The sequence below is a fragment of the Chamaea fasciata genome, unplaced genomic scaffold, assembly GCF_029207755.1.
Source record: "Chamaea fasciata isolate MVZ Bird 193981 ecotype frontalis unplaced genomic scaffold, bChaFas1.0.hap1 SCAF_1, whole genome shotgun sequence".
NCBI classification, from domain to species: Eukaryota; Metazoa; Chordata; class Aves; order Passeriformes; family Sylviidae; genus Chamaea; species Chamaea fasciata.
This window is the reverse complement of record NW_027094086.1, coordinates 149,677,072-149,821,250: the sequence shown is the minus strand read 5'-3', so window position 1 is coordinate 149,821,250 and position 144,179 is coordinate 149,677,072. Positions and strand designations below refer to the sequence as shown.

At 42.2% G+C, this 144,179-nt stretch overlaps 1 protein-coding gene across 2 annotated transcripts; it reads right to left on the bottom strand.

Moving 5' to 3' along the window:
- Positions 1 to 28,821: 28,821 nt before the first annotated feature.
- On the bottom strand, positions 28,822 to 97,276 carry MINDY4 (MINDY lysine 48 deubiquitinase 4). Of its 2 annotated transcripts, none has more exons than XM_066201686.1 (18): positions 97,084 to 97,276; positions 95,407 to 95,526; positions 94,669 to 94,871; positions 93,030 to 93,288; positions 91,604 to 92,007; positions 78,316 to 78,374; positions 77,867 to 77,976; positions 76,753 to 76,869; positions 73,106 to 73,194; positions 69,417 to 69,518; positions 68,389 to 68,452; positions 67,332 to 67,397; positions 66,960 to 67,027; positions 51,743 to 51,806; positions 49,483 to 49,644; positions 38,664 to 38,844; positions 34,961 to 35,033; positions 28,822 to 30,221 (listed from the first exon to the last, which is right to left on the bottom strand). In XM_066201686.1, exons 1-18 carry the CDS (start codon positions 97,144 to 97,146, stop codon positions 30,173 to 30,175), a joined length of 2,253 nt encoding a protein of 750 aa, XP_066057783.1. In that variant the 5' UTR covers positions 97,147 to 97,276; the 3' UTR covers positions 28,822 to 30,172. The 2 variants fall into 2 exon arrangements, with proteins under 2 accessions (XP_066057783.1, XP_066057792.1); XM_066201695.1 differs by having other exon boundaries at positions 97,108 to 97,276.
- Between the last annotated feature and the right edge of the window lie 46,903 nt (positions 97,277 to 144,179).

Here is a 144,179-nt window from a genome sequence, read left to right as displayed (position 1 = left end):
CAATTATTTTTCACTCCTCCATCCTTCTGCAAAGTTATTACCAAAAAAAACAGTCAAAGCTTTTCTCAATCACTGTTTTTAGCCAAGTTTTTATGTTTTCTGCTTTGCAGCAAAGATGACCAATTTAAAACAGACATAGAACAATGCCAGAGAGGAGACTGCTATACATACAAGATTAAAAAAAGTTTATAAAAGCGAGATTTGGCTCAAATTAAATTGTATTTCTGATAAGTTCATCCTGTCTCTTAAGATACACTTTTAAACTGTCTAAATTTTCTAGAAGTCTCACAGTTATCGAGGATTCCAGCCCTGGACTCAAGCAGCCAGCCTGGTTTCTCAGGCTAATCCAAACTACTTCCACATGGAGCATCCCTTGGTATCGTATGAAGAGCCTGGCAGAGCCCCCATGCAGTTTGAATGGCCTTTATATGAATTAAAATCATGCTTGGGGAAAAAAATACAATTCTTTCTTTGCTTAATATTCTTCCCAGGAAGCATTTTCTTTCTTTTTTCCTGCTGCTGCCCATACCCCTGCTCACACCAGGTGGGCACCATGTCCAGCCAACCCTTTTTTGCTGGCAGATTCTAAAAGAGTTTCTTTCTCTTGTTTTTTAAGGACCTGAATTAAATTTTTTACCAATGTCTTTTCTGGCCCCTAACTGAGAAAATCAGGTAACCTGCTTCTAAGCACAATGAGCTTGTACTGCTCATTGAGGTGAAGAACTCCATTTTTTTCCACATGTGTAATATGACCAACTCATGGAGAGATTCCCCCGGCTCATTTAAGGTTTGGGACCTGCACAGTCAATGCACACTGGGCAGGATAAAGAGGAAAGTGGTGATCATTAAGGCTCCCATGGTTAAAATATCCCAATTTACACGACATCTTAACCATGGCAATGCAAATCTTGCTGCTGCAGCTGCTGCCTTCAGACCTCTCTTTTCCTTGGCTTTCAGGCACAGAACACAATTTTAGATGTGCTCTGGGCATTGTCCTTGGATGCTGACCAGGACTGCCCAGCATTTTGCTGCTCTCAGAGGCTCTAAGCTGTTCACTCAGGCTAGTGTTTTCCACTGAACAGAGAAAAGCAGGATATTGGAGGCAGGATTAAGTCCCCCCCATTTCCCAGCACTGAATCAAACAAAACCTTCTTCCACCCACACATTGCTGTCTCAGCTTAACAACAAAAACAACCTGCCAATCTCTCCCCACACAGAAACCTTTAGAGTTTCCATCGAAAGTAAAGGAAAGGTACTGCAAAATTTCTCGAGCCCACCAGGCACAAATTGCCACAATTCCTTTCAAATTATTTGCTGTTATTTTCTTTGAAGTCGCTGGATGAATCAGATGAGAAGAGGGGGAGCTGGGTATTTCCTGTACCAAAAACATGCCACAAATAAATACGAGGAAGTTTTGCTCCTGTCTAGAGCAGCACTTGTTGGCCAGAACTGCCAATATTTCTGAGCAAAAACTGTAGTCCAGAAAGTCAGGGAGGTAAAAGCAAACAAGAGACTTTAAATGCCATTGTAGGTATGGGGAGGTTAATTTGGGGAAGGTCACCAGAAAAAAAAAAACAAACAAAAAAAAAAAAAAAAAAAAAAAAAAAAAAAAAAACCAAAAAAACCCAAAAACAAACAAAAAAAACCACTACTGTAAATAGGGACAAGAAAAGAGAAAAGAGATGAGAAAATAACAAAGTGAGATTCAATCTTGATAAAGCTGAGACAGCTGCAAGAAAAGAAAAGCAACCAAAATATTTTCACTTACAAGGAATGAAGAGAATTAATGATGAATTCTCAGAGTCTGATGGGAAGAATATGGCAGAGCAAGAAGCTGAATTTAGGTGTTCCCAGAGCTGCAGCCATGGGGCTGTGCTGACTTCCCAGAAGCAAGCTGGAAAAAATAATGAATATTAACAAAAGGCTCATTAGAGTGAGTAGTTTATCCAAGGTCTAGCTCTAGGAAGGGCTCTGGGGTATCATGATTTAAGGATGTGTTAAAAGAACAGAATCAGGAACTTATTTGAATTACATATATAGTAATCATTCATCACATATATATATATTTTTATATATACACCCCTAGGTAGAGGAAACCTAGAATTAATTATCAGGGTGGAGGAGAAACTTTCCCAACAGGACAAATTGTATAATAACTCCCCTGAGGAAGTGATGAGCACAAAGTGCCTTGAAATACTAAGCGTGAGTTGTTGTCCAAACCAACAGGTGCACACTGGACAGAAAACCTGTGCTGGCAAGGACTTGGAGCATTTAATGGTCCTGTCCCACCTCTGGTTTGTGAAGATCTTTGGGGGTTGAAGGAGCCACGGAGATGTTGACAATGTTTTCCAGTAGTTTGCTATCAGTCCAAAGGGAGAAAACAGCTGGGCAGTTCGTTGAGCAGCCCATGCAAGCTCCCAGAGCAGATCACTCCCATCATCCTGTCACCCTGGAACGTGATGGAGCCAAGAGTGGAAGCAGCCAATGCCACGGAACATCTGGTCCGCCCTAAAGACCCATGCTCTGCCATTAACAAGGACATTATTTACTTATTATTGTGATCCCTTATTAATTTCATGAGGAAAATTCAAATAATAAGAAGATAATCAAAACTGATGAGGCAGAGGAGGAACATTTTTTTCGTGTTTTCCAAGCTCCTTTCCAGTACGTCCCTTCTGACCTGTCTTTCTGCAGACCAGAGAGCCATGGGAAGTGTCTTTGCCCAAGAAAACAAACTTGTGTACCTTCTGCACGTGGGCTTTGCCTGTGAATCACCTCCTGGTGTCATTCCAGATATTTTCTGTGCGTGTATCAAAACCATTCCAGGAGTGGGATGGATATGAGATGAAAGATGCCTTGATAGAAGAAGCTCTAATTTCATATGGAATTGCTTCAGGACTTACAGGTCTGAGAAAACCCTGCAGATGTGTTTCTGAGCATTCACTTACCACTGCACAGGCACTGTTTCAATATAATTTATATTTCAGTCTAGGGATTTCCCTGACAACCTCCTCCAAATCATTCCTGTCTGTTAATGTCCTGTCAGATTTAATGGTTCTGGCTCCTCCGACAGCTTTAGCCTAATGTGAAATAAATGCCTTCCTGATGCTTCGCTCCGTGTTGCTGATGATGTGATAGATCAACATTTTTATTTATGTTTGTCTTTTGGCCTTCAGAGGACAATCAAAGCTGGCCACTGAAGGCCACGAAATGGATCCTGTTGGCTTCACTGAAAGTTAAACCAAGCCCCTGGCCAGGTGGGGATGCAATGGTCACTGATGCAGACATGGAGGGGATCAGCCTGTAAGCATGGGAACAAACCTCAAAGGAAACCACTCCTTCTTACTAACTAAAGACAGATGAGTTATTTGAGAGGCAAAATATTTTTGCCAGAGGAAGCAGAAAGCAGGGAAAGTCCTGAAGCTCTTGGGATATCACAGGACCAGACACATGAAGAGCACGCCAGAGGAAGGAAAGTTTTCCTCACTTTCACTTTATGCAACCCAATATCCAGGTTTCACAGGGCACACAACCTCCAAAAACAGTCCTGGTATATCACCCACAAGGATTTACTCCAGATGCAGCATTTCTTTACTCAGCCCTTGCAAGAAGTAACATCTTTGACTTGGGGCTTAAACCAATGCCAGCAGGACCAGTGGTTCTCCCTGGGAAGTTGTCATCTTTGCAAAGACTAATCTTTTCTTCAGGTTTTGCCTTTTCTGGACTGCAGATCCCCATACCGTGGTCCCTCAGGACAGATTATTATGGGAAGAAGATCAGAGTTCTGTGATTTGTCTCCTGGACTGAAAGAGAAGCTTCTCCAGAGGCCCTCAACAAACACATCACCCTCCTTTGACTAAGTGCATGGATCCTAAACTGCTGATTTTGTGTCAAACTTTGGCTTTAAAAATGAGGTGACAGGAACATCTTCCTCCCCACAACGTCTATTCCCTGAATTATGGAGCCTACGGAGGGATGCACATAGTCCTGGAAACAAGATAACTGAAAACTAAGACACTCCAAGGGGCATATTCCCAATGAAAAGACTTGATTCTGACTTATTTTTATGATTTTTCCGTGCCTGCTTAATGTGACCAAAATATCTTCAGAACAAGTCAATGCAAGAGAACAGGGCGGCCCAGAATAACAAAATATGAGGTGGAGAAGAAATATCTATCTCTAACACTGCAAATATTTCAGCAAACATCATTTTTCACTCCACTGTTTCCTCCTCTGATTTTTTAATCTCAATTTTTTTCCAGAGAATAAGCCAGACCAAAAAAACAACAACATCAACAAAAAAAAATCCCCAAAAAACACCATCCCAAACCTCAAAGGCTTCCCAGAAGGTCAGAATGATGAATAATATTTCATACTGTAGGTTGCAGTGTCATTGCATTCCTTTTCAACAACTCCAAAACCACATGAGAAAGTCTGCAAATACCTTCGAAGATAGCAGGGAATGAGTTCACTTACAGAGGACCTCACTCTCCTACTCAGGCAATATTCAGCCTATAAGACCTAATAACTGGTAACAGCTTCCATTATTAGCAACAAATTCTCTAAAGGTAAATTATCCCTTAATCTGCCAGTGCCACTGTCAACATTTAATTAATCTGCCTAAAGACCTGGTGCTGTCTCAGTGGGGCAAAGAATTTTTTTACCATTTATTAAGTGCTAAATCATAACCCAACTGGCATTTTCAGGCACTTGAGCACTCTCTGACTTTCCAGATGTGCAACAACATTCTTTTCAGCAGCAGCAGTTGGTTTCTAAACAGATTTTGAAGCCAAATTTCAGGGCTGACAGTGTTTTCTTATAGTTTAAATATTGTTTAAATACCAGGCACATCAGTGGTCCTCAGTCACCATTATTTTTCTTCATTTTGTAAATGAGTATTCCTGAATTAATTAATCCCAGGGCACAATGGAGGGATAAACTACTTGTGTAAGAAATTACATGTTTACAAGCTGTGCTTTCACTTTTTTCCAATTCAACTAAACTCCTGGGAGAGGCTTTTTTTTTCCAGGAACCAGTTTGGTATGAAACTTCTTCAGCCCAGAATATGAAATGCCCTCATAGTGTGTTCTCATGTGCTGGCCCATGTAATCTTCTAATGTAAAGACACCACTGCATGTGGAGTTACTGTTTTCTGATAGAAATAGTCAGGTTTTCTTGGTGGCATCAGCAGCACTTTCAGCAATCACTATAACAGAGTGAAGTAATTTAGGCTCATTAGGTCCCAACTTCTTACAAATCCTTTCTCAACCAATTTCTGAATTTAAATCGTTTGTTTCAACAACAAAAACAACGAAAAGTGAAGTTATTATATTCCTGCAATTTTCTAGCATGCAGAAACAATGGAAATAACAACGAAATTCCATTAAAAAAAAAATAATACACCTACATTTGAAAAGTCTTCTCTTTTGGCCAATGCCCACACCCAGCACAACCTGGAGTTCATCCTGCATCCATTTGTTTAAACAACTAAAGAACAATGAAACATTTCTGGACATTCTTGCAATTGCCTTCTATCCATCAGCTCTGGCAGCTGCTTGGCAACTCTTCCCTTCACCTCCAAAATAAATCCACCCTCTGAAGAAAACACTGAAAACCTCCAGAGCCAGCCTGCCTGCCTGCAAAGTGATTAATTCGGGTTTGAAACCAAAGCCAGTGTGCTGATAACACGGAGAAAACAAAAGGAGAAAACTGTTGAACAGCTCGGAATGAACCGTTCCTGCTTTGCAGGGTATTCCTATCACACTTCAGCTTTTCCAAGGGATGGAAAATGAGCATTCTGGGCAAATTTGAAAGGCTTAAGAGGAGATCTTCCTCATCATCCACCTCCTCAGGCCCATGATTGTGGAAACGCCCTTTTTAAACCTACATTGAAGTGCTTCATGTTGCTCAAGCTGAAATTCAAGGGCTTCGTTCTCTGAGACACCCCTGAAAATTCCTTCCATTATTCTACTGATAAAACAGGAATATTTCATAGAATAACATATGCTGATAAGAGGTGAGGGCTGAGATGAAGAGGTGGCTTATGAAACCCAGTTAAGAAACACATGGGTTATCTCCACCAGATGTTATTAAACTCACCACAGGAATTACTGGCTTAGATATGATGGCCTGGGTTAGGAAGTGTTCAAGCCACATAATTAAAATGATCTCATTTAGCTTGAAAATCCACCTATCCTTGCAGCTATTGAACTTGCTAACTTCTCTGGAATTCATGGGAAAATATCAGTTTCTACTATTTTTTTTCAGAAAATTATTTGCAAAGAAAGGCTTTAAAAGAATCAAGAGAACAAAAGGTTCCCTATTCCTTTAATAATTTTCAAATCAATACTGAAAATACGAATTATATGAAAAGTTAGAGTTCTTACGTACCATGTACACTTTTATCTCACGCTCATCCAAGTGTTTCTGGACATACCCAGCTGTATCCAAGGAAAATTTAATTAATCTTGACTTAAGTCAAAACAAACAATTTAAAGCATTTTAAAATCCTCTCTGGGGCTCAGGGAAAAAAGCAAACAAGCTTCGTAATGGAAGACATGATTCCATTTCACAGGCTCTTACTAAGTTTTTCTTCAATTCAATTTTCTTCAAGTTTGCTTGAATATCTATAACAATTTTCCAAAAAGAAAATAGTAAGTATTGCTTGTAGCTACAGAGCTTGAGCTCATGTCCCATCTGATTTTTCCTGACAGTCCTGGACTTTTTTCTGTTTTATTTTATTTCCCCCCCTCCTTCCTTCACGTATAGCAAAGAGTCCTGGGGATTCGTGACAGAGGAAATGGGGCCAACACTTGCCTGTTCCCTTTAACAGAGAGAGTGTTCCCAGTATCCCAGGTGTGCATGGGGATGGCAGACCTGGGTCCCCCCTAAAACACTGAGTTCCTCTTGCCTGAGTGTCCTTTCTGGATGGAGACAAATAGAATCTTTGGTTTAGGCTGATAAAAGGAAAACGTTCTTCTCCCGGAGCGTGGTGGGGCACTGAATGGGCTCCCCAGGGATTGGGCACAGCTCCAAGTCTTCCTGCTTTCAGGAAGAATTTGGAAAACGCTCTCAGGCCCAGGGTGGGATTTTTGGGGTGTCCTGTGCACGGCCAGGAGTTGGGTTCAATGGTCCTGATGGGTCCCCTCCAACACAGCATATTTTATATTTCTATGATAATGTATTTTTGCAACCAGCTCCACATGCACCTGTATTTACATAACTTCAGAATGAAGTCTGTGCTGGACATTGCTGGACAAGGTGTCATCCTCTATAACCTCGTTAAATTCTTTACTCTCCTCAGAAAAAAAAACACTGAATTTGTTAGAGACAAGTGCTAAATTCATTTCAGGGCATACAGAAGGTGATCTAAGTGGGTGGTTTACAGTTCATTGGACTATCACACATCCACTGCTTAGCCTGGAAATATTTCCAAGATACACAAACCAGCAAGGCAGGATGGAGCAAGGAGGTATCAAAGGGCTCAGAAGAGCTGGTGAGGGTCCAGGAAAGAGAGTGACCTGAGAAAGGTGATCACATTAGGGTCAACAAGCTCCCATCAGAGACCAGCTCTGAACAGCAACTCCCAATCCCTCCTAGGACTGATGCCAGCGTTTGGTGATGCCAATGACAGCCCTCAACTTCATCTCTCCCATGTAGATAACAGCAGAACCTGTCTGTGTGTTGCCTTGAACCTCAACGTCACAACGTTTATCCTGTTCAATTAGTCAGTAGAGGGCCATGACTCAAGAGAGACCAGAATATAGCAGGAAATTCGGGATATTAAGGAAAAATCTTAATCCACTGGTCTGTTCCTGGAAGGAAAAGGTTATGGAAACTGTATCCTAAGCAAAGCGTGAGAAGAGGGAAAGCTTATTTTTCGCTTTTTTGTTTGTTTCCAAATATTAAAGGAAGATAATGACGCATAACCTTATAGAGGGCTGCACAATTCAGGCAGCAAAATCAATGGAGATTAAATTTCGGTACTCAGGAAGGCAAATGATTCAAAAGCTGAGAAAATTTCCCTTTAAAAAATTCCTAAACAGTCTTAATATTTACCATGCACGTTATCAAAGCCATCAGAATAAGAGCCACAAACAGCTCTTCTATGTAAAATCTTGGAAGCAAAAGAAACACTGACATACGACTTCTCCTCCTCCCACCAGATATGGGAAGGAGAAGCAGAATTCTTTCAAGGTAGATGAAATTTTCTCTTGGAGAGAAGTCCACCTTTTATTAGTCATCACAGTGGAAATCGATTGGAATTCAGCCATAGACAATTCAGTTCTACGTTTCTTTACTCTGCCTGAATTCAAGTCCTTTGTTCACATAAATGTAAACTCTATAAAGGTCACTCAAACCCAGGCAAGAGTGACACATCAGTTCATCCTCATCACTGCAAGGTCTCAGATGATGAAGCCTCTTGGGGTTTTTTTACGCTCATTCCCCTGTTTGGTTTTTTGTTTGCTTTACCTCAAGACAACAATTTGCTGTCCTTAGTTTCTTTGTTATTCTTTCACTCAGGCATGGCTTTCTGCTTGTTTCTCTTTACCATATTTGATCAATCTTCTGAAAGGCTAAATTTGCAAAATTGATTTTTAATGAAGATTTCTTTAGAAATTAAGGAATTATTTTAAAAATTTAATCAGGAAATACTTTCTTGGTGGTGAACATATGTATGACTTTGAAGCTCTTATTCATTTTTATAAAACCTTTGATTTGAAAACGCTATTCATTTTTATAGTTCTGACAGATGATACATGCTTTCTTTGTGTCTTTGAAGTTTGTTTTTTTTTTTTTGGAAATTAACGTATAGATTGTTTTAAAATGTAAATTAAAAGATGTCTATTAAAGCAGAAGATGAAAATGCAATATGAAATGTCCTGGTTCTGTGCTCTATTCTGGAGGAAATATCAGACCTACCATTGATTCTGTGTTTTTTCCTTCGTGATAAGCGTGTCCATGCCATAAAACCACAAAATTCCAACAGATCAATAGAACATCCAGCTTCAGCTGAAGAAAGGCTTTCTGTTTGGTGGGGCAGCAAACACATACCCATTTCCACCACGAGCTGTAAACTTCCAGTGTCACAGGACTGGGCACTTACTGGGGAACAGTCCACCCATTTATCCAACCTCTCAAAGCCATGTCCTGTTCCCAAGGCAGGGAATGTCAGCCCTGTGGGGTGTCTGATGGGCCAGACCAAAACACCCCTTGGCAGAACAATTCCCCCATGCTGAGGTCTGTGCTGCCCTGTCTGCTCCACCTCCAGAACAAGAGCTGTCTTGGTTGAAGGTACGAGCTGAAAAAAGGTAATAAATTCATGCCATGGCACCAGATGTGTCGCATTTACAGGGCACGCCAAGACTTTGGAGTTAAATTCCCATTTACTCGTTGAAAACAAGGTTTTATTAATGTAAGGAAGCTTTAAGTCATTGGTGTTTCACTGAAGATCTCCATAACTGCAGCGTTTGAAAGGTGAGGTTTGGGATTCCTAGAACATGAAGTTTGATCTACATGTAGAGAATAGCAAGAGAAGAGGAAAGAAGTTCATCATCCAAGCTGCCCAGGTACCACCTAAATATCAAATAAAGCCCTTTCCCTCTGTCCCCAAAGCTGTCAGAAGCTGATATAAACCTTCCACCCAGCAGAGCCCCTGAAACAGGCTGTGAGCATTTGTCATCCTCCCTCTCCTGCAGAACAAACCCTCCATCCATGTGTTCCACTGCAGAGCAACAAAACAGAAAATGGAGATGCCAAGAAAGGTCATTTTGTGTATTTCTTCTGCTTCCCATTTCACACAGCTTCTGTGAAAGATCCTGACAGGTGGTTTGAATAAAACATCCCACGTGCTCTCTTTTTTTCCATCAAAGGCTGACAAAGGATAATTTGTTTTGCTGCATCCCTCCTGCAATGCCTTTATTGGGAAAAGCTGCAGCAGAGGCATTTTTGGATGCAGCAGTGCTCCCAGACAATTCTGGGTGGCTGAGCTGAGCAACAGGTGTGGGCAGACAGATCAAACTGCTCTGATGCACTGCAGGCCAACAATATCTTCTCTCCAAGCCAGCCACGGCTACCAGGGATTCACTACAGCTGAGCCTTGGCCAGTGGGTGTCAGTAAAATTAAGCTGCAAGGGAAAATAGGAGGGGAAAAAAAAAAAAGCATGGGGGCAAGATAACCTGAATTTTAAAAGCATTCCAGATCTTATTTCTTGGCCCCAAGCCTTGTTTTGAATCCTTCCTTTGGTCAAACAATGGCAATGAGATCAGAGCCAGGCATCCAGTGCCTGCTAATTACCGAGTGGACTGACGCTCGCAGGGAATTGCTGGTGGGATGTCTGGATGGGATGGGAAATGGCTTTACTGAGGTATCCCTGGTGGTGGTGGCATGTTTCTTTATGGGTTTCCTACTGCCCTGTCCCTCCTGCCTGGTGACTCACTGAGGTTCTGCCCCATGTTTACTGCAACAAACCTCCCCGCAGGGAGTTGCTCGCCGTGCGCAGCCTGATTTTCCCAAGAACACCTCAAAGGGCTAATTTTAAGTGAACAAAAGCTTTGGAAGGCAGGGAGAAGGGAAGGGGGAGGAGGGTTTCTTGCGGGAGGAAAGAGATGGCAGAAATAGCCTCCTTCCTTTTTCCTCTCTCTTATCCAAGATAAGGAAACATCACACGCTAAAGGCAATTTGAAAACAACTTAAAAGGCAGATAAATTTAGTCACAAGTATTTCACTGGGTGGACAGTCAAGATATAGAACAAGTCTTCAGCCAGCAATTTTTTAGGGAAAATGACCAGTGGTTAAGGCAAAAGGGCAAAAATCAAGGAAATATGGTCAGCATTAAAATTACTGTAGGACGAGGTCATAAATCCCCAATTCATCCACCCACAGTAAAGGGAAGGTGAGTTGAGATGTTTCAGTATACTTTGATTAGAGGTGTCCTTCTGTAAAAAGGGGGAAAGGCCCATGCTGAGCACAAATACACAATTTTCATATTAAAGAGTTCATGTTGCTGTTCTGTCAGGATTCAGACTCTTTCAGAACTCTGTCAGGGTGGAAAAACTTACAATTCTAGGAGATAAAAGAGGAAGGTGATGAATGGACATCACAGGCAGTGCTGTGGTCTGATGATGCTTCTTTGAAAAGCTGAAGGGACTTGCAGCTCTGAGGCAGGGAAATGCCACCAGAAGATGACACTAGCAACTGCTCAGCAGCTGAGGTTTTGCATGGAACCAAACCTGCTGGAGTCACACTCCAGACACAGTACAAGGATTATAATAAAGTGTCCTCCTTTTATGTCTTGTTTCAACTGTCTTTTTGCTAATCTATTGAGTGTCCTGTCAGTGGTCTTTGGTTTATAAGGAATTTGAGCAGATTTCTAAAGTTTGACGGGCTGGAAAAATATTCTATTCATCATGGTGGTGAGCATGTATCAACCACAGGTCAGCACTAGCTCGAGGACATCTGTACAATGCTCCATTGCACTAAGCAAACATGTCTTTAATCTCTCTGTACCATCTGAAAAATATTATTTCTTTTATTTTTTTCTCTTTTGATTTTCTTTTCTGTTGAGATTGCAAGTATTAAAAGGCAAGCCTTTTCTCTGATTACAAAAGGACACACCAACACAAGCAGGACAAACAGTCCAGGACCTGTTCCTTGGCCCTGAAGGCAAGTGGTGTGATTCATCTTATGGCCATATGGCTAAACTTTTGTCCATGTGAAAAAAAAAGAGTGGCCTCACCCACACCTTCTTCTGGGAACAGGCTCTGACCTGTGGTAGTATTTGAAACATCTCTGAGCATTTTCTGGGAAAGAGAAAAATGGCATGGAGTGAAAATGTTTCAAGGAGGAGGTCATACTGTGGAAGATTGCAGGCCAGGCCCTGGACATCTTTAACAGCACAAACCCAGCTGAAGTGTACAATGCCCAAGACAAAAAGACACAAGGTTGATTTGGACCTGTAGGTAATACTAGAAAAGAAAGAAAAAATAAGATTTTTTCCAGTTTTGTTTCTGGTTTGGCTTCTGTTAACTCAAATCACTGGTCGTGAGAACCTCACAGAAGGAAAATATCTACTCGAAGGCAGCAGGCAGCCCCTACACAATCCAGCACATGCTCTGGTGCACTCCCAGCCATTCTATACTTGGTTTTCCAGCCCTGGAAATATGTGTTTCCAGCGGAATATTTTACACCAGTTCACGAGGGGGAAATGCCATTAAAGAGCATGACTCTTGACAGAGCAGTGCTGGTGTGCATTGCTTGGCTTGGCCGTGGTGTGCTTCGAAACACACAGCAAGGAAGGAATCACCACTCTGATAATCCTTCCCAAGTGCAGGGAGAAGGAACTGCCAGTGCCATGGAGCAGAAAAGATTTCCAAAGCTTGGATTCTAATTTCCTGATCTTTAAAAAGAAATTGCTCATCTGCAGCTAATCATGTTTGCGCCTTTCGCCGTCTCCAAGAGCAACATTTTCCAAGGTGCTTTTAATGAACTGAACAGCCTCCTAAAGACTCAGGAGAGACAGAGAGACTGTCAGAGACAAATCCCTTTATTTGATTAGGCTTCACAGGATCTTGGTACATTCCTAACCGAAAAGAACACAACAAAGATTGATCCTCCTCCCACCCAAATCAGTTGGACATTTTCTCCGAGGCGGGACCAAAGCCAGCATTTATTAATTAGAAATGTGTTTTGATGAAATGTTGTTGTGTAGTGTGAGGCGTGGAACCAGGAAAGCAGATTTGGGTTGCAGGAGAGACGTAGCTGGAGGTGACTTCCAAAGGGAAAAGGACAAGGAGAGGCCAAGGTAGAAGGTTCGACCACGAAAAGCAACAGGGAAAGAGAAGGGGCAACCACACAACAAACCTCACCTCTCAGGGGAGCTTGGCCCCTTCTGTGGGACACAGTGGTGTAACCCCACCTACATTCCCAACTCTGGGCCAATAGATAAAGGCATTTCTTCCTAATGAACTGCTTCATGTGCCTTGGCAGAAAAGCACATAGTTGGGAGCAGTTGGGAAAGCGTTTTGTCAGAGGCAGTCTGGCTGAAGGTTTGCTTGTTGCACGCTTTGCTTCAGTTCTGTTGGGCTACATTTCTCATTTACAATCTGTTGTGCTTTTGCTGCTTTGTTTTTCTTTAAATATTATTTGTACTCTATCTAAAAGAGCATTTTTCCCCTAAACCCAGACGAAATGCTCAGAATTCTTCATTTAGTGAATTTAGTGGCAGATTCTTGCAATTACCTGCACATAACACGGTCTCATAAACACCTTTGACAGATATCACAAGGCACATTCTGCACTTCTAGGCAGAGCCTGTGGTTTTTCTGTCAATTTATCTCCCAGTTTCATGTTCTCCCTTTTTCTGGAAGCCAAATATTGCATAAAACTGGAGCACATAATTCGAATCAGCTCAACATAAATTGAAATGTTGTCAAAGGTTTATTCACAAGTTATAGATTCACCTCTAGAGAAAAATAGACTTTTCTTTCTGCTCTGTTCTTTTGATGATAATCTACTTTTGAATAAATGAAAACCCACTTCAGTTTTCATCTGTAGCTTTCTTGACATGTGAAAAATTGACTAATTCCATGAAATAACATTTTCTTACATGTTTTCCTTCTTTGGTACAACTGAGATTTGGCCAGGACAGAACACCAACCTGCCAGGATTGTGCGGAAGGCGTAGGATTCGTGGTATTTCAGACCCAGTCAACACAATTAAGCCAGCTTTGTTCTATTTTAAATTCACAGAACACGGCGATCACCTCAGAAGTGACTTCCAGAAAGTTTTGATTTGTTTTATTTTGTTTTGTCCTTAAACGCTGCAAGTTCTGGGCTGATTTCCAGAACATTTAAGTTTCAAACCTGAATAATCAACTTCAGAGGGATCACCTGAGCTGAACCTGCAGGTCCTTGACAGGAGCAACCTGTTGAGAACAGACAGATCTTCTCTGCACACAGAATTCTGTTTAACTTCAGGCCTCCCTGTAAGATCTTCTGCCAAACCATATCTTTTCAGAAGTATGCAGCAAAAAATCTTCAACATCTCTGACCAAACCTGTGGGTAAATGAGAAAGAAAATAATGTATAAAGCCCTCCAATATTACAACAGTGCTGGTCTATATGATGCCAAAAAATAAAAAAATCTCGGATGCGTACATTAAAAAATATGAGCCATTGTCCTATTTTTGGTTTTCTATTTGATTGCAAACTGATTCAAACAATACCAGGTTAAAACTAGTTCAGTCTTTTCAGAGCTATGATAACCCCAAAGCAAATTGCATCCTCAGCTTGCTGACAGGAGTCTGAAGGGTCAGAACTCTGAATTCCATCACTTAGCTTGAGTGCCAAGTATTTTGGAAAGAGAAAAAAAAAGAATCAAGTAATCTTCATATGCATCTTAACAGATGCAAATAATTTTAATAAAACTAATGTGTTGCCTGGGACTCTGTGCACCCTGGAGCCTCATTCAAGTTTTACTCTGACATGTAAAATAAAATCTAGTGAGAGGTAACCATTGATGTATGGGAAGAGAAAGAGAAATATTATTTTTCTTTCATTTCCAAACTGTTTTGGAGCCAGTAATGGATAGGAATAATCCGTGCTGGGTACTACGGTGTAGTTTAAATTGTGGTTACTGAGTTTTGGTCGTGACATACTAGCAGCAGAGAGACATGGAAAAGGAAGAATTTTAAGGCATCTTCTGGGTTTGCTGTACCCTTAGTTTCCAGAACATTTTTATGTATTTGGTATGAATTTGAACATTGTTTACCTACTCCCATCTAAGTTGTTAGAAAAGAAAAATCTGGGACATTGGGATTCAAAACATGGAAGCCAAACACGCAGACCTCATTATCTGATAATGAGCTTTTGCTGCTTTTACAGAATCACAGAGGGGCTTGGGTTGGAAGTGATCTGAAAGCTCATACCATTTCAATACCCCTGGCATGGTCAGGGACACCATTCCCTATCCCAGGCTGCTCCAAGTCCCATCCAACCTGGCCTTGGACACTTCCAGCGATGGGGCAGCCACTGCTTCTCTGGGTTATGTGTTTCAGAGCCTCAACACCTTCACAGGCAGGGATTTCTCTCTAATATCTCATCTAAACCTGCTCTCTGTCAGTTTGAAGCCATTCCCCTTTGTCCTGCCACACCAGGCTCTTTTAAACTGTCTCTTTCCATCTTTCCTATAGCTCCCTTCAGGCACTGCAAAGCCACAATTAGGTCACCCAGAAACCTTCTCTTTTCTAGGCTGAACAGTCCCAATTTTCCCAGCCTTCCTCCCAGCAGAGCTGCTCCATTCCTCTGATCATCCTGGTGCCTCCTCTGGGCTCTCTCCAGCAGCTCCAGGTCTTTCTTGTGCTGGGCTGGGGCAGCTTTGCAGGTGGGGTCTCACTTGAGAGGGGCAGAGCGGCAGAATCCCCTCCCTCAATCTGCTCCCCACACTGCCCAGGGTATGACTGGCTCAGCCTAATGATTCAGTCATTAGAGGGGAATGTGAAACCTGCATATTTTTTTGGAAACAAAATCTCTCTGGACATTACTGAAAGCTCAAGGCAGCTGTATCATAACTGAGACATCTCGAATAGACGTAAAAATGGAAATGGGTTCAACCTGGTCTGCTGCTTCTGAGCACAAAGTCAGAAAGAAAATGAGTTCTGTCATTATAACAACAGTCCCTAAAGCTCTCCTTACAATGACAGCTCTAAAATTGTGAAAACCAATTAAAACGTGATTAAATTTTAGGAAATGTCTCCAAAAAGCAGGAAGCTGGGGTGTCTTGGAGATTCCAGTATTAAATTGAGCAGTGTGCAACCAATTCCTGCCTCTTCTCAGTTCTTACTCTTACAGAATAAGCCTAAGGAGGGTGATTAAATACAGAGAAATTGTTATTTTGGCTTCTTGGCAAGAGAAGGCTCTGGGATCATCCCCTCCACAACAATTCCCTAAAAAGGAGACAAGGAGCATGCGGTGCTCTCCTCAAAGTGCTTCCCAGAGAATTTTAGGGGGTGATTAGGCACTAATGATCCTCCTGTGCCTCCTGGGGCAGGGAAAGGTCCCGTTTCCCCTGGCCCAGGCTGGTTCTTCAGCGCATTTGCCCTGGTAGCAGCACTGCTCTTTTCACATTCACATTTTGAATCAGAGATTCGGTTGTTTCAGTTCCAAGTTTTCTCAATTTTTTTTTTTTCCTCTGCTAACTTTGGTAAACAGTCCTTCAGTTGTCAGGTCCTGACTGATTATTTTCACCTGGCTAAAGACTCTGCATTTTTCCTTCTTTGGTAAAAACTTCATGGATGTAGACATTTATACCCTGATAGGAAACCAAAATTAACAGATAAAAAACAAGATCTTTATGAAGCCAAATGGTTGTGCTTTTTTTTTCTTTTTTAACATGAAGTGAACTGAATTTTTCTGTTTAAGTCAAGGCTACGTGTTGTCTGGGAATCTGTAATTGCTCACCCAGTTAATTAATCTGAAACAGACCATATGATTATTTTTGTGAGGAACTATCCATCACTGACTTAGCACTGAAAATACACCATGGCTATAAAACTCCAGATGAAATGTGCCAGCCCAATGGAATAACACACAGTCAGTTCATTTAAGACTATTTATTTATTTTATGTTTTTGGAGCTACCAAATCAAGAACCTATTCTCAATTATGGATTTTTATTTGATTCCAGATACCTCAAAGCCAATTTTTAGTGAAATCCTCTGCATTTTGAAATCAGATCATATTGATTTGAACAGGGTGGGAGTTTCACTTTTAAATCCTTTTAATGGGATACATTATCTTTCACACTGAGTTTCATTCAATCTAATGTCAAAACTTTTCTCCTCAAAGAAGTGACGGGTGGAGATCAGTCAGACTTGTTAGCTGGGAATTAGGAATGTGGAATTAGGAATTAGGAATGTGTAGGGCTGTAAGAGCCTGCTATGAATTACTCTAAATATCTTGTGCCAGTAGGGACAGAAGGCTCTTAAGAGGCGAAATAATGGATACTGAAAAGTATTTAAGACAGGAAGTTCCCTGATTAATTCTGAGAGAATCCCAAAATGTTTTGGGTTGGAAGAGAACACCAAGCCCATCCAGTTCCAATTCCCTGCCACGGACAGGGACACCTTCCACTAGACCAGGTTGCTCCAAGCCCTGCCCAACCTGGTCTTGAACTGTTTTATTTCTAATTTTACAGCATCCACTCAAAATCACAGGGGAATTTCGCTTTTTATTTTGCAATGGGATCCTGCATGTTGGGGTACAAAGATGCCAGTTTCATTCTCAAACTCCATGCTGTTAAGAAATAGAAATTGAAAAATTAAACTCAGTCAACAAAGACTTCCCTGAATATCCTTAAGCATATTAGGACAGAAGTAAACAAAACACAACTGGAAGAGGGCAGTTTACATGAAATTATCTGAACTTTTGAGGTTATTTTCTTTCTTCTCCCAATTTCCCTCCCCGTTATTGCAGTCATGTATTGATGTTGTCATTATATTTGTTATTCCATTTTCAAATTATAGAAAGGCAGACAGGACATTTTAGGTGGTCACTTTAATTTAATAATAACTTGACGTCATTTACAACATGGGTGCTCTCAGAAGGATGTGCAGACTAAGTTGGGGCTGCCAACTGCTGCTAATTTTGGATGAAGCGGCAGTTTTACACCCCAGGCCTGGAAGATGTTGGAGCATTCACCTTTCTCACTCCTAATTTACACAAAGGGCAACTGCACTGTGGCTGAGTTTATTTGTTATAGCAGCAAATACCTTGGCACAGGCTGGCACTGGTACCAAAAGCAGAAAAATGTCACCAGAGGCCGTTTCCTACACACAGCTCTGGGATTGCTCAAAAATCCCTGCTGGAAAAGATCCCGCTGAGCCCTGAGGGCACAAAGAGCTCCTCGTGTGTAAATGACACCGATCCTGCTGCTGGGACAAGCAGTTAAAGGCTCTGCAAGCTCAAAAAGACCACGGAGAAAATGCCTCTGAAGTCAGGGTTCATCTTGTGTGCTGTGCTCTGCTTTTGTGTATTCCCAAGGCAACTCCAAAAGGTGGGTCAGGATGGGCCATTCATTTATCTGGCCCTAAAAGTTGTGCCAGGTGATGAGTTCTGACAAAACATTTCAAGGATAAAATTAAAATTTTGTCAGGTTTTAAGCAGCATTTCACACAATTCTGATATTCTGGTATCAATCTGTGTCAGAGGTGCTCAGACCAGAGCAGCTCTTCAAACACATCCTCACAGCCCAAGAAAAGTTTACATTTGTCAGAGAGGATGGAAAAGTAAAGCTCTTCCCCTCATTTTGCCCCATTTTTGGTATAAAATGGAAAGCAGACCCATGCTGCAGTAAACAAAATGCAACTTTGCTTCAGCTGGAAAGGACACTTGTTTTTGAACATAAAAGTGATTACAAGAAACAGGTAAGCTATGATTTTGACTTAAACCCAGATAAAATCTCCTGGCTAATCATCACTTTCCTGAGTTTGTTTCTCCAGTTCTCCGATTTCACACTTAAAATTTGTGTATGATTTGCAGACTTTAATAGCACAACAGGCACAATTGGCCATGAGTTTTCCCAGGAAACCCTGACTGAGACATGTTGATGAGCGTGCTCATTAGAAAAAGTCCTTTATTTTTTAAAAACCCTTAGCAACAAACGGAAAAGCACAAACCACAGATTAAAATAAAGGTCATGCACTGGTGAAAAGCAGGTAAGCACATCTAAGCATAAAATACTTCTGAAGATAAAGAACAGAAGAAGAGGGTGAATCTGCAGTTGCTGTAAGGGTCTGGCATTGGCTTGCCTTTGGAGTTTGATCACAGATCAAAGTTATCCATAATGTAAATTTTCTTTTCCTGTATCTGTCTAGGTGTTGGGTATTTTTTTGATAATGAGAATATTTTAATAATAATTGTCATTAAAACTCATAGCAAAGCAGAAGCTAAAAATCAGTAATAAAAAAAAATAAAATAAAAAAAAATAAAATAAAAAAAAAAAATTAGTGGAGCTAAAAATCAGTAATAAAACTCCGGTTCAGACACCTGGCATTTACTCTTGGAGTTGTGATTAGTATTGGATGTGAGGCACAACACATTGTTTTGGCATTTCATAACTGCTCATCTTCAGAATGGAAAAGATGAGTGGAAATAATAAACCAGAAACCCACTGGCTGCAGAATTACACGTAATCCCAGAATGGCTGGCCTGGAAGGGACCTTAATGCCCATCCAGTTCCAATCTCTCCCATGGCAGGGACACCTTCCACCAGACCAGGTTGCTCCAAGCCCCATCCAGCCAGGCCTGAAACACTTCCAGATCTGTAGAAACATGTAAGAACATTTCTCACACTTGCTCCTCCCCAAGCCACATTGATTGGCCCCTCCCTAAGTATCCTACAGTAACTTTCACACACTCTCACAGCTCCTGCAAAATCATCCCACGGTGAGTTTTATGTAATCTTCAAATGCTCCTCCCTTGCATCCCTGTTTCTGTGAGGGCAGTAAACCTCATAGCTCTCAGGATCCCCTTGGGGAGCATTTCCCTGGCCAAGCCAAGACACCTCAGTGGGTCTCAGCTGCTCACCAGCCCCAGGAGTGACAATACAGAGAACTCCACTGGCACCAATCACATTATTGGGTTTCCTCCACCTAATTGTAGTTCCTCAGCTCCTTGATGAGTCTTTCGGTTTCTGGTGATTAGCTGTTAATCACCAATGCTAATGGCTTAGGGAAGCATTCTGCCTGGTTTATTGCCCTTTCTGGCCAGCCCTTCCATTGCACGACTTGCACAACTGCTAATCCAAAAATAATTTCCCAAGGTCTGGGGAGCCCGATCTGGCCAACACCTTGTGCTCCCTTCCTTTCAGCCACCCTATATCAGTCACCAGCTTCTCCTCACCCACATCTGTGAAGATTTGAGATCCTATAAACCACTTCCTGATAAACAGCTTCTGTTCCATTTGTTGGTGAGTGCCTTTCCCTGCAACTCCCTCCCTCCAATTAAGCCACGAGTTTTATTTCTGAGTTCCTTCTCATTCACTCTGAGCCAAAGATGTGTGATGCTGACAACTGTGCCCCATTCACATGCCTACTCAAAGCTCCTTTTCCCAGGAAGACTCACCAAATCAGCTGGTGAAATGTTTTCTCCCCCCCACTGTGAGATAGAAGAGCACGAATGAGGAGATTGGTGAAAACCAGCAGCAACTGCTTTATCAGAGAAATATTCTAGATCTTTCAGACTAGTTTAAAAGCAAAGAAATTGATTTTGAAGCAGGGTCCACATGAAATATTTTTTCTTTTCCATAGCTAAGGGTATCTCTTCCTTCCAGACTCACCCCAGCAGCCACAGAACCTGCAAGGCAAAGAAAAAGCTCCACCTGCCTGAGCTGCATATCAGAAAAATTATCAGCACCCCAATATACAGCCCTGAAAACTCCACTAAAACAGATTGTTCAGTTCTCCCTCTATTTCACCAGCCACTCTAGGACATATTTTTTTCATACTCTTTGATACTTTACTGGAGCAGGGACTCTGCTCTGAAGGTGTGGCCATGGCACAACTCAGAGGATTTACGCAGCCTCAAGACCAAGCCCTGCATTTTACCTTGGCCTTTCCAGCAAGCTGGTTTAATTTAACCCAAGGCCAAGAATTAAAATATTTTAAAAAAACCAACAACAACAAAAAACCCAACAATTCATGCCTGGTTACATTTGTGCTTGTGACCTACGCCTGTCCGAACAGGAGTTGGACAGGACAAAGCACAATGCACTTCCTTGCTTTTATTGCTCTCATTCACTTCATGTCATGCCAGAGAAGGTTGATTTAGGAAGTTCTAGTAATTAACTGCTGATGTTTTTGACTGCTGTTCCCAAGGGACTCACAATGACTTGTAATTGTTGTTCTGTAGGAAACGCTTTCTGGAACGATCCTAGATAACATATATTCTCTCTATGGCTTTACTTTTACTTGATTATTTTTTTAAGCCAGGAACATGATTTTTTTTTCCTTTAAGCAAAAGTCACCTGTTCCCCGCATCCTGGAAACCTCATAAATCACCTTTCTCCTCACAGACCATGCTGACGTTTTGTTGTCCATAAAATAAAGAAGCTTCTTACTTCAGTTGCACATTAAACACAGGATACGTGAAGTGGAAAAAACAAGGAGAGAGTAAAAATTTATGCTGTTTTCATACTTCAAGTTACAAAGTACCTTTCTTTGCTCTTAGCAGCTGAGAAAACTTGAAAGGAGGAGACAGAGGGGCAATGTGTATTTAGAGAGCACCGGTTGTTACAAGAATTTAAACCCAGGCTGGTGCTATTAGAGGAGGCTCTAACAGAATCACAGAATGGTTTGGGTTTGAAGGGACCTTAGAAATTATTAACTTCCAACCCTCGGCCATGAGCAAGGACACCTTCCACTGTCCCAGGTTGCTCCAAGCCCTATGCAACTTGGCCTTGGACAATTCCAGGGATCCAGGGGCAGCCACAGCTGCTCTGGCACTCTGTGCCAGGGCCTCACCACCCTCACAGGGAAGAATTTCTTCCTAATATTGAATCTAAACCTGCCCTCTTTCAGGGTGAAGCCATTCTCCCTTGTCCTGCCACTCTTGGCTTTTGTAAATCGTCTCTCTTCATCTTTCTTTCAGGATTCCCTTCAGGTACTGGAAGGCTGCAATTAAGTCACTCTCTTCTCCAGGCTGAATAATCCCAATTCTTTTAGCCTTTCCTCATAGCTCTTAATATAGCCTCTCACTCATCATTATACTTCCCTCTGTTTCCACTTGCTGTTCTGTTAAAAATTAATTTGTGGGTGCCTTAGGACTATCGCTTTATTGAATGCTTATACAGATTCTACTCAAAATTAAAATAAATATAATAATTATAGTTCTAATTCCCCTTTCTCTGCCCCTGCTACTCGTGCACAGAGACATGTGGTGTGATTTTTGGGATGTCCTGTTCAGGGCCAGGAGTTGCACTTGATCCTTGTGGGTCCCTTCCAGCTCAGGATATTCTGTGATTCTGTGATTTTATGCATTTCTCAAAGTACATACAGGGCCTATTAAACACCTGTTTTCTCTCTCAGATGACTCAAGAGCTGTGTGTTCAGAGCTATATTTCATACTGAAAAAATATTTTTAAAAGTCTAATTTTCAGATTTTCACTTATTTTATTCATTTGCTACTGACCAAAAACTGACCCAAACAAACCCAGAGGAGACTCAAGTGCTGCATTTGCCAGGTTTGCAAACTGGAATAACAATTTGAGAAATTCTGGATTGTTTCACAGGACTGACCTGAGCAAGAGAGACTCAGGAAGGATATGGTGATAGGAATTCAGCCCTGAGAAGGATGTCAGTCATAATAAAACTGCTCTGCATTGAAGTGCTCATAAAAGACCAGCTTTCTTCACACGCCATGGCACTCACTACTCATTTGTCACCCTGTCTGGAAATGACACTTACCCAGCTGCAATTTGCCATTGTGATATTTTCCCCCTTTTTGCTCCCATTGACTAAATGTAAACAATTCATGACAGCAGATCTGAGATCTCATCAGCAGCGTGCTGCAGCCACTTCAAAACAGGAACACGGCCATGGATCACCGAGAATAAAACATAAAGGCACCGACCATGAAGGATTTTCTCAGCCAAAGATGTCACAGCATGCAAGGGAGTGACCGTCCTTCAGAGAGAGAAAAATGTGGAGCCCACTGAAAATCAGATGTTTAGCTGATTTCAACAGAAATGGGTCAGATTGGACAGTGATCACCTGGTCCAACACCCTGCTCCAGCAGGGTCTTGTTAGAGCTCATGGCACAGGATTGTGTCCAGACAGTTCTGGAATATCTCCAGATCTACACCCGGAATGAGCTTGGCCCTCAGTGTGTTTTTCTCTTGACTTTGATGGTCAATAACGCAAATGAAGCACAGGCCTAAAACTGCATCACAAATTAAAAATAATCTGAGTGACACAGAAGCCAGTGATTGGTGACGTCCTGTACCTCAGAGTAAAACAGTTTGTATCATCTTCCAAGTTCAATGTTTAAGGTAGATTTTTATTTCTTATTTGAGATACTAAAATTAATTTACTGTTGCACCTTCCACCCACCACCCCATGATGATGCTTTTATAATGTTTAGGATTTAACACCTACCAAAACTCCACTAATGTGACCCATGGCATGTTCACAGCTCATCCACAACCGAGTGGCTGCTCCGTACCTGTGATCTCCAGTTTGGATTTTCACATCTCTTGGGAAACAGCCCTGCAGAAACCCATCTATCCTCAGGGGAACTGCCCCCACAGACCTGCACAGGTGGAGACCCTGGACTGCTCCCTCCCCTCAGCCACAAGGGACATTTTTCCACTCTCCCTGCAGCAATGATTCAGAACTCAGGGTCTGGAGACCTTGGCTCCCATCCACACCACTCACCAAACCAAGTACAGCTCAGCAAAAGGTATGTTTGTGGAATGTAATTTTTAACCTCCTATCCTTTGTGTATTTTATAGAGAGGAGCTGAGCTCTTGTATTCTTTTTTTGGTTACACATTCTTCACCTGTGTTTTGTCAATTAATAAATATTTGCAGAATTCCAGTCCACGGAGTATTTTTACGAATGCCCAGAATATTTCTTAGATTAATTTGGAAGGCCTTGCCAAATGATAAGATGATGATAAGGAAGCAAGCAGAACACCAATGCAAGGTACAGTCCTCTTGGGTGTTTTATCAGGATTTAGGGTTGTGACACAGCCCCAGTGCTGTTCGACAAGAAATCTGTGCTTACAAATTCTCACGTCCAGGACAACCTCCAGGGCCCTTCTCTGATATGGCTCCTGTGTGCCCACGTGAGGAACCTGATTTATCAGCAACTCCTTTTCAAAAGCTGCCAAACTCCTGCTACTCAACCCCGTGCTTTGTTCCACAGAGATGATTCTCTGTCTCACGGGTGAAAGCTGTGAAGTGGAAGCCAGAGGTGAGGATGGTTCAGGAGGCAGGAAGAATCTCTGACCCATCATCCCACTCACTTGTTCAGTCAAGCTCCATAAATAAAACTTCCTTCTTTTCAGGCTTTATTATTCACACACAGTGGGATTCATTTGAATCAGTCATCCTGGACTCCTCTAATAATCAGTGTAACCTGTGGAGATCCAAAGAGCAGCAGGCAGGGAAGAGAAAAATCTAATTCCTTCTGTAGCACCTAAACCAGACCAGGTGGCCGAAGTCCACCAGTGGCTGTTTCTCACCAGTGGCTTTCAAGATATTCCTGGTTCACTGGTGTAGATGGAGATATCCACCCTGTAAACGCCTGTGAGGAGATATTTTGATGACGATGACGACATTTCCAGGGATGGGGCAGCCACAGCTTCTCTGGGTAACCTGTGCCAGGGCCTCACCGCCCTCACAGGGAAGGATTTCTTCCCAGTATCCCATCTAACCCTGTCCTCTGGCAGTTTTAAGCCATTCCTGTGTCCTGTCACTCCATCCCTTGTCCAAAGTCCCTCTCCAGCTCTCCTGGAGCCCCTTTAGACCCTGGAAGGGGCTCTGAGGTCTCCTCTACTCTGAGCCTTCTACTCTCCAGACTGAACAACCCCAAATCCTTCAGTTTTTCCTCAAAGGAGAAGTGTTTTATTCCTCTAATCATCCTCACGGACCTGCTCTGAACTTGCTCCAGCTCAGCAGGAATTCAGCTTCAGAGCCATATTAAAGTCAGATTTATCACCTCTGAGTATCTCTGCCAGACACCACCTCAGCTCAAGCTGCCCACAGCCAACTCATTGTGCTCTATTTTTTCATTAATTGCCCTTGAAAATCAAGGCCCCCAGATCCAGGGGTTGCTACAAAACATATTAATCTGTGTTAGGCAGAGATGTGGAATGCATGGGATGTGCACAGTGCCATGGAAAACACTGAAACACCACCTGAAACTCACCTTGAGTCCAAAAGGCAGAGAACAGAGAAAGTGCTTTAATGTGGGGGTCTGGAAAAGTCTCAGTGCTATTATTGTATGGATATTTGAGTTGTGTCTTTAAGCACAACTCCCTGAAGGATCAACAGCTGGAGTTACCCATAATGCCTTCAGAAAAAAATGAAATTGAAGGAAAAAAACCTCACAGGAGATAAAACTAAAAATGTTGAAGTACTCATAATTATTTATCTTAGAAAAAAACCAACTTTTTCCTTGTAAAACCCATGCGTAATACCTTGCTGATACAGTCAGCAACTATTAGTGAGGGATGTCACAAAATCTGGTTGTTTTCCACTGTACCAACAATGCCTCCCCACCCTGTTTGAAATGACAAATAAAATACCAGATTAAGCCCTTTTTCCTCTTCTAGTTTTATAAACAAGGCTGCTAAGGAGGAACTGCTTCCTTATTTCAGAGCGGGTGTTGAATTTATTGTTTTATCGCCAATGAAAACAAATCAATGAAGAGTGTGAGTGTACACAGAATGTCCTTAATGAAGTGATTTTTCCTCAGGAGGTGAAGCAGAAGGGATCATGCGGAGATGCAGGAGCAACCATTTTCATTTCATTAAAAAACATTTCCTACATGGTCTTTTTGATGAAAAAATAAAATAAAACTATGCAGAATAAGGCTTGATTCTTAATTTTGACATTTCCAAAAACACAAACTGAAGAGACAAATTTATCACAAGAAAAATTTTGGTGAGAGTTAAGTTTTTATCACCTAAAACATAACTGTGCCTACCCCACATATTGACAATGTGAAATTCAAAGGCAGCTCCCTTCTTGGTAAACTTACCCTGGGACAGGAAAATAAAGCAGAGTTACCAAAAGAATTGAAATACGTATTTTTTTACTACATTATGTTATTGCAATCATACCCCAAATCATGTAGGCCTTCTGAAAAAAAACTGACAATTTTACTGCTTCAAAAGATCGGTGCAAGTATTTTCAGGGAGGAAAAAAAAAAAAAAAAAACAAACAAACCAAAAAAAAAAAAAAAAAAAACCAAAAAAAAAAAACAAACCAAAAAAACAACAACTACAAAAAAAAAAAAAAAAAAAAAAAAAACAAAAAAACAAAGAAACAGTGGTTTGATGTCTTTGGTTTTTCATGCAGCACCAGAAAAATTCCTGCCTTCTCTCACTACTTCACTTTCAGCAACTGAAATCTCAGAGCCCCTAAACTACTTATCCCTGATGGCAAACTTGGCTTATGGCGGTGTCACTCTTCCAAGCTCTTCAGCTTCCCTTGATTACTAAAGTGACCATTTCCTGCCATTTCAAATGAGCCCATCAGATGCATTGCAAACATAAACAAATAGAAATGTGCCCCAGGAAAGTGAAAACTTGAAAGCAAGAGGCTCAAGTTGTCATTTTTAGTTTACATGGGCACCAAACCCATGGTGACTGCAGGGATTCATTCATGGGATCAGTCATCTTTTCTTAAACTTTTCCCAGATTTAACCAGAATAAAGACAGGCACGTAAAAAGCAAGCATCAGGTCTAGAAAATGGTGAATTTTTTACCCACAGCCATCACTTTTCACTCTTGCCATTATTTTTCCACTGACCTGATGAGGCCCATGAAACATTCACAACTCAATCTCCCAGATTAAACTCCACTAGCAAATCAATTATTAAAAAATGCGTGAGAAATCCGGGCTTTTGCCTGACCATTGCTTTAAATGTTTTATTTGTATGGGACACTCTGTACAAGACGAAGCTAAATAAACGTTTTGTAAAAAGGTGGTAGATGTGACACCCTGCCAAAATAGTAACTCTGCTTCCATATTCATCTCCATACACAATAGCCCATGTCTGTTGTTAGTTAAGGGGTCAATTTTCAGCAAAGAGTGCAATTTTTTATTCCACAGAAGAAAAGAGAATGACATGAAGACACCATGCCAACCAAGCGCCAATTTCACTGTTGTCTTTTAATGCTCAGTTATCAAATGATCACTGTTTTGTTCACTTCAGGAAGCCACATTATTTGGGAAATGAAAAAAAAAAAAAAAAAGGAGAGACACAATGAGGAGGAAAATATAATTTAAAAAGATTGCATGCACGCTGCCGGAAGAGGATGTGTTTCTACACAGATCTGGGCAAAGATTTTAGTACTGCCACGTGACATTTTGCATTGCTTTGTGTGACTGACCCAAAAAGCCCTGTAATGTCTTAAGGGACATAATTTCTGGTGCTTTGCATTGAATAAAAACACCCAAGTCTTGATGCAGGCAGTGACCAGGTAATGCTCTGGCATCACTTTTTCAGAGTATTTAGCTCTAAATTAATGTTCTGGTTGCAGATTCCTTCCAAGGAGCCATTCCTTTTGCCTAGGAAGGACACTGGCACTGAGCTCTGGTGGAGGAACCTGCTGCTTTCAGGTTCCAGGAGCAAGGCTGCTGGAAGGAGCTCAGCAGTGCTGAGCTGCCCTGCCCAGGAGGTGCTTTGGGGACGTGGTTCAGGTTCTTTTTTTCCTGCTCTGTGAGTGAGGGCATGGGTGAATCTGGAGTTAATTCACTCTCAGGTGGGCAGTAGACTTTGCAAACAAACATACAAGGACACAACAACAGATAATAGGTAAGAAAAATTTGTTTTAACAAAAATATTCTCCATAGCCAGTGATGAAGGAGCCTGAAAGTTCTTTGGAGTCTGTTTTAAAAAGAGGGACAGAGTTCAGGATCTCTCCTCATCTTTGTTCACCCATAAACCACAATTTCCAACCAGTCTATCCGCTTCCTCACACCCTAAAAGTCTTTACATCTTCATGGGTGTGATCCACTGGAGACAATCCTCTTGGGTTCCCTTTATAGGAACAACTCTTCTCATCCTAAAGCAAAGCCACCCCACACCCTGCTATCTCCCCTGCTCTGGACAGAGAACAGATCTCCTGAACACATCTGCACTGCAGACATCCAGATTTCAGTCGGATCAAATCTGGCCTGTCGCAGAGCAGCTCCCTGTGCTCCAGCTGAGCCCTTATCTGTGCTGTTCTCCTCTCAGGGAGTGGGAGGTTATCTCCAGTCTGACACAGCTTAAAGCTTTGAAATAAATGGTCTGGGTTTACTAGGCTGGAAAAACCAGAAGGGAATTTTTTTGGTTCCAAAAATCTTCAATATTTGTCATCTCCCCAGTGTTTTCTGTCCAAATGCACCCCTCAAAATTTTATATGATGGATGCCCTGTGAGGAAGGTGGGAAAATCAAACTGTATTTGTTTCATGAAACAAAGTGTGGACTATAGAAAATACAGATTTCAAGAGGGTGAAAAAGGTTTTACATCTGGGATCTTTGGCTGTTTGGGACCTCCCAGAAACACTGAAGCTCAAGCTGAGGTATCTTAAAGGCATTATTGATATAATAATACACCTACAGCTGACACCACCAACACATCCCATAATACACAGGGATGGCAGTCAGCAGTCAGGAATGAGCATGGATGTGATGCTGATGATGTCTCAGAGGATGAAACTCTTTGGGAGATCTGGATCTCACAAAGTTTTATGTTGATCTATCTGATCTAAATCAAACATATTTTAGTGCACTGAAATAAGTAAAATTAAAATAACTGCAACCCTGAGATGCTTTACTGCATATATTGGCTTTAAACTGAAAGAGAGCAAGTTAGGATTGGATATTAGGATAAAATTCTTCCCTGTGAGGGTGGTGAGGCCCTGGCACAGGTTGCTCAGAGAAGCTGTGGCTGCCCCTGGATCCCTGGAAGTGTCCAAGGCCAGGCTGGACAGGGCTTGGAGCAATCTGGGATAGTGGAAGTTGTCCCTGCCCATCCAGGGGGCTGGAACAGAATAATTTCTAATTTCCCTTCCCACCCAAACCATTCTATGATTTTTATGACAGTATGATGTGAATGGAAAGCAAAGGGGGAGGCAGATCTTCATCCAAAGGCCACCTAAACCTTTATGGTACTCCTTTGTAACTGATATTCAGGTTGGTTTTCAAATCTAACTCCAGTGCTAATTCCGTGAGATCTCCATTTGCACAGTCAGTTTGCACCCTACACCCAGGACAACACTGAATTTTTGCTGGAAATTGATTTTGCACACATTTTTCAGGACCCAGAGGAGCTTCCACACTGACCAGGAAGAAGGTGCTCCAATAAACATCAGAAAGTTAAAGTCCTTTATTGAACTCTCACGAAATATTCACTCTCAAGAGAGAGGACTACCCCTAGAAACACCATTTATCTGTCCTTTTTCCCCAAGGCATTTTTTCCAACCACCTGTACAGTTACTTGCTCCAATTTTGGTAAAATGTTGCTAAAACAGAATTAATTAGAATACAAACTGTGGCTTCAGTACCTCAGGGTCCATCTCCCCAGCACCTCATTCCAAAACATGCATTTTATTCAACCACGGAAACTGGCACCTATCACAGATAGGCACCATTTGAATTTCAAAACTAACAACTCTTCTGTTTCCTTGCAGCTGTGAAGAAGCAAACCACAGACCTGATCTGCCACTTGGGTGTGAATAAACCCTCGTGTAGAAATAAGGGCATAAAAGTAAAGATACTGATACAGCTGCCTCTCACCAGGAAGAAAAATGAGCTATATCAGCACGAGGCACTGTTACACAGCAGCTGCACCCAGCACTGGGAATGCACTAATGGGATTATTTTGGTAACACACAGCCACAACCCTTACTGCAAATTTATGACACGAGAACTTGGTATAGGCCAGGCTTTCCCCAAAAAGCCCAGATGGCCACCAGCCTATTTAGGTAGTGAGGTGAATATATATTCCTTGGATGATGTTTTATAGTGGCACTGGAGTTTTTTCAAGGAAGAACAAGGCAGGACAGAGGAGGCTGTAAAGTGAGAGAAATCTGGGTTCAGCATCTCCCACAGATGCTCCCAAACAATTGCAGGATACAGAGTGGATCCAGCAGGAGACCTCAAGGGGACGTTGATGACTTCACTGCTTCATCTGTGACCTTGATTTGGTGGTGGGAATCCAGCCTGCCCTCAGGAGCTTTATGCTGAAGGCAGTGACAAGGAATTTACGTCAAGTGTTGTTTATATTAAAAGCAAAATATCAGAAGCACGAGGTGACTGAGGTGAAACTCTGCCAGCCTGTAAACCTTGTCATTCTTCCTCGTCTCAAACTGCCCTATTTCCTGTATTGGTGGGAATAGGAATGTGCTCATTCAGTCATTTCCTTTTGGTCCTCCCAAATAAAGTGCAGGTCACATCAGTCACAAGATGGGTTCTGTGCCGTTCCAGTCGATGACAGCTCCTTGCCACCTAGAAACGAAATCATTTTTACATCCATCAGTTCATCACTGGAAAGGCAAATCCACAGCCCTGTACCACTCAAGGAACCTCAAAGAAATTGGGATGGCCTTGTTTGGGCCATCATCACATCCCAAAGGGAATGGAGCAGAAGTGAGGGAATTGTACCCCCTGATTTAGGTGCCAAGGTTGAAGGTCTCTGTCCTGACCCTTTCTCCAGCCTCTCTGGGCAACAGAGAGTCTTCAGAAGCAGCTGATTCACAACAGAGACCTTCATGTCGGACAGAATAATCAGGGAATGCCCAAGATGGGTACAAGAATTAACCCTAAATAACCAAAATACTCTCAGCTGTCAGTAGGCAATTTGCGCCCTCCTGTTCACTCTAATTAGGAACTCCCTGACTCTGGAGACCCTGTGCCTGGATCACTTCACTGAGCACCTGCCTTTGCTCCTGACCTTGGCCCCTCCAAGCATTCCATGGCTCACTTTAATGGTGATGTTCTGCTTTTCCTCTGCTGAGGTTCTGCTTTTCTCTGCCCTTATTCCTCCCTCAGGATGACACTGAAGATGTGCACTGAGAATAACATTTCCAGGTGGCTCTGGAACCTTCCACTCCACGTTTTTCATTCCTGGCTCTGCATTGGCTGCCACGGCTCAGCTGCCCACCTCAGGAATGTGACTGAATGCAAAGGATGGCATCAATCCTGAATCTGCCACAAAATGTCTCTTCAAACCATGGCAAAAGACAGGGATCTGACCCAAAACATGGTGAAAGCAAGATGACGCTCTCCAGTCACTCCCTGAAGTGAGTCCACTCACCCCTCATGGAACAAATTCACCCTTGGCTGTGGCTTTTCTCATCTGCAAGGTCATGGCCCACATTTCCTGGGAACTAAACTGTTGCACTGCCAGTGCTGAGTACTCATATCTGTTCTGAAAATCTGTCTCAGGGTAGGGAGACATTGGTGAGGGGGTGGAGGGGACGCTGAGTTGCCAGTGCCACATTCTTTCTGTCACCGAGGACAGGATGTGTCAGCAAGGGTATGGCAGCTCAGCCCTTGTGCTGAGCAAGTCAATTAAGCGTAAAACAAAACCAAAAGCTGAATGCTTGCAGCCTTCAGGGCAATTTCTAAAAGGAAGTGACCATCTGAGGGCTGTTGGGAAATTTTTCCTTCTGTTTTTTTTTCCTCTGATGAGAAAATTAAAATCGTAAAAATGCAGAGAGATTGTCTCCATCCCAGGAATACTTAGCAGGAATACACAGCAGAGGTGCCCCACGTCTTAAATTAAAAGCAGAATTTGTTTCATCTGAGGTTATTCAACCTAAGTCTGGGATTTGCCAGAGGTGAGAGCTGTCCCTGTCAGAGGTTCAGAATATCACCCTGAAACAATCAAATGGAAAAAAACAACTGCCACCTGCTGTCCCCATTGGATTTTTCAGGTAATGCCATCAATCATCCCTTATCTTTGAGTACAATCTTCCCAAGGTGCAACTTTCTATCTCATCAGGGTGATTAAAGCTTTGAGAGGGATCCACAGAGGCCCCACAGAGGCCAAAAGGCACCAAGTGAGGCTGCACTGTGCCCTGTGGGATTCCTCACATTGCTGACACCATTTCTGCTCTTGGTAAAGTTGCTGTTAACCACTGTGCAGTGAGGAACTGGCCTTTGTTAAAACAGGATTTCCACAAAGAGCTTAAACAGAACATAATTTCTGAAGCAGGAATGAAGGCTACTTTCAGAACAAGCCTCATGTCCTGGGTTCATTTTCAAACCACTTTTTAGACCAAAAAGCAGCTTTTGGCTGTTTGCTTCTATGAGACAGGTCCAAAACTTTTTTTCCCCTCTTGCATCTGCACAAGAAAAGGTGTCAAGGAGTGAGGAATCTCACTGAAAACTGCTGAAAAATTCTTTTATTTACAAACAGATACAAAAACTTCCTGCACAATGCAGGTGATCACTTCCCCAAACTATCCCCTGCCACGGTGTAATTCAAACGTGAAGCATTTTCTAGCTGCTGATTCAATTATAGTTTATCAGATTAGCAAAAGGAAAACTACATCTGACCCACCTGCTTCAAGTACAACCTGACCCAAGGGTCATGCAGTTAATGGGAACTGAAGAGGAACAGGTCAGGCCCTGAACAATGCTCAGTCTGGAATAGCACTCAGTGAGCATCTCCTGTGCTGATAATTTCGTATTGTTCTGGAGCGCATCAATAATTCAGGGTGAAATGCCCAGGCCCTGCTCTTCTCTCATCCACTAAATTCCCTTTGGGTGTTTCACTTCACAGCCAACAGGTGAACTCATGGATCCCACAGCCTCACTACCATAGAGGGTTAACAAAAAATACTGCTAGATTCAGGTTATAATAGCAGATCAGAGTTTGGTTCCCCTCAGGCAGAGCTAACAGATGTTATTTCCTCCAGTGCTGAGGATCAGGACTGTGATATAAGAGTATTCCTCAGGGAAGAACAGGATAAGTTGTCTGCACGGCATCTCCCAAAACAACCCAGGGATGCACATTCCAGACATCCCTGGGCCAGAATCCGACTGCTGCCACAGATGTCTGGGGCTGAGAGCCGCAAGAAAAGCACTTTTACTTGTCCTTTTTCTGAGGGCCTGCAGGTTACACGGATACCTGGTGGTCACTGGTCATTCCAGAGCCAGTGGAAGAGTTTTTAAACTCAGAACTGAACTCTTCTGATGTTTTGTACAACAGGGGCTGAAAACAAGAGCCTCCTCCTCCTGCAGAAGAAAACAATCCTTCTCTTCTGATAATAATAGTAATAATAATAATAACAACAACAATAATAATAACTATTATTATTATTATTATTATTATTATTATTAAAAACTAAATGCAGCACCAGTCTGTTACCAGTGCAGTTTTCCCTTCAGGAGAGGGCCAGAGATCAAACAGCAAAGCAGATGTGAGGCACAGAACTCAGTGTGGTTCTCACAGGATGGTGGTGCTCAGGTATTGGGGTAAGCAATGGGCTTGTCATGGATTAAACCAGAACTGAGGCATGTGAATGGAAGGAAAGCTCCCAATTAACACTAAAACCAATTAATGACAGTTAATCATCTCAAGTCTGATTGTTCCAGACTGTGGAATTCTCCACTCTGCCTGAGAAATTATCCTGCATTTCTTGATGAGAGAAGTCTGAAACGAAGCCTCATCATGAATTCTTCATCAAAATAAGTAACAGCTCTTTGTTTTATTAAAAATTAGTTTAGGAGAGTTTTCCACGGTTGCATGATAAAAAAAAATAATCTTTTTTTTTATCCCCTAAACTGCTAAAATTTTGGTTACTTGGGTTGGTTCTTACTTTTCCTTATATTCTGTTCTGTAGTTGGAAGAAAAAGTTCTTAAAACAAAAAGGAAAAATTTAACATGAGAAACCTTTTGCAGCAAGGCCACGCTTAAATAAATACCCTCAAAGCAAAGGGAGAGCACTGAAAACAAGGAGCCAGACTGCCCAGGGTAAATCAGACACTGCTGAGAATGCTACAAACAAAATACACTGACACTGGAATTCGCTGGTAATTTACCTCTCCAGCAGATTAAAGCAGGGAACTTAAAATAAACAAACAGCAGAACTACCAACACTGTATAACTCTGACACAATGCCAGGAATGGAAGATATTCTAAGAGTTTAAGCAGTTCCATGCATTATGCTCCTTGTGGGGCTTTCTGAGGTTGTACATTATTTATTTTACTTTGCAGTCATGCTTATGTGCCACTGGAAATGAAGAATCAATCAAATCTGTGTGTGCAGGAAGGCTGGACTGATGTCACTGCTGTCACCTTGCAGGATGCCTCTTCTACTTTTCAGTGATTTTCTGATCAACACACTGGCAGCAACTCTCCTTCTTTATTTATTTTCTGCTGGGGTTTTTTTTGCAGAGCAAATTGTAGCAAGGACAGGAGGGACACTGCAAGAGAAACCTGAAGCTGCCTGGCTTGCTGATTTAACAAATGTTATGGTCTCTGACAATGAGGCTTTCACTTCTTGCTCCAGAGATATTCAGATAGTAACTTCCAAAGCCCTGCTGGAATTGATATAAAGCTGAATTTTCTGCCCAGTTAAATTTCTCCATTTTGCTTTTTTCACGTCTCACTAAGCTGAAAATGTTCCCATTAACTTCAGTGCGATTTGGATGAATCGCTTATACAGGCCTCAAAATGGCCATGAAAATCCCAATACAATAGAAATTAGCCTTGTAGGTAAGGAGTGAAAATGAGCAAAGACCTGTCAGGAATGACTGCGCAAAACTTGGTGTTTTGTGGTCCTGACAAACCCTGTGCTGTCCACAGACAGTTGGAGAAAACTGAGGGTGTTCAATGATGCTTCATGCGTTGAAAATAACACCCAGGTCTCCCTCTTTTTCTTCAGAAAATGGAATTAATTGTTTCCTTTTCCCATTATACCTCTGGAATCAAGCACTTTTGGGAATCCAAATTTAGATCTATTGAAACCAAGCTGTGCTCTCAGACTGAATTTGGTTCAGTCAGTTTTTGGTGATGGATTGAAGGTTCCTCTAAGAATGAACACCTTGGACAGTTCAATGTTAATTGAAATAGCACGCAAGTAAATGTGTAAAACATATAATCACAGACTGGCCCATTAAGCATTAATTTTTCAGTTTTACTTGCTGAATTTTTTTTTTTTGACACTCCAGCTTCACATATATTACTTGTATCAACAACTGAATGTATCTGTATGAAAAACTGTAATTTCACTTACTTTGTCCTAATACAGTGCTCAAGTGGAGGAGTAAGGTCATTTTCTTTATTTTCAGGGCACACCTGAGTTGTATCTGCAGAGACAAAACAGACATTGTTAGTGGCTGGGGAACCTTTTCTTCGTTCAGAGCCCCACAGAAAAGATGGTTTGAGTCCAAGCACTGCCACATCCACCACTGATCACCGTCCCTGAGCCAGGTTAGATTGCTCATACAGAGGTGGTTTCAAGGAAAACCACAGATCAGAAAATGAAATAATGTGCTGCAGGGCTGTCATGAGGCTTTTATTTTGCAATAGATGTTGTAATTACTGAGTGACTTTTGTTACCCAAACGCCAAGGACAGTGGTGATGCCACACTTGAATAGGAAACCCCAAGTCCAGTTTGAACTGGGTTAGGACTATTCCACCCTGGAAAAGAAGGTTGTCCCTTTACTGCTCAGGAAACAATGCACAGACAGGAGGAGATGATGCTGTGTGGGATGTCAGGGAGCCTCCCCAGGCACTGAGCATTCCTTGGGGATGGAGAGGCCATTGCAGCATTCCGGGGAAAACAGAGAGGTCACTGTCTCAGACACGGCATCTGTCAACAGTGAAAGTAGAGCTGAACTTCCCAGGGACAAAACATCCTGCCACCAGCTTGGATGTCAGTCTGCTCAGCTGTTTCCTGTTTTGGAGTCAGACATTTAAACTGCAGCAGAGCAGGGTTTGGTTTGTTTTTTTTCTTTCTTTCTTCTTTTCTGTCTGTTGCCCAGCCAATGGCTTGGCCGTGAGCGGTGCACGATGCCAAGGCAGGGCGCAGGATTTGGGTCTTCTCAGGTGAGACTGGTGTAGACAGGACAGGAGGGGATTGTCCTGACCACTCACAGCTGCCAGTCTCAGATCCACCTGGCTCTCTCCTGTCACAGCAAGGACCTGGCTCTCCCTTGCGTGCTGATCTGATGGGTACAAACACATGCAGAAAACTCTGGATGACTGCAAGGGCTGCAGTGGAGGGAAACGGGCAATATTTAAGAGTACATAAAGTACTGGTGATTTTCCTCTAGATCCTCAGGAACTTAGAGGCAAACAGGAGTCTTTTAAGTTTAAAAGAGCCTTTTTTATCATAATGTTGAAGAGTTTGCACCAAAGAATTTTAGAATAATAAAAACTGAAACCTCTAAGATCATCAAGTCCAACCATAAATCCAGCACCACCACCATGTTCACTATTAAACCACGTCCCCAAGTGCCACAACGACAGGGTTTTTGAACACCTCCAGGAATGGTGACTCCACCACTTCCCTGGGCAACCTGTTCCAGAGCTTGACAACCCCTTCTGTGAAGAAATTTTTCTCTAAACCTCTCCTGGTGCAACTGAAGTCACTGTCCTGACCACAGCCCTGGTAGCAGGACAGGCACATGGTGTAGCTGCCTCTCCCACTCATGGCCAACTTCGATTAATTTTGTCATTTCTAGACTTGAATTCTTCCAGTCAGGAGGTTTTAATGGAGTGTTTCCATACAAAGAAACAGGAGGAAAAGTATCATAAAGTATCTAGGAGTAAAAGAAAAGGAATACTTATATTCTACCCTTTAATTAGTGAGAAACTGAGTGCCGGCACTGTTACAGCTCTTCTCTGCCTTCTCCAAAATTTCTACCCCAATGAAAAGATTTATTATTATTTTCCTCTCTTTATGATGGTGTGTTGATGTCATTGACCTGCTTTTGTGAAGGAACTTTATGTTTCTTGTCTACATTTTGGCAAATGGTTAAGTATGAGAAGCAGAGCAAATTCTTAATATAAAGTAGCAATTGCTGCTACTCCTAAAATCTAATTCTACTCTTCTGTCTTTTTTGCCTTTCTTGCCCAGCACAATGTCTTCAATATTTCCTGAAATGTGACCCTGAAGGTAATTTTACCTAATTATAACCAAGATTCCCATTTCAAGGAATTCAACTTCTTGCTCTAGTAAAGCAAACAGCTTTGCTACCCAGCAGCAGGGAGATATGGCTGGGGCAGCACCCAGCTCCTGATGCTGCAGCTCCAGGTGATGCTGCCTAAACATCACCTCTTGCTGGGATTTCCACAGGGGAAATACCAGCAATATTTAGCATTCTGATATTTCCATCTGCTCCTGTGTGCTGGGTTTAGACGTTTGGCCGGTGTTACCCTTTTGGATGTGAAGGAATTACAGTTTACTCCAGACCTAGCAAGGGATTACTGCACAGACACAACCAGGCCAGCGTTTTTGTGGAATGATGAAAATATTTGCATTTTTACTGCCCTTTGCAGAATTTCACAGATAACAAAGGATTTACTGGGACACACCCCTGGAAGGGGCTATGGCCACAACAAAGAGATACCTACAACTCCATGCACATTTTGGCTTTGAGGAGAAACACAAAGAAATGACATGACAGGTTGGACAGCAAAGGGAAAAATTTATATGTGCTCTGGGCAATTTCTCTTCCAGACCTTAAGAAGGCTTGGCAGCTCTTGATTTTGGAAACATTCCTGGTGATGGAAAGACACATCAGGATACCTGTTTTGGACCAGATGTTTTGTGGTACAACACAACAGAAAAAATGTGTGTCTAGTCCTGTGCTGAGCTGTATCATCCATGCCACTTTTATCTGGGATGTGGGAACCAGCTGGCAACCACAGTCCCGTGAAAACTGATCATTTTTGGAGCTAATTTATCACGCAGCCTTTACAATAGAAAGACAGGGATTTCCTTTAAAATAAGAGGATAAGTAACAGGCAGAAAGTTGATTGAACTCACTACCAAATCTCGTGAGATGCTCAAACCCCCAGCACTCCCAGCACAGAAACAACTTTGCCACACAGACTCAAGCAGAACACATAACACCCATCCTTTGCAAAAACCTGGATGTTGGTGCAAGTAAGGAATAGAGACAACTTGTTTCTAAAGAGCCGACTACAGTAGAGTGGCTCCTTAAGATTGAGAAGGAATTTGGTTATCAAAGAACCACAGACAAGACTGTATAAATGTACCAAAGGAAAGAAAACAAAAGGTGAGGGGGATATTATTAGCAAACTGGGATTTAGTGGTGGAGAATGTACTGAAGTAGGTGCTAAGGATCAGAATACTCATCCAAATGCCTTCCAGTTGAAGAAGTATTTACTGTAAAAGCAGCTGTGTAATTTGGCATGGTTTCCTGAAAGAAGGAGTTTAACAAGTTGGAAGATCTTTTGAGGGCTTGTGCTTCCAGGCAGGTAAGAGACTCAACTTTTTTAGCAGATTACTGGCATCTTCTTGCCTTGGAGGCAAGGACTTCATGTTTCCTCACCCTCTCTGCTTATTTTCCTACAGGCATTGAGGGTGAGGAACTGGAGACCTGCGCTTTCTGCCTGTAGAAACAACATGAGATGATGTGAAGGAGAATGGGAGTGTGAAATGTATTTTATACATTTATATGGGAGTATGAAAAAGCCAGAGATCACAACCTGTTCCTTGGGAACCAGTGCCACTGGAAGACTTGCCAGTGGATATGAAGTGACACATGCTCACATTTACCCCTTTCAAGAGCTTATCCTCAAAACCTCCTTGCGAAATACAATTAATCACCAAAACTAATTATGGAAATCAGGCAACAGCACACAAACTAACGTTCACTGCCTGCAACCATCACTGTTTGTATTATTGGATCCTCCTTTCTGCCCCCCCAAGAGGTGAAATGCAGAGGGAGGGAGCTGCTCATACCCACTGTCAGCCGTATCTCCTCATCCTGGTTGGCCAAGCCATCGTAGTAATAGAGATCAAACCTCCGTCCTGTTTTCCAGTCGCTGAGCAAATCCTTTTCCAAACAGAAAAGCACACTGAAGTGGCTTTCGCTGCAGACCAGCCAAATTGGGTACTTGGGGGTCTTCAAGTAACAACCAACCTAGAAGAAAAATACAAAATAGCTGATCATCACTGGGGTTGGGGGAAGAAACAATTCCTTGTGGTGATGCCTGAAGTTCTGGCTTTCATGTATTTCAGATTCTGTGCTGCCCAGGGTTACAGTTCTGAGCCTCACATTCAGTGGCACTCAGCTCTCTGCACACAGCAGGGAGACAAAACAAATCCTTTTCCTGACGAAGACCAAGGACAACTTTCAGGCCCAAAAGCACAAATGGTGGACTGAAGGGAGGAACAAGAAGGATGGGACCTCACAACCTGAAGCTGTAATTGGACAATTAAACCCCAATATGCAAATAGACCAAAACTTATAAAAATGTAAGATCTTGTGACCAGCCATCCATTTTGTAACCATTCTTAGTCCACCTTGGGTGTAGCCCTGGTCAGACTCCTGTCCAGCCCAAGGTGTATCCTAGAGGCCCTTCAATAAACACCTACTTTATTCTCTAGCTCTGTCCAGTCTCTGTTTCAGCTCAGCCTTCCCAAGGCATCAGTGGAAAACATAAAATTTCTAAGATCATTTATTTATTCTAGTCTACAAAACTAATGAAGGCTCATTAGAGACTGTTGATGAAGCAGACCAGTAAAGCTCTGGTAAATCATGAAGCATAAATGCAATTATTAGGCCCTGAATTATGGCAGGTAATGAAATACAGCTGTAGCGCCCTCACAGCTAAAAAATCACATCCCACATGAGCTGAACCAAAAGGAAGCATGTTCTCTGCTACAGCTGTGAAACCACAGGAATACAACATGGGATCAGTGGGAGGCTGTGCTGTCATTGAACAGTGACTGGAAACCAGGTAAGAGAACCACAGGATCTCAAGTGCCCTGAGATATCCCTGCCTGGGAAACTCAACTGAACCCAAAATCTTTTGTTGAGTAAAGAAAGTAATATATTCCCCTCACTTTATCAACTTCTAGTTCACAGTCCAAACATGTATTTTCAGCTATAGAAGAAAGCAATTACAGAAGCATTTGTTGGTTATTCTTAAAAATGCAATATGCTCATGTGAAAATAAAACTTTAACAAAAGCCTTTTCTAAGCCTTTGTCCTTCTTTTGAAAGTATATTTATAAATAACCTCAATATTCTCTAAGAAAGTGCATAAAAACTTTCCTATTCATTCACAGACGCTTTAAACTAGAATTTTCAAGGGATATAACCTATACAGGATGGAGGGAGGGGATACCAGCAGCACTGCAGTTGGGTTTTGTACCTTTGAGAAATTGCTTAGGGAAACTGAAATCTGAAATTAAGCATTTTGCTTTCAGTGAAATCATTTTGCTTTCAGTCACTTTGCTTTCAGGACTTTTTCGCTGAAAAACTGAGGAAACGGAGGAAATTTTAACAGAAAAATTCTTACACATGATTTCCAGATACAGATTTCTGGATGCAGCTTCTACAGTGCAGCCCCCAGTTCTTCACCCTGGGCACAGGGGCAAATGGCAAAAGCCAAAAGGCAGAAGCCAACATTAATTCTGTTGAAATCAAAACTCTAACCAGCACCCCAAGTGATAAGGAGTTTGTGTTTTCATCTTGAGGGACATTTAGAATTTATATCTGAAGTGTTATGAGTGCAAATTCAGCTGCCTTCCACAAGGAGAATTTCTTCTGATGTTAGATAACAAGTCTCCAGCTAATTAAGTAACTGTTCCCTGACTCATTACTTTGCTAATATCTATTTAAAACAGCCTTTTATACAACAGTTTTGCTTTTCATGTAAATTCTTGGCTTGGAAGTAAAGAATTTTTTACAAGCTTCCAATAACACTCGTACCAGGAGTTATCAAAAAAGAAAATACACAGTTTCAACAAAAGATGGCAAATTAGAAGGACACAGATGAAAAGATTCAGTCTCACAAACATGCATATTTTAATATGCAGATAAACCAAAGCCAAAAAGAACAGCCAGTCTCCTCCTAAAAATGTGTTCTTCCTACGTTTGTCTGCAAAAGCAACTTCCCAGCTTCATTAAACAACATTAGACAAAGATGAGAGAGATCCAGATCTTTCAAAGCCACATCCACTCCAGCTCTCACGTGAACCATCCCCTTGAAGCCGGGACAAACTGTTCAGATGATTGAGGGCTGTAGGGACATTCTCCAAAAATGTGTACTTTTCAATTACAATTCTTGCAGAAAGCAGCGAGGGCATGAACTTTGAGACCACGAAGAGAGTCTAAAAATATTGCAGCTCAAATCCTCCTCTCCCAGAAGAAGGGAGAAGTCTTCATTTTGGTGGCAACGATTTGACCAGCTGAGGATTAGCTGCTGCCTTTGACACGGGGATTTTCTCACCCAGGAGTGCCAAAATTGGTCCTGCCCACTCCTGTGCTTCATTCCCTTCTCCAAGGTCTTGTCCCTGCTGAGGAACCACTCAGCTTTCCTGATGCAAAACATGTTTTGTACAAAATACAATATGGACCCATGCTGCTGGCAAAGTAAGGACAATCTCCTCACTGTGGGGATTCCTCTGGCTGCCTCTTCAAGCATCAGCTGTCGTGTGGAGCAGAATCACTGAGTCATTTAGGCTGGAAAATACCTCCAGGACCACCTGACTGAACATCACAACCAGACCAGAGCACTGAGGGCCACATCCAGTGGTTTCTTCAATACTCCCAGGAGTGAGGACTCCATCACTTCCCTGGGCAACCCATTCCAACACTTGACCACTTTTCCAGTGAAGAAATTCCTGCTGATATCCTGCCTGAGCCTCCCCTGGTGCAGCTTGAGGCAGTTTCCTCTTGTCCTGTCACTTGTTGCATGGGAGAAGAGGCCAACCCTCACCTCACTACCCCCTCCAGTCAGGGAGTTCTGGAGAGGGCAGGAAGGTCATCCCTGAGCCTCCTTTGCTCCAGGTTGAACACCCCCAGCTCCCCCAGCAGCTCCTCACAGCACTGACTCTCCAGACCCTTCCCCATACACAGAATTATGACCTCATTTAACTGGTGAGGCCTGAGTGCTTCCTCAGCTGCCTGACCAGCCTGGTTGGTGGCAGTAATACTGGATAAAAGCTGGAATGAAACCTGGAAACAGGACAGGGAAGAAGAGGCATGAACACCCAGTGCTCTGACTCCTCAGGAAACCCCTCAAACTCAGCCGAGTGTCTGTGTCATCCAACAAGAACCTGACAGAGATCCCTCATTTCCAGTGTCTTCCCTACATCTGTAGGGCTGAATTCCAAAGGAAAATCTGGGATATGTGACTTGCAACCTTTTTATGAAATATTATTTTTGGTAAGAGCTCAATGGCTGTGTTTTCATCACTACTCAAGTACTGGTTTTCCAGCAGGCTCATTCATCATTTTCAGGCAAATGGAAAGTAAGGGGGGAATGAATGAGGTGTATTTTTGTGCTTCATGTTTTCAATTCCTATGAAGACTTCCCTAACCCTGATCCTCTCCCTTACAAAGCCCTCCAGAATGCTCATAAATTTCAAGGACACCGTTCTGATCTTTGTGAAACACCAGCTTTTCAAAAGCAAGAACCTTCCAAGGGCTCATTCTCCATCTAGTATCTGTGTGTATTCACACAATTTTGAAATTCAACCTGGAACTGATAAATAATTATTCAATAATAATTATTGATAAATTATTATTCAATAATAATTATTCAACAATAATAATTCAACCTAAAATAAGATAAATACTTATTGCTGGAAAATCATTCCAACAGATCTGCCAGAGTGAGAGGACGGTACCTGACCATTCAGCCCTGATTTGTCCCTTGAACAAGGCCATCTCTTGGAATCTGTATCCCAAAAGAAACAAGCAAGAGTGCGTGATATCAAAACCAAGCAGGGTAACTGGATATGGCCAATCTGACGGCATTTTTCTCCAGGTGTTTTATCACTTAACATAATTTCACCTCCTTGCTTGTAGGACTTTGTTGGAGGTTAAGTTTGTTCCTTCTTTCTCTAGGGAATTTTTTCCCCACGGGTTGCCAAAAAGACCAAGTGTTGGATACTTGAAAGTGCTTGGCTGAAACAAAGAGATGAACAAAAGGTAAAAGAGAAAGATAACGCAGGTAAAAGACACAGCTTGAAGCAGCTGCGTGCTTTTCTGCTTCCGGCGTTCGGAAGACGCGTGTCGGCCGCTCCTCGAAGATCTCAGCCGCCGCAAAGCACGCCGAAGAGAAGCTGGGCGCTTTCTGCCTCGCCTTCAAGCTTCTTCGGCGCTGCTCCTCTTGCTGCAGCGTGACCCTGCACCCCCTGCGCTGCCGGGACATCCTGCCCCTGCCTGCCGGGACACCCTGCCATCCCAGCTACCAGCCCGAGACTTTTCCACTGTTCCAGCTTGGTGCTCTGAGGATCCTGCAGGGACACTGAAACCAAACTGCCCTGGGTTTTGTGAAACAAAGCCCTCAAAGTTCTTGGTACTGTTGTCGTTTGTCATTAATGCTGTAGTTGTTTGGTGGGGGGGGAGTTTGTTTTTTTTTTTTGTGTTTGTTTGCTTTGTATTACATACTAGTAAAGAACTGCTATTCCTATTTCCCAAATCTTTGCCAAAGAGCCTCTAATTGTAATTTTACCTAGCAAATACCTGTCTTCCTAAACCAAGACAGACTTTACTATTCATTTTTCCAGTTAAAATCAATCTTTCCTTGCTTTATGTTTCTTTCCCTGAATACAGCTGCTAGAGGTGTTTATTTGAGAAGCAATCACAGTGTGTAACGGTTCCACAAAGGGCTGGGTTCTGTCAAAATGAGGAATTTCTGGTAGTACCTAATCCAGCAGGATTGACAGGCAAAAGGATAATTACACAAAGCTGTCAGAGTTACAGGCAACAGTCCATTGTTCTGTCAGTGTTTTATTCCCCACAGCTGCAGTGACCTTTTCTGAATGAATATTGAACAATGTTTCAGGGGTGTTAAGAGTGAAGTGTCAGTGGTGTAAAATCAGACACAACTTCTCAGCAGCCCTTGGGGGAGCAGTGACCCCACTGAAACACCAGGTCAGCCCCATCACTGCTGTATTTATGGGTAATTAAGGGACAATGTGAGGGTAAAGTTATGGCCATTGCAAAATACTTGATTTCAATCAGGTTGAGAAAAATAAAATTAATGCTTACAAGACCTGACATTCAGAGTATACACTATGTCAGGTAAGACAGAAATTGAAGAGGTTTTAGATATGTATTTATAAAAAACCAGCAAAAGTTACTGCTACACTAGAGCCTTAGGTAATTTCCCTGAAACTTTGGATCCTTTTTTGTTTGGTGTGGGGGTTTTTTGGGGTTTGTTTTGTTTGGGGTTTTTTTGGTTTGGTTTTGGGGTTTTGTGGGGGTTTTTTTGTTTTGTTTGTTTTTTTTTTGTTGCTGTTGTTTTTTGTTTGGTTGGTTTTTGTTGGTTTTTTTGTAGAAAAGGAAACCTTTCTGATAATGAACTGGGGGGGAAAAAATGGACATGACTGAAGAATAATAGAAAGAAATGTGCGTTAAATCCTAGGACTCCCAAATGAAAGAAGAGACTCCTAGAAAGCACTGGCTTCTGATTAAAGTTCCCTTACACTGCCATGGTGTAAAAGGAAAACAGACCTCAGGGTGCCAGGCAGCCTCAAGATCTTTCCTTTATCCCTGTCCCGCTCAACTGCTGTTCTGGAACGTCCCAAAAACTGAAGAAATTTTGAGGGAGATTCAGACCCTCACTCAGATTTCAGCATTTTGCCATTTCCTCACTACACACAAAGTTTATAGCCCACTTCAGGGAGTTACATCACTGGGACAGGGCAGGACTCAGTCCACAAAACACTTCTGTATTCATTTCTAGGCTCTCTAATGGAGGTTAGCCCTCTGGCTTTGGCTGTAAAATCAAATAAGCAAGAGATGGGCATTGTCAGAATTTTAGACCCTCCCATTCATCAGTGTTGCTGGGAGTCAGCTGAACCCTTACCTGAAGCATTTTCAGCCTAAAAAGCACCTAAAGTGAGATGGGATAAATCCAGATCCAAATGCAGGTGTTTACAATCTAGAGAGACACATGGAAAATACCTGACTTATCATTTTTTGCTTTACCTGTTTGCAAAGCACTTAGAGCCCTTCCAAACATGTGGGCTTTGTTATCCTTAATGTCTTAAATAAAAACTCTGTGATTCTATTTCATCTGGAAGGATGTTGACAAGGAAGCAATGCCAATACCCCAGCAACAGAGACTGGCCTTTGGGAAAATAACTGGCCATAACTCAGAGGACAATTGGACTTAATTAAAGAAAATTTCAGTTCCAGGCTAGAAAGGGAGGTGTCAAAACAAGGAATGAAGAACAGACTTTCCCAAAGGCCGATGCTCTGTCAGCCTTGTTTCAGTCAAATTTGAATGTACTCCATGTTTTTGCCCACAGTGATGCTCACTGAAGTCTTACATAAACAGCAGCTTCCTTTGCTGCATCTGCAGGGCACAACACTTACCCCTATTCCCGAAAAATAAATGGAAAATTGAAGCCAACCATCTGTTTCCATTTTGCACTTGCGTGTTTTTGTGGTTGGTTTCTCCAACGAGGAGGTTAAAAATCTCTTTCTAAACCTTCCCCTCCACAGCCCCACTCAATGGCCTGCCTTGAATCCAGCCCACCTGATGGGGAAAAGAGATTGTTCAGGGAACACATTTCCCTAGGAAGAAGGTTATAGGAGGGACACCCCACAGGGCAGAAACGCAGGTGAGGTGCCAGGAGACAAGAGCATGTGTGCTGAATTTCATCTTGTCATAGCACAGAGTGATTTCTTCAAAACAGGACCAAAACTAATATTTCCCATCTGTGGAATTTTAATGAATAAATTCTGTTTGCTTCTGTTGCTTTACTCTGCCTTTTTGAAAAGAAATGGGGAAAATGTGAGTAGCTTCTTTGTCAATGCCCTGTCGGTTTTCAGAGAAGCAAAAACTAAAAAGCACCAGGTCCCTTGAAGGGCTGGCGGCTCAGGCAGGGGCTGGGACAGTCAGGAATCAGCATAGGGGGAATTTGGGAGGTCAGACAGCAGCAGATTTAGCTGACAAGGCAGCTTAAAACAGGAGAGAACTGGTGAAAACAAAGACGAATCAGAGATAAGGCTCGAAAGAGACAAAATAACTTTGAATATTTCCATTTCTAACAGCACATACCTAAAGCGGTTTCAAAAAACATTTCAGAAGGATGGTGAGATTAATCAGCCAGCACCACACTGCCTTTAAAATGAGAGATTCAGACCTGTACTCATCCCAGTTCAACCAGGATCTTACTGGGATAAGCACTTTGACTTTTATTCAACTATTACCCCTCTGTGTAATGTGGAAATAACATTTACCACTGTTGCAAAGCACAGATCTGCTAATCGGAAATGGCATGTAAATACTCTATATTATTGTTATTATTATCATTATTCATGTTAATTAGCACTGTGGTGTTCGTTAATTGGTTATTTACATTATTAAAGAATTAGCAAGTTATGAATGATAATAAGGATAATAATCTGTTGAATTTATTTAATAATCTGAGAATGCAGATTATTTTCTCCTTTTTCACTGTTATTTAGTGACCTGGCATAAACATGAGGAGCCTCTGTTTCCATCTCTTTCTACTTTTAAGGCCTCAAGACATTTTGAAAGGAAGAATTTCATCATTCTAAGTCTTTTCACCTGCAATTTTAATGTGGCATTTAGGCCAAAGGCTCTGACCCAAATACAGGGATTTTCCTCACCCAGGAGTGCTAAAATTGGTCCTCCCACTCCTGTGCCTCATCCCCTTCTCCGAGGTTTTGCCCCTGCTGAGAGAAACCACTCAGCTTCCCTGAGACTGAACTGCTGGATCCTGCAGCTCAGCAGACAGAGGAAACCCCCAGCAATTTCATGTGCAAACGTTCCTGTTGCTTGACGTGCTCTAAATAAATCCCAGGAAACCTAAAATCTCAATTTGGGCTCCTAAGTTAAATGTGTAAGATCACATGGAATTGATATTGCTTAAATAGGGGCTTAGCACAAAGAAAAGAAACCCAAAGATGTGTAAGCTGCCTACTGAAAAGTAGCAGAATCGGAATTTTAGCTTCTTTCCCCCATTAAAATCGGGAATCTCACTGTGAAACTAAACGTTTGCACATGAAACAGATGGAATGGATCCATCTGTCATTGGGAAACGATTTGCAGCAAGTAATTACACAGCAAAAAAGCTCCACGGAGTTTGGTGATACGTCAGGGCTGAGAGTGATGATTGAACATTAACAACTCCAGACAAATCACTTGGGGCACACGTTTTTCTCATCAGCAAAGATAACACAGGATCCACTGGAGGAGAAGAATGGAACAGAGGGATTCTCCAGGCAATCACTGGAGGAAAAGGGGATGGATCATTTTCTTTGGACCTGCCACTGCCGGAGTTTGAGGATTAATTCCCGTGCCCCCACGATATCTACAACTCAGAAGCCATGCCAAGGGAATTGTGGATTACACACAAAAGCTCCACATAATAGAAAAAATGAGATTAAATGGTAGAGAAGTCTTCCTCCAGGTGGATTCACTGCATCTAGCCTGGAGTCTTGAATATCCTGTCCTAAATGTGTTGGTTAAGTTGGAACAAGCCTAGAGCAGGGAAATAAAAACAAGCTTTGGACAGGATGTGCTGATAAAAAAGGGAGGCACTGTTACATCAGCTGCAAATGCCCAGCGGATGGGGATGAATTGTTTAGGGGGCAGGTTGGATTATGAGTAAAATTATAATTAGAGGAAACTAAGTAAATGAAGAGTCTGACTTATTAATAGTATTTCCAAACACAGGCTCTGTGTGGTAGATATTAAAATCTCTGAATACACAAGGACCTGCAAATCTCTATTTGGATTTATTCATGTTTTAGAGTAGAGAAAAAATGGATGATAAAAACTGTAAGATCACAGTTATTTGCACTGAAATCAATGAAAAAATGGCCATCTGAACAAAAAGGCAGAAACTTCATGGATACAGATTTTTAAAAGAAACCCTGCTATATAACAGGACACAAAAATATCCTGAGTTATCCCCTCAGAGATTGGCTGGATGTGACCTAAAGGGAGTTTTCTGACTCCAGTGTCCATGATTCACCATATAGCACGCTCAGGATTTTCTTACTCCTGGAAACAAAAAATAAACCCAACCAAAAATGACAGTCCTTTTCCATGGCTGGGTTCAGTTACCAGGCTCAGAGCCACACTGTAATTGGATGCTGAGAGGAATAAAAGAGTCACTTTGAAAGACAAACTCTATTCTCAGTTCCACCTCTGCAAACTGCCACTGACATTTTATTTTTCCTCAACTGCTCTAAGTTTTATAACAGGAAGCAGAATCTGGCCCCTCACGCTGAAGCCACAGTGGAGACTCCCCAGTTTGGGGCCAAAATCCACCAGAATCTGACTTTTGTGCCAGTCCTAAGCAGACATTGCCTCTGAACTGAAATGCAGAGAACACCCAGATGTTCTTAATAAAAACCAGGACAACTTGCAGCAGATGCCCAACTGGTGTAGACTCTTAATTAAAAAAAAAAAAAGGAAACTACGTCTACTGGAGTTTCTGTAACTGATTAAGTCACTGGCTTGGAAAAACAGATCCCTGCTCGTGAGTCCAGCTCCCATGCAAGAGCCCAACAGTGGAAACAGATCCCCTCTACCATATAATTTGCAGAATAAGTGGAAAATGGTGTCTGAATCTCTGGGTAACTTATTTTTAGAGGGCAGGTGGGTAAGAAATAGCTCTTACCTGCCCTGACCTCATTTACCATTTCGCTACTCCCAAGTCATTTTCCTCACTGGAGAATGGAAAAAAAAAATGCTGGAGTGGCGCATAACCATTTTTTGAGGGTTTAAATGTCACACTGTTTATAGAAAAGAAAAAAAAGTGTGAACTAGACACAGAAGCTTATTTATTTTTAGTCCGCTCTGTTCTGAATTAATCTGATTTGGGCACACTGATAAGCTGTCTTGACTGAATTCAAGCCTTTTGTAATCCTGTGAATAATGTAAATTATTGTGCTAATTAAAAACAACAAAAATTGTAATTTGCCGGTAGCAGGAGAATAAGTCAGCAGGAGCAGCTGACTTCAGCCATAGAGGAAAGAGTTAAAATCAAGTTTTGTTTTCAGTCACACATTTAGACCAGATCAGTACAAACAAATCCTTTGGTAATCACTTTTAAACTTTTATAGAGGTGCTGCTACTGCAAATGCAGGTGGGACTCCTACAAACATCTAACAAAAGCAAAAGAATTTCAAACAGTATTCCTGCATCAAACACAAGATGGGCTGCTTAGGGCAGAACATGTCTTTAGGCAAAAAGTCCATCCTGGCCTCCTCCACCTCCTGTTGATGGAGAACTAAGTGAAATCCTTACACAGGTTTTTCCTGAGGTAAATTAATACCTGTCACTCCTTTGAAAGTTTTCATCTATCTTTTCATTTTCATGATGACTATGATTAAATTATGACTATCAAAAGCAATTAAAGAGAGCAATCCCGTTGCATTAACAGCCATTTTAATTGTCTGTAATTTTTATTTTTACTGGTAACAGAACCACCACTACAGCACAGAAAAAATAAACTGAACCAAGCCAGTAATTTCTTTGCTGCTTTACTTACTCCAAGCTGACTTTAAAAGTAATTTTCTTATTGCTAATTAAACCAGGAGAATGGAAAACCTACCTGACAGACATCATAGTGCTCAAACAGGGACAGTAAACCAATATCACTGCGACTGGTGATGCCTTTCAAAATGGTGATGTTGCCATTCCCAGAGTCCAGCTCTATCACATTGTTGAAAACATTGGACACAGCTTTGCCAGTCAAAAGCAAGTTCACCAATTCCTGTTTGGGACATGTTTAAAATAAAGGAAAACAAAACTCAAACAGTAGTTAATCAGGACAAGACAGATTTAGGATTGATAAAGTTAAACATGCACATGATCCCTAATTTATGTAGTGGCTTTAGGTTCATAGTTAAGATTAAAACTGTATATAAAAGGATTCCAGATATTTTGGTCAAAGTCTCCCAAAGTACAATGAGGAAATTACAAAATTATAGAATATCCTGTGTTGGAAGGGACCCAAAAGGATCACCCAGTCCAGCTCCTGGCCCTGCACAAACACCCCAACAATCCCACCCTGTGCATCCCTGAGAGCGCTGTCTAAATCCTCCTGGAGCTCCGGCAGCCTTGTGGCTGTGCCCATTTCCTGGGGAGCTTGGGCATTGCCCAGGAGCCTCTGGGGGAAAAACCCCTTTTCCAGCTGTGGGTTGGACGTTTTGTCTAAAAGGATGCTGTGAGAGACAGTACTGAAAGCTTTGCTGAAGTACAAATATTAGAGGAGTTCTCCATTTTCATCCTTCTGGAGGCAAACTGCTGATAATTTATTTACCCTCACACCCAACTCTCAAACATCTCCTATGGGTGTTGTTTTTGGGGTTTGTTGTTTTGGGGTCCCCTCTTCTCCACAACGAAAAGCACAACATGATCGATATAAACTCAAAGCCTCTACAGTACCACATTCACATTTTTGCTTAGTGGTGTATTTTGTATGTTGAACAAGATGTGTCAAATTGTGATTCTCACTGATTATTTCTGCCTGAAGTCTCCTTCAGTAAGACATTTCCTCATATGGACCCAGATCACTAAGATACTGGTATTTTCTAGCAATGATTGCTGATTATTTCCTCTCCAATTGAAGCAGGGGTGTGCCAGAGGCTAAATACCTGTGAGAGGATGGGTGGCATTTGCACATATGAGTGTGCCTGAAGTTCAAGAACAGAGCTATGGGATATTTTTCTCAGCTAACTCCCCACCAGGGCCAGCTGGGGTGCACGAAAGCAGAGCTAACAGCAGACTGTGCTGCAGCAGTGAACCAGCTCACTACTAATAAATAACATATGGCGAGAAACAGGAGGGGAAATAACAAAGAGAAAGTTTCCAGAAAAAATACTGCAAACTACCATTCCCAAAAGGCATGAATAACTCTGGTATGGCCAGTTTGGAACTGGATTTAAAAACACTGCACACAATTAGAGCTCTGTGTTTCTCCTGAAGGATTCCTCAGAATTTATAGGTTTTTACTGATTTTTTTGCACTTCTTATTCACCATCACTGATGTTATACCACGTTCTTGAGGAACCATTGTGTGGCCACAGTGCAAAAGTCCTCTGGCAACAAGAGAGGAACAAGAAACTTGTCCTTGGCAGCCTGAAGGGCAATAGATAGAATCCTGGATTCACTGAGGAACTGTAGGATCAGACATGGAACCTCAGGCACCTTTCTGAGAGGGCAGGGAGGGAACACAGCGATATCTCAGCACTGAAATCAACCAAGAAGTCCCAAAGAGGCAGATGAGACACAGGTACAGGCATGTGCAGGGCAGAAAACCAGCCTGGAAAGCAGAACCTTGGAAAGGAAAGACAAGAATGTGCCAAAACACGAGGGAAAAAGAATAAAGGATGAAAGTGCTTGACGTTAGGGGGATAAGGAAAAAAAACAAAAGAAAAATGGTGGAGATTTTACAGCAGCTTTCCCACAACTAAAGGGGCTGCAAAAGAGCAGGAGAGGGACTTCTCACAAGGGCACGGAGCAATGGGACAAGGGGAATGGCCTTCAGCTGAAGGAGTGTAGGTTTAGCTGGTATTAGGAAGAAATTCTTCACTGTGAGGGTGGTGAGGCCCTGGCACAGGCTGCCCTGAGAGGATGTGGACTCCCCATGCCTGAAGATGTTCAAGAACAGGCTGGATGGGGCTTGCAGCAAGTTGGGACAGTGGAAGGTTGGAAGGGTTGGAACAAGATGAACTTTAAGGTCCCTTCCAACCCAAACCATTCTGTGCTTCCATGACTCTGTGACTTAAAAATAAGCAATGACATCCCTTCCCAGAGGTCAGCTCACAGCAGAGGCACAGGACACCCCCAAAACTGCACTTTGAACTCACCTGGGTACAGTAGCCGTGGCTGCCAATCAGGCGGTTTGTGAGCACATCGAAGTCATTGCGCACCCTGAAAACACAAATTTAAAACCAATTAAATTTAACTACAATCGCTTCTTTTCATTAGGCCTAGCATCTCTAAATCTTACTGAAAAACAAAACCAAACTGTTTCCCAGTCATAAATACAGCCCCGTATTTTCTGAGTCCTTTCAAGGTGATTGTTTACATGGCAAAAAAAAAAAAAAAAATTAGTATCTCAACTAAACTGTGGGAAGCAGAAGTTTGGTAGAGCTAGGCTTGAAGGAAACTGCTGAAGAAGAGAAACGAAGTCACTGTCACCACTAGCTAGAAATTTAGAAATTAGAGATTTCTGCATTATTTGTGTGACAGAATCACAGAATGAATGAGGCTGGGAGGGACCTCTGGAGATCCCTTTGTCCACCCCACCTCTGGTACCTAAAGCCAGTGTCCCAGGACCACATCTGGATGGTTTCTGAATCTCTCTAAGGAGACAGACTCCACAATGTACCTGGGCAACACATTCCAGTACTCAGATCAGATCTGCTACTTGTTATGCCTGTCATGAATACTTGTTATATATCCATACAATCTATACACTACGCTACCCACGAAAAGAAGAAGGGAGAAAAAAAACCCAACCAAAACCCTTGTAGGTGTCCTCATTTGTAATGGTGTGGCCCCTAATCATATGTTGTGACACCAAAAGAGAAAAGTCTGAAACTGAACTGCCCATAATTATGGAGTAATGTGTCCCCAAACTAAGTTCACTCTCCCAAAACTCCTGGAATTACTGAATTAGTGATTGGTTGGTGGCCTAAACCACAAAGGTTTTAACTGCGATCGTTTTTCATCCTGCAGATATAATGGAATTGCAAACATTATTTTACACATGAATAAATGTTTAATCTAGGTCTGAGGAAAAGCAATGTGCTATGTTCTGGGAGAGCCGGGCAGTGAAACCCACTGATTAATTCTATGGGTCATAAAAAAGCTGTTTTCCTTCAGTATAAAATACGCTGATCTCAATTGTTTTGACTCCATCCTGATTTTGATATTTCTACTGAGGTAGAGACAATGCCTGAATAATGATCAATTAAAACTTAGTTATTCTACACATATCCAGGCTCCTCATTCTCCTTTGACTTGGCAAATCTATGTATAAAAATATCCATGCTTTCTAGCAACTGGCACAATTAATTTTGTTTTAAAATGAAAATAACTCGTTTCTGACAAAGTAAGAGTTGAATTGATGTGGTCAGGTTAAAGCTAGCTGGAAATTTCTCCATAACACTGCTACACATGCTCCATTAAAATTTATTTATTAAGCAAAAAGCCAGGATGTTTCCTGTCTTCATCCCAAACTTTAATTATATTTTCATAGGTTTTCTTTGAATGTCAGAAAAATCACAATGTAACATATAATTTTGAGGTTTACAGCCCTGAAAATATTTAAAAGACTTCAAAATAAGTCATAGTCATAGAATCACAGTTCCCAAACTTTAGATAATTATTTTCTCACAGGATTCCTTTGGAAGGAAAATCAGAATCCACTATATAATTTTGAGATTTACAGCCCTAAAAGTATTTAAAATAATTTGGAAAAACTCATAGTTGTGGAATCACAATTCCCAAACTTTAGATAATTATTTTCTCACAGGATTTTTTTGGATGGCAAAATCAGAATGTAATATATAATTTTGAGGTTTACAGCCCTAAAAGTATTTAAAATTATTAAGAAAAAAGTAATAGCCCCAGAATCACAATTCCCATTTTGAAAAATGCATTTTATCCCTTTCGCAAACAGCATATCTCATCCCTTTTAAAAACCCTTATTCTAAAGACAATTTACAAGTCAGTTGCAGACATAACAAAGTGCCACTGACGTCTCTTGCCCGTGTGAAATCAAAGGCAAGGCCGGGGAAAGTGTGCCCGTGACATGGAAAACTCCCTCGTGCACCACCGCAAGGCATGGACGGGGTGATAAAAATCTTTGGATTTTGGCCATTTCTCAGTTTTAGCAACGGCCTCATCTCGCCAGCGTCGCGGGCAGAGTGTCCAACATGCGTCAGTCGGGGACGAGGGGACATACGCCACACACAATGGCAGGAAGCTCTAATTCCATCTGTAGGCACAAACAATCTGGGAGTCTGGAGGTGGATCTCAGCTCCTCCAGGAGGAGGACAACATCTGCCTTTGCAATCAGCCCCACCAGTGAGGAAACCGACGTCAGGGATTTACACCTCCGCTCAACGCGCTCAGGGTTCTTACTCCCGCTTATTCCAAAGGCCCCCCAGCCTCCCTGCAGGTGTGTTTGCTGCGTTTCAGGTGTGCTCTGTGCATTGTGAAAACATCAGACAGTCACAGCTCTGTGATTGGTTTCTGCTGGGAGAAATTGGAGCGAATGCGGAGACGTTCACTGGTGATGGGGAAAATCGGAAGTGTTCATTCATTCTGCTGCCCTGGCTATCAGATGTCAATGCAGACATCATCTATAAATCATTATCACTAATATGGAATTTTTCCATTTATATCACAGCTTGGAATTTCCCATTTATAATTTTTAAATCACTTTAGAACAGAAAGAAAGAAAAAAAATCACTTTGAAGCCAGAAGTCTTTTAAGCAACCCAATGATCAACAGACAATGATTTACTGCTTGACTCTGTGAATCCCTTTTTAATTTACAGCCCAACACTCCATGTGCTGTTGTAACAGAATCACAGATCAGCAAACAGATAGTAAAAAGCAACAGTGTTAATGGTAAATATTCCTTTCTTGTGCTGTATTACCACCATTTTCCAGTGTTGTGATAGTTCATAATCCCAGCTGGAGAGTGGGGTAGGAGAATAGAATGTTGGCTGCTAGAGTGGAACACTGGGGTTTGCCCCTCCTGGTAATATAATAAAGTCTTTTTTTGAAAAAAATGGTCAGGCAGAAAGCAAGATACTGATTTTTAAAATCTCCTGAATAAAGATTTTAAATCAAGCATGTGCTCCATGTGCAGTTTTCAGAAGAAATCATACCCTGTGCTGAAACGAATCAAAAAGTTGACAACAAGACTTTACTAAATTTCAGGTGACTTGTAAGATCACCCAGCTTGACCTTCAGTTTTAGCTGTAATGTGTATGATGTGCTTTATGCATGAAATCAAGGAAGACAGAGTTTGGATTCTAAAATATTTTGAGAATGTGGATGTGTTTTAATATGCTCAAAGAACTTAAATAACATGGCAAAACTCAGTTCCACGTGGTTTATTCACTTTGTATTGTTCTTTTAAAAATATTTCTAATAAAGTCTTTTTTCCCAAAAAAAAAAAGAGCAATTGTGAGCCCTTATCCTGAAGCTTAACTGTCCTTTCAGCACTCATGGAAGCAAACACTTTTTTCTCACATTATTATCACACAAAACGAACATCATTATGAGGTGAAACCAAAAGATGTGCAAGGTGGCTTCAGAGCAAAAATTTATAGCAACTGGAGAAATCTCCTCATGACATAAATCACCAAAATACAGCTGGTGTGAATTACACCTATATTTCCATGGGTTTTTAATGCTGCCGGGTTTAAGGTAGGAATGCCTGAAAGTCCTTCCAAAAATATCTTCATATATTAAAAACTCATTTTCTCTCCATCCTCCTGTTGAATCCGTGTTTCTCTTCAGCCTGGTTGTAACTGTTTGTTCCAAGTTATAAATAATGTGTTTATAAAGGTTGTTAAATACTGAAGGTGGACAGATGTCGTGAGCCAAACCTTTGACTGCTCTGAATTGTCACAGCCCTACTGACACAATTTGCTGACTTCCAGACAGTTATTAGAAATCTGCCTAGAAATCAATCCATTCTGGGACATTAAAAAAAAAAAAAATGAAAAAAAAACAACAAAAAATAATCTAAAAGTTTAAGACATGATAGAAAAAAGTTTAATGTCATTATAAGCCTTAGCACTGATGGTTCATGGATAAAATTCACTTCAGTGATCTGCATGGACTCAATAAAGTTTTAAAACTGCATGAATGCAAATCCAAAATATAGCTATTTTGAGCGCTGGAATCTCCAATATAATGTAACCTGCAATCAGATGAACTTTTCCTTAGCAAACACTAAGTGAAATAAATGTCTTTCAAATGCTTCACATACATTTACTCTCAATTTACTTCCAGATAAATTCTTGACAAGTCTTTAATTAAATATTAAATACAAAAGTCCCATACAAACTGTAATAGTAGGAATAATCCCAGACTCTCACAGTGTGAGTCAGTTCATGCTGATAGGTATCACTTGGCTTGATAACAGAACAAAAGAAAAGAAAAATATAAATATAATAAAATATAAAAGACAGTAATAAAATATAAAAGAAAAAAAATAGTGCATTTAAGTGCTGGCTGGTTTAAAGTCCTTAACTCTGAGGCAAAGCTGCCACAGAAAATTGGTGACCTCACTTTGTTGATGGCAACAGACAGTCACATTAACAAACACACAATTACAAGTCTACTCCCAAAATAGATTTGGGGTTGGGAGGGAGAAAAAACTCATCTTCAAGCATAAGGATTTCAAATAATTACAATGGGGATGTGGAAAATGACAGGATGGGTGACTGTCTTATTGTGTAAATGTTCCAGAATATTTCTCTTTTTTTTTAATACTGGCACATAGCAAAGGTTTCAAATAAATGTTCAAAGAAGAAGGGAAGAGCCTCTCTAAAAAAAAAATAAATAAATAAAATATTGTTTGGGATTCAGACCAGGGAAAGCAAGGAAGTGGTTTCATTCTTTAGTTATCACTTTTGCCACATACCTGCTAATTTCACAAAGTTCTTAAAATGGTCTGAGGTACTCATGCAGGTTAATTCATCAGCTCTGCTGCTCCGGGGTGCTGACAAACTATGGGAAGAATTTATATTTCACAGGGATAGATCTGATGGGGAAAATGATTAATCTATTGGCATATTCAACCCACTATTTAATTTTTTTAAGGAAATTATCTTTCCAACTGATTGCAGTATCCTCCTGAGTGCAACAGAACAAGCAAAGATATTAAATCTGAATCTTTCTCACCACACTGACCCTTCAGCAAACAGCTGAATAATCTAAATGTGTGAAAGTAACCTGCTGAAATTTGGCCAAAATCTGACAATTTTACTTGTTTCTGCCACATTTTGTAGTAGAATCACATTTATTTTCCCGCACTTCTGCAGTCTTTTGATCAATATACTTTATTTCCCTAAAATCAAAAGAATTTCTGAAACGCTTTGATTCACTAAAGGAAAGGAAGTGGAAATAAAAAGACTGGAAAGATGAAAAAGCTGATCAATCACTTCATGGCAGGATTCATATCACTGATTTTTATATCTAAAGATGAACACATAAGCAGGCAATCACTCTGGAATTCTTTAAATTCCTACACATGGAGAGGAACTGGCAGATCCTGAAGGCAATTTAGGTGACTTTGCTTAGGTATTTTGCAGAGTAGAGGAACAAACTTCAGGAAAATTACTTTTCTCCATCTGATAAACACAAAGTAAAAAGAGCCTGCCACAACCTGGTCATGGCCATCAAACTGCTAAATATCAAGGACTGGAGGGATAAATCACAAATATTCTGGCACTGATGACAAAGAGAGTCTCTTTTTTACTTTTTAGATCAAAAGCTGAGAAGTGAGAAATAAGGTTGATGTTGATATAGAAATTTAAAAAACCCTGTAGCTATTCTTTGAAGAAGACTTCTCAACTGGACAAACCAATTAAAAGTTTAAGTTGATTTACTACAGATTTTAGCTCAACAGAATCTGAGCATGCAGATATTGTAGGATCAGAGGAATTTCTGACAGTCAGAAGGAACCACAGTTAAAAACTGGAGCAGCTTTCCTGTGGGAAGAGGCTACAGAGCCCAGGATCATTTCACTAACAGCAGGACACAACTGATGTACTCCAAGAGATGTTCAGATGGGAAGGAGATGATTAGGGAACTTTTGCTCCCTACTTTTCATAACACGAATTCCGCAGCACTCCTTAGATTTGCTGGGCAATTCAACGAAAAATAAAAAAGGAGAAACTCTTTCACAAAACACATTTCTGCACTGAGGAGCTCATTGCTACAGGGGCTGTGGAGGCCAAAAGGATTAAAGGGTTTAGAGAAATCCGTGGAGGACACGTTTCATCAAGGGCTAAAAAACACAACTGCCAGCCTGGGAAATCCTGGAATTACTGCTGGAAAGATGGAGAATATTCCAGCAGAATGATTCTTCACTGCATTTCTTAGAGACTTTCCTATCTTTTCCCTATCAAACACAGGCTAACAGGCTTGCAGAGCCTTTCCTTGACCCTACAGGGACAGGACTCAAGGGGCAGTTAAACCCACAAACCTCAGGTTCTACCCAGAACAACATTCCATGTTTCTATCAGCCCTGGGGTGGATTACAGCCATATCCCATGCTCAGATAAAGCAGAATTGTGAAGAGGGAGAAGAGAGGATGATGTTCTCTGCGTGCCAGTTACTCTCTTTCACAGCAATCCACATTTCTTACTTGTTTTCTTGGCTTTCCATACTTTTCTCAGTGGTAGCTGAGGAACCTGGAATCTGCTCATGTTTTGATGAGGTTTACTGACTCAACAGGCTGTTTACTGATGCACTTTCACTCTGTACTGACACTGATCTTTATAAATTAAATAACTTTCTCCGCCTTTCTTGTATATTTACAACCACCACCATCACAGTTTTTAGCAAATGGTTACGTCCCGCCTCAAAATTTGCTATTTTTAAGGCTAGAAAACATTAAAAAAACTTTAGCTCTTTTAGAATTCTTCTTTGGCAAAACAGATTCCTTCTTCCCCTGCTCTGTGCTTTTCCTACACTTCCCCCAGCTCTAACGTGTGAACCCAGCCTGACACGGTGTTTCTCTAAGGACACATCAGTGCCTTGCACAGTCCATTAACATTTCTTCACCTCCTAAAACTATTTATGCTGATACACCCAGAGAGCAGATCCAGGGCTGTTTTTTAATGCTGGCTCAGAGTCACTGTGTGCTCTACTGCTCCTCATCCTGCCACTCACAGCTGATGAACCCCCCCAGCACAGTAGTGAGCAGTCTCTGTTTACAAGACCTTGCAGTTTCTGTAGTGAAAATAAATTCCTTTTTTATTGCCCTCATCATGAGGCTGAGCCAGATCGTTTTTACAGCACGATTTGTTCTCTCTGTATTGACAGGGCCTTTCAGCTTTTCAGTCATCAGGTCACTTCATCAGAACACCACTCCCTTTTTCCAGCATTATTGTAGGGAATAAAACATTTTTGATCCCCGACTGATCACTGACAAACTCCATCAGTCACCTTCCCCATGCCAACACCACCATTCTGAGTCTCTTCCCTTATCACCTTTAGAATTCATAAAAGATGTTTTATTTTCACATTAGTAAATGATTTTTCATTTGACTTATCAAAAAAAAAATCTCTTATTAGGTCTTCATTAACTAATTTTATTCTATTTTATTTTTTCTTTTTTTTTTCCAGTTTAATTAACAATTCCCCATTTGCTCCTATAACTTCAAATCTAATTACTCTACATTTTAAAAAGGCATGACAAAGGTAAGCTTTTAGGATCAGGTCCATTCATAAAGTCTGGCAAAGCAAGAGAAAGCTTGGAAGTGCTGAATAAATTTCAGAATGAGGTGCAGGTACAAAGACACCTGGTTTATTTTTCCCTTCCCGTTGTGTAGCCATTATCACTTTTTTAGGTTAAATTCCACCTCTCACAAATCTGATTTAGTTATTATGTATGAATTTCCAATCAGCCATGCTGACTTTGCACCATGTTGCTCTCCTTACTGAAAGGCAGAATGCTAATTTAGACTTGGAGCATTTTTTACATTACTCCTGCTATCAGCCACCTCCACTCGACACAGAAACCTCACGTCTTTTCCTGATATCTTTGTATTAATATGATAAGGAAATCACTTGTTGTTTCATTTCCCCAGGTGTGACCTCATCTGAACCATATTTTTTGTCCATTTTTCAACAGCAGGACTCTGACCACTGATGACAGAGAAGGTTGTTGCTCACCACACTTTCTTCATTCCTCTGCACTATTTTAAGAAGTAAAAAACTCCCCAGAGAATGAGCTAATAATCTTCTCTTTCTTCATTTCCTCAGCTTTATGATTTCTCCTGATGTGTTCTACAAGGAGCTGGAAGTGTCAGGGGAGCAATCTGGGTTTATTCCCACAAGTGACCTTCCTGCTGCACATCCACACCAGACCGGCTGTCACTCAGTCTCTAGTCCTCCACTTCTGTTCTGTGAACCCAGCTGGTGACACAGCTGAAATTCCTCAATTTCCTTACCAGAGGGACAAGAGTCACATGTCTCAACTACCTGGGCAAATTCCATCTTTTCCCCCATTTATAATTTCTGGCATTGTTTCTCAGTTCCCCAGTCCCTTACCTATCAAGACAACAAACAACGAGCATAACAACCTCTTTGTCTTCTTGATTCTTCTCTTTTTTTCCTGAGCGGAGTCTCATTAACTCATTTTTCTTTACCAATAACCTTTGGTCCTTGTCCTCCAAACACCCTCAAACGTGATTCAACCTTTCCTCTTCTTTGCCTTCGTGGTCACATTTCCACTTGGGCCACATTCCTTACCTACAATGTTAAATAGCTTATTTATATTCACATTTTATTTGGCAAATCCTACACATTTCTTTCGAGGGGGACCCTACTCTCCTCTATCTTGTCTTCCAAACCCCTTTGTCCCACCACCTTTTGTCCCTGGCTCCCCTCTCTCTCAAGCAGTAGAAAGTGACATTTCACACATCAATATATTCCACTGCCTATCCCCTTTGTGCTTTGGAAAGCAGAAAGCTTCAAATCTTGCTCTCACATCCTCCCACAAATATTGCTAAGGCTGTCACTGATTATCCCTCTATTCTTGCCTTTTTTTTGAAGGAAAAAAACATTAAATTCTTTCAAGCAAACTCCCTTCTTTATTACCTTTTTAGCAGTTACAAGCTGTGCTTCATTATTCTGCATTTATTAATTGATTAATGTTGCAAGCAGCTCCTTCCCAGTGAACACTTTGGCTACAAGGGCCTCTGTCCAATTCCCACAACAGAACCTCAAAGGCAGGGAAGGTCCTGAAAATTAGGAATTGCATGCAACCCATCGAGCAGGAGGCACAGAAGTTCACTCACCCCAAATAAAAAGGGCTCAATTCACCCCTGCATTGCTCTGGATCCCACAAAATCTCTCCTATTTTCTCCTCCCCTTGTTCCTGGTAAATCTAACTTGCTTCTCTCATGTTGCAAAAGCACAAATGACTTTTGGAAGCTCTGAGATTCTCAAGTTGTTTTTTTTGAAGTTGTGTCCACCCCCTTGTTTTTCAGCACTGCAACATAATTGACAGCTGTTTCCCCTCAAAAGCAGCAGCTTCCCTGTCTTTTTCAAACACCAAAAGCTGTAAAAAACACGATGACAATCTATTTATATTACATAACTGCAAGCCCTGAGTGAAAACCCACACAAATTTCCCCCTGCTGTTGGTCTCCCAGGCACTCTCAAGTGGAGGGGAAACTACCTCTGAGAAGGTTTTCCCAGAAAACTGGCTCACAGAAAAATCTACTTCCATCAAGAGCTGGGAGTGCCCCAAGTGATTGGATCCTTCATGCCAAGTTGGAATTGGAATTTTACCCCTGGCCCAGCCAAATGGGTATTTCACAGAAAGCCTCTCTTCAGCCAACAGCATCAGGAAAGAAGGTGAATTTCAGGGGAACTCCAAATCGGAGATTGGCTCTGGGACAGGAAAAGGTGTCAGCAAAGGAAAGTGGATAGAGGGTGGGGGACCCTTTGTTCCACCCACAACTCATGAACCAGCAGAGCATCACTTTCCTTTTCAAACTCCTGCATGACTGAAAGAGATTTAAGTCCAGTTACGTGTTGGAATTGGGGTTATTTTACAGTAAAAGATTCAGAAAGGATATAGGAAAGGATATTTTAAAAAATGGTTTGATACAGATTACTGCAGTAATGATCATTTCCTGCTACACATCTCTATAAAAACTTCTCTTGGTGAGTAAAGGCAGACAGACCTGTTAAAACTACAAAAAAAAAAAAAAGGTAAAAATAGTTTCCCAATGGCCAAGAAGAGGAAAATGCTTGTAGGATTGCTTGCAACCGGACAAATGATTACAGGAGTAAACCCAAGGTGATAAACAGATACCAGGGTACAGGGCAGCATTTAACATGATTTGGTGCTTCTGCATGTTTTTATTTCAAAGGTGGATTAGAATGGCAGATTAAGGAGATTTAACTTCTCCAGTCAGGTCAAATAGTATCACAGGAATGAAGAGTAAGTGCACAGCACAACATAATTTTAATCATTCGACTCCCTCAAGGGAAAAACCGTTCATTAATAGATTTCAGAGAATGAGGGGGATTGGTATTAATCAAGGACAGAGTCACTGGGTGTGAGAAATCCCACACTGATAAGGAGTCATAATGTGATTTATTTGATTTAATAACAACTGGCGTTTGAAATAAATAAACACACAAAGCAACCGACTCCAAACAACCAAAATTCCCCAACAACAAAATGGGAAAAACACAGATAACTTTGAAACAGGTCTGAACACCCTTTTCTGGAGCAGTGAGGACTACAGAAGTGCAGTTAACAGAGCTGTGGGATCACAACAAGGAGGAAGATGTTGACGTGTATTTCCCAAGGTTTATGAGCAGCCAACCCTAATGAAGTACACAGCCTCCTCTTGACTTGCAGAATCAGTCTCCTTTTTTATTTTTCCCACAGCTAAAGCCATCGTTTTACTCATTCTCACAGAAGCACTTCAGGGAAAACATGGAAAAGACACCCAGTGACCAATCCTGACCAGAGAGGAACACGTAACTGGCGAAGTATCCCCAAGTTGACAAAAGTGATGCAAACAGTGGCATTTTGACTTGGGAGCAGCACAGTGAGCCTTGTGTTTCAGACTAGGCTTTGTGCACTGTCCCCTGGTTAGCCTGAAAGTGGCCAGTACACTGATTTTCCACAGGGGGATTCCACCCAAGGAATTTTCTCCTTCCACGTGTTCTTTGCTCTCATGGGTTCTGGGGTAAAGATGCTTTTATGCAGTCAGTTATTGTAGTGATTAGGAAAAATGTGGAAACAGGGTTGGTGAGGAGCTGGAATTTAAAGAAAGCTGAGGATCCAGTGAGTGCATCCAAAGGAGCCACATCCCACCCCAGGAATGGCTTTGCGTGAGTAAGCACAGTGAGGGAAGGGAAAGGGTTGGGTGAGGATGAGGCAGCACCCAGCAGCGAAAGCTGTGCTGCAGTCCCACTGCGGGCTGGAAATCCAGTCAGACTGTGGGGATCACTCCAGTTGTCATTAAAACCACTCCTGAATATTCACAATTTTCTTTCCTGCACTCAGTGGGGAGGCTCAATGGGGGGCTTGCAGCCCAACTTTTGAACTCATTCTCACTCCCATGCATGGAAAATATCTGTATTTTTTTATCTGTATCCTGTAGCTCTCATCAGCATGAAGATCCCAGTACACATCTTGCACACTCAGAAAGATTAGTCCCCTGAGCTGCTATAATAAGACTTTTTAAAAAAGATTTTCACTGGTTGTTTAAAATGAAAATAATTATTTAAAAAAAAAAAAAAAAACAGGTTACAATTGTTAGGAGGCAGAATTCCTTCCTGTACCAGAAGCAACAACGCGTTCTCAGCAACTTCCTCAGGAATTCTCACTCCTCTCTGGCCATTTGTTATCAGTTCAGGCAGTGATGATCATTAGTGCTTGGAGCACGAAAAACTCATTACCCAGAATCTACAAAGCAGCACCAACTCTCTGCATTTCCTGGCATGCGTCCCCCCTGAAATAAAAATACTTAAAGATTGCCAGTGATTTTAGAGCAACTGCCCAGCAGACCTGGCTGAAAGCTGGGATTTCCATTTGCCAGGGAAAATCTGTAACAACGTAAAAATTGTGGAGCTGGACCACAAAAGTAGCAGCAAACATCAAGGCAGAACATAAAAATGGGGGGCATGGGGATAATATCAAGGCCAGGAGGTTTAGGGATACTGGAGCTTGCCCATTCCATTAATTGCCTTAAATTTACCTGAACCTCTTGATACTTTTGGCCTCCTCACCTCCCAGTACTGAAAGTTATTTATGCTGTGGAAAAAATTAGAACTGTGCTTGTTTTAACATCAAAGCCCTGAGTGCACCCAAGCTTTTGGACTCTGAGGAATAATGTATTCAACCTTGTCATGGGTGTCTGGATTTTGACTACCTCCAAGTTATTCCCCTTTATTTAATTTTTTTTTTTTTTAATCTGTGCAAATTAAAGGGAAACTTTGTTTTTGTCTTCCGCTCTAATCTAGTATTAATGTGACTTTACTGGCCTGGGGAGACAGGACCACATGCAAGATAAAATGTGGAAGATCATGTATTTATATGAAGACATTAATGTGTTTTTATTCAGTTCTGAACTCTCAACACATGATTTATCTCTTGTCTATCACAGAAAACTGAACTGATGTGTTCAGATAATTAAAATTTTAGTCGTAATGCCAGAATTTCTCTCCTTTTTTTACAACAGCCAATTTAAAGCTCATCACTAGGTGAGTACAGTTGAGACTGGTTTTGTCCTGTATAAAGCTCTGCATTATTACGGTTTTATCTCCCATTTTTCCCTGACCTGTCACTAAAAAACAGATTTGACTTCACAACTTGATATTTACAGTGTAAAATCTCTTTATGAGTAGGTTATTTAGATTTTCTCACTTTGCAGGGGAGATAACCAAGCACTTCAGGAGATGATTTATGTCATTCTAAGATAGACACCCAAACAAAGTCAAATTAATCATGATTTTTTTTTCTCTTTTTTTGAGTTCAAAGGCCTAAATGCAACTAACTTATATTGAAAGTAAATAAATCATAGAATCCTAGAATGGTTTGGGCTGGTAGGGACCTTAAAGCCCATCCAGTGCCACCCCCTGTCATGGGCAGGGACACCTTCCACTGTCCCAGGCTGCTCCAAGCCCTGCCCAACCTGGCCTTGGACACTTCCAGGGATGGGGAGAGACTCCGCAATCTCTCTGGGTAATAAAGATCATTAAGATAGATAATTACACTCAAAACAGGAAAAATCTAAGTGCTGTAAACCCCTCAACTAAAATCAAATAATCTTTTTTTTTTTTTTCAGTGCAATGTGCACACAAAAATCCAGAAAACTGAAACTTCCATGGAGTTTTCTGTTGTAAAAACCTGCTGATTTTTGTGTTAAAAAAAAAAAAAAAAAAAAAAAACCAACCCAAACTAGGACAGAACAATCCCATGGAGATCTATTACTGGCTGAAAATTCCATTCTCTACACCAACTCCTGTTTGTCTTCAGCTGTTCATCCAGAACTATGCCAGTTATGTAAATAATTGCTCACCATGCTGCTAACACTCTCTGAATGGTACATATTTCTTGAGGATATCAGCACAAGAGTTATTTGCCTTGATATTTTTAATATCCTTAGAGAAGCACGGTGACATAGGCAGCTAAATCGATTGCTGAAGATTACATAAACAAAATTCAGTTTGCACTTCTTAAGGAAAAGTTGTGCAAAGGTCTAGAAACACTTTCCATTGTGTTTAAAAGCAGAAAAAAAGGTCCCATTTCTTGTACCAAAAGATAGGTACTAATGCAGTGTCTTACACAGTACAAGCTAGAGGAGAAACTGTACTTTAAAATGAAGTTTTGTGAGGAAATTGTGACAATTCCTCAAAATAGACCTGCACTTCATAAACTGCTCTGACATTCTGCATCAGATCTGTAAAAATATTTAGATAGTTGAAAATGCAAGCAGGCACCATAAGGAATTGCCACGTTCACTTTAGACACAGCTCCCCCAAATAAAAACACAGATGATTGATTTGCCTTGTCATAACCCATCTGGTAGGAACTGGGAGGTGATGAGGGAGAATATATCCTTGCTTAAATTATTAAAGAATATTTATCATTTTACAGCAAGCAAAGCAGTGCAGACAGCAGCACTTACGAACCTACAGATCATTACTTGCACAAGTAACTTTACTAATCTGAACCTCTCTGTTGTAATCAGCTAAGAAAAAAAAGAGATCTTTTGAGAATAAATGGCAAATACCCTGAAATTATCACATCGTTTGTGACAGAGTACAAAAGTGGAGTCAAGCCAAGGGCTGTAGTGTTACTACAAGCAAAAGAAAGGAAGAAATTACAATAAGAATCCAAAAAAAACCTCGATCTGCAAACACTCGCTGGGATCCCAGCAGGTGAGCAATTGATTGTGGATCTCAAATTTGGACTCAGTTGCTGTTTCTGGTCAGGACACTGCAGTGCTGGAAGAAATAAAAGCTTCCATAAATCAGACACGTGCTGCTTTCAAGTGGAGCTGCTCTCTCCGTGTCACTCGTCGTTGCAAACTGGCAGGGAGCAGCTTCCCCCTGCTCCTGGGGCTTTTCACAGAAGTGAAAATCTGACTGAACGAAGGAAGCCTTTGTGTTCTGACCCACTGACACTCACAGCACCGCAGAAACACCTCCAGTCTGTACATAAAAGCTCAATTAAATGCCGCTGTGCCTGGGCAAGCCTCAGTGGGTTTTTAAAGAGGTTATGATGACTTTCCATGAATTAGAGCTCAGAATATTCATTACAGCAATAAACTGAGACCAGATTTGTCACACATTACTTACAGCCACCGAAAAACGAGCTGCCTCATCCACTTTACTCTGGCTTTTCCTTGTCACTGTCACTGACAAGAGAGACTGGGGCAGTCATCACAGTGAGGTTACTCCCTCCTACCTAAGATACCTCAAGAATGAGAAATAAATAACCCTTTAAACGAGTCTTGCTTAAACTGGCAAGGCAGGGAGAACAGAAAACCACCTCAGACATCATACCTAATGTTTAGATGGAGTGTTTGATACCAGATGTGGTGGACTGATCACTACAATAGATAGATAGATAGAGATATATTTATGATTATACACACAAGCGTGGGTATACAACAAGAAAAGCCAAGCTTAGGTGAGTAAATCTGCATAACTCCCCCACATTTACCAGAGCAAACACCACAACAGGTTAAAAAGGCCAGAGATTTAAGCACACATGGATTTTTTTCCCTCACTTTTCACAGCTCACTCTGCTGTGCAGTTTATGAAACAAGGCTAGAGAGGCACTCACAGGTTGATGGATCTTGATAAGATGACAGACACAGTCAGGAGGATGCACCCATAGGGACCAGTTTCAAACTGAAAAAGAAAAGGGTGTTCTTTTGGTGTTATTTTGTTGGTTTGTCTAGGATTTTGGTGTTATTTCTGTTTGCTGTGTATAAATTTTTTGCCCAGTCCTCCAGAAATGCAAATGGAACTGAGGGCAGAAGGAATTGCTGTGATTTATGCTACTGCTGAATTTGTTGCTGTGTTTGTTAAAATGCAAGACAAGACCACAGAGTGTTAGAAACAGTGTTCAGAGCACATTGTGTGAGACTAATAGACACAAAGGCTGGCAGCTGAACCATAATTTGCTTCATTAACATATAACTAAACACAGTACCTGGTGAATATTCTGCTGTAGAAATACAACCAGATCCTCGTATCTCGTGGCACTGTGAAGTATTAGCTGGGAAGAAATGCAAGAAGGAAAAAAAGGTGACTTAAAAAAACAGCAACTCATTTTTATAACCTGAAAGCTGAAATGAACTAACCAAAACTTTGAAACTGCCTGGAAAGATCTGAACTAAAAAAAAGAAATACAGACCTAATGAAATCTATCTCTTACTGCTGTCATTTGGCATAGAATTCTATCTCAGCTCCTCACATATTCTGAATTTTTCATTGCTGCCTTTTGATGATTTTTAAGTTTCTTGAACACACACTTTGATTCAATTTTAGGTATTGTCTATGCAATGAAAAACAATTCCTAGAATAGAGGAATACTGAAGCTTTAGAAGACACAGGATGGGCAAGAAGCTCAGGGGTTTGTACCTACATAGTGAGGCATTTATCACACTCAGAGAATATGAGTATTCCTATTTAACATGAAATCCAGGAGAGCTCACAGATCCAGGCCCTCACTTCAATATTCTTTGCCTGTTTTTCCATCTTCAGATTTTTCTGAGACATCCATTCCCCCGTTTAGGAGGCCAAAAACATTTCCTGCAACCACTAAAGCCTGGCTGGAGGTACCACTGCTTGCAAAGCCATCTGAGAGCCTCGGATGGAAACAAGGCATAACTGGAAAGTGTTCTGCCATTTGGAGCTTCTGGAGGGGGGAAAAAAAGGCAAAGAATTCTGTGTAAGACAAGAAGAAAATAGTGCCTTTTCATGCTCATGAAAATTGAAAGGGCCCATGTTCATTTTTACTGTGCGTCGTTAAAAGCGGACAGAGTTTTTGGGTTTGGAAGAAAAATGGAAAAAAAAAAAAAAGGATTTCAGAGAGCCCAACTGCCCACAGCCACGGGGACAACTCAGAGCCAGGCAGGATTTTATTTTTATTTATAACTAATTTGATTTTGAAGTGTTAGGAGAGCAAGGGAAATCAGATTCATTGAACTGAAATGGAGAGAGCAAGAAAGAGGGATCTGGAGAATAGGAGTCACACAGAGCCTTACAGTTTCCAGGATTCCATCTGCCTTGTATTTCCCTGTGGGAGTGAACTGCTGTCTTCCTGATGGCCTGAAGGGGATATGCAGACAAAACTCATGTTAAAAGGAAGAAAATGGCATTAGAGAGAATTCAACATGTTATATGAGCTGAATGATGTGCCAAAGATTTGCATTATTATTATTTCCAACGACTTTTTAAAAAAAGATTTCTTGTAAGTAAGTTTATATTGCAAACCAAACTTGTATCAGTGAAACAAACACTTTATCTGTGCTGTGCTCTCTCAGTCCAACATGAATTACAAGTTTCTCCATACAGAAAGAGGATAAATATAAGTTTAGGATGTTAATGACAGTTTTCTTGAAAAACATTTTTAGAGCAATGACATTCAAACAAGCAGAAGAACATATATAAAATATCACAGAGGAAGCAGGTTTGAGGTGTAAAATATGCGAAATATCATTTGAAATGTCTTTGAATTTGCTGCTTCTATTTCAGGTTAACGAAGGATTTCTGTGTCCCGCTCTGCTATTTTGAAGCTATCTTAGTTGATCTAATAAAGGAAATTAATTATGGCCACAAAATCTGACTCACTTAAAAATGTCCTTTAGGTTTCAGTGCAGCCAAAGCTAGGGATTTGAAAGTCACATGTTTTGTGTACAAGCAGCCTAATAATTGCATTGCATAAACTAAGCGGGCAAATACAGTAAAAGGAGCTGAATTCCAGCAATAATGGAATATCCTGCAATACAGGAGCAGAATGTTGCATCTGGAAAAATAACTCTCAATAAAAAGATTTTGGAGGATCCCCACAATCAGTTAAATCCCCAGGATCTTTCACAGCAACTTCAATGTATTTCACCTGTTCTGTCCCAGCTGCTGGGGAAGCGGAAACTACATTTTGCATTGCTCCTTAGGCCATTTTAGGTGGCATAAATGCAGCTTACAAAGCATTTTTACTGTAAATTATGCAGATTTGGGACAGACAGAGGTGCAAGGGCAGTGCACAGTGACTAGAAGTGCTGCTCCTACTCACAGAGCCACCAGGGCTTTCTCGTGGCTCCCCGCACGCCACAGAATGTCAGCGAGAGCCAAGGAGAGGCTCTTGGTCCTGTGAGCTTCTGAAGGCTGGAGACAGCTGCAAATAAAGGAGAGAGACAAGCACCAAAATGTGAGGGAAAAAAGATTCATGACAGGTTTGTCCCTAAAAGAGCAAAAGCATCTTTAGAGAACAATTTTGTAATGATTAGCAACATAGCTCCAGTGAGCGGCATCAGAAAATCATTATTTAGGTACCTCAGTTCTTCTACAACCTGGATGGCCAAAAATCCTGTGAGTTGAGGAGGCAGCCGGTGTTGGCCCTGGGGAGACATTCCAGGTGGAAAGGTGGAGCTGAATCCCCCCTTTCTCTGGGAATGAAGAGCTGAATGAGAGGCCACAAGAGCACTCCCTGCACACCCTGCACTGAACTTCCCAGCACTGACAGAGCACTCGACAGGAAGATGCAAATGGTGTCACCACTGGGCTTTTTGGAACCATCCTCTGAGGAGAAACCTCATTTTAGGCATTTAAGAAGGTACCTTGGGCCCTGAAGATAATCAGACCCACTGAAGGGAGCTGTAGGGAGAAAAACTCTCTCTTTAGATTGCTGCAGAAAAATCTGGGCACAGTGCGGGTTTCTTCTCAAGCCAGAAGGAAATTAGGCATTGGAAGGACATTAATTCACCAAAGTCAAGTGTTGACAGCTCTGTGTTGCTTTTTGGGAGACCTCTATGAGTTTATGTTGCTCCTAATGACAGTCATAAATAATTGTTACCTTGCTGTCTCCGTGGTCTGTGGCACTGCTCCTGTCATGCAGGTGAACTGAAGTGCTGAAATTCACAGTCTTTACTTCTAGGAGATCATTACTTAAGCTGGTTTCTGATTTATAATGAATGATTAAAATAATACTGTTTTTATCATTAAAAGCAATGGATAAAAAACAAGAGAAGAGTAAATGAGGTATGATCAACCACAGGGACTGGATAAGCACAGATCTGTTATCACACCCTGATCTTCTAAAAGAAAGAGTTCCTCTTCCACAGAACATATTTTTAATTGCTTGGACAAAAAAGCAGGTAAATGCTTCAGGGAACACCACCATACTGGCAAATAATGGACAAGGGAAGCTACTTCATCTTTAAATCTGTAATGAAACTTTCAATGTTCTCCAACAGGATATTTTTTATGTTTTAAATATGATTTTTAGGTTATAAAGGCATTCATACTTCATTTCTTTTTTGAAGTTTTTACTTCTCAACCCTTTTAAACAAATCTACCCCATAATGTTTTTACCCACTTTCTCCAAAGTACTATCTCCAATAAATGCTGCTTGTATTTCTTTTTAAATAAGGTGTGCCCCAAAGCCAGGACCTAAAACATTAGTCACAAAGTGGAAAACTGGCAGATTTGAGAATAAACCCAACATCCATGAGACTGAAGAAGTGGCCAAAACATCCCATGCCCCTGAGAAGAACATAACTGGAGTTTTCTCTAGTGGCTTCAAGAATGGCAGCCTTTGAAGTTCAGATTTTATCAGCTTTAGAGTGTTACCAGCATGGGAGATAAGGACAAAACCTGTTCCCACTGTTTGAGTAAAAGATCTAATAATTCAAAAGACTAAACAAGAAACACCAAACGTCAAAAAAATTAAACAGACTTTCAAGTTCAGTGTCTGCCTTGAATATAATGTTCATTTAGAGAATGTTTCCCTCTCTGAAGGATGTGAGATATGGGAAATAATTGGTAGAGATTTTCAAGTGAAAAAAAACAATATAATCACAACTTTCTCTTATCTCTGTCTGTGTTTTACTACAGATACCCAGAAATTCACGGGAGTCACAAGTAATTTATTGTGTCTGAGAGAGGCAGCAGAGGAAGAAGGAGACATGATAATTATTTCTTGGATGCTGAAGAAGCCTGAAATCAAACACTTCCTGTGAAGTGGTTAATAATTTGAAAATCCAGGTTAGAATTAGAAAGGAATACTTATCCTCTTGTTTGAAGCTCTGAGACTTCCCTTTCCTTCTGCCTGCTCCAATTTTCTGCCCATGGCAAGCACAGCATAAGAAAAGTGTGTTTATCTCATGACTAAAAAACAAAAATCTTTCAAAACCATGTGGATAATAAGAGAGGAAAATAGGAGAGGCAAATTCTGCCAAGTAAACAGGATAGGTTTGAACTAGCACAAGTTGGGACACCCAGTTTAAACAACTTGGCCTCCATCCGCTTATTTGGGTGCCACATAAGTTTATTTCATTTATGATCTCTGAACCATGCTGCAAGAGGGAAATTAACATCTCTATTTGCACTGAGGATGACCTGAGACACAAAGGGACCAAGGAGCAGATGATCAAAGGCTGCTCTCAAAGCTGAAAGAAATTTTTCGTTTTCACAACCAGAAATAATTCTTCTGTGGAAATTCCTGGTCATAAAATCTAAGCATGCACTGGGTCTCCTGCAAGAAAGTTTCTAATGTTTTTCTTTTATGTAGACAAGAAGCTTGAAAAGTCTGCCCTCCTTATAATCTGAATTAGAATCCTGAAGTTTTGCAGGATAATTTCTGTCACTTCCCATCCTGGATGCTGAAGACAAATGATGCTCTACAGGTATCTGTATCTTTCCAATACTGAAGAAAAAACAGCCCAAACAATGAATTTACATTAAGGGTAAGCCAGACAGCACTAAGGAATATCAATAGAGACCACAGCATTTTCCTGCACAGTACCAAGCAGAAAAATGGGTATGTAAGGCCAAAATTTAATACAAGAGAAATATTTTGATTCAAAAGGATCTCAGGATGAAAGCTTCTCTTCAAACTAAATCAAGGTCAGACTAATGGAAGTCACAAATAAAAGAAGGTGGTGGCAGCACAAACCAGTAAAATAATTTTCCCTATAAAACATTCTGTTCCTTTAAGGCACAGGGAGGCTTTGTGGAATTTTTCTTTTGGAATGGACTTAAAGTCTTATTGAAAACAAAAGGTAAATACATGAAAACTGGTAATAAAGTTATTTTTGAGGCATTCTTTTCCAGAATTTAATTCAGTAACCCATGTTCCTTTAGCAACGTGACAAGTACATTATTATTATTATTATTATTATTATTATTATTATTATTATTATTATTATTATAGCAGTCCAAGCAATTTCCCTGTCAACAGCAACACCCAGCAAAATTCCTTTACAGCAAGTAGAAAATAAACAGAATATAAATTCAAATTCCATTAAGGAGTTTAAACAGGAATGATCAAATACAGTTACAAGAAAAAAAAAATTCATTATAACTTTAATTTTTCTATCCTGTTGAGATGCCTAGTGTCAAACACTGGGTGAACTTCATGGTATTTCAAACCTTGATTACTTTTTTGTTTGAAATCCAATTTCCATGAGGACCCCGAGGCTATATAATTTTCACTGGCCTCAATTCAAGCTGTTTGAGTTTTGTAGAGGTTCTTGGGTTAATCACAAGCAATTACACAAGTAAGACACCAACTTCTACATCCCTACAGTTCAACGGGAAGTAAACACAAGTAAATCAGATGCTGCTTTCTTTCTCTCTCTCTCTCTGAAACAAAAAGAAGTTCAGTAAGTTCAAGCTCAAAAGGCTCCTGAGTGGCTGCAGCAGAGAAATAAAGGGGTTTTTTTTACTTCTGTAGGGAGAATTTCTGAACTGTCAGTGCCTTACCGGGTGTCTTTGTTCCTGTTGGTGTCTGCAAAGATCAGCTGCTGCAGGACACAGGCTTGGACTGCAGCCAGAACTCCACACGGGCCACCCTGGGGGGAAATGGGACACTCCATGAGCAAAACACTGATGGATGAAGGGGAAAACCCCTGTGAGCTCCCGTCCAGACCAAAGCCATCCTTCCATCTCTCTTTTCCCAGCCATGGCTCCACAGTGCTCTCTGTGGCTCTGGAGTTCTGTGCAAGCCAATGAAAATCAGTGTTTCTAAGTGTTTTTGTGGTTCCTGCCAATTTTTCCTGAAAAGACCTAGGTGTCTGTAATGTCAAAAGAAATGTGGGGTTTTATTTAAATCTGGGATGTACAAACTGAAAATCTCCCTATTGAGCTGCTGTGGTTTTTTTATCTTCTTTCTTCTTCCTGTTAGAGCTGGGATTAAATGCTTGGGAGACATGGTTTTCATGTTGGGATTCAGCTGTTTATTAATTCTTATCTATAGCACAGTTTCACAAGTTGTGAGTTACAGACAACAAGGTAGAAAATGGCTCTGTCTCTAACTCTTTCCACGGTCTTTTAAGCACTAATTGTCCAATAATGAGATGAAACCTATATTATTTTTATTTTTAACCCAATAACCAAATATCCGTAATCCACAATGCGGATTTTTTCACCCGATTACAAAACACCACCCAAACCCATGAAGAAGAAGGTGAAAGAAGAAGAACTTAGCTAACACTCTAAGTCCTCCATCCTGCTTTATATATATTACTATATACTAAGGCCTTAAATCCTAAATTTTCCACCCTGTGATATCACACACTTCTATTCAAAGTACACAGCCATAATCCCAGCGCTGTCACTCAGTTTTGGAAGCCTGTTCCACAGCCTCAGGTCAAATGTAGTGCTTGCTTGAGGGTCAGTGCCTTTTAGCACAGAAAGCCTAAAATCCTCAGCTTCCAGGGTTCCAACAAGCTGTAGTTTAATTTTCAGAGAGAAATCAAATCTGAGTGTTTTGCAAGGACTGAAAACAAGCCTTGCTCTTGTACCTCCCCTCAGCAACCCCGAGTTCCCTCCTGCATCACTGAACAAAGATTTCAGGTTTCAGTACAGCCCTCTGCACCTCAGATCCTCCCTCTCTTCCCTCTCTCTCCACAGAAGAGAAAGAAAACTAAGAAAATGTGAATCTTTCAAATCATCAGTCCCAGAGGAAAAAAAACACACGACCAAGAAATGCCATATTAAGTCTAAATTTTAAGGAAAGCAGTTTTGTAGCCAGTTTGGGCTACATGCAGGACGCAAGGCTGACATCACAGACACCACAATGCCACCCAAAAATCTCCTCTCCAAACCCTGCAGAAGAGAAAGGGCAGCCACCACTGCTGTTTTCACACAGCAATATGATTAAAGGATTAGTTTAATTCTCTGATTGTCCTTAGTGCAGCACCAAGGGAAGGGGACCTGCATCAATCCCATTTCATTTAAAAAATAAAATAAAATAAAATAAAATAAAATAAAATAAAATAAAATAAAATAAAATAAAATAAAATAAAATAAAATAAAATAAAATAAAATAAAATAAAATAAAATAAAATAAAATAAAATAAAATAAAATAAAATAAAATTTACATCCCTGACAGGGACCAGGATAAGATTCAAATTAGACATTAAACTACTGGAAATATCCAAATAATAAAAGTGGGAATAGGTCTTAGACTGGCTCCTTTACGAGGGTATTATTTTAATCCACTCAGAGGGGTCAGTTGTTCAACTCCTTTGGTGATTTAATTGTGTATTACACAATTAAAAGGTTAAAATTCATATGAATAACTACTAAAAGGACTAAGCATTTAAATGCAGGTAAATGCAGAATGAAACTTAGAAAATAACCTAATTCCTGGAATTAGGAAACATCTTAGATATTGACACCTTCCCATGTCCCATTTATATTATACATACTCTGCCTCTCTAGATATATTTAAATAACTGACCAGTGAATAATCTGAAATATATCAAGGGAAGAAGCAAGGTTTGTGTCAGTCCATTAGGGGGAACTTCCCAGTCAAAAAAGAAGTGACAGGATTTATTCTAAATACCTTCTTATAGCACCACAAAATCTTAACACAAGAAAGAACCGAACAGCTGTTCAGCTGAATAGAATTTTGGAAGTGAGGAAGAAATATATTAATAAGCTGAAACAGGCACAGTCTAAGCAAAACACCATTCCTGCACTGGAATTCATGGGGGGGAATTTAATAGCCAGTGAGTGGCTGGAAGTGATGAGATATCCTTTCCTCAGGCTGGAAACCCCAAAGTAACATTTACTGTGGACCAGTGACCACAACTGCCATGGTTCCTTTTGGAGTTTAAATTAAGATTTAATATCTCCTTTTTCCGCTAGGCTTTGTAAGATAAGCAGCTTTCTTCTGAGATCACCAGCCCAATGAAATATTTAACTAGGTGAGGTAAGTTAATTAAACATCTTAATGACATGTTTATTAGCCATTGTCCTCCCTTGGAGTAGAATGGTCTACTTTTCTCAGGCCAGATAAAGCATTTCTGCATCAGCACAGAGGATTAATGAGTGTTTTGTACAGAGGAGCCTGGAAGTATTTACTGAATTCCTCAGATCCCTGCTCCTGAGGGGAGAGACCTTGTGAGGACACCCCAGGAGCACACAGGGCTGCCACCAAAGCATCAGGCACCTGGGGAGGATCCATTCTTCCAAGGGATCTGCTGGATTTTGGGGGCAGCTCCACGACCCCATGGCACAAGGGTGGTCCCTGGGCTGAGCCTGTGAAACCAAGGTGTGCAACAGAGAGCAGAGAGGGGAGAAGCACAGTCTGTGAGCCGGGTGCTCAGGTAGGGCTGAAAGGGACAGCTCAGAGAAGTCACTGAATCAGAGAGCACCAAAAAATGTCTCTGGATTGGGCACATCCTGTCCAGGCTCGCCCAAGTCAGTGGTTTTACCAGCTGTGGCCACCATGGGGACCTGCTGGACATCCCAGATCCATCCACCTGCTGGATGTTGCCAGGAAATTGATGAAAACTTCGTTGTAGGGAGGAGCTGGGATCTTGTGGCTGCAGGCCAGAATTACAGAAAGGTGGTGGCTGCAGGAGAGGTGAGCTCAGCAGCAGTGCCAGTGTCCCAGGGAACCTGCAAAGTGTTTGCTCCTCTTATTTTAGGGCCAAATCTCATCAATCACCTGACCCCAATATCCTCAGGAAGTAAAAATCTCCATGAAGTTTTCCAGGCAACTCTTGCTACATCTCATTTTGAGTCAGATCAAGCTGCATCTTAAATTTGTTTGGCCCCACACATCATTTTTCTCTTAAACTCCATCCTTGATTTAGGCTCTTTTATTCTTTTACCACCGAACTTTCATTTCTTTCAGCTGCAGTGGCTCCTCTTCCTCTCTGTGAATAATTCCCCACCACACACACACATATTTGCACACTTTCTGCAGCTCCTTCACATTCTCCTCCATCAAGTCTCCCATCACGACTTGACAAGGTGACAACATCCACTGGTAATCAGAGTTTAAAGAAAGAAAAAAGTCTTTAGAAAGCTAATTTTTTTTCACTGCTGAAACACACAGCTTTTGTAAAGTCAGTGTAAAGAGCAAAGATCACTGTTAGGAAGGAATTTACAGTACCTTTTTCTGCACAATGCCATATTTTAGCTGTGGGATATTGCTAAATGTAAAACTCTGGATTTTCCATTCCTCACTGAAGCAACAAAGACTAGAGCCAAACAGAAGATTTTTTAATTCCTATAAAAGAAAGAAAGGAAAAAAAAAAAATCCCATTTTAAAAAGAAATCCAAAACACAGTAATTTGTAGAAAAGAAAGGAGGAGTGTGGAAGGGTAATGACTAACTCGGTGCAACCACCCTCTTCTGTTTCATCCATACTGTAAATAGCAACACCCCAATGAAAAGGAGCAATATTTTCCTTTTCCTGCCATATTCCTTCCACTCATAATGCTGGGAGCTGCTCAGAACTGGAAAATATTTATGTCTAATGTCTGGGGCACAATTTCCCATGAAAGCATCCCAGAACATTGCCTGAAATTTAACAGCTGGAAGAGCAACCAATGGTGACACAAGGGAGAAAAGGACCCTGTGGGAGATAAATGTTAATTAAATGTTTGTTTTCTGTATTTCAGGTGGCACAAATCCAGCCTTTGGCCCTGAACAACTGCAGACCACAACCTTCCAGCAACAGGCACACTGAATAAATTGTATTCAAGCTAAATCAGAGTTCAGGAAATAATAAAAAAAAGACTACTCAGGGCTGGTACAGTTACTCCAAACTCTTTGAGCTAGAAATTAAATTGGAAGACACCCTCGTTATTTGCTCCAGGTTATTTTCTCCTCTGTCTGAATGGGAAGGAAAAGTATTTAATAATGTCATCTCTGCTCAGAATAGGGGAGATAAGCAAGGCAGAAACAGTGACAGGGGAATAATAACCCACTGTCAGTTGAAGGGACTGGAGAATAAGCACATGAATAACTGACTAGAGGCAGTAGGGAAATAATAAAAGCTTAATTAATTAAAGCTACTATCTGTGCTTCAAGTGGGCTGGTGCATGAGGGTGCTTTTCTGAATTCAGGCATCCCTAAATTACTTCGTCAGCTGGACAAGGAATATACTCAGGAATAGAGCACATGGTCAAAAGTACAACACAGAGCAACCCACTGCAGCTTTGGCTTAGGAAATCAAATAACAGCCTCACAAATCTCTTTATATTTACTATAATTAGTCTTACTTTTGCAAGAGAAATATCAATTGCCTTTGATACTATTTGAAGCATGTAGAGTGTTGAAAGGTCGGGAGTCTTATTAACTTCTCCAGTTGTCTCTTCATCCTCAACATCAACTGAAATAATAAAAAAAAAAAAAAAAATCAAGTGTTGGATGGGGAGAATTGTTTTCCCCAGCACAATCAGTGCTAGGGGGTCATCAACATGAAAATTAACATTTATTGTTTTTATAAAAAGGAAAATAGAGTTTTAGCCAGACAGAAATACACGAGCCAGCCTTTGTTTGATTATTTCCTAATGATTTCTTTGTCTTATCTAAAAGTTTATAACAAATGAAATTGCTCCAAATCAACTATGGAGTTACAAAAGAAGCCACTCCTACGTATTTATGTGGCCACAGCTGCTCCGAACAATAAAAAGATGGCAAAGCCAAACTGAAACTTTACATAACTTACCCAGTTCTAGGACTTCTTTCATCTGGTCTTCTTTATAGCCGGTGGATGTTGGAGACTTCCTACATGAAAATTAACCAAGAAATGAAGGACAAAATGTTAATTTTAAATGAGAAAAGTTTGTTTGAATAAACAATAAGACATAGGGAGTATTCCCACACAAGGATGTAACTCTTACATGTGTGTGTGTGCATATATATATATATATATATACATATATATAAACACAAATATTTATATTTATATATTATATATTATATTATATCTATATTTATATGTTTTATATGTATATATAAATAAATATATGGTCTGAAATAAATTGTCTTAGAGAAAAGCCTTTTTCAGTGGAAGAAAGCTGCACTCCAGGAGTTCATCAGGAAAAGCAGCCAGAACAGAGCTGTGTCAGTCCGGTTCCAGCATCAATCTCATTTCATTTAAAAAATAAAATAAAATAAAATAAAATAAAATAAAATAAAATAAAATAAAATAAAATAAAATAAAATAAAATAAAATAAAATTCACATCCCTGACAGGGATCAGGATAAGATTCAAATTAGTCATTAAACTACTGGAAATATCCAAATAATAAAAGTGGGAATAAGTCTTAGACTGGCTCTCTTACCAGGGTATTATTTTAATCCACTAAGAGGGATCAGTTGTTCAACTCCTCTTGTGATTTAATTGTGTACTGCACAATTAAAAGGTTAAAACTCATATGAGTAACTACTAAAAGGACTAAGCATTTAAATTTGGCTGTGAAGTCAGAGCTGAAATAAAATGTTAGATTTTTGGAGACTAGATGGGTTTTATTCTTCCTGTTGAAATCACACCAAAACCAATTCAGAATCAAGGAAATGTTTTGGAAAACTATCTCTAAAAACACTAAAAATGGACTTTTTTTTTTTTTTTCCCCCAAAAAAGCAATACTGTATCGTTGGCTTTTGCTTTGGAAAAAAGGAATTGCACTGACAATCCTTTCAAAAATAGTATGGAATAGTTTCCTCAGCAACATTCTTTGTATGCACGATATTACAGCAACAACTGCTGTCATGTCACATACTTTCCATGAGCTTAATTTCCTTTCCAGAGCATGAAATAATAAAACCAGAACACAGCCATATCACACTCAGGACTTGCCCAGCTTAAAGGCATTTTGGCAGCTTTCTCACAGATAGTATTTGGTACTATAAGAACAGTAACACTTCTCTTTTTAGCTATAAATAAGTTAAAGGGCTGAGGCAATGAAATGTGGGTGGCCCCGATTCAGGCCAGACAGAATGGAAATGAATCACCCACGTTCTAGGAACTGCAGGTAAAAATAAGTGGCAGGCCCAGCAGGTCAATAAAAATAAGAGGGCTGAGAGCAAATCTGTGTAGCGGCATAAGCAGCACTGAGCTCCCACTGAATATTACTGTATTTTTATGTGACACAGAATTTCATAGAGTTGATTGTGGTATATTTTACAGCACAGTCAGATCTCCCCTTGGTGTTTCCTAACATGAATTTCAGCTGAGATTCCCTTCCCATAGCTGCTTGCTACTATTTTCCTCTCCCCTGGTCAAGGAAAGGGTCTTAATGACAATAAATTCACTAATAAAATACTTTTCAGCCGAGTCATGTCACTCAGGCATAACCAAAAGCCACATTTTTGTTTTGTCTGAGACTTCACACTAGTTTCCCTTCTTTTCTAGTGTTCCTTCCCAGTAAATCCATTTATCTCTAATTTTGCAAGAGTTTTTAACACCTTCCAAGGCCAGGTTGGACAGGGCTTGCAGCAACCTGGTCTAGTGGGAGGTGTCCCTGCCCACGGCAGGGGGTTGGAACTAAATGATCTTTAAGGTCCTTTCCAACAAAACCATTCTGTGATTTCTGTGATTTCTGTGATTCTGTGATTCTGACACACAATGCACGCAGCACGACATTTTCCATTTTTAAATGAAAACACAGTAACCCATGGTACAACTCACATATAGCTCACCTGGGACCAGGTTTTGTAGTGTTAATTCTCCCTGGAAAGTCTAAAAGATATTGGTTCTACACCCACTGCAGGAAGAACCAAGCCTGGGATGCAAAGAGCCCTGAATGCTCAAGGCTGAGAATTCCCATCAAGCTGAGGAAAGCGCTGACAGTCCAAGATTAATGTTGGGTGTTTTCTGCTTAAGTGGGGTATTTTTGCAGGTGGAGGTTCCCCCTCCTTGAGGGGAACTTGTGTTTCTCAAAACAGCCAGGACATTCATTGCAATTTCCATTTCAGCAGAGAGCTGCTGTTCCAGGAAAAATTATTGTAGGTGTAAAACCATTCGGTTGGAACATTTAGGGAAGGGGGAAGTCATCCATCACGGCAGGAAAATGGGGCAGGAAGAAAATATGCTTCATTCTAAACATACTATACAGTACTTTCTCTAAATATTTGAACATTCCTCTCTGGCCTCCGAGCACTGTAGGAAAATGGATTTACAGAGAAGAGCTGAACTCGCAGAGAGGGAGCTCCTTGGCACAATAATGGATGTGCATTCCACCATTTCCTATTTACACCAACACTCACAGGAGGTCAAACAAACAAAGGGGCTTAAAAATTAAACATCGGTGCCTTTAAGGTGACTGTGGTGGTAAAACCCATTTTCATTGCCAAATTACAACAGCTTTTCTACTGGATGCAGAAGAGGCAGACATATCCAATATTCTTGGAATGAGTAAAATCTGCAGAGTAGGTAATTTAAAAATAACCTCTATTGCTGTTTGCAAAAGGGTGAAAAAGGCCATTCTATGTGGAGCAGCTTGTCACTGCTTTGGCGCACAATTATAAAACCAGAATTATTACAAGCAATTGTAGAGATGCACAGGACATGATCACAATCAAGTCCAGGCAATATTTTTCTACCGGAAAAATGTCTCATCGTGAGGATTTAATATAAATTCTATCACGTTGGCAAGTCTGATTAACAAAGGTAACAGAGGCTCATACACCTAATTTCCCGGAATTTCCTTTTTAGTGAAGACCTGCATCTGATTTGAATCTCATCTGATTTGCATCTGATTTGCAATATGAAAAATTAACTGGTGAAGACACGACAGATAGATATGTGAACACTGACATACAAAACAGATAAGAAACTTGGCATTGAAAGGATCATTTCTAATAGAAATGGTCACTTCTGATAGATTCCCTCACACACGAACCTGCATTTGTCCTGCCGAATTTTACTAACTGTGACGATGTGATATCTTTGTTGAGACGGTTGGTACATAAAACAAGAATTACTATAATCACAGGTTGAGCTACAAGATGGTTTGAAGTTCCTGATAAACTGGGCTCACCTGAGGACAAAGTTCATCCATAGGCTATGAATGACTATTTATGTCCAGCTACAAAATCAGAATTATAATAAAAATGGAGCTGCTTTGTTCCTACTGCTCTCCACCAGGGATTTTGGCGTATGACATCCTCCCACTGGAATTTCCAAGGAGCTCAGCACCACCTGTGTGAACTCACCATTATGTTCAGCAACTCTATACTGCTGTCAGCAAAATAAACAAAAATCAGCAAAATATTTTTAAAAAGGAGATAAAACTCCATTCAATAAAAATGCACAGTACCCACAAGACCCTACATAAAGCACAGAAAAGGGTTCCCAGATTTTGGCACTCAATCAGTTCACATCAGTGGAGATGAATCCAACCCTCTGCTCTGTCTACCATCCATAAAATGCCCACTCTGTCTGGTTTGGGCCTTCAACTCTTAGGCCATTTAATTTTTGAGGATGTGGAATATTTGTGGTCTTTCATTTCCTGTCAGAAACCTCAGATTTTCAACAGTCCAAACCACTGTAACCTGGCAAGTATCAGCAGTGTAAATGTTCTTCCTGAAAACTAATAACAACTGGTAAATTGGGAGATAAAAGCTTAGACTGAGGATGGGGTATTCTCCTATCTCATCTTATTATTAAAAAAAAGGAAAATTCAAAAAACAGGTTCCAGGTGAGCCCACAGGGATTTTACCTCCTGGTAAAATAATCTGAGGGATAAATAGGGGTAAAAAAAAAAAAATTCCTTGGGCTACCTGCACGCAACGGATTTTTTTTTTAAGAAGCAAGTAATTCCACAGAGTCATGGAATAGTTTGAGTTGGAAGACACGTCAATGATCCTCTGATGCAAATTCTCAACTGATTGACTGCATTTCAGGCAACAGGCCGGACCTCTCCAGATTAACCTCCTTTCCAAAAATAAAGAAATTATACAGAAGCCATTTGTCATTTCCAGTAATTGCAAAGTGCCTCTTCCTATGGAGTGCTGGAAAAATACTAAAAGGGCAAATGGCAGCCCCACAGATGTTAGGCCGCGGGCTCCGCTGCCATAAATCCATTGGCACCACACGAAAGTCACAATAGTTTACAACTTTTATTTTAGGCCCTTTTTTCCGGTCCAAGCATTATGTTATAAAAGGTGTTACGCAACTCCACGGCACTTGAAGGTTCTCACCCCTGATTTGGCAACCACAATCCCTCTTTTCATCCACAGGCGAGTCAAATCCATGTTCCCCAGGGATGAGCCCGTTTTGTTGGACAGACATTCCTCTGCTGCCAGTTGGATGAGTCAATTCCACATTCACTCCCTGGAGTAAGGGATCAGAACCCCTCCAAGAGGGTTTGGTTCCTCTTCCCAGGAAGGTGTGGCTGCGCTGTTCTCACCGTGTTTCCTGCCTCCAAACCCACCCCAGAGCACTGGGAGAAGCTGGAGATGATGCAAAGGGTGGCTGAAGGACAACCAGAGATCCCAGAAAAAGGCAGAAGGAAATGTGCCCAGGTAATTCGCCCCTGGGCTGCTCCAGCACTGTTCTTACCGTGTTTCCTGCCTCCAAAATCACTCCAAAGCACTGGAGATGATGCAAAGTGTGGCTTGAAGGACAAGGCAGAGATCCCAAAGGTGGAAGGAAATGTGCCAACGTAATTTATTCCTGGGCTGCTCCAGCCCCGCGTTCCTTTCCGCTCCTTCATCCGCAACTCTGACTCAACTCCTACTTTCTAGAAATGCCACCCCGGCCCAGTGCATCCTCTTCCTCTCACAGTGGGAAAAACTGAGCTGATTCCTCAGGCATTGCTCACACGCAAACTGAGGATCCTGGAATAATCTGGGGCTTTCTGGCTGGTTCTAAATGAGATCAGGTCCAAAACAACCAGGTCGTGGGAGCTCAGCCTTCATTCCCCAGAACTGGCCATCCATGTGGTGAGGATTTTTAGGAAGTGCTCAACATCTCCCAGAATCAAAACTTTAGTACTCACCAAATTTTACCTTTTTATTTTATTTTCATAGATATTATTTTAGACAAAGCCATCCCATCTCACACACCGATTTTGTGCGTAACACTGAAATATTGCAGCCCACCAGGCAAACAGTACGGAATATTCCTAGAAAACCCACTTTTACACCAAAATGCACAGTAGGGAAAGACTGAAGCCAAGTAAAACTACTAGGTAACTACTATACATTACCCAACTTTGCTGGAACTATTTCTCCTTTCAGTTGGAAATTCAATTTTATTTAAAAAAAAAAAAAGCATTAAAACTATTAGGTTTTAATTAGTATTCCTTAAAAAATGAGATATTCACATATTAACCTTCAACAGGCATTGAATTCTCCTGTTTCACTGTGTTGAGAAATTATCAGTGCAGCCCAGAAAACTCTTGGGTTGCTTGTGCTCTGCTTTGTTGCTTACACTGACTGAGGGAACACCAAATCCTGCTCCGGACTTGCTCAGAAACTCATGGCCAATGTTCTCTGTCAATCTCCTCATGCAGATCAGCCCAGATTGTGGCTGGGGATGATGCAGGATAAAAAGATAGGAGAGAATCTTTACAGTTTTAGGCACTCAACCATCTATAATTGACAGCTATTGGCTCAGTCCTCACATGAAAATAAGCTTTTTTATTCCTGTTAATAACAGAGAGCATGAGTATCAATCCTTTAAGGACCATAATGCTTTCAAAATAATATTTTGAAAGCGTTTTGGTCCTTAAATATTTATACAACAATATTTTGAAAGTGTCAGATATCTAAAAGAATAAAAAACCAAAACAACTAAACAACCTTGAATATATTTGTAAAGGATTTAAGGGATTTCTTTAAAGATTTGTATTTGTCTCTTCTAGGGATTTTTTATTTCTATAAAGAAGTTTTCAGGGGCTATTTTTTTGGAACATATGAAAGAGAAAAAGCAGAATTTTCACTAACACAATGGGTTCACCTGTACTGTGATTTTATAATGCTGAGGACCAGGCCAGGAGCAAATGGTGGCAGTTCTTGCCCTGTTATCTGAGAGTCACAGTGTGACAATGTTAGAGACACCTCTAAATACTTGGAGGAAATATAAAAAAATATTTTTGATATAAATCAAAAATACTGATTTTACAAATCAGTAAAACCTAATAGAAAAACAACAGCAAAAGTTCAGAGCAGGAAAGATAAAAATATTTAGCAGACAGTAGAAGCTTCAGACAAAAAAAATGCCTAAAGGAACATTGAAAATATTTAGAGTATTTTAACAGAGGTGAACAGGTAGCAAGGAACAGGAACACCAGTCAAAAAATCAACTTCAGCTATGGATAACAGGACAAAAAATAGCAAATGGAAGGCGAATACAATTAAAAAAAATTCCTTATAATAAGAACTGCTAGAAAGTGGAATGTATTGTCAGGGGAGAGGTGTCACTTGAGTCATTTAAGACTGGACTCTACAAAACCTGGAAAAAAGTATCACAGCAGATATAAATATATACAGCAGTGACTAATGTGCCATAGAAAAAAAAAAAGACCCTAAAAGTTCTTTTCCATGCATAATTTCTATGATTCTATGAAATATGAGTAATGTTTCACTCGGTGTCTATGGCAATTCCCTAACGCAGCCCTATCCATGTTAGAATGCAGGGTAGTGCTAGAAAAAGGCTTCTTACCAAACAACGAGGGATATTCTGGCAATGGGAAGCACTCAGCAGTGCCCAGCTCTGGGGAACTCAGCAGACAGACTGTGGCAGGAGGAGAAACCCCGGCTCTGAGCTCACTGGCATTTTCCTGATGGTGGAGCCAAAGTGCATGGGAGAGGCTCAGCTTTGGGCTGGAAAAGGCACCTGAATCCCATTTCCACAGCCAGAAACCAGTCCCTGGTGCCTGCAATACCCCTGAACTCTTGCCCTGGGAAGGGTGAGCTGGAACAGAGACAGGACAGAGCTGGAGTATAAAAGAGGTATTTATTAAAAGGCCTAAGGATACACCTTGGGCAGGACAAGAGCCTGGGCAAGGCTACACCCAAGGTGAACGCAAAATAGTCACAAAAGGGACCCAAAGTGGTCACAAAATGGACCACAGGTCACGAGGTCTCACACTTTTATAAGTTTTGGTCCATTTGCACATTGGGGTTTAATTGACCAATTACAGCTTCAGATTATGAAGTCCCATCCTTCTTGTTTTCTCCCTTCAGCCACCGTTGTTTGTGCTTTAGGGCCTGAAAACTTGTTCCAGTTGTCCTTGGCCTCCATCAGGAAAAGGATTTGTTTTGTGTCCCTGCTGTGTGCAGAGAGCTGAGTGACACTGACTGTGAGCTCAGAACTGCACCCCTGGGCACCACAGAACGTGAAATACATGGAAGCTGAAACTGAAGGCATGACTGCACTGGCAGAGTGCTGGCAGGAGAGCAGCAGCACAGCCAGCACTGGTGGCCAGGCTCGGGGGATCAGGCAGGAGCAATCAGGGCTGGGTAATTCAGGAGATTGCTGACAATGGAAGGATGAGTGCAGAATCAATTATCCTCCCTGCTCCTGGAACTGCACACATCCCTGCCTCTGGACAATGGCATTCACTGCTGCATCCCTCTGCTCACTAATGGCAGCAGGAAATTTTTGTTCTGGCGTCACGATAGTCCCAGTTCTCTGTGCCCTTCTGATTCTGAGCCATTCCCTTGGAGTTCCTAGGAAATATCCTTAACTTCAGGTCCTGATTGCAATGTCCTTTTGTTCCCTTGGTCCGGTTTTACCCCTTTTCTTTTTTTTTCTGATTTCACTGCTCTGATTCTAATTTTATGCTGTTTTTCTTGGAACTGGTAGAGGGAAGTTGGTTGGCTTTATATGAGAAAACCAGAATTTCAAGGATCACATGTTCTTCTTCGTAACTACCAGAAGAGAAATGGAGCTGTACAGACCAAATCTGCCCATCTAACTCAGCAAAAGGTGGTTCCACCCCACTCCAGAACTGCCAGCTTGGATTTACTCACCCAAAAATTCTTTATTCAGCTGACAACTGAAGGGTTTCCACAGCACCACCACACTTTGCACTAATAGACTTAATGGAAAATTAGGAAAACACTTCAGGGGCTGCAGGAGCAACAACTGCAGCATGTCTCTGTAGTCAAGACAAAAGAACTGTTTCTCAACTGCTCTGAAGTGGGTTTTTCTTGCCTTTCCCCAATTTTGTTTGCTCAAGCAGTGAAATGGGGAAATCTTGACCTTCTAACCCCATGTAATCGTCCCAAAAAAGTCATTATTCATCGTGGCTTTTTTTCAGAAAAGCAATAGAAAGTCTTTAATGTAAGGACAGTCATCAACTTCAACACCCATTTATTTTTTTACAGTTTCTAAAGATCATCTCAATTCCATTCCACTCATTCTTTATTCCGTGTGCTGAGGTTAATGATAAATATTCCCCTCCAGAAAGGGATTCAGCACCAAGGAGAATCACAGGATGATTTGGAGGTCACCCGGCCCAACCCTACCTCCAGACATTAAAGGAAGCAGAGAACCTTTCCTTGCTGCCATTCAAGGCTCTATCCAGGATAAAAGACTCAGGAAAGTCTTTTATTAATTTGGTCCCTGTGACCTGAGTTATGTTCCCTCAACATCATCTCCCCCAAGTTCCTACGAATCTTAAGAAACCACAGATACAGCAATTTTGGAATCCTGGATCAGTCTTGGACCGGGTACTTTTAAATTTAGGGGTTTACTCCCTTCAAAATCTCTTAAAAACAAACAAACAAACAAAACTAATGAATAATCAACATTTTACTTGGCCTTGCACACAACAGAACTGAAAGGAACAGGGGTTCAACAAAAAAAGGGGAATACTCCTTTGAAGATGAACAATGAAACAACAGCATCAAAATCACCTGAAAGGGGTTCCAAATCCTCCACTGAAGTGGCGCGAAGACATAAATGTCCTTTTTAATTTGTTAAGTTAAACAAAATTGCTGCGAAGGAACATGGAGGAATTACTGACATATTTCTGTATAAATGTGTGTGCACTGTTTGTACAATATTACCACATCCCAGCATTTAAAGCTTAGCTCCAAATAAGATGGAGACTCCCTTTTTCCAAGGAATCACATGGAAAAAACAAGGGGCCATGGGTACATATTACTCCTGGGGACATTCCAATTGGACACAAGAGGAAAATTTCTCAAGAGAACAATCAGCCATTGGAACCATCCCCCAGGGAAAAATGTTCCATTCCCAAAGCCTGGGCACTTTTAAGATTTGGCCGGACAGGGTGTTGGGTAACCTTGTCTAGACCATGCATTTGCCAAGAAAGGTTGGACCAGGTGACCCTTGAGGTCCCTTCCAGCCTGGTGTTGTGGGATTCTGTGAATTGAAAAGTTAAATTGGCTGCTGCCTGCTTACAGCTGAGGATAAATGAAGATTTGCTGCCACCTATCTATTGCTTTTCTCATGGATTAATTAAAAATAAAAATTCTAAAAAAAAACCACCCACCTGTAGAATCTCTGTAGGTAAGCTAACTCTACAGCATATTATATTTTTTTTAATGAAATAACCCTTCATGACTTGGCCAAAAATACAATCATGACAATAAAGAACCCCCACTGACCCCTGTAACTGCTTTCCTTTAAAAGGTGTGACTCAAAATGCAGTGCATCTGCATTTCCCTAGGATATTTTGATGGCCAAGTATTCTTTTAAAACTTGGCTGTAGTTTTACTTCCATTTTTTTTTTTTCATATGTTTGCACAGGATGCCTTCAGCTTGCATGCTGTAACAGCACTTTTGGCATGGGAGAAAAGAGAATCAAAAAGTAAAGTAAATGGAAGGAAAAATAGGATTTCTCTTTAGTTTCCTATGGGAAACAAAACCAGAATTGCAGATGCTGTGAATGAACCAGCTGTGGTTAATCCTGTAGAGGTTTCCAGCTGCTCATCTAAATACTTAGATTAGCATTCATTTCAGGTAACAGAGAATGGAAGAGGATCCAGACAAATACCCACTCCCTCATTGTAATTTTTCATTCCTTAAAATGCTCAAACACTTTGGCCAAAACCTGCAGGGCTCCCAAACACTGCAGGATTCGGCTGAAGGGAAATAGAAGTCTTGCACGAGCCAGGCCTTATATAGTGAGTGTTTATTTGGAGTCTCTATTCTTTTGATGCCTCAAGTTTTATCTTTCATGTATTTCAGATCCTGTGCTGCCTAGGGTTGCAGCTCTGAGCCTCATATTAAATGTAGGTACACAAAACAAATCCTTTTCCTGCTGTACACCAAGGAAAACTGTTAAAAGTTTTCAAGCCCAAAAGCACAAACAAAGGTGGACTGAAGGGAGGAACAAGAAGGATGGGACCTCACAACCCGAAGCTGGAATTGGACAATTAAACCCCAATATGCAAATGGACCAAAACTTATAAAAATGTAAGACCTCATGACCTGCCAGCCATTTTTGTGACCATTTTGGGTCCACCTTGGGTGTAGCCCTGGCCAGGCTCTTGTCCTGCCCAAGGTGTATTAAAGGCCTTTTAATAAATATCTTCTTTATTCTCCAGCTCTGTCCAGTCTCTGTTTCAGCTCAGCCTTCCCAAGGCATCACATCTCACTGGACTCCAGGAGTCTCAGCAGCCCTGCTGGATTCTGTGGGTGTTTCCAGGAGCTCAGAGCTCAGCACGGATTCAAATGCTCAGCTGGCTGCAGCTCACACGCCAATGAACCGGTGCTGCTCTGCAAACAGTCTCTGCTGAGGAAAGGGCTCCCTCTCCTGCTCTTGCTGAGACCAAACCAGGGAAAGGAATTGTTTCCAATCCCTGTTTCCAATCCCTGCCTGCAGGGATGGAGCACAGACAGGATGGCAGCACTTTGCCCAGAGTGTCACCCCCCTTCCAGCCCAGCTTTTGCTTTTCAGCCCTTGCTGCCAAAGGTTGGGAAGTGTCAGCGTGTCTGAATACAACTGACTGAACCACAGAATTACCCAGTGGTTCGGGTTGGAAAAGATCTCCCAGATCATCAAGTCCAAACAGTCGCTCAGTATTGCCATGCTCACCACCAAATCCTGTCCCCAGGTGTCACATCCAAGTGTCAAACCCCGTCCCCAAGTGTCACATCCTCTCAGCTTTTGAACACTTCCAGGGCTGGTGACTCTATCACTGCCCTGGGCAGCCTGTTCCAATGCCTGACCATCACTTCAGTGAAGAAATCTTCCCTAATATCCAAACTAAACCTCTCCTAGCACAGCTTGAGCTCATTCCCTCCCCTCCTGTCCCTTGTTCCCTTGGAGCAGAGCCCGATCCCCTGGCTGTCCCCTCCTGTCAGGGAGTTGTGCAGAGCCACAAAGTCCCCCCTGAGCCTCCTTTTCTCCAGCCTGAGCCCCTTCCCCATCTCTGTTCCCTTCTCTGGACTGGCTCCAGCCCCTCAATGTCTTGTCATGAGGGGCCCAAAAGTGACTCCAGGATTGGGGGTGTGGGCTCAGCAGTGCTGAGTACAGGGGACAGTCCCTGCCCTGGTCCTGCTGTCACACCACCGCTGACCCAGGATAGGGGCCACTGGCCTCTTGCCCATCTGGCCACACTCCTAGTTAGAAAAGGTCCTAAAACCTAGTTTAAAACTCAGTAGCTTTGCATTTTGCAAAGATAGATAACCTCTAGACATAATGAAAATAATGTAGCCTTGCTAAAACAGTCTTAGACGGAACAGATAGAGCTATACGCGCAGAATTTGTGTAAGAAATTACAAATATTGTAGCACATCAATCTCAGCTTAGGATAGGCCCAACAAGGCAATACCGGACTCGCGTTTCTACCTGAATGGCCACAAATAGAATAAAATGCACTACTTGGAGAATGCACATACACAGAGACTCATGAAAAAAACACAAACGCTGCTGTTGTTGCTAAAGTGCTGAGGGGACACAGACATGGCTGCTGTCTTCACTGCTGCCGCTAAGATGTTACCATTTCTGCTGGGGACATGGACACTTTACTGGCACAAACTGTAACAACCCTGCCTTCACGAGGCTGATTTAGCCACGCAATAAACCACTTTGCTTTTACAACCACCCATGGCCATAGTCTTCAATGAAAACACAACGAAAACTGGACACCCAGGCCCTTTCCCACTGGGCAGCTTTCCAGCCACTCTTCCCAAGCCTGTGGGGCTGGCTGGGATTGTTGTGACCCCCTTGTAGGACTCAGCCATTAATTAACAAGTGAGGTTTGTATCTGACTTTTCACTGGGCTGTTTTGCAACAGTCTTCCCAAGGAATTCCGTCCATGCCTCTGAGGCTCATCCATAATGAACTCTACATTCATTGATCATCCAAAATCAGGAATACACTCAATATCCTCAGCTTTACTGGGGAGCTGCCAAAGGCCACTGAAGATTTCTGCCCTACCTCAACTAATGCTGAGTGTGAGGTAAAAAATCATCCTGATTAAGGGATGGGGCAGGACTACCTTACAGGCTCAGTCAAGCTGTGTGAAACCAGAGTTTTAAGACTTTAGACTGTGGTACTTTGGCCTGTTGCACATTAATCTTTTACAAATTAAACGAGCCAGCACACTGTGGAATGCTGGCAGCTCTTTTAAATTTTAATTTTTGGTTCCAGATAGGAAGCAAGTGCCACTCCTGGGCCATCTGCAGCTCTGGCGATCCCCAGTTTAATAATTCCCCTAACAGCCCCTAACTTATAAATGTAGAGAGACCTTACGTATAATTGCTTCCCTCTCAAGAGGGTCTCCACATATGGTATCTCAGCAAGAAATTAAACTGGAAAACAAAATAGCAATAATAATGTTAAGAAATCTGGCTGCAGTTTTAGTGTAGAAATAAAGAAATGCCATGTCCTCTACTCTTAAATTTTATCCCCCAAAAAATAAAATTAAAAAACATCAATTAAGAACATAAGAGAGAGAAAAGCCAAAAATATGTATTTGGAGCTCTCAGAGAGAGACACTTCTAAAACTTTTATATCAGGAAATAGTGTAGAACAATAATGAAACCCTCTGTTTTAGCATAATATTCCCAGAAATACTCTCACCTGTGGCCTGACAATCGGCTCTCAGTTTTCTTGAGGGGCCTTTCCTTCTTTTCTCTCCCAGCCCCTGAATGTCTGTGAGGGGCACTCACTTTAAGGCTTTTTTCACCGCTGTCTGCACCAGAGCTTGGAAGAGATTTTCTTTCTTCTGTCTTGGCCCTCTCTCTGTCAGACAGCAGCCTGGAAAAAAAGTCATCTGGATCTCTGGGGCTGTTCCTTGGCTTTTCAGAGGCAGAACTGGTGTGGGAGCTTAGCACAGCCTTTGATGCAAATTCCGCGTTGGATTTTGCTGGAGATGCTTTGCTCTCCTGCAGATCGGTGTCGTGCTCCTCCTGCTCTTCACCCCTGGACTGGGCTGTGCTGCTGATGCTTGTGGATCGTCTGGAAAGCCTCCTTTTTTGGGGATCCTGGAAGTAAGTGCCATCAAAGCCACAGATTAAAATTTTGCCATCTTTAAATCAACACAAAAAAAAAGCAAAGGAAAGCTCCAGCACTGATTTCTGAGCTAACCGATTCATTTATTTTTAGGAAACAGCTTATAAAAGCTGTACAAATCAGCTTTTTTAAAAAAATCAGTAATAAGACAAACATTTTCACTTAAAATTTGACCAGTATTGAAGATGCTACCTACCATTAAAACGTGTTTTTCAAGGTTTTACCAAGAACAACAACAAATTATCTCCTAAGAGCTTAATTCTGGGATTGTATCCAGCTCCGCAAATCCAGACATATAAGATATTTTATTGGTATCTACCACTACAGGGATCTAGTCTCTACTTCTAAAACAGAGATATTTATAAATATCCAACTAATTCATTGAATTTCCATATGCTCTTCAGTACTACCTAAATGTCATGGTTATATACTTTTATTTCTCATTATTACAAGCTTAATTTTACGTTGGAAAAATCCCTGTAATTATATAAAAGAAGCATAAAGAAAAAAAATAGGCAAGAAATTTTTAACTGTGCTTCGGAAGCACTTCTTGATGAAATATGGTCTGATTTGATCAATTCAGAAACATATTTCGAACTGAAAGCTATTTTCAGTTCCAAAACTGCTACTGATTAAATGTGGGGTCTTGGAAAAACCAGACTAAAACCGATACTGTGAAGGTAACAAAGCAATTTTCATAGGAAAATGGAAAACCAAATCTGTCAAGAGATTTCAAGAACGGGAAAGATTTATAAAGGAATTCAGTGACCAGTGATCACAGACATTCAGGGGGTGGCTGCCTGCAGCGGTTAGATCTGAATTTCTGAATGAAGCAGAACAATTTCCCTAACTTACTACTTCTTTTCAGCCTGCAGATTTAATGGATTAACATGCAGAAGCCATTTGAACATTACTTGCAAGTGATTTTTATCCCAACAGGCTGGATAGAAAATCCATGGGCAAGCCAAATATTTTATAAAGCGTTGGGAATCACCTCTGGTGGACTTGCTACTGGTCCAGCCATCATTCCTCTGGCAATGAGACCAGCCCTGGGCCTTGATTTCTCCTTCCCTGTGGATTTCAGCTCCTCAGAAATTGCAGCTGCTTTTAAATCCTCTCGACTGTCCTTTAACTTCTTGTCACAAGCAGGGGGTAAGTTACTGCTGTGGGTTGTCCCCATGTGGCATTTTTCACTTCTGTGCTGATGTCTTCTGGGTGGAGGGATTTTATCCAGTGGATTCTCAACATCATACCTAGAGAGGGAAGAAAGAGGAAAAGCTTGAAACAGCAAAGTAATGCACAAGTAAGTTAATAAAACCAGCTAATTAAAGCACTGCTGTCAAATTAAGTTACATTTTATCTCGGAATGGTAATCAAATGCAGTCACTTTTAATCTAAACATCTGGATGTAGGACTTCAGGACATTATTCCAGTATCATTATTATGTGTCACTATTACACAGTGTCACAGTGTCATTATTATTGTGTCATTATTATAATTATTATTATTATTACTATTGTTATTATTGGTTCTAATAGGGGTAACATAATCCCATGTTTACTTATTTTCATGTAAAAAAAGTTCCAGACTGAAAGAGGGGAAATTTAAATTAGATATTGGGAAGAAATTCTCTCCTGTGAGGGTAGGCAGGCCCTGGCACAAGATGCCCAGAGAAGCTGTGGCTGCCCCTGAATCCCTAGAAGTGTCCAAGGCCAGGCTGGAATGGGGCTTGGAACAGCCTGGGATAGAGGAAGGGGATGGAATGAGATGATCTTTAAGGTCCCTTCCAAGGTCAGCACTGCTGGGTGCTGCTGTGCCCTCCCAGAGCAGTGTCAGGGACTCCTCTCTGGGAGAGATCCATGAAAGGGAAAGAAAAAAGGAATAAAAAAGTGAAGAGAAAAAAAGCCTTTGCACTGCCTCCTTTTCAAGTGTTCCTTCTGTGCTCAACTTAAAATATCTTGGCGTTCTTCCCCTATAAGAAATGACTTCATGGGTTTGGTTTTTTTCATGCACTGATGCTCATACTGGGCTGCTTTGAGCACATTGCATTTAGGATGAAGAACAAAACCTGATTAATTCCCTGAGGGTGGAGGCTGGGAAGCTGAATTACACTTCTGTGCCCATTTTAAAAGCTTTCCATGGAAGTACAGGGCTGTTAATCCTCTCTGAGGCACCAATAAATTAAAAACTTGGTTGCATACTATTTTCAGGTATTCTGCAAGGTCTGAATTTAAGACAGTAAAACTTTCTTTTGCCCATGTAAGACATGAATAAACCTGTAGTTTGAACACAGGTGGTATGTTTCACCTCCAAACCTGCTTCAATTTGAGTATTTCCAAAGTAAAAGGCATGAAATCTCCTATTTCCTTGTGCTTCAGTGACTAAAAGATGCAATTGAGGTTATCAGTGTTCATAATTGGCAGGGAACATAAAAGATCAGTTTTGAAGGATGGTCTGCACGGGGGATTTTAATAATCTGGAAAGTTAAACTTTGTGTTATGAGGATAACTAATAAAACAAAGTCAAATGAAGTGGAGCTCAAGATATAAATGATAAAGCATTTAACTCTATTTCTCTTCATTAAGAAAAAATAAATTAATACATAGGGCAAAGAGAAATAAATCAGACTGTACCTGGAGGCCTGAGTTTTGCTTTCATCCAGAGCACTGGCATTCCCATGATCCTCATCCAGGAGGTCGGGTGGGTGGGATGCTGAGCTCTTACTCTGAGGAGTTGACAGAGCAGAGCTGGAACCAGTGCTCCTGGAAGTCCCACGGTGCTCCAGGAAGTAATTAGTAATAATTTCCAGCAGTGTTTTCAGTGGGTTCTCCTTTGCCTGGCCAAAAAGAGAAATAAAGAGAAATTAAGTTCTTGGTGACTATTGAAACGCCACATTAGTCTGGCTGCAGGGCATTATTTTTACACTGTACAGCAACTGAACATTTTATCTGCTGCCCAAGGTTACCTGTGGATGTATCCCAGGAGGACTGACAAACAACCCGGGGAACTGGAAGACGGCAACTAGAGAAGGTCAAGAGTTCACAGGTGCTTATGTGTTAAGGGAAGGAAGCACAACACAAAAAAGCAACCTGTCACGGTGATTTCTGACTCCCATTTTAGCTAAATATCCAAGAGTGTGGAAACTGTGCTAGAATGCACCTTTTCTACACTGGGAGAGGGTTTTCTGAAGTGGCATTTATAGACTTATATGAAGCATTGTGCTGCCTCAAGTTACAAGTGAACTGTTCATATTGCATTTCCAAGGATAATAAATACAAACAGTGTAATTTTCATCTGCTCTGCCGTATACAAAGCTGCAAATGGAAACGGGCAGGCAAGGACACCTCACCCTGTGCCAGGTATTCCCCCACCTTGTTCTGTTTGTACAAGGAGTGCAGGTGCAGGACGTTGCGCAGCTCGTTCCTGTTGTTGATGCTGAGCGCAGAGCGGGGAAGCTCCCGGTCCATGGTGGTGATGGTTTTCTTCAAACCCTGAGAAGGAAAAGTGTCAGACCCCAAAGCTTTTATTCTCAGTTTCATTGGGTGTGATGTGAAACTTGTGGATGGCAGCAGTTTGTAACCAGGTGACCCTCAGAGTTTGTGCTGTAATGGCACAATATTGAATTATACAGCAGCCAACGGATGTGAAAATAATTCAGGTGGCTACGTGAGATGGAAATTGCTGAACAGAGAAAAAACAAACACCTTTATTGCGGGTGACTTCAGCTGCTGAACAGCCTCCTGAGACTGATGGTCTGCATGAAGGGTGCTGAGCTGAAGTTATTCCAGCCTGCCTCAGGTTGGAAATCAGTCAGATCAGGTTTGAGGTCTTCAAACTTTGACTTTCAGTCTGTGGTCAGCACCCATGGACACCTCAGAGGCAAAATCTATGGGCACCTCACTTTTTGGGGGGAGAGGCTGATTTACTGTGAGTTGGATCCCAAACTAATTTAAGTGGTACAACACAAGACTACTGTTTTGAGAGAGGAAGCCCTGATTCCTTCTGTGGAGGTTTATTGTCACAACAAAGGATTTTTTTTTTTCCTGATGATGAGAGTGTCTGGCTCAGATTTATGAAATTAAGGGCAAGTTGTGGTAAATAAAGGATCATTACCCCTCTAGGCTCTGATGTGTATTAAAGATCTGAGGGAAGCTGAAGCACAAAGGATTTATCAGTGTTTTGAAAATGTGAATTTGGAGATGGGATGCAAAACATGAAACTGAGGTTTGTGTAACACATAATGAGTCAGTGGCTGTTTAATTCCTGATATAAGACAACTCATTCCTGACACAGGGAGTCCAACATCATCAGTATTTCCTAAGGACTGAAAATAAATACAAAGTAATAGGCGCTGCTATATGGAAACGTAAAGGTGGTTTCCAGTCTGCTCAATCCCACACTCCCTGCATCCCTGTGTAGTCCAAAATTTGTTTTACAGTATTAAATCTGTGACAGGTATAATGACCTCCTTCCTCCCCTTATCTCAATTCCCTTCCCCCTCGCCAAAAAAATGGATTTTCTGCTGAGCTGTTACTGAAAACTGCGGGGAGGCGGGAAATGCATGTTTCCAGTTTCTCTAAAACTGTTACCTTTGGCCTTCATTTTTAAAATTAATTAATTAATTAATTAATTAAAAATAAAGCTTTATACGCCTCTTGCAGACAGAACGACAACAGCAAAACAGGCAAATCGCAAATAAAAAAAAAAAAAAAAAGAAAAAAATTAAATTAAAAAAGACCCTGCAAACAACAAGAAAAACCAAACTGAAAGTGCGTTTCTTGATTTCATTTCCAGTCTCGCAGGCGTGTGTGGGTTAAGGACGGGCTTCCCCTGAGCAGAAGGAAGCAGCTCCATCGCCGGGAATAAAAAGGTACTGTGGGAGATGTAGTCCAGCCGCTCACCCCAGAGCTTCCCACCCTTCCCACCCAGCTGATTTCAGGCTGGATACACCCCTCAGCACCCCTCAATTTCCCCCAGCCCTTCCCGTTTTCCCCAGTGCCATCATCCCCACCGGGGCTCAGCCGGGAGAAAATCGACGCCAAGTTTACCTTTCTACTGAGAAACTCTCTCACCAGTGATGCGGCCACTTCTTCCACGAAGGCGTTGTCCATGTTTTAGCCCCCAAAAAGCGGGTTTGGGGTGCGGGGATGCTGCTCAGTCCATGGCAGCCCGGCGGCATCGCCGCTGCCCGGGGTGGCCGCGCCAGGACGGAGCCCGCAGGGATGTTACCGTGGGTACCATGTCATCGGAAGCCGGGAGAACTCCTCCTCCTGGGGATGGAGGGAGGGAGGGAGGGAGGGAGGAAGGAAGGAAGCCGGACGGAGATTTGGGATGGAGGGAAGTTGTAGTGAACGGGGAAGAAAGAAAAAAAGGGAAAAAAAACAAAAAGAAAAAAAAAAAAACCTTACAACGAATTTGAAAAAAATAAATTCTATATTCTATATTATATATTATACTATATAATAGTTATATTATATTATACCATATAATATTTATATTGTATTATATTATATTATATTATATTATATTATATTATATATTGTATTACATTAAATATATTATATAGTATTATATATTACATATTATAATACATATTATATATGTTTATATATATAGCTTATATTAAGTTATATATTTATGATATAAAGTAATATTTTATGTTATATTAACAAAATTATTATAACGATAACATTGTTATAATGATAGAAATAATAGAAAATAATAAAATGATCAAATTTTTAAAATGTTTAATTAAGGAATGTTCAGCTCTGAGATAAGGAGCGGATTTGTGATTATTTCTTTCTTTATTTTTAAGAACTATACGTAGTTACCTGCAGTCAAACACTCCTGTGCCAATGCAACTTTTAACCAACCATGTGCTTGCCCTGAGTAAAGCAGTGCTCTCTGAGTAAAACTGTGAAAAAACAAACAAACAAAACAAAACAAAAAGAAAAAAAATAAAAAAGAAAGGCAAAAAAAAAAGCAAACATTTGCAGCTGCTAAGTTAAGCTGAATCTCTCACAGTGGCAGTGTCTGGGGTGGGAGATTCATCAGCTGAGCCTTTCCTTTCAGGTTATACCTACATTAGGCAGTAATATAATGTGATCAAGGCTGAGATTGTGGGGGCACTTCTCGGCCTGGGGGGCTGATTAAAGTTCCCTGTGCTCCTGGGTGTTGGGATTCCACAGCCTGGCCAACCTCTTTCAAAATCTGGCCACTCTTGCGTGGGTAATTTTCCCAGTCTGTTTCAAATTTCCCCTGCTATAGCTCCTGGCTGTTCTGTCTCACACTTTTAACTGAGCCCTCTGACGTGAGTCAGGCTCTGTGTTTTACTTCACCCACGTTCAGTAGTTGTACACAGCCTAGAAAGCCTTTCCAAGCCTCATATCCATCCAAATCCCTCTGCTGAACAGATGATCAGTCAGACTTTGAGGTATTACAGTGGTTCTGCTCCAACATCACGTCAGGTACAGGCTGGAGTTCTCACTGTAGTGTGCCTGACCTGGCTTGCTGTGTCCTTTGCCCTTCAGAGTTCCCTAAACAATTCCAGGTGTTTTGTTAAGCTCAATGACATTTCTGACTTGAGTTTTGGAATACAGTGGGTGTTCCCAGTGTCGTTTCATTTGTCTCGGGGCTGTGGCCCACTGCTTCCTACAGCCTCCAGCCCTGCGAGCTGCATCCCTGCCCTTGGGAAATGCCTTCTGGAGGGCAGGTTGTGCAGACTGTCATCAGAACTGAGCCTTTTGCCAAGTTAGGCTGAGCCTGAGGTGTTCAGCATTCTGCAAAGCTGCTGTGGTGGACCTGTAGCTGTGTTAACCACCTGTAGGATTTTTTGGAGGTGAGATTCACATTCTCTAGGATTCCCTTTCCCCAAGGCCTTCAGAATGATTTTTGGTTGCATTGACTAGCAGTATCTGCCAAGGTGTGATGCTCTAGAGGCACAGGAGTGCCTGCCCACCTCATCCCTGTGGTCCCAAGACTTGATTATTCTCCTTGATGTCAGAGACAGCCCCCTCCAGTGCAGCAAGCCCAATTTGGCAGCACGATGCTCTGTAATCCACAGGCAAGAAACCAGCTTGCGATGGTTTCACTGAGGAAAACAAAAATCACTTTTTTCTTAACCCATCAGCTGCATCCCACCTGCTCCAGTTTCCCAGCTGCTGCAGAGGGATTCCTGAAGCATATTTCCACAAATCTCTAATCTCTGTCTGAGCAAAGGGCTGCTGAGCAGCTACACTCCAGGGACGTGGCAGTCCTGTCTGTGCAGGTCTGTTAATCAACAGGAACTGGGGCTGCCCTCTGGGTTTCTGGCTTTAATCAGTCCTGGAGCTCACAAGTGTCCCCGTCCCAGCTCCAGGGTCCCTGTGGGTGGCAGTCATGGCAGGCACATGGATCTCACCTCCTGCAACACAGCAGCTGCAGCTGTAGGACCATTTGGCTGGTTCAGCATCACCAGCTACTGATCATGTGCAGTCTAAAAACATTCTTCTGTTTAGGGGCTGAGGGGGGTGCTTCCAGTAATTTGACAGTTCCAGCAATCCAGAAAATGGAAAGACTCCTTAAAGCTTTCTTTGAGCATTGTGGTATCTGTAAAAACCATTATTTTCCAGAGTGGGCAACACTTAATGAGTGTAATAGCTCTGGCTTTTAAGAGGCACCTGTAGTTGGCTGACAACTTTTTTGCTAGAGAATTTGGAATACAATAAAGCCTGGTACAAATTAGAACAAAAGTAATTAGAACAAAAGTAGTTATGTATAGCTTGTATAATTGTACGCAGCTAGGTGTGTGCTGCAGTTTGGCGACTCCCTTGTTCTCTGCTCTGTGTTTTGGAGAGCATAATTGCACCTAAACTTGATGTTTTATACTCTGTTTAAGGTGATCTTTATTTGTCTAGTTAATGTTCCTGTGTTTTTTATAGAAATGCAGAACATTTCATTGTATGTAACAGCAGAAAGTTAAATGTATTAAAAGCAATTTAAGTCTGAAATCCAGCAACTTTTTGTGAACAAAAGGCATTTTTGTAAATAGTGGGGTTGGAGGGTGGCTGATTTGTACAGGAAAGGAGTTGGCTGGTATTTGTGGTGATGAACAAGGAATCTCGTTGATCACCTTGTTGCCAAAACACTTTTTTTTTTTTGGTCCAGTTGTTTCTTTTTCTATTTCCCGTCTCTTTTGTTTCATCCCTTAGCTTGCTCAGATGAGTTGGGGGGAGATGATTAAAAGCACAAGAAAGAAACAAATGAGTCATATATGCACAGAATATACACAGAGCCACAGATTGGAGGGTAACTTCCCTGGGACAGTAGTTGGAAATAAAGCTTTATGAGGACACAGGAGAGACTGCACTGACCTCAGGGACAAAGACAGACATGCTGGCCAGCCCTGGCTGCACACAGCCCCTTCTAACTCTTGACCTTCCTATTCTCCTTGTACCAGGGTATCAAAAATGTGTGTGACATCGTGGGGGTGTGACCTAGTGTGATCTAAACCCCTCAGAGGCAAGGGGGTGAATAATTCCCTTCAGGCATTTTTCCTCAATTAAAAGTCCAAGTTTCTTCTAGGTGCTGCCAGCTGCCTTTGCGGCCAGGACTCACCACTTACTGACTACTGAGACCTCCACGTCCTTTCCCACAGACTATTCCCAGTCACCACCATTCCCTTCATGCACTCAGAAATCTGTTCTGGGAGGACTCATTTCATCATTTCCCCACAAACTGAAGGGAAGTTGAGCAGCTTATGGGTCCCTGGGTAGAACTTTTGGCCTCTTTTTGAAGCAGCTGAAGCATTTCTCTTTCATCAGTGGCTGAGGACCTCCCTGGATGCCCACAAGTGTTCCAAGGTGCCGGACAGCAGCCTTGTTATGATCCCAGTCATGAGTGTGAGAGAAGCAACACTTCTTTGAGCCCTTAAAAATCTACAAACACGAACTGTGAGTGAGCTCTGGCATTCCTGACACCATCTCCATGTGCCTTGGCATCGTTTCTAAATTCCTTCATTGCACCCTGCGATCTATCACAGAGCTCCAGTCGTTCAGGCCTCTTGTGTTGATGTTCTCGTGGTCTCCCTTGACCCCTGTAAAGAGCAGCAAGTGCCCAAGGGCTGGATGAGCCTGGCAGCTTCTCCTCAGCATCCCTGATGCAAGGCCAGGGATCTCCCTGGACAGGGAGGTGGTTCTTTGTCATCCGGCTCTGGCACCACATCCAGGTTCCAGACCCCAAGGCAGGAGCTCTGAAGTGATTGTGAGTCCTAATCACCACTAATGTGGGCAAATAAGTGTTTTGATTCTTGGCCACCTTCTGAAATGTCTTTGGAAAGAGGATGAAACTGCCCTTTCAGGCTTCATGAGAGAAGATGGAACAGGGAGCAATGGGTGCCCCATCCCTGGAAACATTCGAGGTCAGGTTGAACAAGATGAACCTGATCTGGTTGAAGATGTCCCTGACCATGACAAGAGGGTTGGATTAAATGAGTTTTAAAGGTCTTTTCTAACCCACACCATTCCATGACTCTATGATCCCTCTGTTCCCTGGAATTGCCTTGGGACTGACCTTCCTTTGTCTAATTGTCACAGAGGTGGGTTCTCCTGTGGAACTTGGAAGTGTCTGTGTGTGTTCTTTGTGTGTGCTCTTGGTCATTTGAAATCCTTGGAAGGAACGATTGGGAGCTGAACTTTGGTAGTCTTTGTGGGTCCCTTCCAACTCAGGGGATTCAGAGTGTGTATTGACAGTAAAGAGGCACCTGAGTGGATTTACAGAGCTTTTATGGATGACTTGGTAGCACCTTGACTGTGGTGAGCCAGATTCCTTGCTGCTTAAAAAATAAATAAATTGCTGTATGCAGCTATGGTTTCACCCTACAATATAAATTTCCTTCCTTTGTGTCACCTCGTATAAAGGCTGATCTTTGCATGTCTGCATTTTATAGATATAATTTTCTCTCCTCTGTGATTCATGTTCTTTATTCACATGAATAATTTTCTCCTTGTTCTTTATTATTTAATGCAACAGTACTTGAAATGCTCCATTTTAAGCCTTAAATTAACCTTGGATGTGAGACATAGATTGGCAACATTGTACTAGGGAAGAATCTCTATCAAATAATTGACAGAGCCTTTTAAAGTGGTTCTTAAACTCTTGAAGGCTGTGACACCCCCTTCAATTTATAGGATTTGAGTTTGAGCAAAATTATGCATTTAGCTTGAACTTGGATCACTAGTGCAGGTATTGATTAGAAAAAATTCCATTTCAGTTTTGCAATTGTATATTTTATTTTAAAACGCACAGTACTTTGTGCTGACTGTGACCAGGAATACAGGAAATTACTCCTGATACACTGAAAAAAAAGAATTAAAAGAGGGAAGGTGTTTTTGGGGAGGGTGACATGCCCTTGCCAGCAGCTTTGCAGGTTCACACTGCAGAGAATCAGAATCAATTTTGGGGGTTTATTGTCAGCTTTGGTTTGGTCCAATATTTCTTGACTCACTACAAAGTATGTCAGAAGTGTGGGAATCTCCCTAAAGTCTGTGTCACAGGAGCCCAGTAGAGAAATCACTGAGTGTTTTTGCTACATTTTCTCAAGCATTCCTGGTGATTCCTTCCCTGGCCCCATGCTTTTCAAGAACTTCTTACCATGAAGTTGAGTGCCCACTGTAAGGTGCTGTTCAAATTGATTTCCATCCTCTTAATTTCTTGTTTAGCTTGACCTGCCATGTTTTGTGCTTTTCTGCTCTCTGCACATGGGCAAGTTTTCCACTTCTTTAAATTCTGACCTTTTCCTTCAGACTCCTAAACTCCCTGTTGAACAAGCAGAAATTAATTGGATTATCTTTCTTCTTTTTTTTTTTCCTTTTGTCCATGTTTTATCTGGCCTTCTAACCCAGTATTCTGTGTAGTGTTTGTAGATATGACAGTTCCTCCTTTTGCAGTTGTTCTTTTCATCATTTTCTTGTCTAATAGCCTTGTTTCTACATTGTTCCACTTCTTCACTTTTTTTTTTTTCAATCTTGTGCTTTTTTCACTCATCAGCTCTTTTTCACAGCAACCCAATTTTGTTGTGAGCACCACTTGAAAACAACTTTTCCAATGATTCCACTTGAACTGTTTTCCAAGCGCCTCTTGAGCCTAAATCCAAAGCAGCATCTTTCCTGTGGATTCCTGTATAGGTTCTTAGAGAAGTTTTGGGTTTGCATCTCATCCTGAAGAATTGCATAGCCTATATTTTGGGTATAGGTGATTTAACTACTCTCAGTCCAAAATTTGCACTTTCTGTGCTCAGCATTTCCTGGTCATTGTCTTTGCCCTGGTGGGGATCCAGTTCCAGAGCTGAACTGAAATTAGGTTACAGGATTCCTTGCCTCAAGGGTTCTTCCACACTTTTTTTTTTCCTATACCATCTTCATGTTGTTACACTGCAAACATATATAGTTCTCTAGTAATTCAAGGAGAGCACAATTTGCCTTTTTAAGGCTGCTGCAGTCCCAGCCCTGGGAGCCTGCTCTGGCATCTCCCTCCAGAGAATCTGTCATCTAAAGAGAAGATTTTCCAAGAATCATCTTGTTACCTGTGTTTATCAGACCTACCTTCATTTAAGTGTTGGAAATCAAAGGTAGAAATGACTGCAGGAGTAAAACAATAATGGCAAGAAATTTCATAAAGCTTTTCAAGGGTGAGATGTTTAACTGATGCTTGAAAGCTGTTACACTGCTTTCCTGCTCAGGAATGCTGCTGTAAATCAGTGCTGCAAAAATTAGCCTGTCACAATGAGACGTGAAGAATGAGGGAAAAAAACACTGAAATACCTCCCACTCTCTGAACACTTCAATATCCAGGTAACTTTCTGCTGCTGTGCTGACTGAAACCAGCAGAATCTGCCTAGGCCAGCATGAATTCAGTTTATCTCGTTGTGTACTGTTCAGTTAGTGTTGAACCACAGAATGGGTTGGGTTGGATTGGAAAGGACCTTAAAGCCCATCCAGTGCCACCCCCTGCCATGGGCAGGGACACCTTCCACTATCCCAGGCTGCTCCAAGCCCCATCCAGCCTGGCCTTGGACACTTCCAGGGATCCAGGGGCAGCCACAACCAAGCAGGATCCCTGATGAAGCCTCACTGTCTGGAGTGGCTGGAATTCTGTTGTCCTGCTCTTCAGGTGATCCCCTGCTGACTGTGATTCCTCTCCAGACACTGAGCATCTTCTGTTAGATGTGAGGAATGGGATGGATTGAAGTTCCTCTCTCCCAGCAACTTCAGTTTAAAGCCATTATTTTTATTATAGCCCCTCTTATTTTAGACCCTATTATTAAAACAAATCAAAAGACCTGTTTTGATAACTGTGATGTTGGTTTGGATTCCTCCAGTGTGGTTTGGTTAATATTTCCTTGAGAACTGTTTTGATGCTGGATTAAAAAGCTGTTTCATCCTGTAAAAAGAAAAGGCGTGGCACCAGGCTTTTTTTTTTCCCACCATTCTTCCCACCCCATCAGTTAAAGGAGGATTGAGAACAAAGGATAGACCTTCAAAAACCCTTCATTTTTACACTGCCTGGTAGCCTTGGCTGCTTCTCTGTGCAGTTCTGAGTTTTTCAGAATAACAAACAGCGAGCAAGTAATCAGAGAACTGCCAGACACAGTTTGAAATACAGCATCACCAGCCTTTGTGTAACTCATAAACTGTGAGCTGTGGCATTGTTTCAATCTGGAGCTTCATCCATCTTTTTGTCTCACTCCTCTGGCAAAGGAGGACTGGTTTAATGGGAATCTCAGCTTTCTATTACAGAAAAGTTCTGAAACACAGGTAAAAATTAAATTTCTTAGAAGTAATGAAAGCCAAGAATATGTACTTGCCCACCACCGAGTTTTATAATTGCATCCAAGGCCTTGAGAGGAAGCAGCTGTGTAATTTATAATATTGTTGTGGTATTTCAAGTTGGAATATGATAGATGCCTTGTTCTTCCTGAGCCCTGTTGTTAAGGAACTGCTGGAATCCTGAATCACTGTTAACTGTAGCCTGTGTGTAATGACATGTGTGTCTTTTGGGTACAAAGCTGTTATTAGCTTCCTAATATCAGGTTGTCATATCCCCGTGAATGTTGCATTTTAAATAGTTGAAAGCTAATTGAGTCAAAATCTCTGGCACTATTTGCTAATGCAAGGTGTTAAGGAGCAGGAGGCAGAGACCATTGTCTCACCTTAATGTTTAGAAAACAGTTATGAACAAATGTTGGCCATTATCCTGTTGGAAATATGGAACCAATGCAGCTGCACAGTGGAGTTGTGCTTGGAGCACTCCCACAGCAGCTGCTGCTAACAGCAGGATTTGCTGCTTTTCCTTTGTGCAACCCTTCCATGGTAGCTGACAGCCTGTTCTCCTTGTATTCTCCCCGTTTTTATTCCATCCTGTCTTATGGGTGACTGTCCTGATGTCTGCTGAGGCTCTCACAGAAATCCAGCCATCCCTCACAGTGCTATTTCTCCACTTTTCCACTGTTATTTTAATTCAGCAGTTTCTGATGTTGTGTCCAGTAGTTTTTCATGGTCTGTTCATCTGGCTAAACCTCATCCCAGTGCCCCAACTTCTTCAAGACCTCAGCAGAAGCACTCTGAGTTTGGTGGCTCACATAATTTTCTTTTTCCTACAACATTCTACCCCTCAAAGATCCACAGAAACTTTGTGGGAAGATTTCACTTCTCCTGAATTATCTCCAGTTCCTGACAACATGGCTGCATGGAAAATCAAGAGTGTATTTTGGTATTTAAACAGGAACTGGCACTGGTGTCAGGAAAATAATTAACTCCAATCCAATGGTAAACAATAACATAGACTGAGAAACAAACAAAATGCAGAATAAGGCAGAGGGACAGAACACACGCTCTGTCTATCAATTTGGATTTCAAACATCTTTTTTCTCTTTTAAGATTTTTTCCCTCAAGATACAAGGTGTGTTTAATACAAGCATGTGAATCAGAGGAATACAGGAGATGTTTTCTTTCTCTGTGCATATCATCATCGTCAGCAGAATAAGATGTTTCCTTGTCCCCATCATGCTTTTGCTGGCTTTGAGGGATCTGTCAGGCCCCACTCTGGACTAGCCTTGCTCTTGTATCTCCTCTGTAAACCTTTACTCTTGAGCATCACTTCTTACAGTGTCCAGTTGTTCTGACTGAGATAGAAACAAGAGATTTTGATCTGAGATTTTGATCCCTTTCCTTTTTTTTTCTTTTTTTTTTTTTTTCTTTCAGAGGGGTTTTTAAGCAGGACTTAAGATGGAGCAACCACCTGCCTTAGTCACAGGTCATGAATGAATTGAGACTTTCTTATAAATCCCACATGAAATGCTTCAGATTTTTAGCTGTTGCCTTTCTTCCCCTTCCTTTCTTTTCTCTTGTGTCTTAAGCTATAGAGTAAAATCCTCATTAACCATTTGCTAAGGATTGTCCATGATAAATGCTGCTGTCCTTGGAACCTGCAAAATAAACTGTAATTTACTGGTTTGATAATAATTAATTGATACCAAAATATGCATCAAAACACTGTTAAGAATGGACCAAAGGCCTCTACTTCAAAAAGTTTTGCCTTCAAATTTCTGAGTCTATCTCAAGCTTTTCCTTCTCCTGTGGGTTTTGAATTCAGGTAGGAATTACCATCGCCTTATGCGAAGTTGTTGCTGTTCTTTTTGGTTTATACACAGTAACACCAAGGCATTGGCACGCTGAGTGGTTTTCTTCCTGGTGCCATCCTATTGTCCCTTTTCTAAGGGAAAGCACAAAATCCCTGCATTTTTGCAGCAGTTTTGTCTCAGGTAAATACCAACGTTCCCCCACCATCTCTACAGGGTGGCTCTTCAGTGCTCTGCATGCTGCAAGACACTCTTTTCTTCCCCTAAAATGTCCAATCACTTTCTGACTATTAAAGAATTCACCTGCTGTGGGCTACGTGCCCAGTGCCATTTTTTTTTTCTCTCAGCAGTGAGCAAACTGCAGAAGATTTTACATCTGTGCTTAAAAAGCTTTTCCAACTGTAGTATTTAAAGGCTCTTTTTGGAGTTTTCAAAGGCTTGACATTTCCTTCTTTTCCTTTTCTCTCACAATTTTCAGTCCAGTGCACGCGTCTGTTTGAATTGAAGTGTTTGCTGTCCCGCTCCTCCTGGTACTTTTTGTCCTATTCCTGAAGAGAGTCATTTTGCCAATTTACAGGGGACAGGGTGTGTATAAACCAAGGGTTTATTTTTGGGTTTTAATTTTTTTTTTCTCTAGGATAAGAGTGCATGATCATGGAACCCCAGAATGACAGAACTGGGTTGGGTTGGTGTCTTGGGTTGCAATGGGAGATGTAACCAAAAGCATGTATTCTATTACCATCTGTTGAAACCAGCTGGGGAAGTGCTTTTTCTTTTCTATGACCCATCCCTTGTGACTCCAGGGGAGTAGGAGTGTCTTTCTGTTAATGGGCCAGCTGTTAAACCAGGTGGGGCAGTGTTCTTTATCTCTTCCAGGACCCATCCTCCCTCCAGGGGATATCTGCTGTTCATGGGCCATCCAGGCTCACTGCATGGCCGATACAATTACATCATCCCACTGGGAGATGCTCCACCCAGGAGGAGGAGCCAAGCATTCCTACCTGGATAAAACCTGAGAGTCAGAACACCAAGACAGCCTGTTTGCACTGGATTCCCAGAGGAAGACCAGACCCATCTCACCACCACTGGACCTTCAGAGAAAACTCCACCCTTCTACGGGATCATCTCTGCTCCAACAGAACCACATCTGTCACTGCAGGAGGACTTGATTGGACTGCTCCCAACACCCTGACCAACAGGGTGTCAGGTTGTGTTCTGACTCTGACAGTGTTTTCTTTTTGTTTGTTTGTTCACTTTTTTATTTTAATTTTCCTAGTAAAGAACTATTATTCTTATTCTCATATCTTTGCCTGAAACCCCCTAATTTTAAAATTATAATATTTCAGAGGGAAGGGGTTTGCATTCTCCATTTCAAGGGAAGCTCTGGCTTTCCATGGCAGACACCTGTCTTCCTAAACCAAGACGGTTGGGTTGGGTTGGAAGAAACTTTAAAGATCATCCCACCACCCTGCCATGGACAGGGACACCTTCCACTATCCCAGGTTGTTCCAAGCCCTGTCCGGCCTGCCCTTGGACGCTTCCAGGGATCCAGGGGCAGCCACAGCTTCTCTGGGCACCCTGTGCCAAGGCCTCACCACACTCCCAGGGAACATTTCTCCCTAATATCCAATCTATCCCTACCCTCCTTCAGCTTAAAGTGATTCCCTCTATGTTAGTCCCTACATGCCCTGTCATTGACCTGTCTGCCTAAAATGTCTTATTTTATTGGGAATTAAATTCTAAAAGGCCTGAAGAGGAAGAAAAATTAGAAAGACAGCTGCATGTGTGCTGTATTAATGTAAATGGACTCATTTGTAAAAACCAGGTCATGAATGAATTGAGAATTTTATATAAATTCCACATGAAATGCTTCAGATTTTTAGCTGTTGCTTCCCCCCCCCCCCCCCTTTCTTCTGTCTTGTGTCTTAGAGTAAAATCCTCACTAAAAATTTGAGGATTGTCCATGGTAAATGCTGTTGTCCTCGGAGCCTGCAAAATAAACTGCAATTTACTGATTTGAAATCAAATAATTGACACCAAAATGTGCATTAAAGCATGCAGTATATTCATTTTGTTGTAAAATGGGGAGCCAGATGAGGAAGCATTTATCAAGTACTAACAGAAAGAAATCAGAGCTTAAGCAAAGAATTTTTTGGCTTTTATACAGACAAGGTGCACAGCTAAAATGATTTATGAAAATGCCAAGTAAAATAGGAAGGATTTTTTAGCTCCTCACTGCAGTCTGATATTGAAACACTAGGGAGAGCTCCTGATTCACAGTTTCATTTTCCAGAGGCTTTTTTTGGAGAGCTGAGCCTTCTCATGTTCTAACAGTACATAAAAGAGAAACTTTCAACAGAATATTGCCTTTTACCCCATATCACAGCAAATTTGTGTCTAGTTAAAGTTGAAATGCAATTTAATGCAAGAATTAAACAATTTTCTCAGTAGGAAATTAACAAAATGCCGATTTTACAGATCTTTATCTGCTGCTTACCTAATTTTTTTTTTCTTATCAGTAACAGTTGCAGGTGTTGGGAACCCACTTAACGTAACTTTTTTCTTTTACTGCACTTTGAGAACAGCACAGGAGCTTTACTGCAATATTAGAATTTTGATCATGCATTTTTGGAATATCTTCCCTGTCGCAGTGGTCCCAACTATTCTAAATTTCCTTTGTGGTATTTTGGGAGCGTTTGGGTAAATGAACCACAAGCAGTAGCAGCATTTCCGTTCCTTGATTGGATGAGCAGCTCTGGCATGAATCACATTCTTGTGTGTGTACAGATCCTCTCTGGAGCCTCAAATATGCACCCCTGAGATCTCCAAACTAATTTCTTATGAGTACTTCTGCTAAAAAAAGGAATGCCTGGATGTTTGCTGAGAGCCAAGCTAAAGTCTGTGTGTCCCAGGCTCCTTCAGGAATCCCAGCCTTTTGTTACACAGTAGTTTGAATTATTTCAAGTCCGGCAGCTTACAAACTTGTTTGGGTTTGGTACCCAGGCTGTGTGACAAATTCAGTTTATTGAGAGCTGCAGAACTACAAAATAATTGAGAATGGTTAATGTTTGGATTGAGGAATAAGGCTGAAGTCAGACATAAGCGTGCAGGCTTTGTGTATGTGGTCATGTGTATGTAAATATATTAAGAAGAAAACATTTTGTGGTTGCTGTCCTGGCCATTTTTTCAGCCCTCAGCATTGCTGCCACTGAAAACAAGGCAATTTTACTCCAGTTTTGCATCCCAGCCCTGGAGAATGGCAAGTTCCCACATGTTCTTCTAAATTATGTTGGACTCAGAATTAGATTAACTGATCCAGACCTTACTGGAGGTTTGGAGTTCAACTTCTGGCCTTAAATCCGTGTTTCAGAGTACCAAGAGGATAAAATCTTGGGGTGGAGACTAGATCTACTCAGGTCTGATCTAGTGGAAGGTCCCTGCCCTTGACAGTGGAATTGGAACTGGATAACTTTTAATGTCCCTTCCAAACCAAACCATTCTGTGATTCTATGTTTCTATGATATTGGGTATTTCAAAAGAAGGAGCAAGAAAATCTGCAGTGCACAGGCCTGGCTAAACCTTGCTTCTCTTCTCAGATTTTAATGACATCCAGCAGACCTCATTTCCATTGGGTTCTCTCTTCTTAACAACAGTTCTGGTGGTGAGGACCTCCACCCATGCCTTAGAAACAAAGATTCAGAGAATTTGAGTAAGGAATTAGTTTAAGGGCACATTATTTGAGCTGGAGTAGAATTTACGGCTCATCCCTATCTCTCCTGCACCAGCCTGGGTCAGGCAGGTTTTGCTGCACAGGTGAGCCTCAGGAAGAGGTACCTGGTTTGGATGTTACCATTTCACCAGTCACTTTCCCCACATTTTAAGTGGGAGAAATCCTCCTGGAGCTGAAGCTTCTAGTGACAGAGGTTTCCCAGGAGAGGGCTGTGAGCACAGGAGGCTGGAAAACAGTGCTGCTCACATGTTTCCAAAGAGGTTTCTGTGGCCTCTCTGTTTTCTCCTCGTGTTTGTGGGTGCTCCCGAAGTTTAATCCTTTCTTTATTGAGGCACGTTTCCCTTCTAATGTTTATGCATGAGCAAATTTCTATTTACTCCAGCATGACTATTAGGTCACAGTTGTTGCTAACATGAGTGTCGCTTCTTTTCGTTGCTCTGTTTCCCGGGGTGTTTATTCCTCTCTAACAATGCTCTTCCTCTTTTTGAACAACTGCTCTCATTAGAGTGATGTTGTTTAATGATAATGTCTAATTGTTAGAGCCTCTGCTTCCCCCTTCCAGATGTGTGGGGAGGTTTCGTTTGTGGTACAGGATTGTTCAGTGAAAACATTCAGGGGAGTGGCGTTGGATTGGGAAATGGAGCAGGGATTGATTGCAACAGGAACGTTCAGCTGAAATTAGGTACAGTGAAATTGCAGGGGAAAGTAGAAATTATTTTTTTAATGGAGATTCTGCAGAAGAAGTAAGGCCAAATGTTTCCCCTTCAGTTAACCTACAATTAAAATGTTTGGCTGTTAGGAGCATTCATATTCTATGACATCAAACTTATGTTGTCTCCCATGTCAGTTGTGTCCTTCCCTCCTGTAACAGGCTGTCCCTGAACCTTGAATCTCTTTCAAAATTCAGAGGTATTTAAAATTTGGATTTAAAATGCATTGTGCCTGAGGGCTGCTCTTACTTCACATGTTCATCTGATTTGAATGAAGACCTTGAGGTCTGCCCAGCCATCAAAGGTATTGGAATTTGCTCCTCTGGAGAAACATTAAAATTTTTCACTGGGGGGAATGGAAAGGTAAAAATTCCAATGGAAATTGTGTCCTGCCTTTCCAGCAGCCCTAGCAAACATTTCTCATCCTGTTTCCCTTCCTACTGAAGGCATGCCTTCCATATTAGAAGCCTGTTATAAATTACAAACGTCCAGAAGGAAGCTTTGAAACATTCGTGGCTCTAAGATATTCCTGTGCTCTCTTTAGGATCATCACTCGAGCTTTATCAAAAATATCTACAATCTTATGTTCATGTTTTCTGAGGGGAGCTAATTATAGATACTAAAACTAGCTGGAAGTGGAGGAGGTTTTTTCTTCTTTTTTTTCTTTCTTTTTTTTTTCTTTCTTTTTTTTTTTTCTTTTTTTTTCTTTTTTTTTTTTGGTGGAGGCACCAAGCCAAGCTCCTCATACAAGGTTGCACAGTTTGTTGCCCGGGGAGCAGATGGAGGGAGGTATAGGGACTCTCTCAAGTAGAGCTGGCTGGGAAAACTGTGCATCTGCTTTGTGAAAAATAGGGACACTTTGGAATGCATGTGGCTGCCAGAGTGGAGCTATAGGGCTGCATGGGGGGAGAAGGCAGCTTCCTGCAGCAGCAGCAGCTTTGCTGTCAAAGACAAGCTCTCAGTGATTTCAGATGCTGCTTTTGCAGCAAGACCTGAGCCCAGGAGTTGTTGAGTGAACACCCCACAGAGGAGGGGAATAAGGAGAAGGGTGTTTGTGTGTGCAAGTTGCTCTAAAACGTTTGTAGTTATTTTTCCTTATTTTCCAGTTATTTTATTTGAAAGCATGATGCTAAAGCCTAAAATTTCACGGGGGCATGTAGGGACAGGACAAGGGGGAGTGACCTTAAGCTGAAGGAGTGCAGGGTTAAATGAGGATAATATTAAGAGATATTAGAACTATTAGGAAGAGCTATTAGGAAGAAATTCTTCCCTGTGAGGGTGCTGAAGCCCTGGCACAGGTTGCCCAGAGAAGCTGTGGCTGCCCCACCCCTGGACGTGTCCAAGACCAGGCTGGAACATCTGGCACAGTAGAAAGTGTCCCTGCCTGTGGCAGGAGGTGGAACAAGATGATCTTTCAGATCCCTTCCAACCCAAACCATTCTGTGATTCTCTGAAAATGTCACTGAAAACCTGCTCTACCCATGGATTTGATAAATTCTCGTTCAATATTAACTTCATGACAGATGCTGAAGGATTTCCACAGTCATGGCAGGAGACTGTTCCTGTGATTTCAGCTTGACACGGTGAAGGGTCAACCTTGCCTCTGCTTCACAAGGTTGTAAGAGCTACAGAATTACAGAATTACAGAATTACAGAATTACAGAATTACAGAATTACAGAGCTGTGTCTCTGCTTGTTAGAATTACAAAGCCATTTATTTTGGAAGGGATCTCCGTAGCTCCCTGGTCCAACCTTGGTTTCCAGCAGGACACACTTCCCAGTCAGATCATGTGGCCTGAGAATTTTATTAGCTGAGTGCAGAAAATCCCCAAGGACAGGGATTCCACAGACATTCAAGGCACCTGTCCCAGTGCTGCACCAGCCTCACATTGAAAAAAAGCTGTTGCTTATTCCTCCCCAAATTCCCCTTGGTGCAGTTTATGTCCGTTGCCTCTTGTCCTTTCAGTCTGGTTTTGCCTTCCCCATAACCTTTGTCTAGACAGCTGAGGGCAGGAATTTGATTCCTTGCAAAAACCTTTCTAATTTTCTGAAATTGGAACAGGAAAGTTCCGATCTTTTGCAGCCAAAAGATCACTCATTTCAAGTTGGTCATATATTCATGGATATTTCCCTGCTGACCCAACTCACCCCATGGAACAGATTTCATCAGCACATCCCTATCCCCCAGGTTAATTCCTCTAAGCAACACATCCCAGAGAGCCGAATTTTCCTGCCTTTTTTATTTTAACTGCTCTAAATTAGATAATTACTCAGAGCCCTGACAGATTTACAAGAGTAATTGCCTAATTTTATGATGCAACACTACCGAAAACAAAGATTTCTTGATTTAAATCAGGTCTTGAAAAGGAAAGTCTCGCTGGAAGTGTTTGAATAACGCCTGAAAAATACAGTTCAGCTGTACTACAGTTCCCTGAAGTTCAGCTGATCTCTGGGGGAAAACCAGTTTAGATTCTGGCCCAGCCACCTCCAGGGAAGCAGCACAGGGAACTGGAGATGCTGGCAACATAAAACCCCTCAGTACACAGAGAAGTGTAGGACAAGTGGGAGGACACAAGTAAGGAGATCCACAATAATGATTTAAAGACCTCAATGAACCCTTTATCAGCAAGCTGAGTTCAATTTCCAGCCAACTTCTTGGGGTTTTTTCTACTTTTCTCTCCACTTCTGGTCATTCAAAACAACTGCTTGTTCCAGCAGTATCGACCCTGCGTTGAATTTGATCCATTCTGTCCTCTTTCATTTTGACTGGCAGCACTTTTGGGCTCTCGAAACAGTAGGATACTCTAGAATAAGTGCATATATTGGAAAACAAAATAATAAAATACAAAATTATAGGAAATTTGTCTCTTGCAATTGTTACATTTTGCTCAAGCATTTTTCTGACTCTCCTCACAACTGTAAAATGCCAAAATGGCTGTTGTAAATCAAACAGCAGGGCTTTGGCTTCTCTGTGCCTTCCTGATGTGCAAGTGAGGGGTCCCAGTCACTCCCTACATGTGGCATTTTGTTCCCCTTGCAATGAAATCAGCCCCAGGTGAATTTCTGTCTTTAGTACTGCTTTCAACACATCAAAAGGGATCCTGGAGCCAGGTGGGTTTAACAGAGTTATAATTTTATTGTGTTCAATCACTTCACAATCCCCTTTTCACGGGCATGCTGGGGGAACTAATAATGAGCTTTTCTGCATGTCCATGAGATCTGTACCAAAACCAGCCTGCTTTCAGATCAAGAGGGCTTTTATTCCAAGAGTTCCTATCCCAAAGGCAAGATCTAAGAACTGTGCAGGTGCCACTTTTTCCCTGCAAAGTGAATGGAGTGGGTTGAGGGCATCACAATTCATCAGGTGACTCAGGGAGTCGAATGGATTTCTTCCTGCAACAGGAATCCAATGGCTTGGAACAAGGTGAATTTCTGAGTGGCTGAGCTGGGTAGCCTTGTCAGTGCAGGAGGAAGGTGGGATTTTGTGAGGGATTTGTGCCATGTCTTCCAGGGTAGTACCTCAAAAAGGTGGGATGAGGCACCTCCTGGAGGTGCCAGTCTCCCCATTTCCTGGAAATGGAAGCCTGGAAGAACTGTTGGGATCCAATGAGATACACTGTGCTCACTGAGCAGCTGGAGCTTACTGTCCAGCTTAAGAGGAGTGAAAATCAATGAAACAGAAACTTCTTGGCTCACATTTTAGTTTTCTTACCCGTCTTTGGTCAGACCAAACAATTATGCAACTAAACAGGATATTCCACTGAAAACTAAAGGAATCCCAGAATGGTTTGGGTTGGAACGGATCATGAAGAGCATCTCCTTCCTCCTTCTGCCATGGGTAGGGACACCTTTCACTAGACCACAGCTAGATGGATCCAATCCAAAGAACATCAAGACTTTATCCTCTTGGCACTCCAAATCATGGATTTGCCTCCATAATTCATACTCCAAACGGCTTTTTCTGCTTTTTGAGCATAAAGGACCAGATGAAAATATTTCCACACCGAGTCAAACAAATCATAGAACCCTGGAATGGTTTGAGTTGAAAGATCATAATTCCAACCCTCTGCCATGGGCGGGGACCCCTCCCATTATCCCAGGTTGCTCCAAGCCTTGTCCAGCCTGGCCTTGGACACTTCCAAGGATCCAGGAGCAGCCACAGCTTCTCTGGAGAACCTAATGGAAGACCCTAAGCTTGTTGCAGAAGTAAGAATCACAGAAGAAGCTGAGCTGGAAGGGATCCATCTGGATCGAGTTTAACTCCTCTCCTTGCACAGAAACCCCAACAATCCCACCCTGTGCCTGAGAGCATTTTCCAAACGCTCCTTGAACTGAGTCAGGCTATGACCACTTTGATACAAGGTGCTGACATGTTTTTACTTTTAGATACTGACATTGCAGCTCTTTTATTGCTGTTTACTGTGGTGGCTCCTCTGCTGAGCAAGTGTTTTTCTTCAGTACCAACCATCCCACTGCAAATTGCTATGGCAATAGAAATCAAGCACAAAAACAGTCCTGCCCAAACATGTAAAGATTTATTTACCCACATTATTGGACTGCATACTTTCTCAGGAATATTTTTGGGGTATCGGACTCAGAACAGAACGAACTGAAAACTTGTGTTTAGTATGGAATATATGGATGGCAAGATGACAGGTCCTAGATGCCCAGTTATCCCAGGAGGATTGACTTGCAGAAAATAGGTATTGTGCGTATTTCAAAAAACAAGAATCCTTCCTGTTACAACAGGGCCACTCAGTCCCTGATGGGATTTAAATGATAAAAATCTCATTTACTTTTTGGGGGGAAAATCACTCCAGAGTCTGCCATACTAATGAGGGACAAGTCTACCCTGTTAACCAGCTTGGCCCCCTCCTTTCTATGATCTGTGATTGACCATGATGGTTAATTCCCAGGCCCTCTAGCAGAGGCAAAAATCAGCTCCTTGGGGAGTGAAGGCATGGTTTGGTTCATTCCTGAATTTCTGTAATCAGTAGACACAGGTCTCTGTATTGTGTGTCCTCCAATTCACATTTTGAAAGGATTCCAGGAGAAAAGCTAATCTGGCCATATGTGCCAGAGACTGTCAAGTGTTTGAGAGAATCATGATTCCTTTAGTGAAAAAGTAACAATTTCTTGTTGAAAGCTGTGCCAGGGGAGACTTGGATGGAACAGGAGGAAGCATTTCTTTCCTGAGAGGGTTTTCAGCTGCCCATTCACCAGGGGCTTCTCTGAGAGCCTGAGGTTGCTCCCTGGTGTGCCTGCATTTAGCATAGAAGTAGGATTAGGATTAAGGGGAAGAAATCCAGTAAAAACCCACCAAAGACACCTCTTGATGTTTTCAGACTTCCCAAATCCCAAATGTTTAAACAGAAGAGTTGCCTTTTAGAAATTCTGTGCAACTGCTAAAATGAGAATCCTTCAGAGCACGCTGCTGTATTTCAGATGCGCTTCCTCAGCACCACTTTAAGTCCTGTAAATCCCCCCATATCATCTGAGTGCCACTACTGAGCCACAGACTGAGACTCCTCTTTCCTTAAATCATACCAAAGTTACCCTTAAAATGCTTTCAGTGCACACATTTATGTGAAAATAAATAGAGCTGAATTAAGTGTGGCAGAGCGCTTTCTTTCCAATTAAGCCAACCGTGTAATTTATCACTGAATTTTATTCACAAACTCATATTTCAACAAGTGATTTTTCATATCATCTTTTAATTAAAGCCGATTTACATCCCTGTAGAAGCTCTTAAAATGAACTACCATTATCATAAGTCCATAATCAATCACTTGTAGAGTGTTAACAGACCAGTAACTGCAGATATTTTTCTCCCAACTATTTATTAAGAAGCATTTGTTAAATTTCCTTATTTACAAGCATCTCTCTGTTTTGGCAATCAATCTCAGAATCAAACTGAGTCTAAACATTTGTAGTTTACATCAGCGATGGTGCCCTCTGTGTTTACTGGGAAGTGAATTTATACCACACTAAAGCACGCTTTAAAACCATGAGTGGAATAATTTTGTGATTCGATTTTCTGCTATGAAAATATCTTCTGGGAGGAGCAGAGGAGGCTTTCCATGAAGACTTGAGGATGTGGAGAGCGGGAGAAGCAGCCGTTTTTGGGATGCAATATAAAATGAGAAGACCCGCACTTACCTGGTTGAACGTGCAAAAAGAAGGAAAGGTGAAACTACTGAACACCCAAAATGGTGAAGAGGTAAAAGTGTAATAGTAAAAAAACTATTACAGAAGGTGAGGGCTCTTTTATAATTTCTATTTCCTAGGTCATGAATCAGGCATCAGCTGGGGTTGCTCCCTAAAGCATGAAAATATGTCATTTTGATATTTTTGATATTTGTAATATCACCAAGCTGGTGAAAGGTTTAGCCATAGAATCGCAATATGTTGCCAAATTCTGTTTGTATCTCCTCTAACCTCACCACTGCCAGGGCTCTTGGTAAGATTATTGTATCTTCTTTGAAGGCAAGATGCAGCCAGGTGGCACCTTCTCCTTCCTTGTGCTCCAGAACTAAAATATTTCTGGCTCACACTCATTTTTTGGATGCTTTATGTATCGCACTGGCAACGACCGAACTTCTTTCCATTGCCTTTTTTTTTCACCACCGCAATAAATTGACAGCAAAGGGAAGATGGAGGAATGAGTCTGATTCCAGGAGAAAAGCTGATCTGGCCTTATGTGCCAGGGACTGTCAAGTGCTTGAGAGAATTATGAGAGAATTATGATTCCTTTAGTGAAAAACTAACAATTTCTCCTTCAAAGCTCTGCCAGGGGAGGCTTAGATGGAACAGGAGGAAGCATTTCTTTCCTGAGAGGGTTGTCAAACACTGGAACAGACTCCCTAGAGAGGTGGTTGGTGCTCCAAGATTGTCAGTGTTTAAGAAGAATTTGGACAATGACCTTAACATGAGTTTTGGTCAGCCCTGGATTGGTCAGGCAGTTGGATTAGATTAGAAATCTAATCTAATTTAGATATAAATCACCTTTAACTGAAATTATTCTATTCTACTCTATTCTCTAATTTATACAACAATATTCTTAATATAATTTGGGAAAGGTAAGGTTTTCTTAAACACAGAATGGTTTGGATTGGAAGGAACCTTAAATTCATCCACTCCCACTCTCTGCCATGGGCAGGGACACCTTCCACTATCCCAGGTTGCTCCAAGCCCCATCCAGCATGGCCTTGGACACTTCCAGGGATTGGGCAGCCACAGCTTCTCTGTGCCAGAGCCTTCCCACCCTGACAGGAAAGAATTTCTTCCTAAAATGTAACCCTGCCAATTTCAGCTTAAAGCCATTTTTCCATGCCTTTGTTAAAAGCTCTTCTCCATTTGTCTTGTTACTGTTTTTTGTGGGTTTGTTGTTTGTTTTTTTCTTTATTTCCTATCTGTTAATCCTTAATATCCTTATTAGGATGACATGATTTGGAAGATGAAGCAGGAAAGAGACCTGAAATCTTTAGCATTCCTCTAAGTTCTGTGAAAGGCTGTGAAAAGTGCTGTCCCCAGGGCAGGTGCAGAAGAACATCTCCATTTCCAGCCCCAGGAGATCCTGTGTGGGAGAGGAACCCCAGAGATGCCCTGACAGCAGAACTCTGCCAGAGCTGAGAGAGGCTCAAAGCTGAGCCTTGCTTGGAGCAGGACAGCGTGGACAGAAGATATAAAAATCACAATGAATATTCTAATTTTATACTTTTTTATAACCTTGTGAACTACTCCTGTTTCTCCTTTGGGAAGAAGATAACACAGCATGTTGAGAGGGTGCAGGAACCTCCTCTTCCCATCTCTAAACACCAAAAAAACCCACCCCATAAAAGTGAAGAAAACATCCACCCAAGGGCTGATACTTGCATTTTCTCAGCTGTTGTAGAAACGTGCCAAAAAGACGCTGTGCAGCCTAATTGAGGGCAATTCATTTTAAATGAGTAAATAGTGCTGCCCCTGCAGTCAGCTGGGTGTGCTTGGAGGGCTGTGGCTGGCCAGAAACCAGAGCCTGTGTTTGCAGCTTTCTTTGGCTGGTTTCATAATTTAATGAATGAAATAATGCAGTCAAAGGCTGCGATTGTGAGCTGCTGAGTGATGCCTTGCCAAGCATACTGTAATAGTGATTAAGACACAAAAGGTGGTGAAAATGTGTATAATTACATCATGCGCAACATGGCTTAATTGTTCTCTGCAAGAGCCAGAGGAAATTTCCCCTGTGAAGTGTTATTTCCTTGGACTGGAGATCCACTCTGGTTGTCTTCTTAGTAGCATATTCTGATCCCTTCAAGAGGGGATGTCAGAGAACAATGACTCCTCCAGGGATAATCACATTTTTGAGAAGCATTTCTGCTCCCTGATACACCCAGAAAACAATCACTGGCCTCTGTCCTGAAGCCCATGGGATGAAACATTCATTTTCCAATACTTTAATAAGGTCAGTCATTAGCAAGTCTTGCTTGGGTTGAGGGTGAAAACATCAGAATATTGTTTTCCCTCCTGAACCATGTTCTTCCATGATAAATTTCCTGCCGCTGCCGCTCTGCCTTGTGTTGATCTTGGCAGCTCGAAAGCCAACAGCAGCTTTGTTTTGCTACTGCAAGTCCTGTAGCTGCTCTTGTCAGTAAAAGCCGTGTGAGTGGTTGGTTTATTATCCACATAACACAATAAAAGGATTGCTAATAGAGACTCCCAGGAGTTCAGCACTTCTGGCCACAGGGCAGGAGGCAGAGGATGGTGCTTTATGACTTGTGGCTGCCTCCTGAGTTGTTGTGCAGTGAATGAGAGCAGAATATGGACGTCTAACTCCTACAACTGGGTGGGATCTGATCCCACTGAATGCAGGGAAGAGGAATGCTTGGCTTTTAAAAGCCTCTGCAGAGCAGCACTCATTTATGCATGGGATGATGAGATTCCGTGTGAAGCTGTGTGTGAAGAGCAGCAGCACTTTCTGGAGTGTTGCTTCTCCCGGGCAATCAGCCTCAGCTGGGGGCACGGGGAGAGCAAAAGGAGAGGGACTGGGATACTCAGGACTGTAATTCCATCTTTCCTTACTCCAACCCATCTGCCAGCTCAGTGGGTTACGGTTTAACCCTGCTTGCATCAGGAGCAGACCTTGCCGTTTCCCTCGGAGTGTTTGGTTTTATGGCCACTGTTACAGCAGGATTTAACTGGAACTTGGAACCACAAGTGATCAACTCAGATGAGAGAATTATTTTTAATTAGCTGTAATTGAATTTGGGGGGGATTACATCAGTGGTCTGAGAGGATGAATCACTCAGAGCAGCTAATTTTTCTGCTCTCCTGACTCCGTTATAAGAATTTGCCTCCTCTCTGGTACTTTTTTATAATAATTGAGATTGGGACAATGGAGAATTTCCAATCTGTGCCCTGGTGAGAAGCTGCAGGAGCTGCCTGACACAAAAACCAGTCTGTGCCTCAGGAACTGTGTTCTCATTCTTGCTGTGTGGTTATTTGGTGTGAAAACTGCCCAGACTGGGAGTGCCTGCCCCATGCAGCTGGCAGCTGAGCACAGAGAGCACAAGGGGAGCTGGATGAGGTGGAAAGTGAGTCAATTGAAAAGAAAAAATAAAAGCAAGGATAAACCAGCCTCAGATGCACTAACTTAAACACAAAATCTCTCTTCTTGAGACATGCACTTTTTTTATCACCGTCTCAAACTGTGGCATGGCACAGTGGACTAGAAATTGTAAGATTTGGGTTCCCTGGTGGAACAGTTCTCAGGGCTGCATGAGAACATCATTCTCTGGATAATCCTCCCTCACCCTTGTGATAACTTCTCAGGGAGAACAAAGAGGGAAAGGCAGGTGCAGAAAGAGAAATCTATTAAATTAAGTTTCTGCAGCTTGCTGGAGCAGAATGGAATGGACACTGCACCTTTTCATTCCCTGGAGACTGGGCAGGATGCAGGAAGGTCAGCCCTGCTGAGGAGCTGCAAGGGTCACAGGCTACCGCAGCACAGGCTGTTGGCCTCTTTCTCTCTCTGCCATCCTTCTCTAGCATGGGGATTTTTTGACCTCTTCCACCCTTCTCTGCTCTCAGCCAGGCACCACTTGGGAAAGGAAATGAGGGTGCCTCCATTTCCCCAAACCCATCAGTTTCCTGCACTCTCCAGTCTCTGGGAGCCTGGGTGGGCCACGGGAGGCTTCACTAAAGAGTTTGGTCCATTTACGTACCAGGGGTTAATCCTCCAATTGCAGCTTCAGGTAATGAAGTCGTTTACTCCAAATTTTCCCCCTCAGTTCACTGCTGTTTACATCTCCAACAGTGAGGTGCCCTCGAGTTTCAGGCCTAGAGGAATTGTTTTGTCTGAATAAAACAGGAGAACAGCAGCTGACAGGCCATGGAGTTTTAGAGCTATACACGAAAGCAGTGCAGGCTCTGAAGAATATAAAATCTAAAATCCCAAGACATCAGCTGTAGTGCCCTTCTGTTGTTCCCCCTGCAGAAAACCCATCGTGCATCCCGGCGTCCAAACAGACAGAACAGCAGTACCTTAATGATACAGATTAACACATGGCCAGAGTCTAATGAGCAACGAGCCAATGTATCAGTCTCTGAGGGTCCAGCAGTTGCAGAGAAGTGGCTGATATTAATTTGAGCGAGACTGCTCCTCGGAGGTGTTTTGTAAATCAAAAGTTTTAATAAGTAAAAATACCAAAATGACAAACGTTACAGAAAACAAATGAAAAGCCGCGCACAGGTGTCTGAGAAACCTCTGACGCCTTGCTAAGACAACTCCAAAAAGCCTTTACTTCCTTTTGTGCTCTTTCCTAAATACTGAATGTTTTAGGAGGAATAATCTGGCTTGCAGCCAATAGAGAGATAAAGAGTTTGAAGGACAATGACAAGGTCCAATAGGTGCTTATCTCTTGGCGCTGAGACAATCACTGCCAGGAGGGTATGGAAGCTCTAGGTAAACTTCCTAAAATGTCGAGAGGTAAACTGAAACTCCCTATTTGGAAACACCTGCTGGAGGTGTAGGGAATGCATCACCACACCTTATCCCACACACAGGGAAAGGGCCTGGGAGTGGGAATGCTGCCCTGGAGTGTGGAAAACCTCCATCAGAATGTCACGTTTGCATTCCATTACTAGCACTGAAGTTTTTAACGGCAAAAAAACCGCTTGGACGCACTTCCATCACCGTGCAATAGTTTTGCTGTTTTGTCTCGTTTCCTTTTCAGAACTGAAAGCAGTTCTACTTGGAGTAGAACCATTTACTATTTCATCCTCTCAATTATTCCTTTTGTGTGAGGCATAACCACCATCAATTCTGTCATGAACATAAAAAAAACTTGTTCCTGGGAAGTTAGGAGTTACAGAAATCACGTTTTTTAATGTTTTGAAACATTGGGCTTCATCACCCTCGATGCAACTTTCTTTGGCTGTAATGTTTTTCTGTCAATGCTATTTATGCATGACAGTGTTTTGAGAAGGAGAAATGCCTTTTTTAAAAATTGAGGGTTTTTTGGAGTAAGTCTCCTTGACATGTCTCATTTCTTCAATTCCTTCAGCTGTTTCAACCCCAAGTCTGACATTTCTGTTTGAGAAACGCGTGTTTTCTGAATATTTTATATCTTGGTTTGAGTATTATCATAGTCACATAATAAATAGGAAGTAATCGTGGTATCACTTTAAAACAATCATGTTTAGGTGGGATGTGGTCAGGTGAGATGTTAATGTTTGGCCAAGCAGAGTTTCCTTGATGCCCCATGAACCCTCATTCTGCTCCAGGGCTGGTGTGTCACTTTTGAGTAGAAAATGAATGCCTGGGTTTGCATCAAGAGACACATTAAGTATTTTTCTGAATATAGTTGCTCAAACCATTCTGATCAGGGAGAAAATAATCAGATTTTTAGTACAGTTCTGAGGAAATAGGTTGTTATGACTCAAAATTCAGTAAAATTTTGCTGCTGTGAGATGAGATAGCTCTCAAGGTTGCATTAAAAGGAAAAAAAAAAGGGGGGGGGGGGGGGGGAAGCCAGTAGTTTTCACAAGGATATATTGGTGGCCAATTTCTGATTGAATTTGGGAGATCAAATTCCAGGCTGCGTGGAGAACAGTGACTATAAAGAGGAGAGAAAATTACCAGCACTTATTCAATTGCAGATCACATTTAAAGGCAAGAATTAGCACCAAAGCAATTACAAACCCTTCCTCAGCTGCTCCAGGCCTCCTAAAAACTCACAGGGTCACTGGGTGGGTGCAAAGGGTTTTTTTTCCTGCAGAGGACTTTGAGATGAGGCTGTGGCTGGTGTGTGAAGCAGCGCTGGGGTGATGATGTTGCTGGGGCTGTGGTGGGGAGCAGTCTGTGTGTTGTGGCTGTTGTCAGACACTTCCATGTATTGTATGAAGGCTTCAGGCTGTAAAAGAGGGAATTTTCTGTCTGACTTGAGCAAAAATGGAGTAAAAAAATTTTATCAGATTGATGCCAAGGACAGAGAGCCTGTAGCTGTGCTCTGAAGAGACTAAAGACTTCTGGACTCTGTTCTCAGCCTGAAAGATTTTTTGGTCACACTTTGCAGAAGCCTTTGCCCCTTGAGTCTCCCAGTATAAAACAAGAATGACTGTCCCTGTCTCGCTCTCCTTCACTCTTTTCTTTTGGCGCCATCTCCAAAGGATGCTACAACAACCCAAGCAACAAAGCCCCATCTCAGCAAGGCCCCTGATGCTGACATAATTAGGAGAATTAATGGATCTTTTCATCCTTCCCTGGAACTGTTTAAAATTTGCAGCACACTTTGGAAGGGACCTTCAGCCAGCAGAAGTGGTGCTGGTGGTAATTTTTTTCTATTTTTTTAATTATTTCAGTTGTTACCAACTTTTTCACTGTGAAAGAGGTTTTGCCCAGGTAACTCAGGGCACCAGTGCTGGGTGTAAAACTGACCAGCACGGGTGAAAAACCTTGAGGCTGAATGAGCATGGAAATGATGAGGCTTCTGCTTTCAGGGAAAATGTGCTATTTATTGCACAGAAATTTCTAAGTAGCTCTAAAAGCAGCTGTTGAAGCACTTATTGAAGGACCAGTGTTACCTCAGTGCTCTTGGTGCTGAAAAATCAGCCCTTCTACCACAAACTGTACTGGACAGACACAGAACTGATGCAAATTCCAGGTATCATCCTCTCAGCGAAGAAGGTTAAATAGCTGCTAAATACCTAGAAAATGGAAAAAGAATCAATGCAGTAGCTTTGTCTTCAGCAGATGTGTATAATTCTGCCTCATTGTCAATATACTTGTGGTAATGAGCTTCTCTGAATTTCATTTCTATTCTCTCCCAAGTAGGTACCTAAATATATACTTTTAAAATTGCATATTCTTTGGGAGTGAATGCATTCATGGCTCTAACGTGTGGGGTCAGTATAATTTCTTGTCCCTGTTTTAAAATTACTCAGAAAAATGGAATATTAGCTCCACCTTTCTACAAGGACAGGCTGAGAGAGTTAGGGTGGTTCAGCCTGGAGATGATAAGGCTCCAGGGAGACCTTAGAGCTCTTTTCAGTGCCTAAAGGGGCTCCAGGAGAGCTGGAGAGGGACAAGGGCATGCATGGAGTGATGGGACAAGGGGGAATGGCTTTAAACTGAAAGAGGAGAGGTTTAGATGAGGTATTGGGAAGAAACTCCTCAGTGTGAGGGTGGTGGGACCCTGGCACAGGGTGCCCAGAGAAACTGTAGCTGCCCCTGGATCCCTGGAAGTGTCCAAGGCCAGGTTGGACACTAGGGCTTGGAGCAACCTGGGATAGTGGATGGTGTCCCTACCCATGGCAGGGGATGGAACAAGTGAGTCTTCAACCTTCCAACCCAAACTGTCCTGGAGGGAAACAGCCAATAATTCAAAGGCCGGTTCTATCAGTGTTTCTAGGGCATTGCCCTGGTACTGACACAAACAGGACAGGTGTGGGCCACCAGGGCCACTCTTCCAAGGGCAGCTGGCAGCAGGGACAAAATAAAGAGCTTTTAAGTAGAAGGTAAGCTTTTTTATGGTTAAGACTTACCAAAACCTTTCACAGCAATCCCATTTTACAGTGCTTTTGGGCCGTGGTGAGTCCGAATCCAGATGTTCACCCAACCTTACCCTGCTTACACAAATGCACAAGTTTAAGGTCATGTGCCCCTCCAGGTGGCTCCTCACAGTGGGACACACGTCAGATTCGGGACCCCAGCTGTCTGCTCTGCATTATTCTTTTACTTTGCACATGTTTCTCATCCATTTCTGGTTTTAAAAAATAATACTGTGCACTTATGACTAAGAGGCACACGGGAAGTTGGAGTTCATGAACTTGAACTGATTAAAAAAGTAGGACGGAAAGTTAAGGATCAGGGTGATGATGGGGAAGCTGCTGGAGTGAAATTTGGGAAATGGAGCTAATTCTTGATCTGTTTCTGCCAGGAATGAGTAGAGGAATCTCCTAACTCTGCATTTTTTTGGTTTTTCATAGCAATGAAAATGCCTTCTTTTATTTTAGCTGGAATCTGTCTTATCTAATGGATTTTTTGAATTCATAAAGCTGGAGCCTTGACACATCTGTGGTCGTCATTTGGAAAATCATGAAACTCTTTGGGTTGGAAGTGACCCTTAGATTGTCTGCTCCCAAAATCTTGCCCAGAGCAGTGCTGGCTTCTACCCCTGACCAGGCTGCTCAAGGTTTTAGGGCAGTTCTGAAAATCTCCAGCGATGGATTGTTGGTTGAACATTGTGATTGAACACTGGAGCACGTTGGTTCAAGAGGTTGTGGGGCCTCTGTCTTTGGAAATATTCAAAACCCCTCTGGACGTGGTCCTGGGCAACCTGTTGTCACTGATCCTGCTTAAAAAAAAAGGGTTTGGCTAGAAGGTCTGGAGGAATCCCTGCTAATCCCCACCAATCCATGATTCTGTGGGGTTTCACAGCCTCTCAGGGGCTCTGTTCCCATGTTCCACCACTGTCATTGCAAAATCAGTTTTCGTTTTTCAGGTGGGAATTTCCCTTCCTTCACCCTGCAACTGCTGTTTCAGGTCCATCTGCTGTGCCCTGCTCAGCAGTCTGGCTCCTCATCTCTATTTTCCCCTACTTGAGAGTTAAGAGAAGTCATTTAGATCCCCCTTGGCCTTCTTCAGGCTGAAAAAACTCTTCCGGGCTCTCCTCATGTATCACATCCCCCAGGCTGATAGGCCCCAAACCACCTCCATGTCCTTCACTCAAATTTCTCAACATTTTGCTCATGCAGGAGGACACACACACAACACGCCAGAAGTTGTGTGCCACATGGAAAGGAATCATGACTTCCCACAGCCTTCCCGAAGCAGGCTGCATTTTACCTGAGCATCATTTGCTGTCACCACGCCTGTCAAATCCTGCCAGCAGCCTAAGATGTGAGCCCAAAGGTGGCTGAAGAGAGGTGAAATTAATCTCCATCTCCAAAGGTATAATTGATGATGGGCTGGGTCCAGTTTCTCCTCAATCACTCTGCCATCTCTTTGGATGTGCAGGGTTTACCTAACACACATGTGCAGCCCAGGGCAAAATCCTGATGCTGTCCTGTGACAGCTGGTAAAAAATCCAATATATCCGGAAAACCTGGATATAATGTTGGCATGAGGAGCCAAAGGGGAATTGGAGATAGCGGGAAATTGCTTCCAGTTGCAGGCAAGATCATTTGTGAAACAGCTGGGGGTGAGGGAAGAGTAATTTATTGAGTTATTTCATTATTGTTATTATTATTACTACTGTTGTTGTTGTTATTGTTTCTACTATCACTGTTATTTATTTGGCTGTACCCCAATGCTCATTTCTACTGTGCACACCTGAACCACTCATCATTTTTTTACTACACCTCACAGTTGCTCCCACAGCCCACTTTGCCTGGGGTGAATCTGCTTTCTGGGTAAAGCTTTCTTGTCCTGTGAGAGAGAGGAAGGACCTGCAGAAGGGAAGCGGATAGATTTGAGAAAGCCAAGCTTGCCCAGCAAAGTAAACTTTTTAAATTGCTTCTGGTATTTCAGGAAGGAAAACCCTTGGAAACAATTCAGATTTTTCCAGCTGGAAAGAATAGCTGCTGAGCTCATGGAGGAGTGAGTTGACAAGCACAGGCTTCCTCTGGCAACTGCTGCCCAGCGCCTTGCCTGGACACGGAATTTGTGAAGTGGTCAAACCAGCCTGGAGAATAAATCAGGATGCTAAAACCCAGTGGATTGTGGTGCACTTTCATTAGCCAGGGTGGATCTGGTTCCAACCCCCATACCACCAGCTTTAATGCCATTAATCATAAATCAAAGCACTGAGGAGAAGATCAACAATTTCAAAATCCATTGAATTTGCTGAATTTAAAATGTGAGTAATACCTGCAACATTGCATAATTTACTATATGCAAGGGAAATGGGGACCTCATGCCTACTGGGAAAACTGAAGGCTCTTCCTCACATAGAAAATCACATGTATAAGCCTGTTTTCTGCATGTATCCCCTCAGGACTGTGCTTCCTTCAGGGTATCCACATGGGAGAAGTTAGATCAGTCCTCTGGGCCAATATTCCAGAATACCATTCCAAAACATAACACAGAAAAAAAAAAACCCTGAATTATGAACAGTCTGGAACTGTGGGCAAGCAGGTTCCTGACAGGGCTGCCTGCATGGCTGAGGCTCTTGGGGTCACACAAGGATTTTCTAACACGTGGCCCCTTTCCAACATTAATGTGGAGTTCAGGATTAACAAGGTATCTGTGGGACTAAAGGTCATTTATTCTCCCCCCACATCTCCACTGCACACTGACACAAGTCCCTGCCACCTGTCCCAGGATCTGCCATGTCCATACAACAGTCTTAGACCTAGCACTCGTTGGGGAAGGATGATAAAGGTACCTGCTGGAAGGTAGACCTGAGCTCCCAAGTGACTTCAATATTCTGAAATTTTCACCTCTTTCTTCTTCATGAGTGAAAAAAATCCAGTCCCACCCCCAGCCCAGATTCCAGTGGGATCTCATTCCTGCCAAGTACTGAGATGAAAACAGGCTGCCATGGATTTGGCTGGAGCTGGGTTTGTCTGTCATTAAGTCTAAATCTGCCCAGAGGCATCTGTGGCACTTAGATCGCAGAGCTCCTTTCTGTCACAGTCTACTTATTCAGAGACTGGCCCTCAAAGTAAGGCTAACTGACTGAGAGCGGGTTTAAATGTTTATCCTTTAGAAAGAAGAATTAAAATGGAATGTTTTGGTGTTCTCAGACGTCTGAGAAATTATACAAAGCCAGAAAATTCTGCAGTCCTTGACGTAGAAGTAATAAAAGATTAAGAAATGCTTAGAACAGACGTGGTGAATTGCAGGGACACATTAACATGAAATATTGAGGTCCTGATATTCATCTGGCAAAACTAGATATGGCTCCACTGGGTTTCGGGGAGCTGCTTCCATCAGCTAAGATCCAAATCAGGTTTGATAGAGGCTGGGGTACAGGTTTTGTAGCCAGGAGGTGTCTGAGGGGCCACGTTGGGTGATGGTTAAAGCAATAAATTCAACCCCACAGTCATCCTTTGTGTTTGTGGCTCTTCCAAGTGCAAGGTGGGAGATGCTGCATAAATCAATGGTGCTGCAGTTTCTGATTGTGTAAATCAAGAGATGATGCCCTTTGCTTGAGGGCTGTCTTTGAGGTCTCCTGATAAAAAGACAGCTTATAAAAAATTAAATGACTTTATCATTTCTTTCTCACAATGTGAACATCTACAAAACTTCACTCTGCTCTTTGTGAATATCACATGTGTACCTTAAACACTTGCTGTGTTTCTAAAATTTATACAAAAGGCAAGAAAAGACTGAACAACTTTAGGGACTAGAGCTCTTGAAATTAAGAAAATTACAAAAGATTTAAAATCCTTGACTTGGTCAGACTCTCTCCTTACATCAGACTTGTGTATTTTGTGCAGTTCTGTACTCACAGGGGAAATTTGAGATGATATGGAGGAGATCAGATTGTTTCATTGTTACTAGGGTTTTGTTTTTTACTCATTTATGGAACCTGTAGTTGCTCTGACCATAATCAAAACCCACCATGCCATTCCTAAATACACTTCCGCAAAATAATCCTGAAAACATTATGTTCCTGGTGCTGATTAAAGCCAAACTCAGGTAATCCCAATTAACCCCATCACCAGAGGCAGCAGAGCAATGCCCTGTGGCAACCAGGGCCCGTTTTTTTTTTTTCTTTACAGCAGCCTCCAGTCAGTGCCAAGAGCAACTCCAGTTCCCATCTATCCAAGGTGAAATAGCAGCCCTCTGCCCTCGGCTTTTTGACTCTTCAGCTGTGCCTGGCATCGAGCCAAACCTAACAAATGGAAAGATTTGAGCCAGGAAATAAACACAAAATAGGGGGAAGAGGTGCTCGGCCATCCCAGCCATGTGTGACACAGTGACACTGTTGGGGACAGCCCCCGAGCTGCCTGGGCTCTGGTTTGGACAGGGGTAGGTGTCTGTCTGCAGGAGCAGATTTGGGGGAGTGGACAGTGGCTGTCAGCTTTGGAGAACAGCCACCAACTGCCCCCTGTGCCAGCCTGCTCACACAACACCATCAAATGTGTTATTTGGGGATTGAGAGCTGCTCTGATGGAACCCAAGGGAGCCAAAGGGGCCATCAAGCTGTGGTTGGTGGTGGTAGGAATGACCCCTGGCAGAGGAAGCTGGCAGCCTCTGGGTGGAAAATAAGTCTTGGGAGGAGGGTGTCAGTGCTGGCACGGAAATGTGCCCTCAGGGAAATCAGCTCTCACCCTGCTGGGGCAGAGCCAGGGGGGCAGGTGGCTCTGTCCATGGTGGTGTGATAAAGTCTTACACGTGGGCAGAGTGTAATGAGCCCCCTGAAGATGTATCAAGTCTGAGGGTTGACCTGCAGCCTCCCAGAGTGGCTTAATAATAGCCAGACAACTTCTCTGGACGTGCTTGGTAAAAGAAAAGGCTTTAATAATGACAAAAATAACAAACAGTTAGAAAATACAAACAAAAGAATTATAAGTCCAACACAGCGTAGAGAGAACTCCTGCCCTGGCTAAGGCAGTCCAAAAAAGCACTGAGCCCCTCTGTGCTCCTTCTTAAGTATAGAACGATTCAGGAGGAATAATTTGGCTTGCTGCCAATGGAAACAGCTACAGGTTTTGAGAAATATTTCTAAGGCCCAACCAGTGCCCCTGTGCTGGCACTGGGTCAATTGCGATAGGGGAAGAACAGAAAGTTCTGGTGCTTCTCCTTAAAAGTCAGGGTTAAAACTGAGACCCCTTTTCCTTGCTTGGAAACACCTGCTCAGGTATAGGGTGCATTCCTACAGTGGTGCTACCTGGAACTAATTAAGCAGGAGGGTTTGGCCATTATGGACAGAAACACTGACAGGAAAAGTGCCGTGCTGATGGGAACGAGCTAGTCAAAAGCCCAGGAGATGCCCTTTGGTGGTTGTTCTACACAGTGGTTGTTAATGCCAGTACATGTCAGCAGTCAGCCTTGTGCCAGGGCTTCAGCTGGTCCCCTCCCCACAGCAACTCTGACCTCCTGCCCTCATCTTATCCCTCTGTTTTCTGTGCGTATTTCATCTGGAATTCTTCTTGCAATATGCCTGCATCCTTTAACAGTCCTCTTTTTAATCCTTTATTCCCTAAACTTCTTTTATTTCCCCAAAGTGCTCTTTGTAGTGTAGGACTGCTGTAACAATGAGGGATTATAGATGTTGTTGAGGGAAAGACGTGCTGGAAGAAATGGGGTCACAATATGGCAGGTGTGGAACTCTCCTTCCAAGCTCAGGAATAAGGACCTGGAGTATCTTTCCTCATCAAATGATGGCAGCTGGTGTTGGATGTCTCATTTTGGCCACAGTTTTAGTGTTCAGAACTCCAATCCATATTCACAGTGCTTCAAAACACCCAAACCAATGTTGGGGTCACATGTTCAGTTTGGGGGGTTGGAATGAGATGATCATTAAGGTCATCCCAACCCAAACCATTCTGTGATTCTATGAACCAAGCTGTAAGCCAGCTGTTTAATGTGGATTTCTGAACTGCGGAAAGATCTGCCCTTTCTAAGAACTGCTGTTTTCAGGACCACCTTTGAGAGGAGGTCACTGGCCTGGGCTGGGTTGAAGAACCAGCAGCTTGCCCAGAAATCAAAATGCAGACCAAGGTACAGCATGCTCTTACCCACAGGGACTGACACAGAGAGCAAGATTACAACTTCTGGAGGCCATTTCTTTCAGTTTAATATTTCACTGCACTCCAGCTAATACAAATTATTTAAAGTGTCTGTTCCTTTTACTGATGGCTTTTGTGCCTTCTTCCTGCTCTGTATGATTATGCAGTCATGCAGCCTGACATTTATTTATATAACTGCTTGCTGGAGAGGTACTGAAAGCAGGATCAAAGACTATGTACAGTGAGCTCTGGGGCAAGGGCATGGTGTCTGCAGGGCATGGCTCAGAGTTTGCCTAATCCTAATCCTCACAGCTTTTCCACACAGTGTGCAAGGCCCTTTATCCAGATTTTACAGATGTCAGGAATGGAAATTCCACCATGAAATACCTCGAGTGAGAACTCCTGGTACAGAGTTTTGGCTTAGCTGAGGATTTGTCTTCTCCTCCTGGTGGATGTGGGTGTGCCAGCTGTGCCTAGACGGGGGAGAGGTGAGAGGATGACTTTCAGTTCTGCCTCTTTATGTAGGATCAAAAGCATTTCCTAATGTTTGATAGAGAGGAGTGTAGGGCCTAAATGAACCTTTCCTGGATTCTTATCCTGGCTGTGGCTCCAGTGATGTGTGTGCTGTTTGCCTCCCTTTAGAGTCGCCGAAAGGTTATCTGCTGATTTTCGCACTTTCCTCTCTAATTAGCCAGAGGCTGACGCCTTGGGAAGGCTGAGCTGGAACAGAGACTGGACAGAGCTAGAGAATAAAGTAGATACTTATTAAAAGGCCTTTAAGGACACACCTTGGGCAGGACAAGAGTCTGGCCAGGGCTACACCCAAGATGGATCCAAAATGGTCACAAAATAGACACAAAATGGACAAACGGTCACAAGGTCTCACACTTTGATAAGTTTTGGTCCATTTGCATCTTGGGGTTGAATTGTCCAATTCCAGCTGCAGGTGATGCAGTCCCATCCTTCTTGTTCTCTCCCTTCAGCCACCGTTGTTTGTGCTTTTGGGCCTGAAAACTTGTGCCAGTTGTCCTTGGTGTGCAGCAGGAGAAGGATTTGTTTTGTGTCCCTGCTGTGTGCAGAGAGCTGAGTGACACTGACTGTGAGCTCAGAGCTGCACCCCTGGGCACCACAGAACATGAAATACATGAAAGCTAAAACTTAAGGCTTCAAGGCCACATTAAAAACTGCAGTTTGAGTCAAGAAGTTTAGAAACAATAGGTTCCAAAGATTTTTTTCCCCCCTCTTTCCTTTTTCCTAAGCCTTGACTTCTAGCTACTCTTGGTTTTCATCTGGGTTTTGGGGTGTAGTGGCTTCTGGAGATGCTCAGTCCTTGTGATGTTCTGAGAACTGCAGCACCTCTGCTCTGGGGACAAGCTGAGAGAGTTGAGGTTGTCCACCCTAGAGAAGAGAAGGCTCCTAGGGGAGATTATTGTGGCCTTCCAGTATCTAAAAAGGGCTTATAAAAAAAGCAGAAGAGCAGCTTTTTACAGAGGCAGAGAATGATAGGATGAGAGGGAACAGTTTTAAACTAAAAAAGGAGAGATTTAGGTTGGATTTTAGGAAGAAAAGGTTCTTTACCCAGAGGATGGTGAGGCCCAGACACAGGGTGCCCAGAGAAGTTGTGGCTGCCCCTGGATCCCTGGAAATGTCCAAGGCCAAGCTGGGTAGGGCTTGGAGCAACCTGGGACAGGGAACTATGGAAGGGGTTTGGAACTGAATGATCTTTCAGGTCCCTTTCAACCCAAACTATTCTGGGACAATCTTGGCCATAATGGCCATGAAATAGTAGAGTCCAGGACCCTAACAGAGCACACTACAAATGCTGGATTTAAGGAGAGTGGAATTCAATTAGAGTAGTATAACTCCTTTTTTTGTACTGTCTCTGGCTCTGGACTTTATCTACGGAGCTAAAATTTTTCTGTTTAAAAGGAATAAAAATAAAACACACACACACACACACACAAAAAAATCTACCAAGAAAGAAGGTCACAAACACTTTTAATTTCCCAAGATGTGTTTCTGCTCTCTTGAGAGGGAGCGTGTAAATGCTGAGCTGTGAGCAGAGCTCCCTAAAGCTGTGAGACAAAACTGTTCACAGTGAGAGAAGCGGGCTAACTCATCCATAAATTCAAGTGGTAAGTGTCAGATATTTCTTGAAACCTCTTCTGTGGCTGTGAGTTCACACATTTGTGCTTCCTTGAGCTTGCAGCGTTGGTGTGAAGCGAGTGGCCACGGGGATTAATGCAAAGCTAAGCAGGGACATTTCTGAAGTAAAGATTCCTTCCAAAGGCAGTTACTTGTGGTATGCTGAGGGTATCGTATTTTGGGTTGCTATGGTGATGAGCAGATTATAGAATTATATAGGTAGATAAACAAAGTTAGGTTTCTGTTAAGGTGTTTAAGTGCCTGAGGAGCTGGGAGCAACTTTTATTCAATCTCTGCAGCTCCTCTGCAGCTCAGTCTGACAAAGCCCCTGTGTCAGAGCATCTCTGAGAGTGGATTAAGCCCAAACAATTGGAAATGTTACATTTTTTTGGGATTCAATGGCATGTGTCGCAGCATTTTTTGAGAACTCAGCAAGGACCTAATTTTAGAAGTTTAAGTATCAAATAATCCATTTAAGTACATGCCAGTTTATTGGATTTCCAGCCCTGGGCAGAATTAGGGAAAAGCTGATATGGGATTTGATTAGTGAAGGCACAATGCAATTACCCCGTGTGCCAGCATGGCTTTATTGAACACGGGTCTGTTGGACACTTGATCAAGGGAAATTGGAAAGATTTGTGTATAAATACTCCGAAGCATCTTTCAAATGCTTTTAATTAATATTGAGCAATATTTTGGGCAATTATGAGCAATAGATCATGTGAATAGATATTCTTATCCACAGAAGCACTTTGAAATGATTAAGAACAAGGGCCAGAGCATTCCTGTGGCTAATGAAATGACTTTTTGAGGTGCTTTACTGGCATTTTACAAGATTGGCTCTGAGCCCAGCACTATCAACAGTGTCATTAATGATCCCAAAGTAAATATGCAATCACAGCCGATAAAATTTGTGGGTGTCAAAATGATGAAGCACCTATAAATAATAATGAAGACAAGACATTTAGAGAGGGCAATTCTGACTGCTTGTCAGTGAGGCTTGTGCAAATGGTCTTTTTATTGCAGACAAATGCAATCTGCTGCCTCGAAGAATGCAGGTAGTTCTTGGAGAGCATGGAGTGTTTTGAAAACAATGACTCTGAAGACAATCTTGTGGGTATAAATCTGAACAGTTCAGTCTGCCCTGGCAGTCACAGACGGAGAGTTGTTTGTGTGGTTTGGAGGGAGGTGTCTGATCGACCTTTTAGGTGTTTGGGGAGAGGAGCAGTTGGGTAAAAAACCCCTTTAAGTGGGAGCACTGGTCAGTGACCCACATGGGATCTTTTGGTGTCAGCATATGGATAAACTAATCAGGGAAGAGAAGCAATACATAAGATTATTAGAGGGCTGGGGAAAGCACTTTTGGTAAGTGATTTAATGAGCTCAGTCTCTTCAGTTTGTCAGAAAGATGATTGAGAGGTGACCTGATTGCAGCCAAGAACTGCAAGTTCCAAAAGAAAGAGCAAAGTACTTAAGAGGTTATTTAAACTAACACAAAATAGCAAGATCCAGTGTTGGATGGCAGAGAAAAACTCAGGCAGCAAGGCCCCTGCTTTTTTCACCCCAGAAGAAAAAATTCTCATTGCAGCCGAGGAGCTGAGGGACTGAACTCTTGAAGTCTCCGCACAACCTCCAGACACTCTGAGTGAGGAATGCTGCTCCCAGGAGCTGCTGGGCTGTGACCCAGGGCAGCAGGGAACTGACAGATGCTCGGAAGTGACGGGTGATGGGTGATGGGTGATGGGTGACAAGCCCTGTCTGCTGTTCACACGTCCACAGCCTCTGCACTTCAAACCCTGCTTGAAGTCCTGGCCCAGGATCCTGAGACAATGTGAGTGTTTTTGGGCAATGTCACCACTGTTGGAGCTGTAGCTTGTACCAGGAGTTTCCACAGTTCATTAAATTGCTTAGAGGAGTGCAGTAAATGGTTATAAGATCACATTTCATCCTGAAACAGCTTCCAAATGCACGGAGGGGGAAAGCCATGTGTGAAGCACCTGCCCAGAAGGAGCAAGCCAGACCTGGGACCCCTCCTGCCCTGATAAACTCCCATCAATCCTGAGTGCACCCTCTGCAGGGCTGCTTTGAGGCTGAGCACTGCAGCCCTGGCCTTTGGACATCTTCCTTCTGCACGTGTCCAACCCAGGTGCTCTCCCACCAGCTTGGGAGAGCTCGTGTGCTGCTGCTTAACCTTCTCTCCAAAAGCAGAGAGGCTTTCAGATGCTATTTCATTTTATGTATCAGTGTAAAAGGCTTCTTTTTATAGCTGAAGCTGCTCAGCTTCCCAGCAGTGCCAAGCTCCATCCTCCTATTTCACTGCTCGTTCCCCAGAGCCTGGATGTAAAACCTGCCTGTGAGCTGCTCTTAATGTAGTCGCAGTCTGTTGCACTGTGTTAACTTGTGAATGCATTGTCTGGCAGGCTCGTTTTTATGCTGAAAGAGGAGAGGAAGGAGTGGGGAAAGGAGGGGAGAAAAATGTTAATGGAAGCAGCAAGGTGGGAATGGCAGGAATCGGCATAAGAGATCTTTATTTGCTGCACAACTCTGGCTTTTGGCAAAACTCCCCCAGCTGTGGTTCAGGTCAGAATTTTCAGTGGCCTTTGGATGAGACTCTGTGCTGAGGTTTGAGTCCTACATTCCTGCTGGTTAATCAGGTATTTGAAGCATCCATCCGAGCGCACCTCTGCTCCCCTGAAGGGCCACTGGGAACAACTCCACCTACCGAACATAACCTGCTCCAGGTCGTGGAGCATAAAGGCTGTGCTCTTTTGTGCTGGAGACAGCATGAAATCGTGGAATCTCCTGAGCTGGAAGGGGGCCAGAAGGTCGAGTCCAGCTCCTGGCCCTGCCCAGGACACTCCAATAATCCTGCCCTGTGCATCCCTGGGAGCGTTGTCCAAATGCTTTTGGAACTCTGGCAGCCTTGGGGCTGTGTCCATTCCCTGGGGAGCCTCTTCAGTGCTCCACCATCTTCTGGGGGAAGAACCTTTTCCTGATATCCAACCCAAAACTCCCCTGACAGAACTTCAGGACATTCCCTTGGGTTCTGTCACTGTCACCAGAAAGAAGAGAAAGAAGGAAATTCCAGACAGGGCTGAGGGTTTGGGAAGAATTGCAAGAGGACAGTGAGCAGGACACCCTTGATGGTGCCTGTTGCTCCTCACAGGCATCCAGGGAGCCAATTCGTGCCATCCTGTCATCACCTCTGTCTTCCTCATCTCTCTTCTCCTCATCTCTCATCCTCCCCATCCGCCAAGAGGAGGATGCTCTCTTCCTCTTGGTGCTTAGAGGACAAGTGTGCCAGGGCTGGGAAGAAGTCAGTAAGGTGATACCACAGCTTTGGGTGGAGAGAAGGTGAGTGGAGAAGGAAGCAACAGAGCCAGGATCAGAAGTGCAGGGAGAAGCCAGAGAGAAGAACCACAAGTGGGGACATCCAAGGTCTCAGCCTGGAGCAAAAAACACCCTCAGTCAGCAGCTGAACCCTCGGTCAGCCACAGGCACCTTCAAGTGTGGAGGTAAGAGGACAGTAACAGCTCAGAAAAGGCCAAATCCTTCCCTCCACCCCCCAAGGAGACACTGGGCCATGTGTTTACAGCATAGAAAAGGGGATGGAGGAAATGGAAAAAGCTCTGAGTGATTTCAGTGGATCAGTCCCAAAGGCAGTTTTAGAGACACATCATCATCTGCAAAGACTTCAAAGAGCAGCGTTTAGGAGGAGCACAGTGCACACAGCTTTGGGCCCAAGCTCCCTGCAGGCTGAGCCAGCAGCTTTATTGCCTCTATAGGCTCCCAGGCAAGGCTGGGGTATTGTCATAACCCAGCCCAGGGTGGACTTTCATGTGCACCTCGTTGGGAAGGGGCCAGTTCTCCCAGCACAGCTCCAAAACAACCAGTCCCTTCGGCAAAAACTTGGCTCTTGCCACTCTGTTATTTTTATTAGTTTCCTAAAATACTGAGCACTTCAGAGGAGAAACAGATGGGCAAAGATACCCAGCACTACAAGCTCTCATTTTAATGTTAAATATAATGCATATTTTGGAGAATGAGAAGAAAAGACAGCTTGGAGGGTGCAAAGGACAGTCTTTGCAGGAACATAACAACATCTGTGTGCTGCTGCTGCTCTGTCATTTTATCCACTTAACTACCTGCTTTGTGCTTCTCTAATTCACTTTAAGCCAAAAACTACAGGATTTTACATTGAAGGCTTAAGGTCAGCGAGCTACTAACAGACACAGCTAATTTATACCCTCTAAATATGACCTTAATGTGGGAGCTCTGAGACAGGATACAGTTTAGCCTTTAGGCACTTAATTTTCCCCAGAAATCTTTCTAAAGCTGGGATGGTTATAAAGGTATTACCAAGGTTCGTGACCTTTCCTGAGAAAGCTGCATCTAATTTGAAGCACACCTGGGCCGTTCAACAGGTTTGCAAGGAACTGGAGCTCAACAAAAAGTTCATGAATCTTATGACCATTTCATTTTGGAAACCTATTTCTAAAGGAAATTCTAGTTTTGTTTTTTTTTTTTTTTTGTGGTAAAAATCGAAGAAAGTGGTAACACCAAAACGGGTGAGTGTAACTATAACTTACACAGTCCAGACTTCCTGCTTTTAACTTTGGAATCCAAAGATTTAAGTGAAGTTTGACTATTTCATAATATTATTTATGAATCCACTGCAGTAACATGTGTTTAACAGTTCAAGGAAATGATATTCTGGGCAATACTGAAAGCTGACAACTGTTTCCAGATGGTTCAAGGCACCAGATGTGGCATTTCCTCTGTCGAGATAGAGGGCACACAGAGATGAAGTGAAGCCTCACGGGGTCTCACACAAAAAATCTGTGTTAGGTTTGGGGAGTTAATTCTGAGTCTGCTGTGTTAAATCCACTGGGCTGTTGTCAGCTGGAGTGTTTGTGGCAGGCCAACATGTGGGTCTGTGTCTAATGCGGGAAGTCTGACATTTTCAGGAAGGATTGGGCTTAATTCTCACCTGGTGTACACAGATTCAACATTTCTGGTTGCACTGAGCATCAACAAATCCACAGCTGGGATGAAGCCTCATATTCCATTTGGTCAAAAAGCCCGGGAAACCTGGGCTTGATCAGGGCCCCATCTAACCTTGGGCATCCTGGTTTGCTAAAGCAAAGGCATCAAGATGTTACAGGGGGTCACTGATGGGGCAATATCAGCCACATTCAGCATCTCATCTGTGACTGTTCCCTGCTGCTTCACCAGCCATTGCCAGTGGCTGCTGCAATTCGGAGCACTTGGAGCTGTCAGAGCACTCTCAGTGCTGAGGTACTTCAAGGACTCATCAGCTGGGACTCTTCCCTTTAATTGGGTTTGTGCTGTGTTTTTAAACAGTTCATTGCCAGGCCCTGGCTGCTTTCCCTCCGAGCTGGGAGTTCAACTCTCAGAGACAAAGACAGCAGCCTTGTCCTCTCGCTCACAGTCCTCTCTCCTTGTCTCCAGGCAATGTTGGGGATTGCAGGCAGAAAACAGCTGTGCTTGACTTCACACCAGCAAAGACAGCAGCCCCTGGGGGATTTGTTCTGTCCCTGGCCCTTCCAGGAGTGCTGCACTGGGATCTCAGCAGCCTCAAGGCTGCAGCAGAGCCATTTCCCATCCCACCATAACTCTGGGTTCAGCACAAGCCCCACAGTCCATAACAACTCAGGGACCAATGTCAGAGAATCAGAGCACCACGAAATGTTTTGGGTTGGAAAGTACCTTAAAGATCACCTAGTTCCAACCCCTCGGCCATGCTTTGGCAGTTCAGCTGATCAGATTTAAAGATCTGGCTTAGGGTGAGCTGAACAGGGCTGCAGGTTGCAGTGAGATCAATTCCATTACAGTCAGCACAACCTGAGCTCAGACACGAGTGAGGGCAACATGATCAGCACTGAAAGATCTTTAGGAGTGAAGTGGAGATAAAGAGGAAATGGAGCAAACACCTCTCTCCAATCTACAAACCTAATACCTTTTAATCCTGAAGCAAACCTCCTCAAGGGATTTCAGAGGACTGCATAAGGACCACTTGAGGGTCAGGGATGCCTTTTAGCAGTTCAACACATCCCTTTTAGCAAATCAACACCTGCTGAATTCGAGTCTGAACTCGCTGGGTGCCTCCGGCCCAGCTCTCATACAACTGTCCATTTGCATGGCATCACCTTCGACCTCATGGGCATAAAGGAGGATGAGGATGAGGCAGCTCTGTGCTTATCCAAGTGAAAACTTAGAGATCTGAACAACAGGGAGCTGAACTGCCTTCGATTCTTGGATTGATTTTTGCTCCTCTCAGTACTAAATTCCCTGAGCTTCCACTGCATACAGAGATTGATGCTCTGCCCTTTCCTGGCTGCTGTGTGCCAGAACTCTGGGAAGGCACTGGCTGTGGAAGGGAGCTGAGCAGTGCCCTGTAACACCTCCCCCAGTGCTGTTTAATGCTCACCTGCCCTAATGCTGGCTTTGTGTTGGAGCCCTGGATGCTGAAAATATCAGACTTTCTGCTCTGACAGGTGGTGACCCTCAGGAGGGAACTGCCTTTGACCTGGGAACAGTTTCCAATGTTGAGTGACAGCACTGGGAGTGTGTGTAGAGTTGTTGAGAAGTGTGTGTTGTCACAGGGTGAAATACTTAAGGTTTGGCGTTTTAGGATATAGAATATAGTTAAATAAATATCTGTCTAGGACAATATGGAGGGATTTGGGCATTGCCTGAGTCCTTCTTCTTCACTTTCTCCTTCCTCCTTCTTCTCGGGTTTGGGTGATCTTTTCTAATTGGTTAGTGAAGGCCCACATTGCGGACATTGAGTGATCTTTAATTGGGTTATCAATAAAAATAACTTAGATGCCGGGTTTTAATTGGTGTTGCTTTTTGTTTAAAAGTCCTTGAAATGAGTTAGAAGCAGGCATTTTCTTGCCTTGTAAGACAGAGCTCACATCTCAAGAGACTGTAACTTAGATAAGGAATAATAAACAACCAAGTCCAAATAAGATACCATGGTGTCTAGTGTCTTCTGTCCAGACCCGGCTAGAGCTAACACCAGCCAGGTTGCCCCTAGATGCAGCTGTGATGGGGCTGGGCAGTGTTTTCTTTGTGCTCTAAAAGTTGTTTCTATCCCAGATTCTCTTCCTTTTGCACTGTTGAGTTGTTTTCCTCTTATTCCAGCAGCAGTAATTATGTGACAGATATTAAGGAGTCTCAGGGCAAGGAAGGAATGAGAAAGGAATGAGAAAACACAACTCGAGCGGGAGCAGTGGTAACCAAGAAACTCTCCTTTTTAACGGCACTCTTCATTTTCACAAGAGATTTACAGGGCTGGTGTGTCCTGACAAGAAAACTCCAAGACGAAATTCAGCTGTGGTTCATGCTGATAAATCCATGAGTAGAAATGTTATTTTCCTGCAGGACACACTTGGGAGGAGAAAGGCAGGCTGTTTTGAGAGAGCCGATGGCAAATGAATTTCCCATCTGGGGAAGTACAATATAATTGTGTGTTGGATGCCAGAGAAGGAAAGGCTTTGCACTTTAATTTAAAGGTGTTGTCTTGAGGGATTAAAGCATCCACGCACTCTGATCCTCCCACTGTGGCTTTCTGGAATTAACACCCAAAGACACAAATGGTGACTTGATCCTGTTTGCTGGTTTTTCTTATTATTCCACTGATTTGACCAAGAGATAATTTAATCCAGCACCCATTATCCCTGAAATCTGTGCTCTGTAGAGGCATAAAAAGATGCCATATGGGTCCTTTCTCACTTTATGACCTCTCTGAAGTTCTGTGCTTTGCGCATGCATCTTCCAGTCAATTTATTGCAATCAGATTTTATAGATGTGAAACCCTGCACGAGATCAAAGAGCTCGAACAAAATTGCTTGTGGTGATTCTGGTGAAAACCCCAAATATGTTACAAATTTGGGTAAGTTCCACCTCAAAGTGCTTGCAGTGAGGAAATGACTTGGCAAATACATAATGATGGAGCTTGGATAGAACTGGAATGAGGTCTAAAAACTGAAATTGCTATTGCTAATATTAGAGTGGGGATATATTTGCAAATATGTGTGAAGCTGACTCCCCTCCTCCCTGTCTAGAATATTACCTGCTTTAGGAACACAAATGTGTTTAGAGTAGGAAAGAAGGGAAAGAAATCAAAATCTGTTTCTCTTGGAATTACGAACTGACCCTGGATGCTGATACAAACCACTGAATTCTAAATCCTTTTGGGATGCCGTTGTGTTTGTTCCAGAGCCTTGTCACGGCCACTCCTGTGCTGGCAGTGCTCCCAGGAGCTTCAGGGCTGTCCCAAACCAAAGCAGAAGAGGTCAAGGCAATCTCTACATCTTGCCATGTCTATGAATCCAAAAAGTTTCATCCAGCTGGACAAGAGGAAGGTGGTGATGGGCAGACAGCTCCTGGAACCCAGTTTCTGATGATGACCATCAGTCTGTTAAGGGCCATCGTGTCCATTTCGTGTGGCACTGGTTGTTTCTCCAAGGGATTCTGGCACTGGCACAGGAGATCTCTGCACCCTGTCATCTTCCATGGCCTTTCCAGAGATGTTCAACCCTCCCTCAAATAAGGCTTTTTATAAGGGAGACCCCCTGGTTTGTCCTAAAGGAGGTATGAACCCACACTGTAGGTGAGCTGCCCTACCCTGTGCCATGGTGTAGTAATGCACTCCACACCCTCAGCAGGTGTTTCCAAATAGGGAAAGAGTTTCAGTTTACCTTTAGACATGTTAGGAAGTTTAACTAGAAAGTTCTGGGTTTTTCTCATTGTAATTGGCTCAGCACCAGCACAAGAGCATGGATTGGGCTCAAAGAGTGTAACTCAAAGCCTGTTATTAACAAAATTATTGTTAATTTCATTGGCAGCGGGCCAGGTTGTCCCTCCTAAAACATTCAGTATTTAGGAAGGAGCACAAAAGAAGTAAGAGGCTTTTTGGAGTGTTTCTAGCTTGATGCCAGAGGTTTCTCAGACACCTGTGCATGGCTTTTCATTTGTTTTCTGTAGCGTTTGTTATTTTGGTATTTTTCTTTATTAAACCTTTTACTTTACAAAACACCTCTGAAGAGCAGTCTTGTTAAAATTATTTAAAGCCAATCTGCAAGGGCTGGACCCTCAGAGACTGATACATTAATATGTGGTTTGTAAGACTCTGGCCACGTGTTAACCTGTATCACCATGGTGTACACATTTGCCTTTGGTTCCAGGTAGAGAAAAGAACTGAATTTCACCTGTCCCAGGTGGAAATGTTTGCTGCCAGCTCCAAGTGTGGACACAAGACCAAATGACAGCCGAGAGAATGCCTGCTGCAGTTTAAATCCCCTATTGAAATGCACCCAGCCTGTTTGCAAGCCCACAGTTAATGGGCTGATGTCAAGAGGTGATGATGAGTGCGCTCACTCTGCTGAAGGTGCCTTGTTACTCACAATTTGTGTGTTTTAAACCTGAGACAATATCAGTTGAGTTAAACATGTTGATTCAGTGGAATCTGGTACCCAGCAGAAATGTAGCTCTTGGATGAAGCCCTCCAAAAATAAATTAACAGCTTTTCTTTGACACTGACATTTCCTGCTCGCTAATAGCAAAATCCAAACAATAACATTGGGTTTTGTCAGAGTGAAATAGCTGGCACCAGTGCAGCCTGAAAAGGAATTTTAAAATGTTTTCCTTAGGACGAAAAATTCTAATTTTCAGCGACCTCATTCATACTTTTTAATGATAACGTGAATGAAAATTAGAATGTTGTAACAAGCCCTACATACAAAATCTCTATTTACCTGGTGAATATGAATGTATTTGAATGCCATAATGGAGTAATCTGATTTTATTAGTCACTCTGTGGAGAGTATGATGAATGCTGAAGTCTAGCCAAGTTCTGTTAGTGCTGATAGGCTTATCTGGGCTTAGTCTGATTGGTGTCTTAAATGTGCCAGAGAGATGCAGAGAATTCGAGAGGCTCTGACCTAATTTGGTCTATTCCACCTGGACTGCACTCGCATGCATTTGAGCTCGGGGAAAGATTTAACAATTTATCAGTGTGCCAGTTGGAGACAGTTTTACAATGCCTGTTTCTACCACTTTGGACCAAAATGTTGTGAGATTTGCACAACTCTCAGCCTCGATTCAGCTCAGAGTGAAAATTCACAATCTGCTCTGGGGCCCAGATGCTTCCCTCTGCCTTTGGCACCGAGAATTCCTTCTCCTGCTTAAAATACTTCCCATGTTCCCACAGACTCCTGCAACTTGCTGAAAGTTGGTTGAAATCTGGGCATCCCAGAATGCTCAGGCAGTCCTTAAATAATCCCCATTGAACTCAAGGAGCTGAATTCCATGAGCTCCAGGGCTCTCCAAGGCTGGACTCATTTCCCTGAGTGGAGGCATCTGGTGGCACTACCCCACACGGGGACCTGTGGGTGGCTCCCAGAGAGGTGACAGGATTTGGGAGAAGCAGCAGAGGCTCCTGAGGCTGGGCAGGATCCACTCACAGTGCCTGGGATTACAACAGGTGCTAAACTGGGAGCTGAATAGGGCTGCATATTCCCACATCTTCCTGTTAAAACGTTTCTGGAAAAGGTCTTTTCCCTCCCATCTCATCTTTTCTGTTTTTTAGCTCTTGAAGAGCTTGTGCAGCCAATTTTTCCTTTCTGCATCCCCTAACAGTGAGATTTATTTTCAGAGCCTGTAACTGGATCTGGCTGGGAACAAAGATATTTGGGAGCGAGTTTACACTGGAGAGTTTTTTCCAGGTTTGTTTTTGGGCCTGTCCTTCTTAAATTA

Coding starts and splice junctions, on each gene's coding strand:
- MINDY4 (XM_066201686.1), bottom strand. CDS start 97,146: ATGGACAACGCCTTCGTGGAAGAAGTGGCCGCATCACTGGTGAGAGAG. Junction 92,008..93,029: donor CAGTAGCAAGTCCACCAGAG/GTGATTCCCAAC, acceptor ACTTACTTCCAG/GATCCCCAAAAAAGGAGGCT. Junction 77,977..78,315: donor GAAAGAAGTCCTAGAACTGG/GTAAGTTATGTA, acceptor TTATTATTTCAG/TTGATGTTGAGGATGAAGAG.